At 43.8% G+C, this 116,797-nt stretch overlaps 4 protein-coding genes across 4 annotated transcripts; all 4 read right to left on the bottom strand.

The window, feature by feature from the left end:
* Positions 1-4,533: 4,533 nt before the first annotated feature.
* On the bottom strand, positions 4,534-29,405 carry LOC120054645 (nardilysin-like). Its single transcript, XM_039002151.1, has 29 exons — positions 29,318-29,405; positions 28,267-28,485; positions 27,735-27,996; positions 27,419-27,500; positions 27,037-27,190; positions 26,692-26,765; positions 26,335-26,430; positions 25,853-25,975; positions 25,623-25,680; positions 25,471-25,544; positions 25,297-25,366; positions 24,968-25,166; positions 24,664-24,777; positions 24,421-24,525; positions 24,071-24,194; positions 22,569-22,655; positions 22,248-22,367; positions 22,016-22,067; positions 21,742-21,892; positions 11,457-11,584; positions 10,984-11,146; positions 10,630-10,661; positions 10,046-10,184; positions 9,825-9,872; positions 8,199-8,251; positions 7,975-8,058; positions 7,328-7,535; positions 5,805-5,894; positions 4,534-5,602 (listed from the first exon to the last, which is right to left on the bottom strand). Exons 2-29 carry the CDS (start codon positions 28,458-28,460, stop codon positions 5,366-5,368), a joined length of 3,321 nt encoding a protein of 1,106 aa, XP_038858079.1. The 5' UTR covers positions 28,461-28,485; positions 29,318-29,405; the 3' UTR covers positions 4,534-5,365.
* Positions 29,406-30,892: 1,487 nt separating this feature from the next.
* Positions 30,893-43,110, bottom strand: LOC120054414 (ras-related protein Rab-3B-like). Its single transcript, XM_039001830.1, has 5 exons — positions 43,047-43,110; positions 42,051-42,275; positions 33,790-33,908; positions 33,254-33,378; positions 30,893-32,551 (listed from the first exon to the last, which is right to left on the bottom strand). Exons 2-5 carry the CDS (start codon positions 42,273-42,275, stop codon positions 32,361-32,363), a joined length of 660 nt encoding a protein of 219 aa, XP_038857758.1. The 5' UTR covers positions 43,047-43,110; the 3' UTR covers positions 30,893-32,360.
* A 799-nt stretch (positions 43,111-43,909) lies between these two features.
* On the bottom strand, positions 43,910-53,424 carry atpaf1 (ATP synthase mitochondrial F1 complex assembly factor 1). The gene is made up of 9 exons (XM_039001829.1): positions 53,204-53,424; positions 49,489-49,597; positions 49,187-49,240; positions 48,913-48,975; positions 48,752-48,802; positions 48,586-48,633; positions 48,108-48,203; positions 45,046-45,153; positions 43,910-44,685 (listed from the first exon to the last, which is right to left on the bottom strand). Exons 1-9 carry the CDS (start codon positions 53,422-53,424, stop codon positions 44,506-44,508), a joined length of 930 nt encoding a protein of 309 aa, XP_038857757.1. The 3' UTR covers positions 43,910-44,505.
* A 375-nt stretch (positions 53,425-53,799) lies between these two features.
* frem1b (Fras1 related extracellular matrix 1b) lies at positions 53,800-114,229 on the bottom strand. Its single transcript, XM_039003075.1, is given in 34 exon segments — positions 53,800-54,492; positions 54,590-54,675; positions 54,847-54,965; positions 66,725-66,934; positions 67,198-67,245; positions 67,538-67,830; positions 68,354-68,503; positions 68,751-68,823; positions 69,038-69,167; positions 69,665-69,809; positions 70,170-70,380; positions 72,973-73,390; positions 75,525-75,789; positions 76,842-77,033; positions 82,311-82,456; positions 84,383-84,527; positions 88,556-88,781; positions 89,126-89,322; positions 90,488-90,673; positions 96,111-96,305; positions 98,633-98,885; positions 100,605-100,698; positions 100,836-101,044; positions 101,336-101,717; positions 102,054-102,250; positions 102,537-102,679; positions 104,778-105,122; positions 109,963-110,094; positions 110,396-110,504; positions 110,723-111,046; positions 112,132-112,331; positions 113,084-113,343; positions 113,613-113,707; positions 113,993-114,229. Coding segments are annotated over 34 exon segments (6,633 nt in total). The 3' UTR covers positions 53,800-54,274.
* Positions 114,230-116,797: the final 2,568 nt, after the last annotated feature.

Here is a 116,797-nt window from a genome sequence, read left to right as displayed (position 1 = left end):
AGGAGGGCTCGCTCCTGGTTGTCACAGTGGTCCGGCACTATCTGGAGGAGCAGGTCCACCATCCAGCGAGTCAGAGCCGCGTGGATGGAGTTCACCTGGAAACCCAGGGGCATGGACATTATGTAAGGGAGATGATTAGGCTGTGTCCCAAATGGCGCCCTATTCCCCTTTGTAGTGCACTACCTTTGACCAGGGGCCCAATCTTTCGTTGATTCATCCCTCCTGTAGAAGTCATTGCTTTACCTTGATGTCCTCCTAATAAATCCTTTGTGTTTATAAAGTATGAGTTGCCTCGGCGATAGAAAATAACTTAATTGCCTTCAGATGATAAATTGCATTTCTCCCTTGTCGCTAAATTATAGTTCCTTGTTGACAAAAAATTAACAAGTGGTGCCACTTGTAATTTAACATGACGTCATCATAGCATATTCTTCTTTTTTCTTTTTTCTTTTTTTTGCCTCCCCAATTTCGTGATATCCAATTATGATCTTGTCTCATCGCTACAACTCCCCAACGTGCTCGGGAGAGGCGAAGGTCGAGTTATGCGTCCTCTGAAACCTGACCCGCCAAGCCACGCTTCTTAACACCCGCTCCCTTAACCCGGAAGCCAGCTGCACCAATGTGTCAGAGGAAACACTGTTCAACTGACAACCGAAGTCAGCAGGCAGGCGCCCGGCCCGCCACAAGGAGTCGCTAGAGCGCGATGAGCCAAATAAAGCCCCCCAGGCCAAACCCTCATTAACCACTCAGCATGAAAGGGGAAAAAAATGTAATTCTCTGATCTGGTGGAAATGTCATAAAAAAGGCCTACCTGATTACAATTAATTCCATTCCCCATCCCCAAGAACCCCCCAATGCACCAACAACCAAGAGAATGAACTAAACAACAATGCTAAAAACTTAAAACAACTGAAATCATAACAGCGATGCCAACTGTATATGTTTGTGTGCATGTCTGGCACTATTACATGTATGTGTGTGTTCTTGTACGTGTGTATTTGAATGAGAGTGTGTGTATATGCATGTGTACAAACACCTGCACGGCATCAGCCTCAGGCAAACCGGCATTCGTTGTAAAAACACTGCCCCTCAGTGTCATTCAAATGTACTTTTATTATGTTTTATTTAGACTTTTATTCCCCCTTTATCTTTTGACCATCATTCTCTCTCTCACACAGCAACTCCACTCCCACTTGTCTCCAATTCCACATCCCAACCCTCAGCTTCCCTCAGCACATCCCATCTATCTCTGCTGGCCACCCACTTTGTGTTTCTACGCAACACATATCTTTCAACTATGCTATGATGTTTAACGTACAATTTCAATCTATCTAATAGAATATACAGATTGCGAGTAGAAGATAAATACTTTTACTAAGAGTATTAGTATATTAGTAATTGACTGACCCGGTCTCTCCAGATCTCCTAACAGTACTATTTCTAGGGTCAATTTTAGATCAATGCTATGCATTTTCAGCCATTCCTAAACCTGAGACCAGAAACAGGCTACCTGAGGGAAATACCAAAATAAATGGTCTATTGATTCTGTATCCTCACAACAAAATCTGCAGAGCTCTCCCTGCATATTTAGGCTGACTGTGATTGGAAGCGTGACACCAACTGATGTTTCTCTCTCTCTCCCTCTCACTCAAATGACAAGGATGTGCACACATTTGTAATCCTGTCTACTCTCAGAGGAATAGCTTTTGATCCGTGTTATAGCTTTTATGTCCTTCAACCAAGATATGGTGGAGTCAGGCAGTCAGCCATCATTCCACTGCTTCTACTCTGTGTCATATGCCAAAGAATAGGCTAGGAACCATCCAGTACTTCCACCTATCAGTGATCACAAAGGGACAAAGTTAAGGAAGGTCAGGAACAACATGGTTGAGTTCAGGAAGGTCTGGAACAATATGGTTGAGTTCAGGAAGGTCTGGAACAATATGGTTTAGTTCAGGAAGGTCTGGAACAACATGGTTGAGTTCAGGTAGGTCTGGAACAATATGGGGTTGAGTTCAGGTAGGTCTGGAACAATATGGAGTTGAGTTCAGGTAGGTCTGGAACAATATGGTTGAGTTCAGGTAGGTCTGGAACAATATGGAGTTGAGTTCAGGTAGGTCTGGACCAATATGGTTGAGTTCAGGTAGGTCTGGAACAATATGGTTGAGGTCAGGTATGTCAGGAACAATATGGTTGAGTTCAGGTAGGTCTGGAACAACATGGTTGGGTTCAGGTAGGTTTGGAACAATATGGGGTTGAGTTCAGGTAGGTCAGGAACAACATGGTTGAGTTCAGGTAGGTCTGGAACAATATGGTTGAGTTCTGGTAGGTCTGGAACAATATGATTGAGTTCAGGAAGGTCAGGAACAATATGGTTGAGTTTAGTTAGGTCTGGAACAACATGGTTGAGTTCAGGTAGGTCTGGAACCATATGGGGTTGAGTTCAGGTAGGTCTGGAACAATATGGTTGAGTTCAGGTAGGTCTGGAACAATATGGTTGAGTTCAGGTAGGTCAGGAACAATATGGTTGAGTTCAGGTAGGTCTGGAACAACATGGTTGGGTTCAGGTAGGTTTGGAACAATATGGGGTTGAGTTCAGGTAGATCAGGAACAACATGGTTGAGTTCAGGTAGGTCTGGAACAATATGGGGTTTAGTTCAGGTAGGTCTGGAATAATATGGTTGAGTTCTGGTAGGTCTGGAACAATATGGTTGAGTTCAGGTAGGTCAGGGACAATATGGTTGAGTTCAGGTAGGTCTGGAACAACATGGTTGGGTTCAGGTAGGTTTGGAATAATATGGGGTTGAGTTCAGGTAGGTCAGGAACAACATGGTTGATTTCAGGTAGGTCAGAAACAATATGGTTGAGTTCAGGTAGGTCTGGAACAACATGGTTGAGTTCAGGTAGGTCTGGAACAACATGGTTGAGTTCAGGTAGGTCTGGAACAACATGGTTGAGTTCAGGTAGGTCAGGAACAACATGGTTGGGTTCAGGTAGGTTTGGAACAATATGGGGTTGAGTTCAGTTAGGTCAGGAACAATATGGTTGAGTTCAGGTAGGTCAGGAACAATATGGTTGAGTTCAGGTAGGTTTGGAACAACATGGTTGAGTTCAGGTAGGTCAGGAACAATATGGGTGAGTTCAGGTAGGTCTGGAACAACATGGTTGGGTTCAGGTAGGTCTGGAACATTAGTGTGTGAATGGTTGCATGTAAAAGTTGTTAAGTCCCTAAGCACTGATCTAAAGTCAGGCTGGGAAGAGGCCTGGAACCTGCCTCTTCACCTTAATAAGGCCAAGCCATCTATTGATATTAGAACTGCTGGGAGTAAGTCTGTGTGTGTTACTTTAGAGGCCCACTGACTAAAACAGTTCCTTCCTCACTCTCCTCTTGTTCCTCTAATCTGATCTCGTAGAATTCACTGGTCTTTTCCAACTCAGGTATTTGACAACAGCTGATAAGATAAGTTGACACTCATTCTGACTACTGTATCAAAAATACAGAAAAACCCTTGAATGAGTAGGTGTCCAAACGTTTGACTGGTACTGTATGTCTATATTAGTGTAGTGGGCCTACAATACAGTCCTCAAATGCGAATTGCCATTAAATCTAGAAACAATGGGGATGTATACTACTCTGCTTTCTTATGCATTGAGCTATAAATGTGCATGCTGAGCATGTTGAATTAGGTATAAACTGGGTGGTTCCAGCCCTGAATGCTGATTGGCTGACAGCTGTGGTATATCAGACCGTATACCACAGGTATGACAAAACATGTATTTTTAGTGCTACAACTACGTTGATAACCAGTTTATAATAGCGATAAGGCACCTCAGGGGTTTGTGGTATATGGCTAATATACAACGGCTAAGGACTGTGTCCAGGCGTTGCGTCGTGCCTAGGAACAGCCCTTAGCCGTGGTATATTGGCCTTATACCACATCTCCTCAGGACTTCTTGCTAAAGTATAACATTTTCTAAGGAACTCCAAGACAAGGTAAAAAAAATTGTATTTCGTGAACATCAATGGAATATTATGTTAAGCCTAAAATAAATATGCTATGAACTTCATAAAAACTAACGTTTGGAAATTGCGGAACATTGTAGTAATGTTTGGTGCAACCTTCGGGAATATCACAAGAACATTCTTGCAACATTCCAGGCAATTCTGGAAACTTTCAAAGAACCAATTTTCATTTTCAGGGTAGACATTGATTGCTTTACACTTAACACCCCCACCAAGCTTGAAGGTCCTATCCACGAGAAGACAATCCAGTGTTTAGAAGGTCTCGGGTAACAATAGGTTGTGCATCGTTCCATACCCACCTGATCAACTGGGGATGGAAGGATCCAGCTTTGAGAGTTGGCATTAATCCCAGTGCTTTACATACATTTCAGGGACCAGTACAAGGTAAAGACGCTATGAAAATGTACCTCATCCATCAACGTTTCAGCACCAACTGTAAAAGGGCATTTAACAGAATTGGTCATCAACGCCGCATGACATATGAAAGAGAAGACCAAAAACACCGGAAATATCCTACATTTCACGTTTAATAAATATTTACATGTAAAGATGATGATAACAACAGGCTATAGATTAAAACATGCCAGTCATCCAGTGGTTTTAAAGGCAGAGGTAGGGCTGAAATGTTAAACCTACAGTATACAGTAACAGTGAGGTTTTCCCTTTAGCCTTTTTACAAACACAATTACAGTTAAAACAATACCTGGAAAACAAATCAGAAACTACGTCACATACCGAACATGAATCAGGCTTACTGTTATGACAAACATACTTCACTTTCCTAAGGTCAGAATCTTACAGCATGAACGGATGTTAACCCTGATGTCCATTGCTAAAATACACACAGTCCTTCATCAATGTTAGAGGTGATGTTTCATACGATATGTGATAATAAGTTCAAATAACAACAAAATGAAGATATGACAGATACATGATAGAACCCTCTCCTCTTTTCCACCCTCTCTGTCTGCCCTCCTGCCAGCCAGACCCGGAGTCCCTACTACTAACATTCACACCAAAGGTGATTCCTCCGATTCAATTCATCAGGGACCGGTGAGAATAAATGGACAAGCTCTCGACCAATTTCGTTTAACACCGGCTGCTTTTGTGCCTAGCGAACTAGTGGTGATTGCAATTATTAATACTAGTGCCTGCTGCTGCTGTTATTTTATTATCTTGGATGAAAAGAGAAAGTGAAAAGGTGGGGAACGAAGAGGGAGAAAGGAGAGTTTCCCTTCTGAAGACGCCACTGCACTGCGTTGTGGCCTGGCCTGGATCGTTGTCCTGAGCTAATATGGCTCCCCCTGCTCCTTCATTCGCCTCCCGCTTTGCGGAACCGATTTACTTGAGGATTTTGTGGTAGGGGTAGAGGGTGAGGGAGGAGGTGAACGCGCGGATGTCGTCGATGAGCGTGGCGTCGGCCAGCATGGGCGAGGCGGGCAGGAAGGTCAGCTTGGACACTTCTCCGTAGGAGGAGGTTTTAAGGGCCTGGCCTTGGTCCTCGTCTCCCTCTGCGGGGTTCGGGCCGCAGCTGCTCTGGCTTGCCTGGTCGTTCTCCTCCTCTCCGAAGCCTACCACCTGACACACAGAGACAGGGAGAGAGTGCGAGATTACAATATGCTCTGGAATAGCTGAGAGTAGGATAGTGCCAATGACTGTATATATTAAATGGACAAAGCGAATGAGATCCCTCTCCATTCAATCCATGGGGAATGCTCAACGCACTCCCTCTCCCTTGCACACACGCGCACACACACACAGTCAAAGCTGGCAGACTTACGTGCACGCTGAGTTTCTTGCTGGTGGTGTCCCTGTGCTCCATGAACCAGGACACCAGCTCTGCTTTGGTGATGAGCTTCAGAGCCTCAATCTGCAGCACATCGGGACAGGATGAGTTAATGCATGAATAAACATTCCTACCCTTTCTCTCCCCCAGACGTTTGAGCCGCCCCCTCCTCCACCTAGTGCGGGAACTAGTGAGCTGAAGCAACCTGGCATGTACACTAAATATAGAAAAGTATGTGGACACCCCTTCAAATTAGTGCATTTGGCTATTTCAGCCACCCTAGTTGCTGACAGGTGTATAACATCGAGCACACAGCCATGCAATCTCCATTGATAAACATTGACAGAAGAATGGCCTTACTGAAGAGCTCAGTGACTTTCAACGTGGCATTGTCATAGGATGCCGCCTTTCCAACAAGTGAGTCCTGCTAGAGCTGCCCAGTCAACTGTAAGTGCGGTCATGGTGAAGTGGAAACGTCTAGGAGCCGCGAAGTGTCTCAGCCGCGAAGTGATAGGCCACACAAGCTCACAGAACGGGATCGCCGAGTGCTGAAGCACGTAAAAATCATCGGTCCTCGGTTGCAATACTCATAGTGAGTGTTGCAACTGTGCTGCTTCAGCACTCACTGCCTCTGGAAGCAACGTCAGCACAATAACTGTTTGTCAGAAGCTTGATGAAATGGGTTTCCATGGCCGAGCAGCCGCAAACAAGCCTATGATCACCATGCGCAATGCCAAGCGTCGGCTGGAGTGGTGTAAAGCTCGCCGCCATTGGGCTCTGGAGCAGTGGAAATGCGTTCTCTGGAGTGATGAATCGCGCTTCAGCATCTGGCAATCCAACGGACAAATCTGGGTTTGGCGGATGCCAGGAGAACGCTACCTGCCCGAATGTATCGTGCCAACGGTAAAGTTTGGTGGAGGAGGAATAATGGTCTCGGGCTGTTTTTCATGGTTCGGGCTAGGACCCTTAGTTACAGTGAAAAGAAATCTTAACGTTACAACCTACAATGACATTATAGACAATTCTGTGATTCCAACTGTGTGGCAACAGTTTGGGGAAAGCCCCTTCTTGTTTCAGCATGGCAATGCCCCCATGCACAAAGTGAGGTCCATACAGAAATGGTTTGTCGAGATCGGTGTGGAACAACTTGACTGGCCTGCACAGACCTCAACCCCATCAAACACCTTTGGGATGAATTGGAACGCCAATTGCGAGCCAGGCCTAATTGCCCAACATCAGTGCCCGACCTCACTAATGCTCGTGGCTGAATGGAACCAAGTCCCCGCAGCAATGTTCCAACATTGAGTGGAAAGCTTTCCCAGAATAGTGGAGGCTGTTATAGCAGAAAAGGGGAACCCACTCCATATTAATGCCCATGGTTTTGGAACGAGATGTTCGACGAGCAGGTGTTCACATACTTTTGGTAATGTAGTGTATATGATGGAGTGGTAGTGCCCCCAGTGTCCCTGGAGGAGAGCCACCCCTGATGTTGACATTATGACAGAGTACAATCTTACCTCTCTGTTGAGGCGGTCGAAGACGTACTGCTGGGTGACCACCTCGAACCAGTTGCGGTCCACCTCCTCCCCCAGGTGCGTGTCCTCACACTCTTTGAGCTTGATGAGAGCGGTCACCTGGGTCTTGAAGGCCTCGTCCGTGAGGTTGGTCATCTTCTCCCCGAAGCTCACCAGGAACTCCTCGATCTTGGTCTCCACGTAGTCCGTGCTGGGAGGGAGAGAAACGGACACCGGGTGTTGCGTCAGACTGCCTCTTATTTGTATATTTTTTAAACGAAAGGGGATGGCATCTCCCAAAAATAGTTATTTTCAATGCATCTGTGCTCTTTTTTATACAAATCTTGCCGTGTAATATTTCGATAACCTTCTCAGGCTTATGAGAAGCATATTGTGCTGCTACTGTGTAATACACCTCTACTATCAACAATGCTAACCATCTGACCTGAATATGACGCTACCATCCTTCTCCTCTGAACTGCCCCTGACAAAACATCAGCAGCGGTCACGGACCCTGACGCACAACTACAAGTTGGGTTTCCTTATGCATGTCGAATATTCCAATACGTCACACATGAAATTAAATAATCGTATCGCAACAACATTTTGATCAAGTGTAGCGTAAGAGATATACAGTGCTGGTAACTCACTTGAACTTGGTGGCCTGCGTTTCCACGGTGATGGAGAAGCCCAGGACTCCTGAAGTGTTCCTGCATGTGGGGTACACCTGATAGCTGATGGATACAAGGTCAGAGTTGAAATCAGTCAACACTGCTCTGTTAAGTAGTGGTTATTAAGTAGTAGTTACTTATTAGATATTATTACACATTAGTTCTTAATTTTTTTATAGTTATGAAGGGGGGGGGGGACTAACCCAAGAGTCTCCTTTGTCCTGAGGAAATCAAAGCAAGGTTCCTCCATGTGCATCTGGGAACAGAGCAGCAAAGATAGTACTTCATTAAAGGGATACTTTGGGATTTTGGCAAATCAGATGAAGTCGTGGATACCATTTTTATGTCTCCGCATGCAGTTTGAAAGAAGTTGTTAACTAGCGTTAGCGCAATGACTGGAAGTCTATGGTAACAGCTAGCACACCATAGACTTCCAGTCATTGCGTGAACGCTAGTTAACATTGGCTCTCGAAACTACCTCTTACTTCCTTCATACAGGATGCAGACATAGAAATGGTAACGATGAGTTCATATGACTCTGAGGAAGTAGATAAAGGGCATAGCAAAATCCTGAAGTATCCCTTTAACCCATAACACCACTCACTGACTCAGGGCTCTATTTGAAAAAACCTAACGCAATGGTAAATCAAATCTCTGGCGGTAGCACTACAGGTCTGGAGGTGTGTCCGAAATATTAGTATTTATTTTCACAGCTCGAATTATGAGCGCAATAGTTGGCAGTGGTGCGAAAGGGCTAGGTTTTGATGAATAAACAAATTGTAGGTATGACGAAAACTTGGCCACTCACTGGCCAATCAAAGCGTTCCATGGATTAATACTGCACTGGATGCATTTGCCTCAAGTTCTGTATGTTATTGACGGTCTTTGCATTGTCATCAACTCCAATTCGGCTGGGGGCATGGACTATTCTCATCCTGTTCCACTGTGGATTGATACTACAGTTTATTAAACTGCATAGGCTACAGTAACGAATAGCCTAATAGCAACAGCAAAAATAAATAAATAAAATAAAACAGTACTTGCTCAACCCCTATGTTTGGATTGTCGGCAGATAGGTCAACATTGTTGTAATTGGCTTCAGCGAGTATAGCCTAGCCTACATGTCTTTATGCATCGCACTTCTCCCTAAATAAATCAAATACTAAGCTCTCGTAAACTGTATTGTATGTGTGAAACACGTTCTCAATAAGCAAAATATAGCCGAGGCCTGTCGTTGATACTTAAATGATTCAGTCCTATAATGCAGTAAGTTAGGAGGAGTGCATCTTTGGTAACCAGAGGTGATCTCTGGGATTAGATACTTGAACAAACGAAATGAAGTACGCAGGTAGGGTGTGCAGCGTATTTTCAATTCAAGGCACTCTGACGAATAGACCATTTAAACACCCTTTATGGATAGGCTACTTTGCAGGGCCAGGATAAAAAAGACAAGACACATTGCTGTTGGAGCAGCCTTATTAGTCTAGGCCTAGGGTAAACTATGGAGGGCTTGAAATGAAACGGAAACAAGCATCTGTTTATTAAAACAACAATATTTCCAAATAGGATGGGCTGCAGGAAATTGTCACTTTTGCTCTTGTATTTAAGGACACATCTCAAACATTGCCACCCCTCCCACCTCGGCGCAAGCGAGCTGTTAAGGCAGGTAAATTGCCGAACCTGGCGTTAGGGCTGGAAAATGCCAGTGCGTCAGTTTTTACATGACGAAATTGCAAACTAACGTGCGTTTGACACTTGCGCCTCCTTGGCGCCAGCCGAAAATAGAGCCCTCAGTATTCCAGTCAAGCCTTGTTAGCTACAACACTTACCACCAGTAGCTCCATCAGCGTGTGTTCTCTTAGGTTCTTCAGGCCGGACTGGACAAGGACAGAAAAATACAGGTTATTTATCGACAGCAAAAGACCACATACACAGACATAACCACAATACACCGAACTGTAATGTTGAGCGAATGTTGGTTGAAGGTCGGGGGAAATGTTGGCTTAATGTTGGGTGAAGGTTGGCTGACTGTTGGCTGAACGTTAGGTACCTGGTAGTAGACAGTAACTTCCGAGTTGGCATCTCCTTTGTTGAGGGACTTGACTTTGCACAGGTGAGGCTTCTGAGGAAGCTCCACCACTCTGAAGAGCACAGGGACTTCCACGGACAGACGCTTGAACTGCAGTTTGCTGTAGAGCGCAGAAGATTATTGCATTTACATGTTATTCATTTAGCTGACGGTCTTGTACAGTGACTTACAATCAGTTCATTCAACTGAAGTAGGTCATACCAACCACAAATCTCAATCATTGCAAGTAATAACAATAGTAAGTAAGTACTGTGTTGGTTGACGATAACAATAAAAGGGGGGTGCTTATATTTGTCCTGTTGCACACAAGTATGTGATGTAAATGTTTTATTTTTTGCATTTGCCAACTCCCCCCGAGACACCCGCAGGGAGTGGGGTCACGGCCAGGGTCGCCATTGTACTGGGCCCCTGCAAGCTCAAGGGCACAGCGACAGATTTTTTTTCCTTCACTTTGTCGGCTCCGGTATTTGAACCAGCAACGCGCTAACCCGAAGGCTACAGACCTGCTTTTCAGAGTTAAGAAAGAGATTGAGGAGGATACTTACTCAATAAAATACTGCAGAAACTTCATTGACTCCTGTGGGTAAAGAACAGTTGCATAATGCCTATTAGCATGATTTTCATAGCATAGGGATAGCAGCAGAATAATTAAAATGTATTACTTCACATCACCTACTTGATTAGGGCAATAATCAGCATGCAAGAAAGATCTGGGATGCAAGCGCCGGGGTTAGCGCTAAACAGCTATTTTAGTCTGTCCTCTCTAGACAAGCTAAAAAAACAGCGTGTGTATGTTTTTGTGTTTGTGCGCATCAGACAGTGTTCGAGAGTGTTTATAAAGAGGCTTACAGTGCTAGTGAAGTGTGTGTGTGTGCCTGAACGTGTCAGTTTGTGCTCACAGTGCTAGTGAAGTTGCCCTGCACCAGCCCCTCGGTGTAGAGCTGGGCTTTGAGGCCGCTGACAAAGGTCATGAGGTCCTCCACGGTGAGGCCCTTCATGATGGCCTGGTACTTCTGGATGACTGACCAGCGACAGTGTTCCAGGATCAACAGACGCACGTCCCTGAGAGAGGGAGAGAGAGGGAGGGAGGGGAAAGGAAGGAGAAAGATGTCGGAAAGAGGGGGAGGAAGAGAAAAAAAATGGATGTGTTCAAATAATTCATCCCACCAATTTATCATTGTTACTGTTTTGAAGGTAGTTTATCACTTTTACAACTCTGACTCGTGCTCTGAGAGCGAGAGAGAGAGAGAGAAAGACAGCTAGAGAGAGACACATAAGAAGAAAATGGGTGGGTGGCGTTGCAAAGAACGAGCAGCCAGATGCTGTATGCTATACAGGGTGGAGCAGTCACAGTGTCAGAAATCCAACTCACTTCCCCAGCCTCTCTGGCTTGATGAGGATGTTGAAGTAGGTCTTCTTCAGCTGCTCCGCGAACATGTTAAACACACTGGGCTCAGCTGTGAAGTTTGCCAGGTGGTCCACGATCAAGTTCAACAGCAACTAACACAGGGACAGAGGCAGGGAGGTTGAGTTGGCAGGAGGTCAGCTTTACGGTTGTCTGAAGCTAGGGCACATTTGTTGAAATGCAGAATGGGTTTATAGACGGAGTGTACAATACATTAGGAAAACCGTCCTAATATTGGAGTTGCACCCCCTCACTTTTGCCCTCAATTCGTCGGGGTATGGACTCTACAAGGTGTCGAAAGCGTTCCACAGGGATGCTGGCCCATGTTGACTCCAGTGCTACCCACAGTTGTATCAAGTTGGCTGGATGTCCTTTTGGTGGTGGACCTTCAAGATACACACTGGCAACTGTTGTGTGTGAAAAACCCAGCAGCGTTGCAGTTCTTGACACACTCAAACCGGTGTGCCTGGCACCTGTTACCATACCCCGTTCCAAGGCACTATAATCTTTTGTCTTGCCCATTCACCCGTTGAATGGTACACATACACAATTCATGGCTCAAGACTTAAAAATCCTTCATCAACCTGTCTCCTCACCTTTATCTACACTGATTGAAGAGTATTTAACAAGTGACATCAATAAGGGATCATAGCTTTCACTTGGATTCACCTGGTCAGTCCATGTCATGGAAAGAGCAGGTGTTCCTGATGTATTGTACATTCAGTGTATACTAGGTTTGCATGAATTGGTAGAATGAGTGCAGAATAGCTGTATGTAAGTGTGTGTGTGTGTGTGAGTGAGGGTGTACATAACGTGCGTGTCTGTCTGTATGTGTATATAATGTGTATGTATGTACAGTGCCTTTGGGAAGTATTCAGACGCCTTGACTTTTTCCACATTTTGTCACGTTACACCCTTATTCTAAAATGGATTAAATTAACAAAAATCCTCAGCAATCTACACACAATACCCTGTAATGACAAAACGAAAACAGGTTTAGAAATCTTTGCTAATTTATTAAACTGAAAAAACAGAAATACCTTATTTACATACAGTACCAGTCAAAAATGTGGACACACCTACTCATTCAAGGGTTTTTCTTTATTTTTACTATTTTCTACATTATAGAATAATAGTGAAGACATCAAAACTAGGAAATAACACATATGGAACAATGTAGTAACCAATATATGTTATATTTGAGATTCTTCAAAGTAGCCACCCTTTGCCTTGATGACAGCTTTGCACACTCTTGGCATTCTCTCAACCAGCTTCATGAAATGCATTTCATTTAACATGTGTGCCTTGTTAAATGCTAACTTGTGAAATTTCTTTCCTTCTTAATGCGTTTGAGCCAATCAGTTGTGTTGTGACAAGGCAGGGGTGGTATACAGAAGATAGCTCTATTTGGTAAAAGACCAAGTCCATACTATGGCAAGAACAGCTCAAATAAGCAGAGAAATTAAACTCCACCATTATTTTAAGACATGAAGGTCAGTCAATATGGAAAATTTCAATAACTTTTAAAGTTTCTTCAAGTGCAGTCGCAAAAACCATCAAGCGCTATGATGAAACTGGCTCTCATGAGGACCGCCACATGAATGGAAGACCCAGAGTTATGCTGTAGTTATGCTGTAGAGAATAAGTTCATTAGAGTTACCAGCCTCAGAAATTGCAGCCCAAATAAATGCTTCACAGAGTTCAAGTAACAGACACATCTCAAAATCAACTGTTCGGAAGACAGCGAAGCAGGCCTTTATGGTCGAATTGCTGCAAAGAAACCACTACTGAAGGACACCAAATAAGAAGAAACTTGCTTGGGCTAAGAAACACGAGCAATGGACATTAGACCGGTGGAAATCTGTCCTTTGATCTGATGAGTCCAAATTTGAGATTTTTGGTTCCAACCACCGTGTCTTTGTGAGATGCAGAGTAGGTGAAAGGATGATCTCTGCACGTGTGGTTCCCACCGTGAAGCATGGTGACACAGTGTGATTTATTTAGAATTCAAGGCACATTCTGCAGTGATACGCCATCCCATTTGGTTTGCGCTTGGTGGAACTATCATTTGTTTTTCAACAGGACAATGACCCAACACACCTCCAGGCAACATAAGGGCTATTTGAACAAGAAGGAGAGTGATGGAGTACTGCATCAGATGACCTGAACTCCACAATCACCCGACCTCATCCCCATTTGAGATGGTTTGGGATGAGTTGGAACGCAGAGTGAAGGAAAAGCAGCCAACAAGTGCTCAGCATATGTGGGAACTCCTTCAAGACAGTTGGAAAAGCATTCCAGGTGAAACTGGTTGAGAGAATGCCAAGAGTGTGCAAAGCTGTAATCAAGGCAAAGGGTGGCTACTTTACAGAATCTAAAATATATTTAGATTTGTTTAACACTTTTTTGGTTACTTCATGATTTCATGTGTTATTTCATAGTTTTGATGTCTTCACTATTATTCTACAATGTAAAAATAAAGAAAAACCCTTGAATGAGTAGGTGTGTCCAAACTTTTGACTGGTACTGTAAGTATTCAGAACCTTTGCTATGATACTAGAAATTGAGCTCAGGTGCATCCTGTTTTCATTAACTTCTTATGGCTGCAGCCCGACACCGGTACACTTATGACAACAGCCAGCTCAAAGTGCAGGGCGCGAAATTCAAAATATATATTTTTTTAAATATTTAACTTTCACACATTAACATTAAGTCCAATACAGCATATGAAAGGTACACATCTTGTGAATCCAGCCAACATGTCCGATTTTTTAAATGTTTTACAGGGAAGACACAATATGTAAATCTATTAGCTAACCACCTTAGCAAAAGACACCACTTTTTTTACTCCATCAGTTTTTTACTCCATCAGTAGCTATCACAAATTCGACCAAATAAAGATATAAATAGCCACTAACCAAGAAACAACTTCATCAGATGACAGTCTGATAACATATTTATTGTATAGCATATGTTTTGTTAGAAAAATGTGCATATTTCAGGTATAAATCATAGTTTACATTGCAGCTACAATCAGAAATTGCACCGAAAGCAGACAGAATAATTACAGACACCAACGCCAAATAACTAAATACTCATCATAAAACATTTCTGAAAAATACATAGTGTACAGCAATTGAAAGACAGGCATCTTGTGATTCCAGACAATATTTCCGATTTATCAAGTGTTTTACAGCGAAAACACAATAGAGCGTTATATTAGCTTACCACAATAGCCAAAAACACAAGCAATTTCCCAGTAGCAAAAGTTAGCGATCGTAACAAACAAGCAAAAGATATATAATTTTTGACTAACCTTGATTTTCTTCATCAGATGACAGTCCTATAACATCAGGTTATACATACACTTATGTTTTGTTCGAAAATGTGCATATTTAGAGCTGAAATCAGTGGTTACACATTGTGCTAACGTAGCATCTTTTTCCCACAACGTCTAAACAGCAACGATATTTTTCTGACACACATATTCTGACCAAATAGCTATTCATAAACATAAGTAAAAAATACATGTTGTATAGGAAATGATAGATCCATTAGTTCTTAATGAAATCGCAGTGTTAGAATTCTAAAAAATAACTTCATTACGACATCCAGCTTCGGTATAGCTGAGTACCCCAAAGTTGGGCGCCCACGACTAATTCACATGCACGACAGATATATGAATTAGCATCATAAAATGTTTCTTACTTTTGGTGATCTTCCATCAGAATGTTGTAGAAGGTGTCCTTTGTCAAGAACAGTCGTTGTTTGGATTTAAAAAGTTCATTTTCCCTCTCGATTTAGCACGCACACTTGCCAAGTGGCACAAAGCTCTCCAAGTCAACAAACGGAAGAGAACGGAACACGGCAAAACTCCCGAAAAATGTTCAATAATCTGATGAAACAATATTGAAAAAACATACTTTACGATGATATGGTCACATGTATCAAATAAAATCATAGCCGGAGATATTAGTCATCCATAACGACAGCTAAACAGAAGGCAAATCCATGTCCCCTTTCGCGCGCTCCAGAAAACAGAAAATGGACGGTCACGTCATACAAAGAGCTTTTATTCCACCTCAGACCAAGATAAACACGAAATTTCTTCTCTCACCGCCTCTTGACATCCAGGGGAAGGTGTATGAAGTGCACGTAGACTCTTACGTATCATGCCCATGTATAGGCAGGGAGTAGAACAGAGCATCGATTTCAGATTTTCCACTTCCTGGTCAGGAAGTTTGTGCCAAATGAGTTCTGTTTGACTCACAGATATAATTCAAACGGTTTTAGAAACTAGAGAGTGTTTTCTATCCAATAGTAATAATAATATGCATATTGTACGAGCAAGAATTGAGTACGAGGCCGTTTGAAATGGGCACCTTTTATCTGGCTACTCAATACTCCCCCTGCAGCCCAAACAGGTTAATCATCGTTGAGATGTTTCTACAACTTGATTGGAGTCCACCTGTGGTAAATTCAATTGATTGGACATGATTTGGACGCCTGTCTATATAAGGTCCCACAGTTGACAGTACATGTCAGAGCACAAAACAAGCCATGAGGTCAAACGAATTGTCCGTAGAGCTCTGAGATAGGATTGTGTCGAGGCACAGATCTGGGGAAGAGTACCAAAAAATGTCTGGAGCATTGATGGTCCCAAAGAACACAGTGACCTCCATCATTCTTAAATGGAATAAGTTTGGAATGCCCAAGACTCTTCCTACAGCTGTCTGACCAGCCAAACTAAGCAATCGGGAGAGAAGGGCCTTGGTCAGGGAGGTGACTAAGAAACCGATAGTCACTCTGAAAGAGCTCCAGAGTTCCTCTGTGGAAATGGGAGAAACTTCCAGAAGGACAACCATCTCTGCAGCACTCCACCAATCAGGCCTTTATGGTAGAGTGGCTAGATGGAAGCCACTCCTCAGTAAAAGGTACATGACAGCCTGCTTGGAGTTGGCAAAAAGGCACCTAAATACTCCCAAACCATGAGAAACAAGATTCTCTGGTCTGATGAAACCAAGATTGAACTATATGGCCTGATTGCCAAGCATCACATATGGAGGAAACCTGGCACCATCCCTACAGTGAAGCATGGGAAGCAGCATCATGCTGTGGGGATGTTTTTCCAGCGGCAGGGACTGGGAGACTAGTCAGGATCGAGCAAAGATTAACAGAGCACAGTACAGAGAGGTCCTTGATGAAAACCTGTTCCAGAGCGCTCAGGACCACAGACCGAAGCAAAAATTCACCTTCCAACAGGACAACGACCAGTCTCTGAATGTCTTTGAGTGGCGCAGCCAGAGCCCGGAATTGAATCCGATCGAACACTCAAGTTTTTTAATACTATATCTGTTGACACATTGATGAAAATAGTCAACACCTCTAAACCTTCAAGCTGCATACTGGACCCTATTCCAACTAAACTACTGAAAGAGCTTCCTTTGCTTGGCCCTCCTATGTTGAACATAATAAACGGCTCCCTATCCACCGGATGTGTACCAAAATCACTAAAAGTGTCAGTAATAAAGCCTCTCTTGAAATAGGCAAACCTTGACCCAGAAAATATTTAAAAAAACAAAAAAAATCTGCCTATATCGAATCTCCCATTCCTCTCAACAAATTTTGAAAAAGCTGTTGCGCAGCAACTCACTGCCTTCTTGAAGACAAACAATGTATACGAAACGCTTCAGTCTGGTTTTAGACCCCATCATAGCACTGAGACTGCACTTGTGAAGGTAGTAAATGTACCTTTTAATGGCGTCAGACCGAGGCTCTGCATCTGTCCTCGTGCTCCTAGACCTTAGTGCTGCTTTTGATACCATCGATCACCACATTCTTTTGGAGAGATTGGAAACCCAAATTGGTCTACAAGGACAAATTCTGGCCTGGTTTAGATCTTATCTGTCAGAAAGATATCAGTTTGTCTCTGTGGATGGTTTGCCATCTGACAAATCAACTGTAAATTTCAGTGTTACTCAAGGTTCCGTTTTAGGACCACTATTGTTTTCAGTATATATTCTACCTCTTGGTGATGTCATTCGGAAACATAATGTTAACTTTCACTGCTATGCGGACGATACACAGCTGTACATTTCGATGAAACATGGTGAAGCCCCAAAATCGCCCTCCCTGGAAACCTGTGTTTCAGACATAAGGAAGTGGATGGCGGCAAATTTTTTACTTTTAAACTCAGACAAAACAGAGATGGTAGTTCTAGGTCCCAAGAAACAAAGAGATCTTGATGGTTGTTCAGTTGTCTCAAATAAAATTGAAGGACATCGGCATTACTCTGGACCCTGATCTCTTTTTTGACGAACATATCAAGACTGTTTCAAGGACAGCTTTTTTCCATCTACGTAACATTGCAAAAATCCAAAACAATGTCCAAAAATGTCACTTCTAGATTAGACTACTGCAATGCTCTACTTTCCGGCTTCCTGGATAAAGCACTAAATAGTGCCAAACACGGCTGCTAGAATCTTGACTAGAACCCCAAAATTTGATAATATTACTCCAGTGCTAGCCTCTCTACACTGGCTTCCTGTTAAGGAAGGCTGGAGGCAGGGCTTTCTCCTATAGAGCAACATTTTTATGGAATGGTCTGCCTATCCATGTGAGAGACGCAGACTCGGTCTCAACCTTTAAGTCTTTATTGAAGACTCATCTCTTCAGTAGGTCCTATGATTGAGTGTAGTCTGGCCCAGGGGTGTGAGGGTGAACGGAAAGGCACTGGAGCGACGAACCGCCCTTACTGTCTGCCTGGCCGGTTCCCCTCTCTCCACTGGGATTCTCTACCTCTAAACCTATTACGGGGGCTGAGTCCGTCCCTAGGAGGGGTGCGTCACTTGAAGTGATCTTCCTGTCCGGGTTGGCGCCCTCCATCTTCGTGGGCTATACTCGGCCTTGTCTCAGGATAGAAAGTTAGTGGTTGAAGATATCCCTCTAGTGGTGTGGGGGCTGTGCTTTGGCAAAGTGGGTGGGGTTATATCCTGCCTGTTTGGCCCTGTCCGGGGGTATCGTCAGACGGGGCCACAGTGTCTCCCGACCCCTCCTGTCTCAGCTTCCAGTATTTATGCTGCAATAGCTTGTGTCGGGGGGCTAGGGCCAGTCTATTATATCTGGAGTATTTCTCCTGTCTTATCTGGTGTCCCGTGTGAGTTTAAGTATGCTCCCTCTAATTCTCTCTCTTCTCTCGGAGGACCTGAGCCCTAGGACCATGCCTCAGGACTACCTGGGCTGATGACTCCTTGCTATCCCCAGTCCACCTGGTCATGCTGCTGCTCCAGTTTCAACTGTTCTGCCTGCGGCTATGGAACCCTGACCTGTTCACCGGACATGCTACCTTGTCCTGGACCTGCTGTTTTCGACTCCCTCTCTCTCTACCGCACCCGCTGTCTCTAACTCTGAATGATCGGCTATGAAAAGCCAACTGACATTTACTCCCGAGATGCTTACCTGTTGCACCCTCTACCACTAATTATTATTATTTGACCGTGCTGGTCATCTATGAACATTTGAAAATCTTGGCCATGTACTGTTATAATCTCCAACCTGATAGAGCCTGACAGAGCCTGAGAGGATCTGCAGAGAAGAAGAATGGGAGAAACTCCTCAAATACAGGCGTGCCAAGCTTGTAGCGTCATACCCAAGAAGAATCGAGGCTGTAATCACTGCCAAAGGTGCTTCAACAAAGTACTGAGTAAAGGGTCTGAATACTTATGCAAATGTGATATTTCCGTTTTTTAAGCAAAAAATTCAAAAATACTGTTTTTGCTTTGTTATTATGGGGTATTGTGAGTAGATGGATGAGGGGAAAAAACTATTTAATCAATTTTAGAATAAGGCAGTAACGTAACAAAAAAGTCAAGGGGTCTGAATACTTTCCAAAGGCACTGTATGTACAGTATGTATGATATAACGACGGCCCTCAAGGAACTTCACTGGACTCCATATATCCCGAGGCAGCATTTATTGTAGCTGGTGATTTTAACAAAGCAAATTTGAGAACAAGGCTACCTAAATTCTATCAGTATATTGATTGCAGGACTCACGCAGGCTATACACTGGACCACTACTACTCTAACTTCCATGATGCATACAAGGCTCGCCCTCCCTTCGGTAAATCCGACCATGACTCCATCTTGCTCCTATCGTCCTTTTGGCAGAAACTCAAACAGGATGTACCCGTGACTAGAACCATTCAACGCTGGTCTGACCAATCGGAATCCACGATTCAAGATTGTTTTGATCACGCAGACTGAGAAATGTTCCGGGCAGCCTCAGAGAATAACATCGATCTATACGCTGACTCGGTGAGTGAGTTTAAAGGAAGTGCATTGGAGATGTTGTACCCACTGTGACTATTAAAACCTACCCTAACCAAAAACCATGGATGGCGGCATTGAGGCAAAACAAAGCGCAAAACCACCGCATTTAACCATGGAAAGAGGACTGGGAATATGGCCGAATACAAACAGTGTTGTTATTCCCTCTGCAAGGCAATCAAAAAAGCAAAATGTCGGTATAGGGACAAAGTTGAGTCGCAATTCAACAGCTCAGACACGAGACGGCAGGGTCTACAGGCAATCATGAACTACAAAATGAAAACCAGCCACGTCACGGACGTACTGCTTCCAGACAAACTAAACACCTTCTTTCCCCGCTTTGAGGATAATACAGTTCCACCGACACGGCCTGCTAACAAGGACTGCGGGCCCCCCCTCTCCTTCTCTGTGGCTGACGTGAGCAAGACATTTAAACTTGTTAACCCTCGCAGGGCTGCTGGCCCAGACGGCATCCCTAGCCGCGTCCTCAGAGCATGAGCAGACCAGCTGGCTGGTGTGTTTACAGACATTTTCAATCGCTCCATATCCCAGTCTGCTGTCCCCACATGCTTCAAGATGGCCACCATTGTTCCTGTACCCAAGAAGGCAAAGATAACTGAATTAAATGACTACTGCCCCGTAGCACTCACTTCTGTCATCATGAAGTGCTTTGAGAGATTAGTCAAGGATCATATCACCTCTACCTTACCTGCTACCCTAGACCCACTTCAGTTTGCATACCGCCCCAACAGGCCCACAGATGATGCAATCGCCATCACACTGCACAATGCCCTATCCCATCTGGACAAGAGGAATACCTATGTAAAAATGATGTTTATTGACTACAGCTCAGCATTCAACACCATAGTTTGCAGATGACAACAGTAGCAGGCTTGATTACCAAAAACGACGAGACAACCTACAGGGAGGAGGTGAGGGCACGGAGTGTGGTGTCAGGAAAACAACCTCCCACTCAACGTCAACAAAACAAAGGAGATGATCGTGGACTTCAAGAAACAGCAGAGGGAGCACCCCCCTATCCACATTGAAGGGACAGTAGTGGAGAAGGTGGAAAGTTTTAAGTTCCTCGGCGTACACATCACAGACAAACTGAAATGGTCCACCGACACAGACAGCGTGGTGAAGAAGGCAGAACAGCGCCTCTACAACCTCAGGAGGCTGAAGAAATTTGGCTTGTCACCTAAAACCCTGACAAACCTTTACAGATGCACAATTGAGAGCATCCTGTCGGGCTGTATCACCTGGTACGGCAACTGCGCCGCCCTCAACCGCACGGCTCTCCAGAGGGTGGTGCGATCTGCACAACGCAGCACTGGGGGCAAACTACCTGCCCTCCAGGACACCTACAGCACCCGTTGTCACAGGAAGGCCAAAAAGATCATCAAGGACAACAACCACCCGAGCCACTGCCTGTTCACCCCGCTACCATCCAGAAGGCGAGGTCAGTACAGGTGCGTCAAAGCTGTGACCAAGAGACTGATAAACAGCTTCTATCTCAAGGCCATCAGACTGCTAAACAGCAATCACTAACTCAGAGAGGCTGCTGCCTACATAGAGACTCACTAGTCACTTTAAACAATTCCACTTTAATAATGTTTACATATCTTACACTACTCATATATGTATATATTTTATACCATCTATTGCATCTTGCCTACGCCGCTCGGCCATCTCTCATCCATATGTACATATTCTTATTCCATCCCTTTAGATTTGTGTGTATTAGGTAGTTGTTGGGGAATTGTTAGATTACTTGTTAGATATTACTGCACTGTCAGAACTAGAAGCACAAGCATTTCGCTATACTCGCATTAACATCTGCTAACCATGTGTATGTGACCAATAATATTTGATTTGAAATTTGATATGTATGTACAGTATGTATGTATGTATGCGAGACTCACAGGCAGCTTGTGGTTGAAGCCCTTGACCCTGATGACGAGGCCGTGCTCCCCGGCAATCAGTTTGTACTCCAGTTGGGCCACATCAGCCTCGTAGGCCGGCTCTGCCAGGTTATGGGCCAAGATGTTCACAAAGACGTCAAACAGCACCAGGCTACAGGGGCACAATACATAGACATTTAGAAAGGACCTCGAGAACTTTTGCAGCTAGGAGTGATTGTGAAGAGCAATCAAAAGCAAAGATTTTGTAAGAAATTGATTCATATAAAATACTAACTTCTCTGGAGATTTCTGAATGATTGGGGAGAGGAGGTTGAAACGGACATAAGCTAACAGAAGAAAAAAATAGGGAATGTATTAAATCACGAGAACATTATGTCATTTGAAATGTGTTAAATAGCCTAGTAGCTACTAACATTGCTGTCTTACACATATTGAAAAAGAGTAAATCACATGTCACTACAATTCCCTTGGGTTATATATACAAAAGAACACACACACACACACACCTTTAGGTATCTTGAACTTATTGTCCTTTTTGAACCAGAGACAGCCCCTCTCATTGTTCACTATCCGCACCGGGACTTCTGTGTCTGGACAGTCCGATAGTTTCAGGGTGAAATCCGTTGCTATGGAAACAAAGGAAGGATAAAGCCTATTGTCTGTGTCAATTCCAGTATTTATTTATGTTTGATAAAAAAAAAAAATTCACACACACAAAAAAGGATAGGAATATGGCCCCAAATCTTTTTACACATCAATAGACCGAAAAGTGAATATTGTAGAGTCAATGTGATTGGCACACAACAATGTCCATCATCTGTACTGACCAATGAACTTGTTCTCAGCAGGCAGGTGGAGGTCGGGGTTGAGGTCAAAGTCTCCGGCCCAGCGCTGTGCCCACTCCTCAGGGAGGTCTGCCAGTACAGAACAGGACACTCAAGTCACAGACCAACACACCACAATAACATCACACACGATCTTATCATGTCACGAAATGAGCCGCTTAATATACGGCCACCGAGAATGTGAAAGAGTCAAGGGGTCTGAATACTTTCCAAATGCACTGTAAGCCCACTTTGCAGTTAATATTTAATTTAGAAGGTTTAGGGAAAAGTCTTTCTGTCTGTCTACCCAGAAGACGGTTATCTTTAACGCTAACCGGCAACGTACGCACCACACACAGACAGGGGCAATATTGCTGGAAATGAATTGGCAGATGGCATAAAAAGCCAAATGTTACACTAATTGTGGCTAAGCAGGTGTGGGATAACGTCAATGTGAATTTAATTGGATCTTGAGGTGTCTGTGACGTGTGAGATTTGTTTACGGTAGTTTGTGGTGGAACACGTGAAAAAACACATGCACTTTTAGAATTGTTTGGCGAGCTACTCATAGGTGGTACAGGAAGCTCGCGATTGACCTGTTGCAGAACCCCCTGCTCTAGGATGGTGTTATATACCAAGTTAACATATAAATTGTTTAAAGATGTTCATACAATGGACCATTAAGCCATTTGATAGGACCCCTGGATGTAAACATGCCTGGGTGAGCAGAAATAATAACAGCAAGCATGGGCATGGATCACAACATAACGGCAGACGTCGTCAGCAATGGAATAATTATACAGACAAAGTAGGCCTACTAAACAACGCCAAGTAGACAGATAAAAACGACCGTATGGCCTCAGCAAAGTCTACAGAAAATACCTTGACTGAACAACAATGACTAGCTACGGATTCTGACTCATACATGTTGGTAGAAGGGGAGACTTGTGCCCTGAGACGAGTGGCGGTGCGAGTGTCTGTCTGGGGAAATGAAAGCCGAGGGAGAGCGGCTTGTTCTGATCCAATCGTTGCAGCAGGCTCAACCGATACACCCCGCCTGTTTCTTTACAGACAGAAGAACTAGCCAATAGTTATTTTGGGCACACAGCGCATCACGCGGTTTGAGTGAAAGAGAGATGCGTGCTGGCAGCTGAAAATTACTTTATTCTGATCACGGAAAATAAAATAAAAATAATTGTGTCTTAATCGTATTTGGAAAAATCTCCAAATCCTTTACGATACTAGTTTTGTCAGGGTACTCGGCACCTCCCTACAGCACTGTAAGAAGAATCATATAAAGGTAATATCTTGTTATGATGACAATAACAGCTATTGTAGATCCAATTCAGCCAATCTCACTTTAAGCTAATCCTGGGCCGGTATTCACAGTGTCTCAGAGTAGTGCAGATCTAGGATCAGCTTTGCCTTTTAGATCAAAATTAATGGAAAAGCGGCACCGGATCCTAGATCAGCACGCACTCCTAATCAGAGACACTTGCTCTTACCCTCCATGCTGTAGTTGGTGCCGAACCACTTCTCCTTGTGGGAGCAGTGGCCCTCGTGCTCCGGGGACAGCAGTAGCAAGTTGGCCCTCTCTGGAGTAAGCAGGGCCAGGGCCAAGGAGATCACCTGTAGAGAACAGACACACATGCACACACACACACTTCAATGAAGTATACAGTTGCGTGCATTCCAGTTGCAGTACAGGCTTTGGTATGTGCAATTGTTCTGACAATACTGTGGAGTGACCTAACTTTTTAGGGCCTGCAACAGTACAAAGACTGTCCGGAAATTAGCCATTACAGATTAACTAGGAATGATCCAATGTCTACTTGGTGAGACAGACAGACAGTACCTCTGGGTTGTACTCAAACATGAGCTGGTCTCCAGTCAGGAAGTCCTCTTTGGGGAAGAGCTGCATGTTCTCACAGATGTTCTCCACGTACTCTATGGGGTCGGTCTGTGGTGGGACGGAGGGGCAGAAGTTCGTACAGAGCCCTCACTCACTTATGACATGCTTATGACGCGTTATGTCATGGTAATGACAGCTTAAAGTCAGCTTCGTGACAGAGGGTTAGACCGGGAAGTGTGACTGTACCTGCTCCTGGTAGTGGAACTCATTGGCTTCGATCTTCTGAATTTCTTCATAGATCCTCTGCTGTGGACCCAGAGTCTGCAGCATCTTCATATACTGGAACACTAGATGAACCACCTGTACAGGGAAAACAGCTGCACTTTACATCCAGACTGTGTGTGTCATCATGAGTTTTGAGTTATGAGTTTTTGCAGTGTGTGTGTGTCTGTGTGTGTCATCACACATTGGCGCGTGTGTGTGTTTATGTGTTTTTGCATGTGTGTGTGTGTGTGTGTGTGTCTGTCTGTGTGTGTGTGCGCCAGTTGACCTGATGAAAGTTCTGGAATCCTTCGTCAGTGAGCGTGATGGATATGGAGAAGATGGAGTAGGTGGTGTTCTGGTCAAAGCCTGTCTCACTGTTCCCTCCAAACAGAGCCAGGGCCCAGCACTTCTTCCGGAGCAAGGATAGGATGCTGCCGGCGCCTTCGTGCCCAATCAACCAGGAGATGTAGTGCAGGGGCTTCACCCTACACGGAGACACCAAGACAAACCAAGCAGTTTGTATGGAGCGCAGGATTATTGTGAGGTGGAAATATTTGCTAAATTGGTCTTTGAAAGGTTTAACAGGTGAGGGTGCCATCGTTGAGGGGGGCTTACCTGTACTGCTTGCCCTGAGGAGGTAACGCCCAGGTGACTGTGAGAGCATGCACCTTCCTCACAGGAACAACTGCCACACACACACACGATTGAAATTGAGGAATTGGTACAGTCAGTAAGTAAGCACAGGTTGATAAAATGACATGTATGAATGTTAGTTTAAAGCCTGTGTACTTCTGTAGAGCTTGTTGAAGGTTGGTGTGTCGAACGGGTCCTGGAGGTCAGAGAAGTCAGGTCTCGGTTGAGCGCTGCAAAAAAGTGACGGAGTGAGTGAGCGAGCGAGCGCGAGTATGTTTGACAGCATGCATGTGGCCGTGTGCACTTACTTGTTGGGCACCTTGCTGAAGACCTCTCTAACCCATTCCTCCAGTGTGTTCAATGTCTCTGATGGACAGACAAGGACAGTTGAGTCAAGTTTATTTCAACAGACCGACTACTATCGTCATTAATTTCAGTAGACGGACCGCAATCCTCATGAATTTCAGTAGACTGACTACAATCCCCATTCACTTCAGTGGAGTAGGGATCCTTCGTGTCTGGCCGGTTGGCTAGCTACCTTTGGACTGCACTGTGAGGGTCATGTAGTGAGCAGAGTAGTATCTCTTCCAGAAGTCTCGGAGACGCTGGTAGGTGTTGATCTGCTTCTCTCTGGGCTCGTGCTTCAGGGTCTGAGCATTTCCTGGGGGAGACCGAGGACAGGACGAAGACATATCTGTTATTACACCTTTAATGAACGTTTTAAACACAGTTATTTCAGTCATTCAAGTTATTACACTGTTAATCAGCATTATTAACCGTGCAGATAAGACATTACCATCCATAAGCATGTAATAAAAGCTCACTGTGTACATATTTAAAAAACAGACATCACTTGACGATCAGAGACATTTACAAGCAGGAAAGTGCAAATGAAAATACATCCAACTATTTGTTTTACAAGCAGGATAAAGTAGAACAACGGAAGCCTTTGGTACCTGGGTAGCATTTGCGATGGAGGAGAGATAATTGGGAAATGACAGCCAATGTGTGTATCCTTACCCCAGCAGAACTTGCCCATGGGGTGCTTGGGCCTGGCCAGGCTTCCAAACAGCATCTCCTTGCGGTGGGAGTCTGATGGACGAGCCAGTTGGTACTCTGCACATCAAAGGGAGAGGCATGGACAGTCCATTAGAGGAGTGAGAGTGGGAACTGTGACTGAGGCATGGAAAAAGGATGTGGTATTCAACATTGGAAGGGTCTCAGTTGTCTACACTGGTCTCTCTTCGTCTTGAGTCCTTCATTCATGCTGACCAGCTGTGTGAAACAAATCTGAGCAGATGAAGGAGAAAGGGGGAGGAGGCTTCTTTAGACTATTGAGACGCGGCCGTGGTTTCCTCTTACTATTCCCCGACTCACCACTGTCCACTGCTTCCACCTCTCTGTCGATGGCGTCCTCGATCATCAGCGGGCAGATGAAGAACTGGGCCCATCTGGGGAATGGGAGAGATCATCCAATGACAAACTGCACACCTGGGTCGTATTCATTAGGCACAAAACGGAAGGACACTTTTTTAAACAGAGAGTAAACTTGTCCAATAATAAATACTTATTTTAATTTTCCATTGCAAAAGTTTTTGAACAGTGTGCACTATTGTAAACGACCCTGGACAAGTTAGATTTAGGACCACTTTTGAGGCATGAAAACAGCTAACAAAATGTTGGTTTGGGGCTGAACTGTTCCTTTAAGGCTGCTTGGCTCACCTGTCGAGAGCCTCACGGAAGTACTTCCTCTGGACGTCAAACTGGAAAATGGTCCGCTCACAGTCGGTGGAGGCATTGTCGCTTCCGCCGTGCTTCTTCAGGAAGGCATCGAAGCCGTTCTCAGCGGGGTACTTCTCACTGCCCATGAACACCACTGAGAGAAGAGAGGAAGAGTGGAAAAGAGTGAGGGAGCGAGAGAGAGAGAGAGTGCAAAAAGAGAGAGTCAAGAGATTAGAGGGAAGACCAGGTAAAGAAATAGAGAGAAAGACAGACAGACAGACGTGTTGTTTAGAGGTAGTGTTCCAATGTAGTGTTAGATTGAGAATGTGCATCATCTTCTATAGCGCTACAATACATAAGGTCCCCTGTTAAAAGCACTCACTGTGCTCAAGGAAATGGGCCAGGCCTGGAAGGTCCTCCGGGTCACTGAAGCTCCCCACACTGATACAGAGAGCAGCTGCAGACTGGGAGACACGGGAGGAATGAGTACACACATTAAAAAACACACATCATGCACGAACATGCAAGTACGCACAACTTTTCAGTTTATAAATTCCATCAGTCCCCACACTTTATTACACTATCCCTAGAGTGAACTAGTTGATTGCATAGCACCCTTGTGGCTATGCTCCCTCTGTGAGCTGTTGGATCAGTCATCTGAAAGCATTAGCCTAGTATTGTGCTATAGGGAAACCAACCTGTTTCTCTGAACTCCCCTTCTTCTGTTTCCCTTCTTGCTCCTCATCTAGCTCCTCAAAGTCACTGTCGTGCTCTTCTTCCGCATCCTCGTCCTCCTCTTCTGTGCCCTCCCCTGAATCCCCCTCTTCTTCCGCTTCCTCTCCACCTCCTGATGCTCCATCCTCTTCCTCCTCCTCCTCCTCTCTGCAGGCGTCCTTGCCGTCTGCCCCGCTAAAGTCTGAGATGAGGAGAACTCTCAGGCCATTGGTCAGCTCGATATACCTTCAGAGCGAGTAAAATAAATTAATATGATAAGCCAGTTCTACTTCAGTGAAACTGACAACATCACAACCTGGGACGGGTAGAGAAATTCCCACGCACTCTGATGATGCAGCTATTAATCTCGGTTAACCCAGAACTAGTATTGCGTAATTGGTCAGCTGCTCAATTAAGTTCTGGGTCCATACCAGTATGTTTACGTAGATTTATCCAAGAGAGATTACGCGGCTATATCTGAATTTAGAAATGTTCTTTATTTCAAGTTGATCTTACCTGTACTTCTTAGGATCGCTGGGTGACTTGTTGATCTGGAGGTCTCCCTGGTCTTCGTCACCTCCTACCCCTCCATCCCCCGCAGCCAGGTCCCTGGGCTCGGCTTGGGGTGGCGGCGGCTCACCGTGGTCTGGTGCAGACACCTGCCCAGGGCCGCCTGCTGCAGAACTATTCACTTTACTCGTCTGAGGCATTCTCTCAGGAGCTGCAGGTTTCTCACTGCAATTGCACAACATGAAAACCCTCAGATAGTGCAGCATTTGAGCATAAAGAGTCAAGAATGTGTGAAATTGAGCAAGCATCCGAAATCAACCCTTAGCCCCCCACCCACTCATCTCTATAGATCTGAGAGTATCAGACCGGTTTAAGGGGGGGGGGGGGGTCGCCACATTGCCTACACCTTTCCAACCTCTTCAGATCTAATAGATAGGGGCAGGTGGGAATCAGGAGGTAACTGTGACAGTAGTTAGCTAGCAGGTCTGATTCTGAAATGTGGTGGCCAGACTAATCACATTGTAGCTAAACAAGATCAGCAATTATGTTGTTACACTGGCTAGTGTTTGTGGCTACATCATGCCCTGGCTGACTAGCTAGCTACCTTAGCTAACAATTTTCACGGTCAAAGAGCAGTGGAAGATTCGGAAGATAGCTAGCTAACGTAAAACGTTAGTACCATACGCTGACATGATGAAACGGATAAGACACATTAGTTCAGTGTCACGTATGCATAAAAAAGGGTATCAACAGCCAGGGTCTGTTACTTTCTAGCTAGCTACGTCACTGTCAATTCAGGTCATCAGTCAAAACACAAAATTGCAAAAAAAGAAAACAAATACAAAATTGCAGACAGCGGGCGCTAGCTAGCTAAGATTTAGCTAGCATGACGACTTTCAGTAATCCCATCCGGCTATCGATAGCAGCCAAAGCGCCATTGAAATGTCGGATTTTGAATACAAAAACTGCTCTGTGTCAACGTGTATAACACAATACCACTAGCTAATAAAAACATCAAATATTGGCTATTATGCACAGCATTTGTAAATGTACTTACCTTTAATTTCTAAATAATGAAAGTTATCTAGCACTAGTCTCGACAACCTAACCCACTACCCAATCCTGTGCATGCCGCGATATGATTCGCTGGGAACAACGCACAGAGCAACAACGGAAAATCTGATTGCTTCAAACAGAAAATATATTTTACGACATACAGTAATGCTTGCTTGTTAGACCGGTGCAAAACATTTCAGCGAAGAAAAAAGCACACACGGTTGAGCAGGATTATACGCAGGTGAAGTGTGTGTGTGTGTGTGTGTACGCGTTTTCACAAATCTTCACATACTCTGGATGGAATTATCTCAGACATTGCATGAACGGATTTCATCCACGTGCATGATTGATCCGCGATATGCCCCTGAAATATACTCACCACAATTTCCCACAACACCACCAATTCATGATTATTTTTCAGGTGTGATATGACGGGGAGAATTGAAATAGACAAGAAAAATGTCACTTCACCCTCTTGACATTGATCTTTGTCTGTCTGATAATCAGAAAAAAAATCTGAAATAACAGTGATGATTCGGTCCTAAGAATAAGAATTCTATTGTGATGATTCTGTCCATATAATTAGAATGAATCATTCTAATTCTATGATTCTGTCATTGAATAAATACATGTATAAACTGGGTGGTTCGAGCCCTGAATTCTGATTGGCTGACAGCCGTGGTATATTTAAGACCCAAGGAGGTGTGGTATATTGCCCATATACCACGACTAAGGGCTGTTCTTAGCACGATGCAACGCTGAGTGCCTGGATACAGACCTTAGCCGTGATATATTGGCCATATACCACAAACCCCCGAGGTGCCTTATTGCTATTTTAAACTGGTTACCAACGTGGCACAGACAGAGGGCCACCTCGCTTCTCGTCCTTAGGAAACATTTCAGTATTTTGTTTTTTTATGTATTATTTCTTACATTGTTAGCCCAGAAAATCTTAAGTGTTATTACATACAGCCCAACATTTTTTTTTCTCATCCATATATTTATATGGAAATATTCTTGTTCCATTCCTTTACTTAGATTTGTGTGTATTTGGTAGTTTTTGTGGAATTGTTAGATTACTTGTTAGATATTGCTGCACTGTCAGAACTAGAAGCACAAGCATTTCGCTACACATCTTCTAACCATGTGTATGTGACCAATAAAATTTGATTTAATTTGAATTAGAGCAGTAAAAATAAAAGTTTTGTCATACCTGTGGTATACGGTCTATTATAAACTGGGTGGTTCGAGCTCTGAATGCTGATTGGCTGACCGCCGTGGTATATCAGACCGTATACCACGGGTATGACAAAACATGTATTTCTACTGCTCTAATTATGTTGGTAACCAGTTTATAATAGCAATAAGGCTCCTCGGGTTTTTTTGGTATTTGGCCAATATACCACGGCTAAGGGCTGTATCCAGGCACTCCGCGTTGCGTCTGGGAACAGCCCTTAACCGTGGTATATTGGCCATATACCACAACCCCTCGTGCCTTATTGCTTAATTAGATCAGTTATATATTTTTTTAACCAATATTACAGACTTCAATAGCCCATAAATAAAATGAAGGAAATCAAGTAAAGATTTGTGCTTTAATATACTAAATTGCATCTACCTATAATATACAAACATTCACAATATTTTGTACAATCACTTTGTGCTTTTCTCCCATTTGTTCAAGGAGTTTACTGTAACACGTTTACATAAATGGTCTATATTTCTTCCCATGATACAGCATAAAAATAAATTCAGCAACACCATTATAGATTCTAACTCTATAATTTACTAATTTACTTAGAAAATAATTATATTAAGACATTGTCAGCGTTATTGCAAATCTAGCAATTCAATAAAAAACTGAAAATACACATGGTGGGAAGTTACACATAAAAACGTGCTACTATGCGATACATAAAGATTTGGCAAAGTATGTTTCACATTGTCATCATTAGGTTATAATCCATAATTTTTCAAACACATTTATTCAATATTTTCTGATTTTATCCCATTTCACAAAGTATTTCGATGTGTCTCAGTTGACATTACATGATTTAAAGATTTCACATCTGCCCAAGATACATCAAACACTATTAAAACCATTACAACTGAACACTCAATTATACAGTATATGCTTTGCTTTCTAAAACGCACACGTTCATGAAATAAACATTGTAAACATGGCTTACATGACGGCTACAAGATTATATTAGCTGAAGGGTAAGGAGGGAAAAGGGTGTGCTCTTCAATGAACATCTTTATTCTAGAACGTTATAGTCCCTCAGAATGTCAGAACACCCTGAACATGGCATTGGCTTAGTGTTGGTGGTGCAAGACGTATTGGCCATCTTGTCGTTTTATCAGTGTTATTACTCCCTTCATATCGTTGAGAATGAAAAATCAACGGGACAGATTGCGTTCGTTTGTCTTAGCTTTAGTGCTTGCGAAACGCTAGTAGGACGGTCAAGAGCACGAGACAAAATGACTCGGGAACTTCTGCAGCTATCGAGGCTTATCTCCTCACCCGTGTAAACTCGTAACGTGAACAGCTGTGTGTGTTTCTTTGTGCGGTGGTGAAGCCACTTTTGTTTTGGAGGAGGAGAGGCAGTGCTGTGCTTACCTGTATAACCCTGCTTAAGGTTCTCTGACCTCTGAACCAGCTGGAGGTCAAAGCTATAGGGGTGAAAAAGATATGTAATGCTAAAGAAAAGTAATCGTAGTAGTAGTAGTTATTGGGAGCTTGCAGTCATGAAATATATTGTATGGAGAGCTACCTTTGGAAAGAGGTTGGTGGAACTTGTAATAGCTTAATAACAGAGAATAGGAAAAGACCAGTAGTGGAATGGCAAGTGTATTAGGGGAGAACTGGGTGACCAAATCAGTATTACCTATTTCACACTATAGGGCCGGCTCGAACTGCACTGTTCTGAACATTTTCTTTTCACATTGTCCTTTGCAGCACGGTCCCAGCAACTACGGTGGATGCGTATCCAGGCCAGCCCAGCACGGCTCGGCATGGCTTGACTCGGCCCTATAAGTGTGAGTCAGGCACAGGTGCACTTCTGAGGTAGCTGGGGGGGCTTGTCGGTGAGCCTTGTGGTCTTGATGCTGGGGGCCATGGGCGGCTCCACGTCCACTCGTTCGGACATCTTGACGCAGATGATGTCGACCAGCCGCTCAAACACCTGGCGGACGTTAATGTTCTCCTTGGCGCTGGCCTCGTAGTACTCGAACCCTGCAGACAAGCAGGACGAGTACATACAGCATGGTGAGTACATAGCTCTGGTCCAGGGCGTTAGTGCGTGTTCCTCTACCAAGTTAGTAGAGGAACGAGTACTAACGCCCTGGACCAGAGCTAGATGAGTACACAGCACACTGGATATTATACAAGTGTACCATGCTGTGTGTTCCATGTACCAACACGCTTTAAGATTCAATAAGATACTCGTAAACAGTAGTCACACTTTAGCCAACTGTACTAACGTTTAATGCAAGAAGCTAGCATAGTGCTCCAGGAGTGACAGTAGGTCTCAGGAAGATGACTGAATGAAACAGCTAGCAGGGATTAGCATGCCTTCACAACATGGGGTGCAAGGCACAGACATGACACATTATAGACATTAAATGTGTAGACTGGTTTGCAAGCCAACTCTTGACAAGATTAGAGCACTGCTAATAACATCTATAGGAAGAACTTATGCGGATTTGCTTATACACCTCTTGGGGATAAGTCTTTACAGGGTTTTACCAACTTGACTAGAGTAGACGCCATTTGTTCACCACCTCAATGCGTCAGTGTGGTTTTAATTCAAATCTCATGCGAAACAGGAAAACGTGGCTAACGCACCCACAGGCATGCCAGATATTACAGAAGCTGGATGACAGTATGGTAGTTCAGAGTGCAATTTAAGGCAATTAACACCACCAATTAACTCACCTAATTGGTCAGCCAAGTGCTTCCCCTTCTCTGCGGGCACTACCCTCTCCTCGTCCATGTCACACTTGTTACCCACCATGATGACCTGAGCGTTATCCCACGAGTAGGTTTTTATCTGGGTAGCCCTGAAACACACACACAGTCGCACACACACATAGGCTCACACACACACACACACACACACACACACACACACACACACACACACACACACACACAGGCTCACACACACAGGCTCACACACAGGCTCACACACACACACACAGGCTCACACACACACACAGGCTCACACACACACACAGGCTCACACACACACACACACACACACACACACACACACACACACACACACACACACACACACACACACACACACACACACACACACACACACACACACACACACACACACACACACACACAAGGTTTCTCCAATCAGTGTCTTTTCACTAGTGGTGAGTAATGAAAGGAGGCGATCAGCAAAGGAAGCCATTTTCAAGTATTGAGATGCAGCCCTGGTGTCTCAGACCACTCACCAGTCCTGTACAGCGTTGAAGGACTCTTCGTTGCAGATGTCGTACATGAGGATGAAGCCCATGGCTCCACGGTAGTAGGCGGTGGTGATAGTCCTGTACCTCTCCTGTCCTGCTGTATCCTAGGGGACAGGCATACGTACGTATTGTTACTACCATTGATATATCATCATATGATAGAAGAACGTTTTACATGAGTCGTGTTCACTAGGAACCAAACGGAAGCAAACAGGCTGAAACAGGGTGTTCACTAATGAATAGGACCCTGTGCTATGTTAAAGAACCACTGTCTACCAGAGAAAATTGCATGTTAGAAATAAGCCATTTGCTAACACAAATGCCCAGTTCCATAGCCTTCTACAGGTCTGCCAAAAATAAAGAAACAGACATAAAGTGTCTTAATAGGGTGTTGGGCCACCATGTGCCAGAGCAGCTTCAATACACCTTGGCATACAATCTACAAGTGTCAGGAACTCTAGTGAAGTAAGGCGACACCATTCTTCCACAAGAAATTACATCATTTGGTGTTTTGTTGGTGGTGATGGAAAACGCTGTCTCAGGCGCCGCTCCAGAATCTCCCATAAGTGTTTAATTGGGTTGAGATCTGGTGACTAAAACAGCCGAGGTGTATGGTTTACATCGTTTTCATGCTCATCAAACCATTCAGTGACAACTCGTGCCCAGCATTTTTATACATGACCCTAAGCATGATGGAATGTTCATTTCTGAATTAACTCAGGAAGCAACTGCTTTCAATATATTTTGTATCCCACATTTACTCAAGTGTTTCCATTATTTTGGCAGTTACCTTTACATTTCCTGTGTATATGAAAGGCACAGATACTGGCATTAGCATCATTGTTTGCATCGGGAGACAGATCTCTGACAGAAACACTGATTGTGGCTAGGGGAGATTAAGACATCTTAGCAGGAGTTGAGGAAAAAGGGAGGCTTGGATGGAAAGTGACTGCAATATGCTTATCTCGTATCTTCCAAATCTAAGCTTACAGTATACCTCTCTGTGAGGAACTGTTGCCTGGGCAAAATCACATGACACACAATGCATCTGTGAAATACCAGGAGAACGACTGGGATGTTGAAAATTACAGATCAAGCCTTTCTCACCTCGACCAATCAGTGGAGGCTGGTGGGAGGAGCTATATGAGGACGGGCTCATTGTAATGACTGGAATGGAATCAATGGAACGGTATTAAACACAACAAACATATGGAAACCACATTTGACTCTCTACCATGAATTCCATTCCAGCCATTACAATGAGCCCATCATTCTATAGCTCCTCCCGCTAGCCTCCACTGCAACCAATGGCACATGTGAAATGTGTGGAAGTTGCGATTTCACACTTACTACAGAAGCTTGAGCTCTCGGCTTGCCACTTATCATTTAATTAAAGATCAGAGTACATGTGGTCGGCCTGCTAACGAGGGGGGGGGGTGTATCAAGCATCTCAGAGTAGGAGTGCTGTTCTTGGATCATAATCTATAAATAATGGGGCCAATGTATGACATTGGGATGAACATTTCAAAATGGTTTGAATCAAAAATTAAAAATGATTCTCATGATATTCCACAAGTGTGCGTAGAGGAATAAAAGTGAATATATGCAAATTCACCCATAACTCCACTTATAGTCCGAGATCCTTTAAGCAAGGTTCATACAGGCATTGGGAAGTCAAATTCAAGAACTTGAAGGGACTTTTTCAAGCACGTAAATGTAATTTTCAAGAACCTCAGTGTTATACAATTGTATAATTTATATAATTGTATTTATAGGGCCTAATATAGAACCCCACCTCCCCCCAAAAAGCATGCAAAAAGTATAAAAAATAAATAAATAAAGTAGGCCACTTTATGAATAATAATTTTTTTAGGCCTTGCCAATGCATTGATATTTCAAATTATTATTACATTCTAAAAAATGTGAGAAAAATGTGGACATTGCCTGACTAAATAGATTGGATGCATGCCGATTTTTCTGCAGCCTATGTGGCCGATGCAAGCACACATAATAAATCCATGAATAACGGTAGCATTAATCTCACCATTTGAATCTCACCATTGCTATTTTCATGATGAGAAAGTAACCAGAAACCAGGTTCTTTTTTAAAATGGAAAAATGTGCATGGAAAGCCAAATTTAAGCCAACATCAGATGTTGTCGTCCTCATAATTACCACAAGAGTAGCGCAACACCCTTCAATTGAAGCGGCGGGAAACACACGAAAGTGGCCACATCTTAATCGGATCGGATCAAAAAATCAATCACTGATCCGGAGAAATTGACTACAATAATTATTAGGCCTTTTTCAAGCACCAAATTTAGGAAATTAGGCCAATTCCAGTACTTTAATTTATACGCTCCAAATTCAAATTCAAGTACGCTACTTCAAGCCCCTTGTATTGTTTAAAATTACAGGTGTAACATGGAAAACAAAATGTATTTGTCATTTTATTTCATTACCAGATCATATTGTGAATAAGCCCACTAGGCTATGTCAATTTTAGCCATTATATCCAGAATAATTCATAGGAATAGCGCTGGGTGTTGCACAATAGTCTATCCTACACAACTGCGCACAGTAGACTGGGTGTCCAAACCGAGGCACAAAAACCTATGAAAACATGAACACATTACCTTGATGCTTTCTCTGTTAAATCTAACGAAACCCTGCTGTAAATCAAGCAGACAACAACAAATGATCAACATCAATTCGCTAAAGATATTAGATCCATCGTGGATCCAGACAACTGTCTTCACCGGCGTAACGCATGAGACAACAAAATATTCTGGACATTCCTCATGAACACTTTTTTTCCAGCACTTGGGCTGTTGTTGCGTGGCATGCGCTATCTATCACAACAGCTGTTCGTCACTTGACTGTCATTCGGAAAAATCCTTCCTGGATCAGATGACGATATCACTGCGTAACTAAGCCGCTGGATACCAAATGCGCATCCAACAAGTATTATGCATAATTATTGAAGAACCACGTTAATGATAGTATCGATTTAGGTTTTAAGTATCAAGGTAAGGCGACTCTTTAGGTTAGCGTTTGATTTTGTAATCACATTTATTATTTTGTCTTTGTGTGCCCATGAAAAGTGTTTTCACCCCCTAACATGAGAAGACACGAAATGTTACATAGTTACACTGCATTCCCGAGCTCTAGATCCAGGATTCTTACAGGGTTCAAGTTCAATGTATCACTACCGTATATATATATACAGTATATATAATTATTTTTTATTTTTCTTATTTTACCAGGTAAGTTGACTGAGAACACATTCTCATTTATAGCAACAACCTGACGAATAGTTACAGGGGAGAGGAGGGGGGATGAATGAGCCATAATTTAACTGATTAATGCTTAATATATGATAGTACAACAACTTAAACTGCCATAAATGCAAAGACAGAAAAGTAATGTATTATGTCACACGATTTTGGACAACTCCGTCAAGACACCAACCATGACAAAGGGTTAAACATAGGTAAAAAAAAAAAAAAGACTTATATAATAGAATAAACTTTATTGTCCATCTAGGATGGACATTTTTCTTTGGCATCAACTTCCATTAAAAGAATCACACACACATACATTCTCACATACATACACATTTAAACCAGTCAGTCCATCATGTTGCATCCACTAACAACATAGAGGACATGAATACATTCACTCACAAACGACCACTGGCCCAACTGCACTAGATAGATAAGTACATATACCGATACAACTGACTTTGCATTTAATAGTCCAACAGCACAAGGAACGTTTGAACACGTTCTTCTTGGCCATGGGCATTCTGAAGCGCCGGCCAGAGGGAAGCCTCTCAAACTGAGGGCGTAGAGGGTTGGAGGGGTAGCCAACGACAGCCAGCTCCTTCTTTTTGGTTGCCTTGTGAAACAGAATGGTGTTGGAGGGTCGTGTCTCTCTATCTTTGGTGCGAGTGTGTTTTCAGCTTGTCGTAGGACCTACAGTGCATGTTTGTGTACAGGCATGATGAGAGAACTCTGTAACAAGCTGTCCTGATTAGGAAATGCTCACTAGTTTATAGAAAGACCCACACCTGGCATCTGATGCTTCTGACCAATTGACATCATCTGTGTCCTGGCTATTTAACTGTAAGGGAAGGAGAGGTTTGAATGTGTAAGTGAGTGATATTTGTGATATATAGCCAACTCCTATGGTCATACAACCAACACAACAAAATACAGACCTGGGACCAGGTTACTACACAAACATCTCCCTAATCATAATAAGCCACTCAAAGACTCAATCTAACCCATATATTGATCCCAAAGACATGTCCACTGATCTCCCCTCGTCTAAATCTTAAAGTGACTTTCAGAGGTGTCAATATCTCATAGTCCCGATGGGAGCTTCCATTTTTCCAAATGCAACTATTTCAGAATGGAATTGGCTGTGGGGTTTCTTCTTCCCATCTAAATATGGAAAGCTTGTTTTGCACTAATGCTGATTTGTTGCCATTTCACTGCCTCTCTGTTCATTCGTGTGGCAAATGCACATAAGCAGAAACATGTAGGAAACAGCCCAGCACTTTGTCCTCATGTAATTAATGGGGATTTTCACATACAGTTCCTTCGGGAAGGATTCAGATCCCTTGACTTTTCCCACATTTTGCTACGTTACGGCCTTATTCTAAAATGTATGAAATAAATAAAAATCCTTAGCAATCTACACACAATACCCCATAATGACAAAGCGAAAACAGGTTGAGAAATTTATTAAAAAAAATATATATATAAAAACCTTATTGACATAAGTATTCAGACCCTTTGCTATGAGACTAAATTGAGCTTAGGTGCATCCTGTTTCCATTGTTTCTACAACTTGATTGGAGTCCACCTGTAGTAAATTCAATTGACTGGACATTATTTGGAAAAGCAGTCACCTGTCTATATAAGGTCCCAGTTGACGGTGCATGTCAGAGCAAAAACCAAGCCATGAGGTCGAAGGAATTGTCCATAGAACTCAGAGGCTTCTGGGGAAGGGTACCACATTTCTGCAGCATTGAAGGTCCCCAAAAACACAGTGGCCTCCATCATTCTTAAATGGAAGAAGTTTGGAACCACCAAGACTCTTCCTAGAGCTGACTGGACGCCCAAACTGAGCAATTGGGCGAGGACAGCCTTGGTCAGGGAGGTGACCAAGAACCCGATGGTCACTCTGAAAAAGCTCTAGTTCCTCTGTGGAGATGGGAGAAACTTCCAGAAGGACAGCACTCCACCAATCAGGCCTTTATGGTAGAGTGGCCAGACGTAAGCCACTCCTCAGTAAAAGGCACATGACAGCCAACTTGAAGTTTGCCAAAAGGTACCTGAAGACTCTCCAACCATGAGAAACAAGATTCTCTGGTCTGATGAAACCAAGATTGAACTCTTTTGCCTGAATGCCAAGCGTCACATCTGGAGGAAACCTGGCACCATCCCTACGGTGAAGCACAGTGGTGGTGTAACAGTATAACTTTAGTCCGTCCCCTCGCCCCGACCCGGGCGCGAACCAGGGACCCTCTGCACACATCAACAACAGTCACCCACAAAGCATTGTTACCCATCGCTCCACAAAAGCCGCGGCCCTTGCAGAGCAAGGGGAACCACTACTTCAAGGTCTCAGAGCAAGTGACGTCACCGATTGAAAGGCTATTAGCGCGCACCACCGCTAACTAGCTAGCCATTTCACATCCGTTACAGTGGCAGCATCATGCCGTGGGGGTGTTTTTCAGCTGCAAGGACTGGGAGACTATTCAGGATCGAGGCAAAGATGAATGGAGCAAAGTACAGAGAGATCCTCAGGACCACAGACTGGGGCGAATGTTAACCTTCCAACAGGACAACGACCCTAAGCACACAGCCAAGACAATGCAGGAGCGGCTTCGGGACACGTCTCTGAATGTCCTTGAGTGGCCCAGCCAGAGCCCGGACTTGTACCTGATCGAACATCTCTGGAGAGACCTGAAAATAGCTGTGCAGCAACGCTCCCCATCCAACCTGACAAAGCTTGAGAGGATCTGCAGAAAAGAATGGGAGAAACTCCCCAAATAATGGTGTGCCAAGCTTGTAGCGTCATACCCAAGAAGACTGTAATTGCTGCCAAAGGTGCTTCAACAAAGTACTGAGTAAAGAGTCTGAATACTTATGTAAATGTAATATTTCGATTGCTGTTTTTTCATACATTTGCAAACATTTCTAAAAACCTGTTTTTGCTTCGTCATTATGGGGTATTGTGTGTAAAAACAGTCAAGTCAACTTTCCGAAGGCACTGTACATAGACATAGGCTCCGCTGCCACCTGTGACCAATCACAATGGTTGCACACTAAAAGGTGTCCGCATACTAGGTTCCGTTTACTCCTAGCAGAACTCGGCTAGGCGAAGCGAACGCCTGAGAAAATACCAGCAATATTACAGTTTGTCCCTCTTGAGATGCCATAGCAACAAATAGTCAATATACACTTCCTCAAAATATTCTGAATTAATCTAAGATAAAGAAATCTGTAATAAAATTTCACGTTTTTGCAGAGCAGGTCAGGTCTTAGTCGTAAAATTTTACATCAAACTAAGATATTTGGTGCAGTATTTCTCAAGTGGAAAAATATTGAATGACAACTAACTCTTAATTGAAGAATCCCTACTGTTGACCAATCACTGACGAAGGGCTACCGAACTTCGATTTGCCTCAAGAAAAAAATGTGTGCGCTCGTACAGCTGAAAAAAACCCTGCAGAACGCTGGCGAAAACTAAAACGTCACAACATATGAGCGAACTGACTGGGAAGCAAGCATACGGTAACCTTAACAACAACACATTTACCCCCGAGAAAGTAAAACAACTTGCAGCAGGCCGCATCCCACTTCGCAATCACACATTTGTCTAGATGTGTGGCCACCTTCCACCAGACCTGGGTTCAAAATACTATTTGAAATCTTTCAAATACTTTGACCGTTTGCTCTAGCCTGCCTGGAGTGCCAGATGAGTGGGGCTTGCAGTTTTGGTCAATTCTATTGGTTCATTAAACCATCTTTAGTGGAGCTCGCTATCTGCTATCACAAAGCAAGTGCTATTACTGTAGCTTTTTGCTAGATTGTTGTTGCTGCTGCAAACATCAATAGCGCAGCAGCTGTTTTGAGTGCACAGTGTGAGTGCACTGCCTTCTATTTTTACACCTCCAGCCAGGCATTTAAAGACGGGATCAATCTGTGCTGATTACCACTCTCTGCTTATCACAAATTATAATTTACTCTGTCAGTGTTGTCTGCCTAGACCCCCACTTCCGTACCCCCCCATCAGTCCTTGTGTACTCTCCGTGGGTTCTACCCGCTCACCCTAAGGGGCCACTATAATTGCCTGCAGGATCTCGTTGTTGGGGAGTAGTGTGAAGAGCTGCTGCCATGACAACCATCATCGACTGATGATGCAAGCTCACCAGAAGCTTCTGTTGCCTCTTTTTTTCTCTCCCTGGGCCTGCAGGAGAAAGATTGTCTGAGCCTGAAGCATTACAATTGAGACATCCGACAGACAGGGAGGATGTGTGTTTGATTGATTCATCTGTGTGTCCGTGTGCGTTGCGGATGACTGTCTGCTTATTTCATTTATCTGTAGCACAGTAATGACATCGTCATGGCTGTAGACAGTCACAAGGACTGGGTGCGACTGTGAACGTGGAGCTCGAGCCAAAGAAACACGCTAAGTGGATCAACAAAGCGTACCCGGAAAAGGACAAAATGTAATCATCATGCACATAATAACATGATTACGTATCCTGTGTGTATTGGCGCATAATGAATATAGTCCTTATGCACGGTGCACTCAAGCACTGTGTCTTGAGCAGTGGACTTTCAGCATGTAACTACAGTTTATGTAGACTGACAATATAGAGTGGCCCTGGGTTGAATGGAACAGGATCATTACCTCCTGTGCGGTCTTATCAAGCCCACTGACCGTCCGCAAACAGGTGACAAACAAACGACAGCTTGAACGACACCTGCGCCACCACATGGCACATTCGTAGTGGCGTAGATATAGAATGGAATAGCATTAGAGTATCTTCAAATTCCATCCGGTGAGAATATATAGCGTGATCTGTTTGTGCTGTAACGTCAACTCCTTGTCACTCATTGTTATGTTTGGCATGACAAGGAGAGGCATGGTGGCACAAACAGCATGGCGCCCAGGCTAGAGAATAGATTGGGTTGAATGGCACAGAAGCAACTGCAACTACTCACCCATATCTGGAGCTTGACCCTCTTTTCGTTCCTGTAGACGGTCTTGACTTTGAAGTCGATGCCCACCGTGCTGACGAAAGAGTTGCTGAACGAGTCATCGGCGTATCGGAACAGAAAGCTGGTCTTGCCCACGCTGCTGTTGCCAATGATGAGGAGCTTGAACATGTAGTCAAAGTTCTGGTCGGAGCCATCTCTCTGCCCAAAGCGCTGGTCTGCCTTCGCCATCTGTGGAGCATTGGAGCATTGATCATGTGTGCAGACAGATGGGTGGATGAGTCAAAAGGGGTTGGAGAGAAGTGTTCACTCAAGAATGAATGCCTTTGCAGAGGAAACCATGGTTTCAGGACTATTATAGTCGGGCTATAATCTCCACATTTCTACCATCTTGATTATCTGTTGGGGCATCTTCTCGAACAGATTTCTCAGAAATGTCATGACATGGGGAAAAATGAATGTTGCATTGTACCTTTATTATGATAGCCTATATATTATATAATGAATAAAAAGGGGTTTTAATATGCAATACTGTTAACTGGATATATTAGTTGAATTTATCAGACAGTGATGTCTAGACATGTGCTAGTGCATTTTTCATGTGATAGTCGACTAACGTTATGTATGTAGGCTAAATGGATGGTCAGTGCAAATGCTTGGCACTGAAAATAGGTTTAAACCGCAGGTGTGGCCCGTTATTCAAAACACACACAGGCTATTCAAAACGTACGACTAAAGCTATAACTAAGTGCAACATTTATGAGATGGCATCTTCATTCAGAGAAACCATAGACATCCATGTCTGTATACAGTAGGCTTGTGAAACCATCATCGAACTGTTGCCATCGTTACGATTAAGGCACAGGTGCAAATACATAGGCTAATTCGACATTTGTCTTTGGTCATATGGTACTGCTGTCAGACTACGACCCATAGTTATTGCTGTAATTCTAAAAGTATACGGATAACCGGTAAAATACCAAGACATTAAATGTTTCTTACCTCTAAATCTTCTCTGTGTGGTTGTTTTCTCGCCGTTCTCCTTTCGTTGGTTCCGCGACTGAACTGCGCTGTATGCACCTGACAAGTCAACTCGTTGGCAAAACACTTCTTGATTATCTATATGAATCGGCTTCTGTCTTGATCTGTAGCTTATCCAATCATGTGATGGGGGTCGAATCATTTGGAGCTTATTCCTGGTGTTTTTACATTATTTTATGTCCAACTATGAAAATTCAACATATTTTTTTTAATTTTTCCTCAAACTTGGGGGGTGGGGGCAAATAAAACCACCGCCAGTGGAGAACCCTGCTCTACACTTCACAGTCATAACCATTTTCGGCAGTCATTCTGCAGAGGGAGGACAATTAGCATTAGTGTCGGTACCTCCTTATGTAAAGAAAAAGTCATCGTAAAGATAAACTCCTGTGAATGGAATGGAGCAAATGTGTAGACCGGCACTCCTCTGTAGGAACAGACGCCTATCAGACCACAGAACGGAATTACAGGAAATAGCACGGTTTTGATTATATTAGCCTACATGACTCCTCCATGAAATAGGCAGGCTACCAGTAAAAACATAGCTATACATTTATACTGGTCTGAGTTGCAGTAAATCACTTCACAATGTTGTTTACGTTGATTGTGCAAAGTACACAACCAGAAAATCATATCTGCATTGTCATAACCGTACAACATTTGCATGTTATGAATACCCCGCTTGAACAGTATGGTATTGTCAATACCTCTAATTGATTACAAGGTATAAAGAGCGCAACAGGTGAATAACATGTGACCACTAGTGATCGCTCAAGTAACAACTATGTAACCATGTAGTACCAGTATAATAAAAGAAAGGAGGCAAATTGTCTAACCATTTTCTTTTACTGTATTACACAGTTCATCCATGTGTCAACCACAAAGCTAGATAGGTATGTACACAATCTCATTGTACAGTCCCTTATGTTTTGAAAGCAAAATTCCTGCAGTTATTGTACACAAAAATAACAAGCATATTTCGATGGGAAAACATAAAACACTGGGATAGCGTCCCAAATGGCACCCTAATCTGTTTTTTTAGTGCACTACCCTTGACCTGGGCTCATAAGGCTCTGGTTAAATTCAATGCACTCTTTAGGGAATAGGGTGCCTTTTGGGATGTAACCTAGGCCCTAAAAATGGAAGATGAGACTACTGTCAAGTGCAACTGTAAGATTGACAGAGACGAGGTGAGGAAGAACATTTAAGGCTTTGATAAGATTAAATAACACTGATTCATTACATCATCTATGCCCAGGAATTTAGCATACATTTTGACTGATGAATCTGCTCAACCTGGTCATAAGTCCCAAGCAACAGACTTCATCCATTATCCCCCACAAACGCAAGAGGCTCCAAACGAATGACCACGTCCTCTTGTGGTGAATTGGAGCATAATTTTACAGTCCGACAACTCTTAGATCTAGTTTCCAGAGGTGAGTGCAGGATTGATGCCGCTCTGTTCCAACTCAGCGATCACTGCCATGTGTTTGAAGTCGGCTGGTTTGTGGTTAAAGGTCTCCACCAATCGGAAGGTCTCCTGCCGCTGGGTTCCGTAGAACAGCTGCACCTGATTGGCCAAGCACTGAGCCAGATGTACGGTCTGCAAAAGAGTGTTTCGTTAAAAGCTTTCCTCTACTTAGACCACAACAAATAGCTAAGCTATATATGATGACTACTGTGTAATAAGCAAACAAAATACCATAGGTAAAATGACATTGGAATCTACAGTACAAATACTTGACCAATTACCATCTCACACAGCACAGTTGTTGGTATCATTTATTAATGTGCTGTTTGTATACACGTCTGATTAGACTGTATGGGTAGCGGTTAAGTTGCACGTGGAGCATATGCATAATTGGATTCTTCTGCTGCTGATTTCAAACACTGACTTCAAAATTTTTATGATCGAGCGGAACTGCATTGCACCATGTACGATGCCTTGTTAGAAACAACTTACCATAAACTTAGGATCCATCTCAGCAGTCATCAGCACTACACCCTTATCCTTCTGCAAGTCTGAGTAGTGGTAGAGGATCAACTGACTGGGGGCGTGCTCTCCCATGGTCTGTGGAGAGGGTCAGGAAAACATCATGTGTTATACAATATAGTGGTATATCATTTATACCAGGGGTCTCCAACCCTGTTCCTGGAGAGATACCATCCTGTGGTAGATTAGGGTTGGAGTGAAAACCTACAGGACTGTAGCTCTCCAGGAACAGGGTTGAGAGTCCTGATCTATACTATCTATTTGAATATCATGTTTTTTTAAACTTTCGGATATCCGGATAGTTGAAATACATGTGTTTTAAAGAAGAAATGTGTTTGGGGGAAACACCGCTTTGATTGACTGACAATAACAACAAGTGTGAAACGTGTGTAGGATAACCGAGGTAAAGATGGTTTTATATTCACACATTCAACAGACATTCGCCAGAAGCCATTTAAAATGGTAAAAATCAATAACTAATGAATCGATTGTCACAGAAACATAAAAATAGATATGTTTTTTTTCTATAAATGTCTAGCATACTTTCACAATCTTTGTTTTGAATAAAAATTCCAGTTTAGATTTGATATAAATACAGAAAATCTATAAGATGCCATTTAAAGCAGTATAAATCAATAACTAATTCACTGTCACAGAAACATCAAACTTCATATGATTTATTCTATAAAAGTCTAGCAACCTTTAACAAGTTTTGTATTGAGTGAAAATTCCAGGGGAGTTTCTAATGATCAATTAGCCTTTTAAAATGATAAACTTGGATTAGCTAACAACATGCCATTAGAACACAGGAGTGATGGTTGCTGATAATGGGCCTCTGTACACCTATGTAGATATCCCATTAAAAATCAGCTGTTTCCAGCTACAATAGTCATTTACAACATTAATGTCTACACTGTACTTCTGATCAATTTGATGTTATTTTGATGGACAAAAAATATATATTTTCTTTCAAAAACAAGGACATTTCCAAGTGACCCCAAACTTTTAAACGGTAGTGTACGTATATACTGTGTGTGTGTGTGTATATATAGAAGGGTATTTATACTTTAAGACATATTTTAAGTGAATGGATGTGGATGATAATTATGCCAGTGTTTTAATGTCCTAGTTTCATGTTTTTTTTGTCAGAATAATAGTAGAGAGAATGATTTATTTCAGATTTTATTTCTTTCATTACATTCCCAGTGGGTCAGAAGGTACATACACTCAATTAGTATTTGGTAGCATTGCCTTTAAATTGTTTAACTTGGGTCAAAATTTTGGGTAGCCTTCCACAAGCTTCCCACAATAAGTTGGGTGAATTTTGACCCATTCCTCCTGACAGAGCTGGTGTAACTGAGTCAGGTTTGTAGGCCTCCTTGCTCGCACACGCCTTTTCAGTTCTGCCAACAAATTTTCTATGGGATTGAGGTCAGGGACTTGTGATGGCCCTCCAATACCTTGACTTTGTTGTCCTTAAGCCATTTTGCCACAACTTTGGAAGTATGCTTGGGGTCATTGTCCATTTGGAAGACCCATTTGCGACCAAGCTTTGTTTCATCAGACCAGAGGACATTTCTCCAAAAAGTACGATCTTTGTCCCCATGTGCAGTTGCAAACGGTAATCTGGCTTTTTTTTATGGCGGTTTTTGAGCAGTGGCTTCTTCCTTGCTGAGCGGCCTTTCAGGTTATGTTGATATAGGACTCGTTTTACTGTGTATATAGATACTTTTGTACCCGTTTCCTCCAGTATCTTCACAAGGTTGATTTACACTTTTCGCACCAAAGTACGTTCATCTCTAGGAGACAGAACGCGTCTCCTTCCTGAGCGGTATGACGGCTGCGTGGTCCCATGGTGTTTATACTTGCGTACTATTGTTTGTACAGATGAACGTGGTACCTTCAGGTGTCTGGAAATTGCTCCAAAGGATGAACCAGACTTGTGGAGGTCTACCATTTTTTTCTGAGGTCTTGGCTGATTTCTTTAGATTTTCCCATGATGTCAAGCAAAGAGGCACTGAGTTTGGAGGTAGGCCTTGAAATACATCCACAAGTACACCCCCAATTGACTCAAATGATGTCAATTAGCCTATCAGAAGCTTCTAAAGCCATGACATCACTTTCAGGAATTTTCCAAGCTGTTTAAAGGCACAGTCAACTTAGTGTATGTAAACTTCGGACCCACTGGAAATGTGATACAGTGAATTATAAGTGAAATAATCTGTCTGTAAACAATTGTTGGAAAAATTACTTGTGTCCTATCCGACTTGCCAAAACGATAGTTTGTTAACAATACATTTGTGGAGTGGTTGAAAAACGACTTTTAATGACTCCAACCTAAGTGTATGTAAACTTCCGACTTCAACTGTAGTTTGATGTTTCTGTGACAAACGGTGAATTAGTTATTGATTTATACCGCTTTAATAGGCATCTTATACATTTGATGTATTTCTATAAAATCTGAACCAAAATTTGTATTCAAAACAAATGTTGTAAAAGTATGCTAGACATTTACATAATCAATCATACCTAGTTTGAGGTTTGTGACAAATGAATAATTATTTATTGATTTATACAGTTTTAAAAATGGCATTTATAGATTTCATGTATTTCTATAAAATCAAAACCGGAATTTGTATTCAAAACAAATGTTCTAAAAGTATGCTAGACATTTATAGAATACATAATATCTAGTTTGATGATTCTGTGACAAACAGTGAATTAGGTATTGAATTTTACATTTGTAAATGGCTTTTGGCGAACGTCTGTTGAATGTCTTGAATGTAAAACCAACTTTACCTCGGTTGTAGGATACCAGTGCGTCTTTTGTATGGGGCGCTCATAAAAACAATCATAAAACTGTTTTATAAACATATTCATGTAATGGTTTATCCTCGTAGGCTATGTAGCAAAGTCAGACAAATACTTTTATTTCATTTTAGACAAAGCATTTCACCCCTACAAAAAATACGCACATTTATTTCTCAGAAAGTAATTGAATATTAACATCCATTGGGATATTTGAATAATACCTGGACATTGATGAGGGAGGTGAAATGGAGCTCGTGGTCCGACCACTGGCCCAGGAAGAACTCATAGCCCTCCTTCTGGGGTAACGCATACAGGAACTGGAGATAGGGGAGTCACAGATTGTAATCATCATCACCGCTGTCTATTTTCAACTGTTTCTTTACTAAACTATCTGACATTAAATGACTATCATTCTGCTTTGCGACCATCAACCAACAAGAGTTCCAATTGTGAACTCGAGAGTATAACATCTCAAAATAATAAAATGCATTCTTTATTGGAGCAATACTGCCACCAAGTGGTCTTTATTGCATGTTACAATCACATCTGCTCTGACTTTAGTCATTATGCCAGACAAATTGGCAAATAATTTGTTTGCCAATTTGTATGCAATGTCATTGCAAACACACTTTATTGTCATCAAATATTTTGACATATTACAGCACAGTTCTAATAGACACTGAGCAGTGAGATTCTTACCGCGGGGTTCGACTTAGCTCGGTTGAAAATTACTTCAAAAATGTGAGCCTAAAATGGAGGAATAATTATGCAATTACAAGAAAACATTTGTTAAGGTCAATAAATAGTTATGCAAAGCAAGTCAAATTACTGGCAAAAGTGTTTTTTGACAAAATAGCAAACTTACTGGTATGACAGCACTGATGGTGTCTTTTGTGGCATAATACTGCCCCCACAGCTGAAAACAGAGAATGAAAGTTAAACATATGTTTCATTCCTCTTATGAGAACATGAAAAATAACATGGTTCTTTACCTAGATATGACATTTAATCTCCAAATACCCATACCTCTGCAATTTCTTCTCCTGAATTATCCCGGATCAAGTCCAAGTTGAGGATAGATCCTAGGGTCTTTGCAAAAACAAAAAAGATGTTAATGAGATCACCCAGGTGTACGGCGTGAGTTACCCTCATACATGGGTAACAAGTAATGGGCTCATAAACCTTGTGAAAAGCTGTATACAAATGCAATCCAATCATGTCAATAGTATCAATCAATGCCATTCCACATTCTCTTCAGCAATTTACAATGCTATCGAGGACAGCATTTGTTAATTTTCACCTTGTCTTTAGTGAATCTGCCTGAACCATCAGCCTGCTTGTCACGCTTCTCCAACTGCAAATAAGGTAAGATTTGTTTCATATCAAATTGGAGTCAATCAAACAGTGTTTCCCTACATTGGTGTAGAGCATATTGGTACGAAGACTGTCAAAGATACATCTATGGACTCGCAGTCTTTCAGTGTAAAGACTTCTACAACAGGGGAGAGGATGTACGCACCCCAAAGCAACGGTGGGTAGCCTAACAGACAATGTTTAAGCATTATGATTACACCCAACAAAATATGTTCTGTATTAACTTACCTCCTGCTCCATGACTTTGACAAACTCTGCTTGTTTAGAGTGTCCAAGAGGCTCCCTCTTGATTTCAATTCGCTTCTCGAGCCGAGCATTGAACTCCTGAGGTTTGGCACTAAAAAAAAATGAAATAACTTCTGGTTAGGAAATGTGTAAATTCAAAACTAAGGTACAGGTCAGCGTAGCCCATGATCATGACGCAGATCCATTACACATAAGAGTCATTGGACGAAGGATTCTTCTGTACCGGGGGGTTTTGTTAAGAGCCCAGACGCTCAATCTGAACATTGACACGCATGATTGCGGTACGGTTTTGGAAGCAAAAGTACCTTATCTTTCATGTCAGTTGGGAATACATTTTCAAAAAACAAAAAGGTTAAATTGATACACACGTTGAAAGGGTAAGGGTTAGAGTTCCCACACGCTTATATCTATCTTCATGTAACAGCGCTTGTTTACATAAGACCAGATGCGACCACCTGTGCTCAGTCACTATCTATCATGCTCCGAAAGCCTGTGTACAAGCCTAACTCAGGAAGTGTAGTTTAAGTATGCTCTCTCTAATTCTCTCTTTCTCTCTCTCGGAGGACCTAAGCCCTAGGACCATGCCTCAGGACTACCTGGCATGATGACTCCTTGCTGTCCCCAGTCCACCTGGCCATGCTGCTGCTCCAGTTTCAACTGTTCTGCCTATGGAACCCTGACCTGTTCTCCGGACGTGCTACCTGTCCCAGACCTGCTGTTTTCAACTCTCTAGAGACAGCAGGAGCGGTAGAGATACTCTTAATGATCGGCTATGAAAAGCCAACTGACATTTACTCCTGAGGTGCTGACTTGCTGCACCCTCGACAACTACTGTGATTATTATTATTTGACCATGCTGGTCATTTATGAACATTTAAACATCTTGGCCATGTTCTGTTATAATCTCCACCCGGCACAGCCAGAAGAGGACTGGCCACCCCTCATAGCCTGGTTCCTCTCTAGGTTTCTTCCTAGGTTTTGGCCTTTCTAGGGAGTTTTTCCTAGCCACCGTGCTTCTACACCTGCATTGCTTGCTGTTTGGGGTTTTAGGCTGGGTTTCTGTACAGCACTTTGAGATATCAGCTGATGTAAGAAGGGCTATATAAATAAACTTGCTTTGAGGTAGTCGTGGGCGAAGCTAATGGTTGAAAAATGCCACCTAGAGTTTGAGAGCTTATGGTCAGCCTAGAGCAGTGGTCACCAACCTTTTCTGAGTCAAGATCACTTTCTGAGTCAAAATGCATGCCGAGGTCTACAGCACTGATTTTTATTAACATGACTTAAAAAATGTAAGCCTATGCAACAATAACCAATTAAAAACAGTACTGTAGCAATGAGGTTTGTGCAGTAACCTATGGGCCCAACACATTATCACCGCATACTGGCTTTGCTTGAATTTACCTGCCAATGCATTGTTGTTCGGGACATTTAAAAAATATATATATTTCAAAATTTGAGGTAGGCTATATGATCCCACCAGTAATAGATCCATTGTTGTATTACTTGTGAGACACAGCTGAGTGAGCATACGTTTAAATAATTTGCTTTTTTATTTTACTGGGCTGATGGTGCCTGCATCTGATGGTCAGTCTCAGCAGAGGGAGAGCAGCAGACTGAGGGTCCATCTCTCAACATCCCTCCGCTCTCCCTTTCCTCCACTGACACTGACCAAAAAGGGGCACCGTCTTCCAGCTGATGGCGAAACTCGAGTCGCACCATATTATTTCTGCCTCATGCACAAATTCATGTCGTTACTCACATGAACAGCGAAAGTGAAATATTCCTTGATATTAAAAAAGACCCAAGCTGCTAATAATAACAACAACACAAGCCTATAGATACACTTTCCTACTCATTCATTACTGCTGCAGTGCTTGTTGTAGCGCTGAGTGGAAATAGGAAGAAAGCACATTTTATGGCTTATAAAAGTGTTGAATACAAAGTGTTGACGGCGCTGAGTAAGAATTTAAACATGAACTCACTCATAAAAACAGCAGCTCGTTGCTGTATTCGTTGACAGTCTCTCTCTAGACATTGATTTAAAATCTCACAGTATACATTTTGCCGTAGCTTTCTTTTATGCCTGCTACGTTACTGCAGAGTCGGTCATCTGAGCAATCTGATTGGCCAGCAATTATTTCACTTATAATTCACTGTATCACAATTCCAGTGGGTCAGAAGTTTACATACACCAAGTTGACTGTGCCTTTAAACATCTTGGAAAACTCCAGAAAATGATGTCATGGCTTTAGAAGCTTCTGATAGGTTAATTGACATCATTTGGTCAATTGAGGGTGTACTTGTGCATGTATTTCAAGGCCTACCTTCAAACTCAGTGCCTCTTTGCTTGACACCATGGGAAAATCAAAACCACAAGTCTGCTTCATCCTTGGGAGCAATTTCCAAACACCTGACGGTACCACGTTCATCTGTACAAACAATAGTACGCAAGTATAAACACCATGGGACCACGCAGCCGTCATACCGCTCAGGAAGGAGACGTGTTCTGTCTCCTAGAGATGAACGTACTTTGGTGCGAAAAGTGCAAATCAATCCCAGAACAACAGCAAAGGACTGTGTAAAGATGCTGGAGGAAACAGGTACAAAAGTATCTATATCCACAGTAAAACGAGTCCTATATCGACATAACCTGAAAGGCCGCTCAGCAAGGAAGAAGCCACTGCTCCAAAACCGTCATAAAAAAGCCAGACTGCGGTTTGCAACTGCACATGGGGACAAAGATCGTACTTTTTGGATAAATGTCCTCTGCTCTGATGAAACAAAAACTGTTTGGCCATAATGACCATTATGTTGGGAGGAAAAAGGGGGAGGCTTGCAAGCCGAAGAACACCATCCCAACCGTGAAGCACGGGGTGGCAGCATCATGTTGTGGGGGTGCTTTAATGCAGGAGGGACTGGTGCATTTCACAAAATAGATGGCATCATGAGGCAGGACAATTATGTGGATATATTGAAGCAACATCTCAAGACATCAGTCAGGAAGTTAAAGCTTGGTCGCAAATGGGTCTTCCAAATGGACAATGACCCCAAGCATACTTCCAAAGTTGTGGCAAAATGGCTTAAGGGCAACAAAGTCAAGATATTGGAGTGGCCATCACAAAGCCCTGACCTCAATCCCATAGAAAATTTGTGGGCAGAACTGAAAAAGCGTGTGTGAGCAAGGAGGCCTACAAACCTGACTCAGTTACACCAGCTCTGTCAGGAGGAATGGGCCTGAAACGTTTGACCCACGTTCAACAAGTTTAAAGGCAATGCTACCAAATACTAATTGAGTGTATGTAAACGTCTGACCCCCTGGGAATGTAACGAAATAAAAGTTGAAATAAATAATTCTCTCTATTATTCTGACATTTCACATTCTTAAAATAAAGTGGTGATCCTAACTGACATAAGGCAGGGAATTCTTACTAGGATTACATGTCAGGAATTGTGAAAAACTGAGTTTAAATGTATTTGGCTAAGGTGTATGTAAACTTCCGACTTCAACTGTACATACATACCGTTACATAACATACACATATATAGCTAGTTAACACAGTAGGGCAATACTTAACGGTCACCAGGTCTTACCCATGGTTATTACACCTGGGTATTTCATTTCCCTGTTCATTATCCAGTGACAAGCATATTAGCCTGGTGCTAACTAATCTTTGCTAGCGTTTGACTTTGCGCTTACTTTCGTAGTTTCTTTATCTTTTCCTGATATTTATTATAATATGGATTGTCTTCCAGTTCCGGCTCTTTCTCTTTCTTCACAGAAAATGCTCTAAAATGCGACGGCACCAGACCTGGGATGAGCGGTCGTATTCCAGTTGCCCTGACCGCTAGCATCCCACGGTACAAACAAGACATTTGCACCATGGCCGCCGCCATATTTCCTTCGTCGTTGTCGCACATAAATAAAGCGCCGTGAAGAAACACTGTCAACTTAAAAACCGTTCCGAGGACCTGTTCTGTGTGCGTCAAACACAGTAAATGAGAAAGGCCCATATAACTATATGGATATGCCTAAATGTTTGTCTTTTTTTGTTAATCAAGTGGTTTGAACATTTTAATTCAATCCAAAAATGTCCCAAATCACAACACAACAGTCTTCTAAAACATTTGCATTCATTTCAAAATCAGTTTGGAATGCATCAAAACAAGCTTGGAATGCAACAGTAATGCACATAAATGCACAGAGTATGTTAGAATAGTAGCAATGGTGAAAACACATTTTAGAAGATTCAAGGTTTTTATTATGAACACATTTACAGAGCAGCTTCAAGGTAAACTGTAAATAATGTCAGAGACCATCTTTTTTTAACTGAAACCTTTCGGTGTTTGAACTGAAGTACAACGTAGTACAATGTAGTACTACAGTAATTGAGTTCCTAACCCCACCCACCCTCTAGAATAGCACCCACTTACAGTATATGGCTTATCTTTTATCTGAAGGGTAATGTAGTTACATTGACATTTTCCTCCATAAAATAACTAATGTATATTTGGGTCTCACTTTACTTGGATAGTCCTTTACATGTGATATTTTGATTCTCAGATGATGAATAAACTCTCTATCGACATGCAATAACTAGTAGGTTTGCCATGTATCCTTCAACCACCCTGGAAAACCAGCTGACACTATCAATGATTCAGCTTGTGCTTAGTTACTGTAGTTAAACATCTATAGCACACTACCCCAAATAAAATATTGCCAATATTTGTGTTGGTATTGCCCTTTAAGTGTGGTAATCCACATTCCTCTTCAGTGATTCTGTGCTGGCGAAGAGCAAATGTATCTGCGTTCTGGTGCCGTGGTGCAGGTCATGGGTGTCCATGTTTTCTGACTTTGGGCTAACACACACGTGGATCTAGAGGCAGCACTCTCGGGCCGCTGCTCTTGAGCTCGGTCCCTCTTGAGTCTGGAGAATGACAGGGATCTGCCGTCCGTCCAGGTCCAATGTCCCGGGCTGCCTGACAGGCCTGTAAACATATGAAACAAGTATTCAGGAAAAAATACAACTCTGTGTTCTGCTGTAAGGTAATTTGCGAACAGAGAATGTAGCAATGTTCCCCTTACCGATCCAAAAGGCCTGTTTCCCAGCAAATTTCCATAACCAAGCCATGTCTTTTTTCGACTGGACACTTGTTAGATTGCTGTCAAACCTTAGAAAGAGCATTAAAAACAGAACATTAGTAGTTAATGCATAGGCGGATCACCTATCCTCCAGAACCAACAGAATGGCTAGAGGCTACTAAAGACATTCCTTATATAGCAGTAGCTTACTACTTTTAACCTGGGCCTATGAGTAGTACATGTAATGCAGCTCTCCTTACAGTAAGGTGCAGGTCCGTTGAGCACTGCTCCAGCTGGCCACGCCAGGGCTCAGGATGTAGCAGTGCCTCCTGTAGTGGCTCCAACCCGTGGGGCAGGAAGTGCTCACTGACCTCCCAGCCTGGGCCATACAGGGAAGGAAAGAGAGAATGAATGGATGGATGTTCTAAAAAGTGCTGTGTTCGAGACCGATTCAAGACCAGAGCAAATCAAGTCTGAGTCAAGACCGGAGGCGGGGGAGAGATCGAGTCAAGACAGAGACCGGGAGGGTGACAAGGGGTCCGAGACCGAGTCAAGAAAAATGTGTCCAATTCAAGACCACGATTGCAATTTTGCCAAATCACCACCGTGATAAGAGTTCAAAATGTCCAGTATTTCTGTGTTCATATTTCAGAACAACATATGGATTCTCTAGACATTCAAAATAGTTAAAAATGCATACTGAGGGTAAATAGAGCCACTCTACAAATGATTACTAACCCAAACACAGTGGGGAACAATAGGCTTTCTACGCCTTCAGAGAAGGGCTAAGGATTTATACAATAATTCTTATAATAATATACAAATTATGATAACTATATTGTTATTTTGAATGATGTTCTGATTTAATCTCTTCAGTTTTTGTTGGCTTAGGGTTAACATTCTCTATTGTACTACATAATTGCTAAATTGTAATACATCCACTACACTACTTTGATACGCATCAGTAGGGATTAAGAATTGAGTATATGCAATGCCCACTGAAAAAAAAGTGGGTATACGATTTATACCTGCATATACCCTCCACTACAGCGGTATAGTGGAGGGTATACGCAGGTATAAATTGTATACCCACTTTTTTTTTTCAGTGGGCATTGCATATACGGATGCATATCAAAGTAGTGTAGTGGATGTATTACGATTTATCAATTATGTAGTACAATAGAGAAATCATGTACAAAGTAGCCTACACAATCGCTATTTGTGTTTTAGAAAGTTCACTGCTACATGAGTGCGCTGGTATTACGGTTGCTGTCCTTTCATAAACACAATCCTGTCACACACTGAAAGCCTATAGGTTCGCCACTGAGTAAACATGTCTATAATAGATATGAAGGCTGTTATAATATTCACGTTTCAAGAAAGAAGTGTACATATTTGGCCTGGCAAAGCGGTTTTATGCGCTGACTGAATGGAAGCTGATAATTAGTGTTTTACTCCGCTGGTCTCGGCAAGAAATGATGAATCCTCGCTGTCTGAGACCAAGTACAAATGTATCAGACACCGAGACAAGACCGAGACACTCAATATGTGGTCTCAAGACTGACCTACATAGAAATAGTTTATTTGATTATAACTACACTAAGACTCTTCTGGGCTTTGAGATTGCCAGTCAGTTCGTGTGTCTCCATCCAAAACATCCAACCAATGTTCCTTAAAAAAAATTCAGCACTGAGCAAATTTCAGGTCTACTGAGTGCAAACTTGACACTTGTGAAAATTCTGTGCAAGTTCCAGCGCACGTTTACTGTGAACACTGAGTCTGTACCTGCTTTAAGTTACAGTTTTAACAGTGGCCAAGAAGGCAACTGTGGCTATTTGATCATAATGTAGGCCTATCAGAGTGGCCTACCATGGAGAAAATGCATCCCATAACATTTTAACATGGAAATAGCTGTTCTATCATTCAGCTGTAGGGGGGGGGGGGGGCAATGCAAATAGTTTGGGTAGCCATTTGATTAGCTGTTCAGGAGCCTTATGGCTTGGGGGTAGAAGCTATTTAGGAGCCTCTTGGACCTAGACTTGGCGCTCCGGTACCGCTTGCAGTGCGGTAGCAGAGAAAGCTATCTATGACTAGGGTGGCTGGAGTCTTTGACAATTTTTAGGGCCTTCCTCTGACACCGCCTGGTGTAGAGGTCCTGGATGGCAGGAAGCTTGGCCCCGGTGATGTACTGGGACATACGCATTACCCTCTGCAGTGCCTTGCGGTCGGAGGCCGAGCAGTTGCCATACATGGCAGTGATGCAACCAGTCAGGATGCTTTCGATGATGCAGCTGTAGAACCTTTTGAGGATCTGAGGACCCATGCCAAATGTCTCCTGAGGGGGAATAGGTTTTGTTGTGCCCTCTTCACAACTGTCTTGGTGTGCTTGGACCATGTTAGTTTGTTAGTGATGTGGACGCCAAGGAACTTGAAGCTCTCAACCTGCTACACTACAGCCCATCGATGAGAATGGGGGCGTTCTCTATCCTCTTTTCCTGTAGTCCACAATCCTCTTCTTTGTCTTGATCACGTTGATCACGCTCCTGGTGGCGCTCCCGACCACCAGGAGTGCCGCCTCTGGGTGATATATTTATTGTTTACGTATGGCCTTATATAGCTTGTTGAGTGCCGCTTTAGTGCCAGCATCGGTTTGTGGTGGTAAATAAAAATCTAATCAAATCTAATCAAATTTTATTTGTCACATACACATGGTTAGCAGATGTTAATGCGAGTGTAGCGAAATGCTTGTGCTTCTAGTTCCGACAATGCAGTAATAACCAACAAGTAATCTAACCTAACAATTCCACAACTACTACCTTATACACACAAGTGTAAAGGGATAAAGAATATGTACATAAAGATATATGAATGAGTGATGGTACAGAACGGCATAGGCAAGATGCAGTAGATGGTATAGAGTACAGTATATACATATGAGATGAGTAATGTAGGGTATGTAAACATAAAGTGGCATAGTTTAAAGTGGCTAGTGATACATGTATTACATAAAGATGGCAAGATGCAGTAGATGATATAGAGTACAGTATATACATATACATATGAGATGAGTAATGTAGGGTATGTAAACATTATATTAAGTGGCATTGTTTAAAGTGGCTAGTGGTACATTTTTACATAATTTCCATCAATTCCCATTATTAAAGTGGCTGGAGTTGAGTCAGTATGTTGGCAGCGGCCACTAAATGTTAGTGGTGGCTGTTTAACAGTCTGATGGCCTTGAGATAGAAGCTGTTTTTCAGTCTCTCGGTCCCTGCTTTGATGCACCTGTACTGACCTCGCCTTCTGGATGATAGCGGGGTGAACAGGCAGTGGCTTGGGTGGTTGTTGTCCTTGATGATCTTTATGGCCTTCCTGTGACATCGGGTGGTGTAGGTGTCCTGGAGGGCGGGTAGTTTTCCCCCGGTGATGCGTTGTGCAGACCTCACTACCCTCTGGAGAGCCTTACGGTTGTGGGCGGAGCAGTTGCCGTACCAGGCGGTGATACAGCCCGACAGGATGCTCTCGATTGTGCATCTGTAGAAGTTTGTGAGTGCTTTTGGTGACAAGCCGAATTTCTTCAGCCTCCTGAGGTTGAAGAGGCGCTGCTGCGCCTTCTTCACAACGCTGTCTGTGTGGGTGGACCAATTCAGTTTGTCCGTGATGTGTACACCGAGGAACTTAAAACTTTCCACCTTCTCCACTACTGTCCCGTCGATGTGGATAGGGGGGTGCTCCCTCTGCTGTTTCCTGAAGTCCACAATCATCTCCTTTGTTTTGTTGACGTTGAGTGTGAGGTTATTTTCCTGACACCACACTCCGAGGGCCCTCACCTCCTCCCTGTAGGCAGTCTCGTCGTTGTTGGTAATCAAGCCTACCACTGTAGTGTCGTCCGCAAACTTGATGATTGAGTTGGAGACGTGCATGGCCACGCAGTCGTGGGTGAACAGGGAGTACAGGAGAGGGCTCAGAACGCACCCTTGTGGGGCCCCGGTGTTGAGGATCAGCGGGGTGGAGATGTTGTTACCTACCCTCACCACCTGGGGGCGGCCCGTCAGGAAGTCCAGGACCCAGTTGCACAGGGCGGGGTCGAGACCCAGGGTCTCGAGCTTGATGACGAATTTGGAGGGTACTATGGTGTTAAATGCTGAGCTGTAGTCGATGAACAGCATTCTCACATAGGTATTCCTCTTGTCCAGATGGGTTAGGGCAGTGTGCAGTGTGGTTGCGATTGCGTCGTCTGTGGACATATTGGGTCGGTAAGCAAATTGGAGTGGGTCTAGGGTGTCAGGTAGGGTGGAGGTGATATGGTCCTTGACTAGTCTCTCAAAGCACTTCATGATGACGGAAGTGAGTGCCACGGGGCGGTAGTCGTTTAGCTCAGTTACCTTAGCTTTCTTGGGAACAGGAACAATGGTGGCCCTCTTGAAGCATGTGGGAACAGCAGACTGGGATAAGGATTGATTGAATATGTCCTTAAACACACCAGCCAGCTGGTCTGCGCATGCTCTGAGGACGCGGCTGGGAATACCGTCTGGGCCTGCAGCCTTGCGAGGGTTAACACGTTTAAATGTTTTACTCACCTCGGCTGCAGTGAAGGAGAGCCCGCAGGTTTTGGTAGTGGGCCGTGTCAGTGGCACTGTATTGACCTCAAAGCGAGCAAAAAAGTTATTTAGCCTGTCTGGGAGCAAGACATCCTGGTCCGCAACGGGGCTGGTTTTCTTTTTGTAATCCGTGATTGACTGTAGACCCTGCCACATACCTCTTGTGTCTGAGCTGTTGAATTGCGACTCTACTTTGTCTCTATACTGGGACTTAGCTTGTTTGATTGCCTTGCGGAGAGAATAGCTACACTGTTTGTATTCGGTCATGTTTCTGGTCACCTTGCCCTGGTTAAAAGCAGTGGTTCGCGCTTTCAGTTTCACGCGAATGCTGCCATCAATCCACGGTTTCTGGTTTGGAAATGTTTTAATCGTTGCTGTGGGTACGACATCGTCAATGCACTTTCTAATGAACTCGCTCACCGAATCAGCGTATTCGTCAATATTGTTGTTGGATGCAATGCGGAACATATCCCAATCCACGTGAGCGAAGCAGTCTTGAAGCGTGGAATCAGATTGGTCGGACCAGCGTTGAACAGACCTGAGCGAGGGAGCTTGTTGTTTTAGTTTCTGTTTGTAGGCCTGAAGCAACAAAATGGAGTCGTGGTCAGCTTTTCCGAAAGGAGTGCGGGGGAGGGCCTTATATGCGTCGCGGAAGTTAGTATAACAATGATCCAAGGTTTTACCAGCCCTGGTAGCACAATCAATATGCTGATAGAAGGGAGTTAGGGAGTTTAGTTTTCAGATTAGCCTTGTTAAAATCCCCAGCTACGATGAATGCAGCCTCAGGGTGTGTGGTTTCCAGTTTACAAAGAGTCAGATAAAGTTCGTTCAGGGCCATCGATGTGTCTGCTTGGGGGGGGATATATACGGCTGTGATTATAATCGAAGAGAATTCCCTTGGTAGATAATGCGGTCGACATTTGATTGTGAGGAATTCTAGATCAGGTGAACAGAATGACTTGAGTTCCTGTAAGTTGTTATGATCACACCACGTCTCGTTAATCATAAGGCATACACCCCCGCCCCTCTTCTTACCAGAAAGATGTTTGTTTCTGTCGGCACGATGCGTGAAGAAACCAGCTGGCTGCACCGACTCCGTTAGCGTCTCTTGAGTGAGCCATGTTTCCGTGAAGCAGAGAACGTTACAATCCCTGATGTCTCTCTGGAATGTTACCCGTGCTAATATAGCTACGAAAAATATAGATGAAAACTCTCTTGGTAAATAGTGTGGTCTACAGCTTATCATGAGATACAGCTTACCTCGAGACTTCCTTAATATTCAATTTCGTGCACCAGCTGTTATTTACAAATAGACACAGATCGCCACCCCTTGTCTTACCGGAGGCAGCTGTTCTATCTTGCCGATGGACCGAAAACCCAGCCAGCTGTATGCTATCCATGTCATCGTTCAACCACGACTCGGTGAAACATAAGATATTACTGTTAGCCAGCCTGCCAGCTTCGTGGAGTCTGCCACTAGCACAGTCAGTGTAGTCAGCTCAGCTATCCCCATTGAGACCGTGTCTGTGCCTCGACCTAGGTTGGGCAAAACTAAACATGGTGATGTTCGCCTTAGCAATCTCACTAGAATAAAGACCTCCTCCCTTCCTGCCATTATTGAAAGAGATCGTGATACCTCACATCTCAAAATAGGGCCACTTAATGTTAGATCCCTCACTTCCAAGGCAGTTATAGTCAATGAACTAATCACTGATCATAATCTTGATGTGATTAGCCTGACTGAAACATGGCTTAAGCCTGATGAATTTACTGTGTTAAATGAGGCCTCACCTCCTGGTTACACTAGTGACCATATCCCCCACGCATCCCGCAAAGGTGGAGGTGTTGCTAAAATTTACGATAGCAAATTTCAATTTACAAAACAAAAACTATGTTTTCGTCTTTTGAGCTTCTAGTCATGAAATCTATGCAACCTACTGAATCACTTTTTATAGCTACTGTTTACAGGCCTCCTGGGCCATATACAGCGACCTTGTAGTCATAGCAGATAATATTCACATTTTTGGTGACTTTAATATTCACATGGAAAAGTCCACAGACCCACTCCAAAAGGCTTTCGGAGCCCTCATCAACTCAGTGGGTTTTGTCCAACATGTCTCCGGACCTACTCACTGCAACAGTCATACTCTGGACCTAATTTTGTCCCATGGAATAAATGTTGTGGATCTTAATGCTTTTCCTCATAATCCTGGACTATCGGACTACCATTTTCTTACGTTTGCAATCGCAACAAATAATCTGCTCAGACCCCAACCAAGGAGCATCAAAAGTCATGCTATAAATTCTCAGACAACCGAAAGGTTCCTTGATGCCCTTCCAGACTCCCTCTGCCCACCCAAGGACATCAGAGGACAAAAATCAGTTAACCACCTAACTGAGGAACTCAATTTAACCTTGCGCAATACCCTAGATGCAGTTGCACCCCTAAAAAGTAAAAACATTTGTCATAAGAAACTAGCTCCCTGGTATACAGAAAATACCCGAGCTCTGAAGCAAGCTTCCAGAAAATTGGAACGGAAATGGCGCCACACCAAACTGGAAGTCTTCCGACTAGCTTGGAAAGACAGTACCGTGCAGTATCGAAGAGCCCTCACTGCTACTCGATCATCCTATTTTTCCAACTTAATTGAGGAAAATAAGAACAATCCGAAATTTATTTTTGATACTGTCGCAAAGCTAACTAAAAAGCAGCATTCCCCAAGAGAGGATGGCTTTCACTTCAGCAGTAATAAATTCATGAACTTCTTTGAGGAAAGATCATGATCATTAGAAAGCAAATTACGGACTCCTCTTTAAATCTACGTATTCCTCCAAAGCTTAGTTGTCCTGAGTCTGCACAACTCTTCCAGGACCTAGGATCAAGGGAGACACTCAAGTGTTTTAGTACTATATCTCTTGAAACAATGATGAAAATAATCATGGCCTCTAAACCTTCAAGCTGCATACTGGACCCTATTCCAACTAAACTACTGAAAGAGCTGCTTCCTGTGCTTGGCCCTCCTATGTTGAACATAATAAATGGCTCTCTATCCACCGGATGTGTACCAAACTCACTAAAAGTGGCAGTAATAAAGCCTCTTGAAAAAGCCAAACCTTGAACCAGAAAATATAAAAAACTATCGGCCTATATAGAATCTCCCATTCCTCTCAAAAAAATTTTTAAAAGCTGTTGCGCAGCAACTCACTGCTTTCCTGAAGAAAAAATGATGTATACGAAATGCTTCAGTCTGGTTTTAGACCCCATCATAGCACTGAGACTGGACTTCTGAAGGTGGTAAATTACCTTTTAATGGCGTCAGACCGAGGATCTGCATCTGTCCTCCTGCTCCTAGACCTTAGTGCTGCTTTTGATACTATCGATCACCACATTCTTTTGGAGAGATTGGAAACCCAAATTGGTCTATACGGACAAGTTCTGGCCTGGTTTAGATTATATCTGTCGGAAAGATATCAGTTTGTCTCTGTGAATGGTTTGTCCTCTGACAAATCAACTGTACATTTTGGTGTTCCTCAAGGTTCTGTTTTATGACCACTATTGTTTTCACTATATATTTTACCTCTTGGGGATGTCATTCGAAAACATAATGTTAACTTTCACTGCTATGCGGATGACACACAGCTGTACATTTCAATGAAACATGGTGAAGCCCCAAAATTGCCCTCGCTGGAAGCCTGTGTTTCAGACATAAGGAAGTGGATGGCTGCAAACTTTCTATTTTTAAACTCGGACAAAACAGAAATACTTGTTCTAGGTCCCAAGAAACAAAGAGATTTTCTGTTGAATCTGACAATTAATCTTGATGGTTGTACAGTCGTCTCAAATAAAACTGTGAAGGACCTCGGCATTACTCTGGACCCTGATCTCTCTTTTGACAAACATATCATATCAAGATGTCCATGTTTCAAGGACAGCTTTTTTCCATTTACGTAACATTGCAAAAATCAGAAATTGTCTGTCCAAAAATAATGCAGAAAAATTAATACATGCTTTTTTTACTTCTAGGTTAGACTACTGCAATCCTCTACTTTACGGCTACCTGGATAAAGCACTAAATAAACTTCAGTTAGTGCTAAATACGGCTGCTAGAATCCTGACTAGAACCCAAAAATTTGATCACATTACTCCAGTGCTAGCCTCCCTACACTTGCTTCCTGTTAAGGCAAGGGCTGATTTCAAGGTTTTACTGCTAACCTACAAAGCATTACATGGGCTTGCTCCTACCTATCTTTCCGATTTGGTCCTGCCGTACATACCTACACGTATGCTACGTTCACAAGACGCAGGCCTCCTAATTGTCCCTAGAATTTCTAAGCAAACAGCTGGAGGCAGGGCTTTCTCCTATAGATCTCCATTTTTATGGAATGGTCTGCTTACCCATGTGAGAGACGCAGACTCGGTCTCAACCTTTAATTAAGTCTTTATTGAAGACTCATCTCTTCAGTAGGTCCTATGATTGAGTGTAGTCTGGCCCAGGAGTGTGAAGGTGAACGGAAAGGCACTGGAGCAACGAACTGCCCTTGCTGTCTCTGCCTGGCTGGATCCCCTCTCTCCACTGGGATTCTCTGCCTCTAACCCTATTACAGGGGCTGAGTCACTGGCTTACTGGTGCTCTTCCATGCCGTCCCTAGGAGGGGTGCGTCACTTAAGCGGATTGAGTCACTGACGTGGTCTTCCTGTCTTGGGTTGTGCCGTGGCGGAGATCTTTGTGGGCTATACTCGGCCTTGTCTCAGGATGGTAAGTTGGTGGTTGAAGATATCCCTCTAGTGGTGTGGGGGCTGTGCTTTGGCAAAGTGGGTGGGGTTATATCCTGCCTGTTTGGCCCTGTCCGGGGGTATCATCGGATGGGGCCACAGTGTCTCCTGACCCCTCCTGTCTCAGCCTCCAGTATTTATGCTGCAGGAGTTTATGTGTCGGGGGGCTAGGGTCTGTTATATCTGGAGTATTTCTCCTGTCTTATCCGGTGTCCTGTGTGAATTTACGTAGGCTCTCTCTAATTCTCTCTTTCTCTCTTTCCTCTCTTTCCTAGGACCATGCCTCAGGACTACCTGGCATGATGACTCCTTGTTGTCCCCAGTCCAACTGGCTGTGCTGCTGCTCCAGTTTCAACTGTTCTGCCTGCGGCTATGGAAACCTGACCTGTTCCCTGTGATTACTATTATTTGACCATGCTGGTCATTTATGAACATTTGAACACCTTGGCCATGTTCTGTTATAATCTCCACCCGGCACAGCCAGAAGAGGACTGGCCACCCCTCATAGCCTGGTTCCTCTCTAGGTTTCTTCCTAGGTTTTGGCCTTTCTAGGGAGTTTTTCTAGCCACCGTGCTTCTACACATGCATTGCTTGCTGTTTAGGGTTTTAGGCTGCGTTTCTGTACAGCTCTTTGATATATCAGCTGATGTAAGAAGGGCTATATAAATAAATTTGATTTGATTACTCACTTGCCGTCGGATCCTTACAGGGCACCCCAACCTACGTCCCCGATATCTCCATCTCTTCTTCATGCAAATTACAGGGATTTGGGTGTCTGAAGTAAATTTTTAGCTTCCGACTCTTTAAAGAAAAAAATCTTTGTCCAGTACGAGGTGAGTAATCACTGTCCTGATATCCAGAAGTTCTTTTCAGTCATAAGAGACGGTGGCAGAAACATTATGTACAAAATAAGTTCCAAATAACGCGGAAAAACACACACACAATAGCACAATTGTTTAGGTGCCCGTCAAACTGCAGCCATCTCCTCCTGCACCATCTATCAGTAGCGACGCGTGTGTAAAATTACTGGGGATGCCAAGCCATCCACCCCGCCAAAAAAAGCCATATTACACCCTGTGTTGTGATAATTGCGTTGTTTGCTCTAAAAACTGGTTAATTCATATGCTTTGATATATAGGCAAGGCCGAGACAATAAGAAGACACAGTGGCAGAATACATTCAACCACACCTTTGTTTTATCAGAAAACCGGATAGCAACCTCTGTCCATTGAAGTCCACAAAGAATATTGCATGTACAGTAATAGACAGTTACATGACCTACAGCATGGTCAAGCAAGTTAATGTTTCCGACATTTTCGGACCCCTAAACAACTATTGATTTAAAACCACAGAGGGTAACCGAAAGTCGCAAAGAAAACAGGAGCGGCCTCCACTATTCCAGCACCATTTCAACATTATCAAATCACCTGAGCTTAGTCTTACACAGTGACAACAAAAATATACCAAAAACAATTTAGTCCAATCAACGTAAGCTAAACATTATGTGGCTGTCCAGGTTCTGTTTCTGTGTGCGCGTGTGTGTGCATGCCCATTCGTGCAAGTAGAAAAACATGTTGACTCACCCTGCTTGTAGAGAAAAGCCAATGTCATCCTCCTTTCTTTCATGTTGATGAAATGGTCTATCACTCTGTCATACAGTACACACTTTTATTTTTTGTTGTACTAGGCTACCTGGTTAAAATGTTTGCTCTCTAGCCTAACTTCCATTCATAGGCAACGTTAGCTAGTTAACATTAGCCTTCTACATCTAGCTACATATTAAACTTCCATCCTCTCAGTGTATGAATGTATGAATTAATGGCTGGATCAGAATCGACGTTATAATCATTGTCCAGTACGGAGAATCAAGTAAAACTATGAGTCCAAATCCCTATCTCCATCCATGGCTAATTTAGGAAAGAGACAATTGCTACAATGAGATGCAACAATTCAAGTTTTTCTGTCAATGATGTATGCTCTCAATATGATTTGATAGGAGTGATGCCAAATCCAAGCTGGCTTCCCTTGACACTTTTTTTTAGGTGCGCCAGGACCATTCACCAGTTGAGCTTGCTTAGTTTAGCTCAATGCTGATTGGCTCATTTTGTATACTTTTTTTGTCGAGGGAGGCCAGATGCTTTCTGGCTTCCCTTGCATTCAATGCTAGGGGCGGCAACAATGTCATACTCATTTGGACCAGACAGCATCAGATAGATGGCCTACACGTAGAGAGACAGAGGGGCGCTGTTTCGCTCACTCGGATGATTTCTCCTGTGAGATACATTCAATCTCTTGCGCATTGAAGAAAAATTATGAAACAGAGAGATGAAAGAAATTATTTAATGTTTAAAAAAAAGTAATTGTTGGTAAAAAAAATTGGGAAGCCTGGCTTCCCTTGGCATCCGTGAATACACACCACTGCCAATACATTATCACCGCATATTGGTTTTACATGAATTGCCCTGCCAATGCATTGTTGTTCGGGCCATTTTTTTACAAAAATAGGAACACAATGCTTTATCGTTGTTTTTTTACAGAAATGTTTGGCGATCGACTAGGAATGCCTTGGAATACGATCGACCAGGTTGGTGACCACTGCTCTAGAAAGTTGAGTGAAGTTCAATCTCGTGCTTCTCTCTGTGGGCTAATATTTCTGCGCAGCAGTCCTAGGGGAGCTGCATGGCATTCTCGAGGCTACGCAGCTTAGAGGGAACATTGCACCCAACCCCCCTAGCCCCCCTTTAGTTAAAACAATGCCCTCACCTTGCGCTGGCGACCAGCCCTGTGTTGTTTGGGCGAGGGTACAGGGGCATCATCCTGGGGGGCATCCCCCACCCTCACCTCATGGAGGAACTTCCTGTGGCCAGACCAGCTCCAGATTGGGATCACCTGGAGGTCCGGGTGCACCTGGGGGATGGGCTCTGGAATCGGCAGCCTCCTTTCCTCTAGTCTCAGTGGGGTGAGTGCATGGAACTAGTGGAGAGTGGGGACACAATAAAATGTGACACATGGTGACACATATATATACAGTCAACTCCTGATAAATGCAACAGCTTGACCCTGTTGTGGCAATGAGAAGTAAACCAGAGCATGCCGTTATCATGAGAAATTCAAAATGTTCAGACATTTGGACTGGAAAGGTATGTTGCATTTAGGTAGCGAGTGCACTTATCAGGAGTCGACTGACCTCTCTCCTTCCAAAGTTGTGAGGTTTACAGTATATGGAAGAGTCTTACCGTCCAGACTTTCTCTTCACTCTTTCTCTTGACACCTGAATGAAGGACCTAGAATCACAGAGGAGAGGCATAGCTAACATGCAGTATAGATGCGGGCACTATTCATAAAACCACTATGTTGAATTTGACATATTCCCTTCAGGAGAAATTCTACAACCAATCCATAGTAAATGGCAAGTTTATGTCCGGCTTCGACAACTCTCTTCCGCAGACATCAATCAAACTTCCAAAGTTCCCCAGCAGTTCCTCAAAAAAGAAACGCTAAAGTCAACATTGTGTTGTTGATTGTAATTGTTGTGCTGGGCTCCAATCAAGTACTTGGTGAAACTCAGAGGCTCACCGTGCGACTGTTGCTATTACTGTTGCTGCCGCCCTGCAGTCTGAGTTGTCTGGTGGCCTGGCTGTGAAACTGAGTAGCCTGGTCCTGGGGCTCCCCCTCTCCATCCCCATAGTCCAGGAAGGGCCTCCGGTTGGGCACGTCCCCCCTTGGTGGATGGGGGCGGCTCTCCCACAGCAGGTCTGTTTCAATGTCAGTGACGTGCTCCTCTAGCTGTGGGGACTGGGGGACGTGAGCGGTTGAAGGTACTCCTTTTTCATCTTCCTCAACCCTCAGGTCCTCTGGGTCGCACATTCCTGTAGAGAGAGAACGCGAGACAGAGCGACAGAGAAACCAGGGTCATGTTCATTAGGGCACACGACGGAAAACATTTCAAACTGTTTTGCGGTGGGAAATAAAAATGAGCGTTTCTTATTGGACAATTCCACGTAGTTCCTTCCTGTTTCAGTCTGCTTTCTTCCATTCGGTGCTTAATTGACATGACCCTGGGTTATGTCCAGTAAAGTACAACAAGAGAGAGGAAACAGTTTGAAACAGAAAATGACAAATTAGTGTACTTATTGGGCACATTCCGGTAGGGCCTCCTTGTCACACAGTCTGGTGGCACGCAGACGCCCCACGCTCGGAACCCAGACGTCACGCACGTATGACATTTAAACATCACTCTGCATCAGTATATCAAATGTTCCAATTAACCATAGGCAACATGCACCCTCTGCTGTTTAGGAAGGCTTACAGCAAGTCAGAGTACAGGGCATCAGAACACAGCCCTCAGCCTACTGTATTATATAACCAATCACTGAATCATTCTTAACTCGCCTCCTCTAGGATCCACTATCTCCACACTGGCTGAGTTCCTCTGACCCAGAACAGTGTTCTTGGGGCCGTTCAGAATCACGGTGAACGTCTCATGGTTTTCTTCCAGGCCGTCGTCTTTCAGGTAAATGTTCCAGGTTTTCACGTTGACTCCTAATCAGTCATACAGGGAGAGAGAAGAGGAGGTAGCTATATCAACTAATAACATTATTATAGGTATATCAACTAACCCACACACACACACACACACACACACACACACACACACACACACACACACACACACACACACACACACACACACACACACACACACACACACACACACACACACACACACACACACACACACACACACAGGAGCAGGGTTGGCCACCCTTTGACGTGGATCATCACAGACCTGAATCGAACTGGATCAGACTGGCCGTGCTGTGGGTGAAATCTTTCCCCACCTTGGCAGTACCATCTTCCACCTGAAAGCAGAGAAAGAGGGGTTGACATTCTTAGACTCTGATTCAAGTCCCATTCAATTCAACTTATACAACTTTACCACCAGACGTTGTTTTTCAAGGTCAATTCAATATGAGTGAGTAGGATTGTTAACCCTTGACCCTAGCTGCTCTAGTCCACAGCTTGGCTGTTCAGTTGACTGGTGTGAGTTGTGTTCAGGACACCACTCTACTGTACCTGAATAGCAATGTAGGCCGGGTCCATGCTTTTCCCACTGCGTGTCAGCTGCACCTGCAGCATGCCTGCGTTCTCACACACCCGGTAACACGTAGCCGACAGCTCCACCCGAGACCACGTCAGCTGCAGTCTGCAAGACAGGCCACAGGTGCGGTCAAGAGGGAACAGGAGAGGTCAAGCGTGGCTAGACTCCTCTTTATTTTACCCTGGTCCCATCTGTATGTGCTTTAGCCAACTCTGACTATCATTGTCATACCATTGACATACAGTACATACAGATCTGGGAACAAGTTATTTTTTTATATGGTATCAGTCATGACATTTGGGAAGATTCTAAGCTGTGTGTGAATCGGTCTATTGTACCCACTATAGCTGTGCACAGAAAGTGCCCACCTCCAAATCCCTCTATGCAGTATAAAACAGTGTCTCTCAACCTTTTTTGTATCGTGAATTGCTTACAATAATGCAGAATTAAAAAGTCTGAAAACATTTGATTAAAAATAATAATAATAATAATATCGCAATACAATAACGAGGCTATATACACAAAGTACCGGTACCGAGTCAATGTGCAGGGATACGAGGTAGTTGAGGTAATACTGTATGTGCCAATGGAATAAAACCTACATTTCAGGCAGCATGGTGTTTCCCGCGGGGTCAGTGACACGGAACTCAAAGCTGTCCCCTGTCACCTCCATGTCGGTGGGGATGACATAGAGCACGGCGCGCTGCTCCAAATCCCTCTGGGTGAAGCGTCCTTTGATGTACGCCCCTAGGCAAACACAAAGAACAGAGACAAAGCTGTCACTACACTGCACAGTGCACACATCGACTACAGAACACTTGACTATAACCCTGATGTATTCACGACTACTGTAGCTCACTTCATGTAAGGTACTGTACTTTCAAATGGCACCAAGACTTGTTTTGTTTCCACAGATTGTAACATGTACTATACCCCTTTCTTGAAGGTACAATCAAAACCTACCACCTCTCACTCAACATACCCAGGTAAGTATATTAAGTTAATTTAAAGTTTAAAAAAAATGTAATCACTAAAAATTGAAATAATGAATGTAATTTCCCCTCTGTTTATCTATAAAGTTGATTCAATTCGAAGAAAAGGAGCTACCGGTGAGGGAGTTCTCTAGGTAGCCGAAGTGAGGCGGCCGTGTGATGGTGAACTCCAGTTCCTGGGCGGGACTGTCGGGGTCAGAGGCCTGGAGGTCACGTGACGTGATGTAGATGCCTTGCTTGTCCCCTGGTCCCCCCGAGAGGTTCTCCACTGTACTGGGGATCCTCTTGGTCACCAGGCTGGGGGGATTCCTGTCTACGTGCTCCACCTAGAGGTGGACAAGGTCGTGCTCATTAGCAGAGAGAACAGTCTATGACCTGGGTGGCTGGAGTCTTTGACAATTTCTAGGGCCTTCCTCTGACACGCCTGGTATAGAGGTCCTGGATGGCAGGAAGTTTGGCCCTGGTGATGTACTGGGCTGTACGCACTACCCTCTGTAGCTCCTTGCGGTCAGATGCCGAGCAGATGCCGTACCAAGCAGTGATACAGCCAGTCAAGGTGCTCTAAATGGTGCAGCTGTAGAACTTTTTGAGGATCTGAGGGCCAAATCTTTTCAGCCAATACTGGTCCTGGAGACCCGCATGTTGCGCAGGCTTTTGTTCCTGCCCAGCACTAACAAACACAACTGATTAAACTGATCAAGGTCTTGGTGATCAGCTGGTTAGTTGAATCAAGTGTGTTAGAGGTGTGCTGGAACAGAAACCTGCACACCGTGTGGGTCTCCATGACCAGTGATAGTGACCACAGTAAATGTACTGTCACCCGCACTTCTATCAACAGGCCAGAAGAGGGTGCTCTGATTATGTTTCATGACAAAAGAACCGTTGGTCGTTGAGTATCTTAATTCCACTGTAGGAGACAGCAAGTCCTCATAGATGCAATTACAAAAAAAAAGCGTATTGTATGTATTGTATTCTGGTACGTTATTTTTTGTGAAATATCAGATGGGAAAAATGATGACATGTTTGGCCCAAATAAAGTCCTATCTGATTGCATGCAGAGAACAATTAGAGAGCAATAATGGCTAATATATAAGTGATAGTTATTGACACAACTTGTTATCATGCACTACCTGTACTATAGCCTCGGAGGTCCTCCACTTGTGAGGTCTGTTGTAGACATTATTCATGATGCTAGTGCTACTGTACTGAATGCATTGTACAGTCTTAACGGGGCCAGAGGTTGAGCATTGAGAGGAGCGGATCCGCGTTGTTTAGCTCACGGTGGCGTAGCGCGGCTCTAGCCAAGTGACAGACAGAGAGTCTCGCTAGACCGAAGGGGACATTTGCTGGCCAGGCTGCCTCACCTGTGCCTGCCTATGACCCCCACCCACACCCACACCCACTGAGTCCCAGGGCAGGGTGGGCTGGCCAGCAGGTTATCCGCCTGGCTGACCGTTTTCAGCTCTAGAATATGTGAGTGCGTGGCGGGCCACAGGAGAGGGGAGGCACAAGGAACACAGTGTCACAGCAGCAGCCTCATCCACCTGGCCACAACAGCCCGGCAGGCTGACAGTTTAGTATGCAATACTGTAGGGAGGCCTGGGTTAACTCTCTCCTCTCTCCCTGTCTGAGTGAGTACCACTACAAAGATAGCTCATGGTGAAATCATTGCTTGTGGGAAGAAGAAAATACATGATTGATAGTTTGGATATTATTCATCTTTTCATCACTTTAGTTCCCCAACATTTTGTTCTCCCTTTTATACTTTATTTCCGTTGCAAATGAAAGCCGCAAACGTTTAGTACATCTGTGTACTGTATGTCTGCTGACACTGTATGCTTAGAAGCCTGGGTTCATATTCACAACGCGTCTGAGAGTAGGAATGCTGATCTAGGATCAGGTCCTTCATGTCCATGTACACTGAGTGTACAGAAACACTGCACAAGAACACTTTCCTAATATTGAGTTGCAGCCCCTTTCGCCCTCAGAACAGCCTCAATTCATCGGGGCATGGACTCGACAAGGCGTCGAAAGCATTCCACAGGAAGCCATGTTGACTCCAATGCTTCCCACAGATGTGTCAAGTTTTCTGGATGTCCTTTGGGTGGTGGACCGTTCTTGATACACAGAAGAAACTGTTGAGCGTGTAAAACCCAGCAGCGTTGCAGTTCTCGATACACTCAAACCGGTGCGCCTGGCACCTACCACCATACCCCATTCAAAGGCACTTAAATGTTTTGTCTTGTCCATTCACCCTCTGAATGACACATACACAATACATGTCTCAAATGTCCCAAGGCTTAAAAGCTTCTTCTTTAACCTGTCTCCTCCCCTTCATCTACACTGATTGAAGTGGATTTAACAAGTGACGTCAATAAGTAGCTTTCACCTGGATTCACCTGGTCAGTCTGTCATGGAAAGTGTTCCCAATGTTTTGTACACTCAGTGTATATTATAGCAAGGTTTATTTCAGCTTGTACACATTCACAGCTAAAAGCTGAGTTACAGTACACAGACAAAAAGGAAATCAAAATGAGAAGATTTTAGGGGGAAATTAAGAGTTGATTAAAGCAGTTTGGGACTGGAGTGAGGGAGGGAGCATTGTATAATAAGGATCTAAAAGGCGTAACTGGTCCGAGATCAGCGCTTATATTCTGAGACACTTGGGCTGCGTTCACACAGGCAACCCAATTCAACCTTCTTTTTTTTTAACGAATTGGTCTTTTTACCAGTCAAATCAGATCTTTTTCAGAGCTGATCTGACTGGTCAAAAGACCAATAAGTGAAAAAAAGAAGGTTGAATTGGGTTGCCTGTGTGAACGCAGCCCAAGTGTCTCAGAATATAAGCGCTGATCTCGGACCAGAATACGTCCCTGGCATACAAGATTTGCTGAAGTATAACAACCAGTAAAGCCCACCTGTATTGTGAAGACCAGCGGCTCTTCCTTCAGCTGTCCATACTCCAGGTATCCTCTGTTAGTACCATCAGACGGCATCAGACTAAACCTGTCAATCTGGGCCAGGCTGCCCTGGTAGTGCTGGTAAGCCAGGTCCATGTTGTTGATATCAGTCTGAGTAAAACGGGGTAATGTCAGTGGGTACCCCTTGAGGAGCAGCTTGCCGTACTGCGGGGGCTGGGTGAGGGCATAGGTCAGGTTCCCCACAGCAGTATCTGGGTCGGTGAGCTCCAGGTGGTCTGGTGTGATGGACTTCACCGCTCCCTCTGTCAGTTGAAGGCCGGTATTGCGGTTGAGGGACGGCGGGATCCGGTCACTGTGTTCTATGGTGAAGTGCAGGGAGCCGCTGCGGGAGCTGATGCCGTTGGTGACGACGAAGCTGTGGGGAGAAAATGGAAAAGTGGATGGATGAAGTTTGGTTATTGGCATGTAGTTAGGCGTATAAATGTTGTGGTTTTGCTGTGGGCTACTGCGGTGACGTGTCCATTAAAACACAGGAGATAGAGGTACAGTTCAAAGGGCAGATGCCAACTCGTGGACAGCTTGTATAACGGCAAAAGATGGATGGGGAAAGTGTGCAAATTTAATGATAAGTAATCAGGCCATTTTTTGCATGATGCCACTGGCAAACACGATCTGTATGATAGAAAGTACATATTTTTTTAAATTAGCTATAGCATTGAAAAATAACCACCAAAATTAATATAATCTCAAAGTGATCTATAAACATAAAATTCATCACATTATTCACCGATGAGGCTAGCTTTATTACAGATCCAATTTAAAAAGGCAATAAGTCAATCATAAGGGCCCCTTTCCCATTTTCAAGCTGGTTGAGTCTTGTTGTGTGCTCACAGACTGGTCCATGGCTCACCACATGCTACAGTGACAATGTACTGGAGCTGAAATGGGGACAGTGGTTTGTGTGTTTATGTGGACAGATTTTAGCCCTCGTTCAACCCTCTGCCAAGTCAATCTGCCTCTCACACACACAGCCCTGCAGCTGAGAACTGCCCTAGGCTCCACCAGCCACCACGAACAACACACTGGCCACCACACACACACACACACACACACACACACACACACACACACACACACACACACACACACACACACACACACACACACACACACACACACACACACACACACACACACACACACACACACACACACAGAGGTCCCCCTCTCTAAGCCAAACCGGTGCAACATCTGCCATCGACACCGTCCCATATTTGCTAGGTAATTGTTCCCAGAGATGCCTGTTTGTACTCTGTACACTCCTTTCTGGCCGCCATGGCAACCGATGCCAGCCGGTGTTATCATTCTCCTAATAATGCCCATTCATCATCCGCTGTCACGGTGACCAGAAGAGGGGGGCATAGAAAACACCTTCTGCCTGGGGCCTGGACCAGGCCCCTGCTCTGACGCACAGGTGTGTGCTCAGGTGTGGCCCCATCTGAGGCGCCAACCGCTGCCATCACACACTGCCACCAGCCCCTCCAAATGGAACATTCTGTATCACACACCAATACAGAGTGGAGCTGATCAGATACGCTCATACACATAGGTTTAACCAGAACCAAGTAGAACCCAGTAGAAATAGTCACAGTTAAATAGATGGATGCTTTGGATCTAAGGATGTGGTTAGTTTGTATTTGAGTGCTGAGAAGCGGGTGGATAACATGGCTGATTGCTCTATTGGGTTCAATGTGTCAGTTAAGAAATACCAGAACTACTGCCCCATGCTGGACGGCTATCACCTCCCTCTTTGGCAGAGAGCATTGGCAGTGTGTGTGCCCCCACTAAAGTGCTCCCCCCTCTCATCTCCTCTCAACCTCGGCTGGCTTGGCTGCAGAAAGGCTCCTGGCTCCCAGCTGACCCTGAGGTGAAACACAGCCAGGCTCTCTCTCTGTGAGTGTGTGTGTTTGTGTGTGCCAGGCTTCTGGGTGACAAACCAGCGTCCTCAGACACACCAGGGACGGAGAGGAGAGCAGACAGAGGAGAGGACAGGTCAGCCATACGCCCGCCATCTCTCTCTCCACCCAAGCCTCCTGCCAAATTGGCTGGAAGAGGCACATAAACATACTGTAGCAGAGCTCTCATCTCTTCACACTTATCATTTTTTTGCTGAGCTTCTTTTGATGCTGAAATACTCTGTCCGAATTTGTGTGATACTTTTTGGGCAGGCACTAAAAATCTTTCTTATTCAGTTAATATCAACAGACTAATTCATGACATTTTATGCCATATTTTTCAAGTCAAAAGGAGATATTATTATTTTATTGTTAACATAATCGTGCCTGAAATTTGAGCCAAACACACATCCAATTAAATCTGAATGAACAAGAAAGCTTTCAATTCAATCATCCAATATTCCACTAACGTGTCAGTCTGAAGAATATGGACAATACACTATTTCAAGAAATGTTTGTATCTGCCCCTAAGTCTTGTATGTCCAACAAAAAAAATACAAAATGAAACAAAATACCACAACGTGTTAGTCTGACCTGAAGGAGTCCTGCTCAGCTGTGTGACTGTTGTCATGGGTGTAACACACACGCTGGGCCGCCACGTCCAGCTGGGAGAAGCTGAGGAACGGCATTCCGGGACGCTGGACGGCGTGGACGTGTCCGTGTTTGGGCGGGATGGACACGGTGTAGAGCACCTCCCCCGGTCTGGCAGCCCCGTCCGTAGCCAGTAGGATGTCTGTGGTCAGGATGAGCCGCTCTCCCTCCATCAGGGTGACCGGCCTGGTGACCAGCACTATGTCACCTGGACACAGGAGAATAGTCATTTAGGTCAAGCAATAGCAGTTTTTTGTATCTATTATACTGTTAAATGTATCAAGGCTTCATTTTTTACTTTCTGAGTTTAAAAATCGATAAAAAGTGTATTTTAAACATCAAATAAAGCATGTTAGTGCCCGATATCAGGGACTATCAGCTTATCTTAGTTGCACCAGCTTCGATAGGCTAGCACAATATGAACTGTACCAAAAACCTGTACGAATGGTATGTTTTCAATAATAGCCTGGCAGTGACTTGAGCGAGCAATGATGACGACAACACAACAACAAGAGAACCGCAGAGGCAACCAAAACTCTACGTCTGTTCACTCCCTACATCCTTCAATTATTCACGTTCCGAGGTGGCTCTTCCTGCGGTGCCGAGTGTGTGGGCTTTTCTCACCTTCGCTCCTCCAGGATCAGAGGGCACCGAGCCAAGAGGGCCAAGCGCACCCCTGATTGCACTCCCTCTCCTCAACTCTCTTCGCTTCTCTCCGCCTCGCATGTCATGCTCACCCAACTGGAAAAGCTGGCCTGGCTATAGGGAAAGCCACCTATTCAATTATACATGGCCAAGATGCAGCGGCTGGAGAAAGTTTGTTTTGGGACGTTGCTGATGCATGTGTGGTGCGTTGAGGCACAAAATGGCTGCCGTGCCGTGCTCCACCCAGGTTGTTGTGTCTTGGTGGGTTAACAAGGTGTACTGTTGTGGTATACTGTTGGGTAGTGCTGTAGCTGAGTGCTGTAACCTGTCTAGGAAAAGTTCAGTGACTGAATTGACCTATTTATTTACCTTTTTCAAGTACTACGTAATGCTAGATCTATAGACAATACGCGACTATGTGTTATGTGATTGATAAAGTAGTTACATTATGCTGATAAGAGCAGGCTCCTCCAGAGAGGAAGAGATGGTCCACCTCAAAATGTTAAAGACAAATTTCCTAAAAAAAAACGTGTGTGCTTGTTTGTCTTAAAGTATTTAAGCAAGAACTCTAATCATAATAATGAAACTGTGCCCATGAGGCTGTCCTGTCCTCACCCTTCTGGATGGTGCGTACTGAGATGAAGAAGCTCTGAGGAGGGGACTCGTTGTCTAGGTCACTGAGGGTGAAACGGATGCTGTCATGACCTTTGAACCCGGTGCCAGTAGTGTGGGCGTACCACAAGCGGTTAAACTCCACATCCTCCTGGGTGAAGTTCTGACCCGCCCCAATGTCTGTCCAGCCAGCTTCTGTCTGCACAAAGGGAAGAGGATACACAAACACACTCAAATTTGACTTTTACACTTGGTCAGATGTAGGTCAGGAGGGTAACATCAGATGTATCTGCGGATGCTATAGTGGTTCTTCCTTTAAAAGTTACGTCGTACAAGTCACGTCATACTGCAGCACAGCTTGCGGGCTGCCGCAGATTTCTATGGCACATTATTTAAGTGTCAGCCACTGTTGCCAATAATGCTAGTTTGTGCTAGTTTGACCCCCAGAGAGCATCTTTGAGAAGCATTTGACTGTTTTTAATATTGGCTGTACTAGAGAATTTCTTATATTTTTTAAGAACATAGTATATGGAATTGATTTTAAGAATTTTTGCTTAATTCATTTGATTAATATCATGGTGTTTCTATTCCAAGAAAAACGAAAATCAAAACAGTCAAGGTTTCCATTAGGAAAATATGGCGCTGTACAACGTGACAGGCCGGGAGTAGGCTACGAAGTGACTGCGAGTGAAGAGCAAAATAATCCTGACATTTCCACACCCTAATTGTAGGCTAACCAATACCCAAACGGAGATTCAGTGAAAATAAAAATCTCATTGATTTATCAAGTCCAGTCCCCATGCTTGTCTCAGAGCAGTGCGAAACGGTGATGAAATAGTTGACCACACGCGGGTAGGCTATTGCTTCAAATTCTATTATAACAATTGGATGACTTTGGATGATCCATTAAGCAACAATTTGTTGCCTTCATTAGCCTACTTTATTCCAGTATTTCTGTCAATCAGAGATATTTATTCCCATAGGAATTCATTATGGATCCATCCAGATGTGGTTAGAAAGCAATGCATTTGGTGGACATTGTAAGAATCTATTGTCCTGCTGATAGCCCATCAAGGGTGCATGGCTTCTTTTGTATTCTTTAAAAAACTCCAGCACAGAGAAGAGAAAGGAGCCTTGAATAATTAAACATGTCGGTAAAATACTGTTAGACTTGGGGATTATGTTCACGGACAGTGCTATTCGCCTGTGTTACGCCAAATGCAAAAACCCAGGAAAATGAACAGGTATAGTAGACTACAATACTGTAAAGTAGGCCTAATAATGCTAAAAATAATGCTTAAATAAATTGAATGCTGGTCTTTACTGTATGCTGCACATTTTTCCATTGTATTCCATTTCCAGCGAGACTATTCAAGCCATCGCCTCACTGATGGTTGAAGATGCTGGGTGATCGGCGAAGGCAATCTGGAATCTGCTGGCATCACCGCACAACATCGCTCTAATCACAGTCAGAAGACAGTTGAAGAAACTTAAGTGGACTTATGGAAAGGCTCTGTAAGACATTTTATATATATATATATATATATATATATATATATATATATATACAGTTGAAGTCGGAAATGTTCATACACCTTAGCCAAATATATTTAAACTCAGTTTTTCACAATTTCTGACATTTAATCCTAGTAAAAATTCCCTGTTTTAGGTCAGTTAGGATTACCACTTTATTTTAAGAATGTGAAATGTCAGAATAATAGTAGAGAGAATGATTTATTTCTGTTTTTATTTCTTTCATCACATTCCCAGTGGGTCAGAAGTTTACATACACTCAATTAGTATTTGGTAGCATTGCCTTTAAATTGTTTAACTTGGATCAAACATTTTGGGTAGCCTTCCACAAGCTTCCCACAATAAGTTGGGTGAATTTTGGCCCATTCCTCCTGACAGAGCTGGTGTAGCTGAGTCAGGTTTATCAGGCCTCCTCGCTCGCACACATGTTTTCAGTTCTGCACACATTTTCTATAGGATTGAGGTCAGGGCTTTGTGATGGCCACTCCAATACCTTGACTTTGTTGTCCTTAAGCCATTTTGCCACAACTTTGGAAGTATGCTTGCGGTCATTGTCCATTTGGAAGACCCATTTGCGACCAAGCTTTAACTTCCTGACTGATGTCTTGAGATGTTGCTTCAATATATCCACATAATTGTCCTGCCTCATGACGCCATCTATTTTGTGAAGTGCACCAGTCCCTCCTGCAGCAAAGCACCCCCACAACATGATTCTGCCACCCCGTGCTTCACGGGTGGGATGGTGTTCTTCGGCTTGCAAGCCTCCCCCTTATTCTTCCAAACACAACGATGGTCAGAATGGCCAAACAGTTCTATTTTTGTTTCATCAGACCAGGGGACATTTCTCCAAAAAGTACAATCTCTGTCCCCATGTGCAGTTGCAAACAGTAGTCTGGCTTTTTTAAAATGGCGGTTTTGGAGCAGTGGCGTCTTCCTTGCTGAGCGGCCTTTCAGGTTATGTTGATATAGGACTCATTTTACTGTGGATATAGATACTTTTGTACCCGTTTCCTCCAGCATCTTCACAAGGTCCTTTGCTGTTGTTCTGGGATTGATTTGCACTTTTCGCACCAAAGTAGGTTCATCTCTAGGAGACAGAACACGTCTCCTTCCTGAGCGGTATGATGGCTGCGTGGTCCCATGGTGTTTATACTTGCATACTATTGTTTGTACAGATGAACGTGGTACCTTCAGGCGTTTGGAAATTGCTCCCAAGGATGAAGCAGACTTGTGGAGGTCTACAATTGTTTTTCTGAGGTCTTGGCTGATTTCTTTTGATTTTCCTATGATGTCAAGCAAAGAGGCACTGGGTTTGAAGGTAGGCCTTGAAATACATCCACAGGTACACCTCAATTTGACTCAAATTATGTCAATTAGCCTATCAGAAGCTTCTAAAGCCATGACATCACTTTCAGGAATTTTCCATGCTGTTTAAAGGCACAGTCAACTTAGTGTATATAAACTTCTGACCCACTGGAATTGTGATACAGTGAATTATAAGTGAAATAATCTATCTGTAAACAATTGTTGGAAAAATTACTTGTGTAATTGTCACGCCCTGACCTTAGAGATCCTTTTTATGTCTCTATTTTTGGTTTGGTCAGGGCGTGAGTTGGGCTGGGCATTCTATGTTGTGTGTTCTATGTTTTATTTTTGTGGTGTGGTTCTCAATCAGAGGCAGCTGTCTATCGTTGTCTCTGATTGAGAACCATAATTAGGTAGCTTGTTTCCACCTGTGTTTTGTGGGTAGTTGTTTTCTGTTTTGTGGTGTTTCACCTGACAGGACTGTTTCGTTTCTTACATTCTCTTTGTTATTTTGTTTCGTGTTCTGTTATAATAAATTAACATGGACACTTACCACGCTGCGTTTTGGTCCGATCCTGACTACTCTTCATCAGACGAAGAGGATCGTTACAGTAATGCACAAAGTAGATGTCCTAACCGACTTGCCAAAACTATAGTTTGATAACAAAAAATGTGTGGAGTGGTTGAAAAACGAGTTTTAATGACTCCAACCTAAGTGTCTGTAAACTTCCGACTTCAACTGTATATATATATATATTTTGTACTGTTCTGTAGTTTCGACCCAATGATTCGTTGGACAAACAAAGAACTTTGCGTGCTGCAGGCCCAGGCATGGATCAAAGCTGGCGAGATATTAAATGACATCATCGAGAGATATGCTGTACCTAATGTCAGAGAGGTGTTTTTTGGACCACATCGTGTCTATTGTCCTGCTAATAGCCCTTGTGAAAAACAAGTGTTTGAAAACATGTTTTCAAAATGCCTCCAGGGCCGACAGACAAGTTCCTCACTTTTCCCCTTTCCACTTGCCTCTTCCATTTTTGTGGTAATGGCTGCAATTAATTGGTTGTAATGTTGGGTAGAGCATACATTTCCATATATTTGTGTTAGCTGCATGTGTGACATAACTCCAACAGTCCTATTTATGATATAGTTTACAAAGATTACACCTTTTTCTTTTTTTTTGGTCCGAAAAATAAAGGCTTTTTATCAATTAGTATATTTGAGTTTAACAACAATATTTGTTGTATTATTTGTTCTGTCTTTTCTGGTGGATTAAACTGAAACTCCAACCAACTTTCTATGGCTTGTTTAAAAATAATTATATTTTGAAGATTATTTTGTTTTCAAATAACCGAAAGTTAGCGGTTGTAATCTATTAAAGGGAAAAAGGCCATTATTGAACATGGGGTGAGACATTCTTAATACTTTGCTAGAGAACCAGTTTGAATTTAAGTATACATTTTGTATGACTGACGCCTTTAGTGAGAGGTCTAATGCTTTAATATGTAATCATTTCTGCCCTCTGAGTTCATATTCATGATATAAATAGGCCCGTGTGCACCTTCATCAGATGAACCGCAACATGTCGGCTAAATCAATTTAATTCATGAATGCATTTGAACGTTTTTAATATTGTGATAGTGAAGAGCAAAATAATCCTAACATTTCCAAATAAAAATCAGAAGGATTTATCAAGACCAGTCCCCATGCTTCAGTGATATTTATTCCCATAGTAATTCGTTATGGATCCATGAATATATTTAAAGTCCTAAACTCGGCCTAAACAATAGACTCGAGTCTATTGTCCTGCTGATAGTTGAAATAAACATCTGCATTTTGAAAGAGTATTTTTATGATTATTTTATTAACAGAAGCATAAAGATGTTGATGAAGAAATACTGTACAGTATTTGCTTTACACAACATTTTGCAGTTGCATGATGTTTGTAGTTAGAAATTAAAAACTTTAGGGTACTTAATACATTGTAAATTGGGGGGATTTATTTCACACCTAGCCGAGCTATCATTTTGTAAAGGTTGAAGAGTCCTGCTAATAGCCCATCATGGAAACGTTGTTTGCCCCCATAGGTTTTAGGCCTGCAGTGGGTTATAATAATCCATGCCTTCTGGGAATGTTTAAAAGTCCAAAGGTTATGGGTGGAGTTAGAATTTTGGCTGTCAGAAGTATTAAAATCAACCAATGTCAGCGTTTAAATGCTTTATTATCCAAATGTTTAAAGTACGTGTGGGCAACGGAGAGAAAGCATTTGACTGTTTTTAATATTAGGGCTTTCTGGAGGAACGGAACATTGCATGTCAATTCATAAACCATGTGCCATGGAATCGGTACATCGAAAATCTCTTCCCAACTATTTTGCAATCTATATGGCACAGCTGTCAATTTTACGAACAGATAGATTTTTTTTCGCCACAGTTTAGACTACCGATAGATCAGCGTTCTAACTCCCCCTTGTGGTAGTGTGGTGCAATGACAGAATGCCACCATCTACCACAAACGGTCGCGGCATAAGCTCAAACCTTTTAAAGGAAGAACCACTGTATATATAACGTTATACATATTTTGATATAAATATCTTCTGGGTATCATTTGAAGAGGGGCTTTGCTTTGCACTAACCTTGACCTGCAGCTTGCCAAACCTGGGCCCAGCATTGAGGATGTAGTAGAGCTTACTGGTAGGAGTGTCCAGGTCTTCTGCCTCCAACACCACACTGGAGATCACTCTCCTGTCCATCCAGTCCACCTCCACTCCTGCATTTCTGACAGAGAAGATACACGATATGGTCAGGACCACAGAGACATAAAGAAACATACTAGGGGCTATTCAGAGACAGAGAAAGAGAAAGAGAGAAGAAAAGTGAGAGAGAGACATTATTAGAGAGTTCAATCCCCAGCAAAGACACTGAGGGCCACAGAGACATTGGGGACCAAAGGAGGGGAAGGTATACAGTACCAGTCAAAAGTTTGGGTACACCTACTCATTCAAGGGTTTTTCTTTATTCTTTTACATTGTAGAATAATAGTGAAGACATCTACAGTAGACACATGCGGAGATAATCTGTTCACCTACTCTGCGTCTCACAAAGACACAGCGGTTGGAACCACAATATCTCAAATCAGACCAAAGGACAGATTTCCAATGGTCTAATGTCCATTGCTTGTGTTTCTTGGCCCAATCAGGTCTCTTCTTTTTATTGGTGTCCTTTAGTAATGTTGAAATGTGTCTGTTACTTGAACTCTGTGAAGCAGAGTTTATTTGTGCTGCAATTTCTGAGGCTGGTAACTCTAATGAACTTATCCTCTGCAACAGAGGTAACTCTGGGTCTTCCTTTCATGTGGCCATCCTCATGAGAGACAGTTTCATCATAGCCCTTGATGGATTTTGGGACAGCACTTGAAGAAACTTTCAAAGTTCTTGAAATGTTCCGCATTGACTGACCTTCATGTCTTAAAGTAATGATGGACTGTCATTTCTCTTTGCTTATTTAAGCTGTTCTTGCCATAACATAGACTTGGTCTTTTACCAAATAGGGCTATCTTCTGTATACCACCCCTAACTTGTCACAACACAACTGATTGGCTCAAACGCATTAAGAAGAAAAGAAATTCCACAAATTAACTTTTAACAACGCACACCTGTTAATTGAAATGCATTCCAGTTGACTAACTCATGAAGCTGGTTGAGAGAATGCCAAGAGTGTGCAAAGCTGTCATCAAGGCAAAGGGTGGCTACTTTGAAGAATCTCAACAATAAGATACATTTTGATTTAACACTCTTTTGGTTACTACATGATTCAATGTGTGTTATTTCATAGTGTTGATGTCTTCACTATTATTCTGCAATAGTACAAATAAAGAAAAACCCTTGAATGAGTAGGTGTCCAACCTTTTGACTGGTACTGTACATGTAAGCAAAGTACCAGTTCCAACTCATATACAGCTCCCTACAAGCAGTACCGACAAGCATCAGTCAACTGAGGAGCCCCAGCCCAGAGAGAGAAGGACAAACACTGTGGGCCACAGAGACAGACACATGCAGCTAGGGCCACAGAGCCCTTAACACCCTAGCCTCCCTAAACCTAGCACGCTCAGATGAGTCCTCATCCTGAACACTTGTCAACAACACCAGATCCCCTCCCTCCCCCTGCTGCCTGGCATGGAACAATGGGCCAGGCGAGCAGGAGAGACCTGTCAGAGCCATCCACCAGGGCACCGCAAACAAGGAAGTGGGCGTCTGCCAAAAAGCCACATTACTTCTGCCTATGCGGCCTTTATGGACTGCGACCCGTGCCAACGCACTGATTCAAAAAAAGTCCTGATCTAAGGAGAAATAGAGGAAAAACAGGAGGAGGAGGACAGAGGAGGATAGAGGAGGACCTATTCAAGGATGTAACCTGATTCCCAGTCACTCATTCGAGTGGTGGACACAGGGAGATTAAACATACTCCTGCACCCGCCACATGTGCTGTACAGGTTGTGTGTGTTGACGCCTGAGTACATACCCCCCACCCTCACCACCCCCCTTCTGTCACAATCCTCCACCTCCCCCATCCCCAACTTCCCTTCTCTCCCTCCCACCATTCATTCCACCCCTTCCTCCACCTCCCTTCCCTTTCTCACCCAACCCTCCCTTATCCCCTTCTTGGCTCTGAGTGTTCCTCCCAGGGCGTTCTTCTTATCCTTACTTTAGCAGCCGGGGCTTTTCATCGTTGACTGGTAGGACACGGAGGTGAGCGGTCCCCTGGATTGTGTGGCGGCCATCTGTCAGCTGCACAGTGAACGAGTCCTTCAGGGTTTCCGTGTCATCATGCATGTACATGATCCTCATTCCTGCAGATAGGGGCCAAGAGGGGAAGAGTCAGGGAGAGGATGGGAGAACGGTGGGAGAGGGTGAACGGGAGGACAGTTTGGTTGGGTTTTGGGCTGGGGTGTTCGGTCACGTTGTAAATAGAGTAGCAACGTGTGTAAACGTGTGTTTTTAGGGTAGAGACATTGAAGTATTTCTACTAAAAACTTAAATGTGGTCGAAATGAGAAACGGGCTTTTCCAAGAACTGTAATATGCTGTTGCGAAAAAGGAGTGCTCTCAGTGCATCACATATTCCACTAGTTTTTTCAACAAAATCAAATTGGGCTCATCACACAAACACACTGGCAATTTTCACTATTGCTACGGTCTTTGAAGAAGCCAAACCAAACAGATTGACCTAAAGCCTTGTTCACCTACAGAACCAATCAAAAGTTTGGACACACCTACTCATTCAAGGGTTCTTTTTTATCTTTATTATTATTCTACAAGACATCAAAACTATGAAATGAGACATATGGAATCATGTAGTAACCAAAAAAAGTGTTAAACAAATTCAAATACATTTTATATTTGAGATTCTTCAAAGTAGCCACCCTTTGCCTTTGACAGCTTTGTACACTCTTGGTATTCTCTCAACCAGCTTCATGAGGTAGTCACCTGGAATGCATTTCAATTAACAGGTGTGCCTTGTTAATTTGTGGAATTTCTTTCCTTCTGAGCCAATCAGTTGAGTTGTGACAAGTTAGGGGTGTTATACAGAAGATAGCCCTATTTGGTGAAAGACCAAGTCCATATTATGGCAAGAACAGCTTGAAATAAGCAAAGAGAAATGACAGTCCATCATTACTTTAAGACATGAATGTCAGTCAATACGGAACATCTTAAGAACTTTGGAAGTTTCTTCAAGTGCTGTCCAAAAAACCATCAAGTGCTATGATGAAACTGGCTTTCATGTGGACCGCCACAGGAAAGGAAGACCCAGAGTTACCTCTGCTGCAGAGGAATGGTGGGAGGGAGAGAAGGGAAGTTGGGGATGGGTGAGGTGGACGATTGGGACAGAAGGGGGGTGGGTGAGGGTGGGGGGTATGGACTCAGGGGTCAACACACACAGCCTGTACAGCACATGTGGCGGGTGCAGGAGTATGTTTAATCTCCCTGTGTCCCCCACTCGAATGAGTGACTGGGAATCAGGTTACATCCTTGAATAGGTCCTCCTCTATCCTCCTCTGTCCTCCTCCTCCTGTTTTTCCTCTATTTCTCCTTAGATCAGGACTTTTTTTGAATCAGTGCGTTGGCACGGGTCGCAGTCCATAAAGGCCGCATAGGCAGAAGTAATGTGGCTTTTTGGCAGACGCCCACTTCCTTGTTTGCGGTGCCCTGGTGGATGGCTCTGACAGGTCTCTCCTGCTCGCCTGGCCCATTGTTCCATGCCAGGCAGCAGGGGGAGGGAGGGGATCTGGTGTTGTTGACAAGTGTTCAGGATGAGGACTCATCTGAGCGTGCTAGGTTTAGGGAGGCTAGGGTGTTAAGGGCTCTGTGGCCCTAGCTGCATGTGTCTGTCTCTGTGGCCCACAGTGTTTGTCCTTCTCTCTCTGGGCTGGGGCTCCTCAGTTGACTGATGCTTGTCGGTACTGCTTGTAGGGAGCTGTATATAAGTTGGAACTGGTACTTTTCTTACATGTACAGTACCAGTCAAAAGGTTGGACACATCTACTCATTCAAGGGTTTTTCTTTATTTGTACTATTGCAGAATAATAGTGAAGACATAAACACTATGAAATAACAGACATGGAATCATGTAATAACCAAAAGAGTGTTAAATCAAAATGTATCTTATATTTGAGATTTTTCAAAGTAGCCACCCCTTGCCTTGATGACAGCTTTGCACACTCTTGGTATTCTCTCAACCAGCTTCATTAGTTAGTCACCTGGAATGCATTTCAATTAACAGGTGTGCCTTGATAAAAGTTAATTTGTGGAATTTCTTTCCTTCTTAATGCGTTTGAGCCAATCAGTTGTGTTGTGACATGGAAGGAGTGGTATACAGAAGATAGCTCTATTTGGTAAAATACCAAGTCCATATTATGGCAAGAACAGCTTAAATAAGCAAAGAGAAATGACAGTCCATCATTACTTTAAGACATGAAGGTCAGTCAGTACGGAACATCTTAAGAACTTTGAAAGTTTTTTAAAGTGCTGTCACAAAAACCATCAAGTGCTATGATGAAACTGGCTCTCATGTGGACTTCCACATGAAAGGAAGATGCAGAATTACCTCTGTTGCAGAGCATAAGTTCATTAGAGTTACCAGCCTCAGAAATTGCAGCCCAAATAAATGCTTCAGAGTTCAAGTAACAGACACATCTCAACATTGACTGTCCAGAGGAGACTGCGTGAATCAGGCCTTCATGGTTGAATTGCTGCAAAGAAACCACTACTAAAGGACACCAATAAGAAGAAGAAGAGACATGCTTGGGCCAAGAAACACGAGCAATGGTCATTAGACCGGTGGAAATCTGTCCTTTGGTCTGATGAGTCCAAATTTGAGATTTTTGGTTCCAACAGTGGTGTGTCTTTGTTAGACACAGAGAAGGTGAACGGATGATCTCCGCATGTGTGGCTCCCACCGTGAAGCATGGAGGAGGTGGTGTGATGGTGTGGGTATGCTTTGCTTGTGACACTGTCTGTGATTTATTTAGAATTCAAGGCACACTTAACCAGCATTGCTACCACAGCATTCTGGAGCGATACGCCATCCCATCTGGTTGCGCTTAGTGGGACTATCATTTGTTTTTCAACAGGACAATGATCCGAAACACACCTCCAGGCTGTGTAAGGCCTATTTGACCAAGAAGGAGAGTGATGGGAGTGCTGCATCAGATTACCTGGCCTCCACAATCACTCGACCTCAACCCAATTGAGATGGTTTGGGATGAGTTGGACCGCAGAGTGAAGGAAAAGCAGCCAACAAGTGCTCAGCATATGTGGGAACTCTGTCAAGACCGTTGGAAAAGCATTCCAGGTGAAGCTGGTTGAAAGAAGGCCAAGAGTGTGCTAAGCTGTTATCAAGGTAAAGGGTGGCTACTTTGAATAATCTAAAATATAACATAGATTTTGATTTGCTCAACACTTTTTTGGTGTTTAAACATGTGTTATGTCAGAGTTTTGATGTCTTGATATTATTCTACCATGTAGAAAATAGTTTTTTTTTTTTAAAGATGTCCAAAATTTTGACTGGTCCTGTATGTTTCCATGGGTCTGCTGCTTACAAGGAGTGTGTGTGTGTATGTGCATGCTTGTGTACGTGTACGTGTGTACGCACTTGCATGTGTGTGTGCATGTATGTGTGTGTGCTCAGTGACTGAACAGAGTGCACAGTGGCTGTGAGGTAATTGTGCAGGCAGCAGCAGAGAGAGAGAGAGAGAGAGAGAGAGAGAGAGAGAGAGAGAGAGAGAGAGAGAGAGAGAGAGAGAGAGCAGTTGGAAGGACAGTGTGCAGCGGAGGCAGCAGCAGCACCACGGGCGCTCTGCGACCTCTGTCTCGAGCATCTGTTCAGCAGGGGCCTGACCCCCGACAACGACGACAACACAACGTACAGCCCTCTGGAAGGAAGGCACAGCCCAGGCTGGGGGAACGGAGGGGGAGGAAGGGGCAGGCTGGCCTTGTAGTTGGATGTAATGCCTGTACCCCCCGAATAACAACCCAACAACCTCAAACTCAGAAAGGCATAGACTAACAAACGACACTAGTAAACATATGGCACTAAACTGAACGAAGACACAGTGATACATGAAGGCAACCGCTGCCCTACTATAGTTCAAAAACATGCACTTAACAAAGTGCACAACAATTCTTCCAGGTGCATGGAACAAAAGACAGGCCTACAGTAAGCCATACGCTCCTGTATAGTTTACGGAAATATTTCCACCATAAACTGTACAAGATTATTCAAATCAATTCTGTTTAAATCATTCTTGGTCCCCTAAGGGCAAATACTTTTTGGGCTACAGTGGTGCTTCAGACATATACATCAAAATCAAGTGTCTCACCTTGTTTGAGCTCCTCCATGGTGAAGGTGTGTACCATCAGGCTCTGCAGAAGTAGCTTGGGGCCCATGTTCTTATAGCGGCTCAACTCCGTTCCATAGATCCCGTTCAGCAGGGTCCCGTGGGCTGGGGTAACCAATACTGTGAAGGTCAAAATGTCCGCCGGGGCGTCCAAGTCCAACGCGTTCAAAATGGCCGGACTCAGCTCCTTTATCCCTCCCTCGATCACCTGGGGGAAAAAAGAGGGATGAGGAAAAGGAGGATGAGACCGAAGGGAAAGAAAGAAAGGAAATTAAGCAGGTATGGCATGAGGAGAGGGAGGAGGCATCATAGGAAGAGAGGGAAGGCGCCGTCGCAGACCATGGACCTGTTTGAACACTGTGAAATGCCTCCTTCCTTCACTCCCTTCCTTGAGGTAATCATTGGTCTGACACGGTTGGAAATGCGAAAGCAAAGATTCCACTCCATAGCTTAGACCCATCAAGTCATGCCAGAGCAGTGGGATGACAGCAAAGTATTTAAACATGGCCAAAGACTTAAAAGCGTTGGATGGATGGATGTGAGGCGACTTACAGTGAAGTTGCTAAGTGTCAGAGAGGGAGTCTCGTCGTTGGTGGGGTGGATGATGATGTAGAAGGGGATGGGGGGAGACTTGTGCCTCCCGTCGCTCACACTGATCACCAGCTGGTCCACGGTGGGCTCAGTCCCCTGGTGGTCCGCCTGGACGTAGTTGATGTATCCCGCTCTGAGGTGGAGCAGGCTGAATGAAACTGAACACACCACAACAACACAGCAGGGTATGAGTAGAAATGAATCTTTTCTCTTTGTACTCTTGTCGATTTAGAGTTAACTGCGTGCATGGTCCATACTGTCTGAGACTGAGTGCACAGAACACAACAGCAGTGTACGGGAGAAGAGTGGGCCTAGGCGGTACCTCATTCAAATGTGGTAACAACACATTTTTCACAAAGCTTTACTGCCATATAAGCATGATATAACGTGTTAAAAAGGCTTATTGGTCCTTCAAGCCGTATATTGAATTACTTGTCCTTCGAGCCGGATTAATACATTTTTTTTTTTTTTAAACAGTCATAATAGTTTGTGTCGGTAGATATCAGCAAGATAACTAATGGCCAACTTTGAACTAACCATGGATAACTTTGAACTAACCATGGCTAACCTTTTGACTAAAAAGCTTAAAGGGATAGTTTATGCTAAATCTATATTTGAGTGGAATTCCCCTTACCTTGAGTTGTGTCTGAAGGCCTATATTGACGGAAACCACAATAATCCATTGTTTACTTCTGCCACAGCCAGGAGTTAGAATAAAATTAGCATTTTCCAAATTCATTCATGTATTAGCGGTACCGACATTAGCAAAGATATATTGCAAGCCAAAACTTCCTCAAAAACACTTCAAACTGTTTGGTAGCGTCTGGTATGCTCGCAAAGACCCTGTCCATGTTGTCTTGCCCGCGAGAATGTCATTCTTTTTGCAGTAATATTCCAATGCTCTGGTAGTTCCATCAAGCCTCTGGTGAGTTTGTTTACAGCTGGTTATCAATCCGAGTGCCCAATGGAATACAATGCAATGCAATATACATTTATTGTCCATGTTACAGCAAACAGAAACAGTTGTGGCTTTGAGACTGCTGTACACGTGGAAATAGTTCATGCTTAAATAATCCCTGCACCAACTAAGGAACTTAGTTTGAAGTGTTTTTGAGGAAGTTTCTGCTTGCAATGCAGCTTCGCTAACATCAGTACCGCTGTTAACATTCACGAATTTGGACGATGCTAATTATGCTAACTCCTAGAGGTGGCAGAAAAGAACAACGGATTATTGTTGATTCTGTCACTATGGGCCTTCAGACACAGGTCTGGGAACTTCCACCCAATTTGGCTATCACTCTTAAGGATCTGTGTGCCACTGACCCACTCTGAGGCCTGCGTTGCTCTTCTCGAAGCCTGGTGAGGGCAGGGTGTTCTCCAGGAAGCCCTGTAGGGGTGGGTTTTCCAGGAGGAAGAGGAGCTCTTCAGGGTACGTATCGGGGTCCTCGGCCCCCAGCACTCCCCCACATAGACAGGCTGAGGAGCCCTCGTCCACCACAAACATGTCACCTGACAGGGACATACAGAGCGAAATGACAGTGAAAGACACATGAAATGATGACATGAAATAATTGCCATGGAATTCTCTCTCGCAATTCTCTCACATTTTTAGTAATGGTTTCAGAAGCTTAGTAGACATGATAGAGAAAAACAGTAAATGTAAATGTATCCATCCATCCCTAAACATATGCCAATCTTCCCTCCCTCTCCTCTCTCACATTCTCTCTCTCTCTCTCTCTCTCTCTTTCTCTCGGCACTCGGCCAGCACGCTGCCACCTGGTTGCTGATAAAGCCATCATGCCCCTGCTCGCTGGAGTCTGCACCCATTTACAGCACTGATAAATAATGAATGGAGAATGGGCAATGGTGGGATGAAGGCTTGGATCAGGATCCACCCTGATCCAAGGGGGGATGAGGTGTGTGTGTGTGTAGTTAATGACCAAATGTCTGGGATACAGGTGATAAAAAATAAAAAACATTGTCCACCAAACAAGGAAAGAGGCAAAGCCGGATTCCTTTTTGTTTCGCTCCGCTAATTCTCTGATGCGGTCTCTTTATTCAATGCAAATTAATTAGACCACTACATTTCCCCTGCAAACTACTCCGGATTTTGTGGGCCTGCTATGCGGCGGTGAAGATTAAGAATAAATATTCATTTTTTTCTTGGCTGGGATTAGCAAATTAGCTGATGATGGTGGAGATGGGGTATAGCAGGCCGGGATAGATAATCTTGGCAGCAAGAGGGGTAGCAGGGAGGCCTAACGTGTTTTCTTTTGTGAGCAAGGGATGCTCCTTTCTGTCTTTTGTTTGCTGAGGCCTTCATTGTCCGGTGGCTCTCGTGGGGAATTGGTGTCTGCTCGGCGCCCACCAGTTCGCTAACGTTAGCTCCCCTCCCCAACTCAGCAGAGGAATAATCCCGACCAGCTGTGTGTGTGCCCTCTGCACGCAATAACACACCACAACACCATGCAGTAATTCATAACAACACCCAGCAAGGGATTTCCATTAAATGCCCTAACAAACCCCTTTTTAACCTACAAACGCACGCACGCGCGCACACACACACACAAAGAAACACACCACCAAACACACACACACACACACACACACACACACACACACACACACACACACACACACACACACACACACACACACACACACACACACACACACACACACACACACACACACACACACACCAGCCACCCTCAGTCTCTACTCCCCATCTCCTAACACCCTTCTTAGTCCTCTCATTCTCTCCCAATGGTCACTGTTCCCTATTGATAACCACAAAGTTGCCGGTCACACACAGGGGGCTTTATGGTCCAATCCCTCTTCTTGGCTCGGGCTCTAGCGAGAGACGTTCCCTCGCCGTCCACAGGAATCCATGTATGTTTTGTGTGTGTGTGTGTGTGTGTGTGTGTGGGGGGACACAATGCTCGCCCTGCTGCCTCTCCCAGTACAGAGTGTGTGTACTCAGGCTGATTAAGAGATTCTCGCTAGCGCAATGCCTTCTACCACCTGCCACCGAGCTCCCCGCTTCAAAGCAGAGGGCAGGCTGGGAAATTACTGAGCGTGTGTTTACCGGCATTAAGGGGATTGTGATTATCACAAAGTAGTTAAACCTTTACACAACAATAGAACTGATGTGATGGGGAATCTTGTCTTGTTCGATGCACCCAGCTCCCCATAGAGCGGCATTGACAAGACAAAGAAAGATGAGGCGTCTCTGGTATTTCCTTGTTTACACCTAGAGCAGAGGTGTCCAGGCTCCAACATGGCCTGCGGGTGGTTGAAGTAAAAATACTACTAATATTTTTTTTTAAATACAAGATGTGATTTTTTCTTTTGGGGGGAAAAGGAACTTAATATACTTTCAAATGACTGGTAAAAAAAAGAAAACTGTGGAGAACAATAATGGACCTACATTTATGCAGTTTCTTGTGGCCTCTAGCTTGCTAATAATCACCAAAATTAAAGCCAGCAGTCAGGGAGTATCAAAAATTCAGAAAATGATGGATAGACTATCTTTTGTATATTTTGACGGCGAGGAAATATAGCCAATTTTCAGTGCGGCCTTCCAGACCTCGTTGAAGACCCAATGCGGCCCCCTTAGGGCAAAATTAGTTTGACAACCCTGATCTAGAGCCATATATAGAGTGTGTCTAAATATGTCTCTCTATGTTTCTATAAATGGCTCTCTTTAAAATGTCTTTATCTACAGCTTTATATGTCTCTTTCTATACAAGTATATATGGCTCATATGTTTCTCTCGATATAGAGTGTGTATCTATATAAACTCAGCAAAAAAAGAAACATCCCTTTTTCAGGACCCTGTCTTTCAAAGATAATTCGTAAAAATCCAACTAACTTCACAGATCTTCATTGAAAAGGGTTTTAACACTGTTTCCCATGCTTGTTCAATGAACCATAAACAATTAATGAACATGCACCTGTGGAACGGTCGTTAAGACACTAACAACTTAGACGGTAGGCAATTAAGGTCACAGTTATGAAAACGTAGGCCACTAAAGAGGCCTTTCTACTGACTCTGAAAAACACCAAAAGAAAGATGCCCAGGGTCCCTGCTCATCTGCGTGAACGTGCTTTAGCATGCTGCAAGGAGGCATGAGGACTGCAGATGTGGCCAGGGCAATAAATTGCAATGTCCGTACTGTGAGACGCCTAAGACAGAGCTACAGGGAGACAGGACGGACAGCTGATCGTCCTCGCAGTGGCAGACCACGTGTAACAACACCTGCACAGGATCGGTACATCCGAACATCACACCTGCGGGACAGGTACAGGATGGCAACAACAACTGCCCGAGTTACACCAGGAACGCACAATCCCTCCATCAGTGATCAGACTGTCCGCAATAGGCTGAGAGAGACTGGACTAAGGACTTGTTGGCCTGTTGTAAGGCAGGTCCTCACCAGACATCACCGGCAACAATATCGCCTATGACAGGACTGGCAAAAAGTGCTCTTCACTGACGAGTCACGGTTTTGTCTCACCAGGATGATGGTCGGATTCACGTTTATCGTTGAAGGAATGAGCGTTACACCGAGGCCTGTACTCTGGGATCAATTTGGAGGTGGAGGGTCCATCATGGTCTGGGGCGGTGTGTCACAGCATCATCGGACTGAGCTTGTTGTCATTGCAGGCCATCTCAACGCTGTGCGTTACAGGGAAGACATCCTCCTCCCTCATGTGGTACCCTTCCTGCAGGCTCATCCTGACATGACCCTCCAGCATGACAATGCCACCAGCCATACTGCTCGTTCTGTGCATGATTTCCTGCAAGACAGGAATGTCAGTGTTCTGCCATGGCCAGCGAAGGGCCCGGATCTCAATCCCATTGAGCACGTCTGGGACCTGTTGGATCGGAGGGTGAGGGCTAGGGCCGTTCCCCCCCAGAAATGTCCGGCAACTTGCAAGTGCCTTGGTGGAAGAGTGGGGTAACATCTCACAGCAAGAACTGGCAGATCTGATGCAGTCCATGAGGAGGAGATACATTGCAGTACTTAATGCAGCTGGTGGCCACACCAGATGCTGACTGTTACTTTTGATTTTCATCCCTCCTTTTCTCAGGGACACATTATTCCATTTCTGTTAGTCACATGTCTGTGGAACTTGTTCAGTTTATGTCTCAGTTGTTGAATCTTGTTATGTTCATACAAATATTTACACATGTTAAGTTTGCTGTAAATAAACGCAGTTGACATTGAGAGGACGGTTCTTTTTTTTTTGAGTTTATATATATATATACACACACACATCTTGTGCATGCAGGAAGTATTCAGACCCCTTGACTTTTTCCACATCTTGTTACGTTACAGCCTTGTTCTAAAATGTATTAAATAGTTTTTTCACCTCAATCTACACACGATACCCCATACTGACAAAACAAAAACAGGTTTTTAGAAATTGTAGCAAACGTATAAAAAAAAGTACTGAAATATATAATTTACATAAGTATTCAGACCCTTTATATTCAGTAATTTGTTGAAGCACCTTTGGCAGCGATTTCATCCTCAAGTCTTCTTGGGTATGACGCTACAAGCTTGGCACACCTGTATTTGGGGAGTTTCTCCCATTCTTCTCTACAGATCCTCTCAAGCTTTGTCAGATTGGATGGGGAGCATCGCTGCACAGCTATTTTCAGGTCCCTCCAGAGACGTTCGGTCGGGTTCAAGTCCGGGCTCTGGCTGGGACACTCAAGACATTCAGAGACTAGTCCTGAAGCCACTGCTGCATTGTCTTGGCTGTGTGCTTAGGGTCGTTGTCCTGTTGGAAGGTGAACCTTCTCCCCAGTCTGAGGTCTTGAGCGCTCTGGAGCAGGTTTTCATCAAGGATCTCTCTGTACTTTGCTCTGTTCATCTTTCCCTCGATCCTGACTTGTCTCCAAGTCCCTGCCGCTGAAAAACATCCCCACAACATGATGCTGCCACCACCATGCTTCACCGTAGGGATGATGTCAGGTTTCCTCCAGACGTGACGCTTGGCATTCAGGCCAAAGTGTTCAATCTTGGTTTCATCAGACCAGAGAATCTTGTTTCTCACGGTCTGAGAGTCCTTTACGTGCCTTTTGGCAAACTCCAAGTGGACTGTCATGTGCCTTTTACTGAGGAGTGGCTTCCATCTGGCCACTTTACCTTAAATGCCTGATTAGTGGAGTGCTGCAGAGATGGCTGTTCTTCTGGAAGGTTCTGCCATCTCCACAGAGGAACTCTGGAGCTCTGTCAGAGTGACCATCGGGTTCTTGGTCACCTCCCTGACCAAGGTCCTTCTCCCCCGATTGCTCAGTTTGGCCGGGCGGGCAGCTCTAGGAAGAGTCTTGGTGGTTCCAAACTTCTTTCATTTAAGAATGATCGAGGCCACTGTGTTCTTGGGGACCTTCAATGCTGCAGACATTTTTTGGTTCCCTTTCCCAGATCTGTGCCTCGACACTATCCTGTCTCGGAGCACTATGGACAATTAATTTGACCTAATGGCTTGGTTTTTGACATGAACTGTCAACTGTGGGACCTTATATAAACAGGTGTGTGCCTTTCCAAATCATGTCCAATCAATTGAATTTACCACAGGTGTACTCCAATCAAGTTGTAGAAACGTCTCAAGGATGATCAATAGAAACAAGATGCACCTGAACTCAATTTCGAGACTCATAGGAAAGGGTCTGAATACTTATATAAATAAGGTATTTCTGTTTTTTCTATTAACCTATTTTTGCTTTGTCATTATGGGGTAATGTGTATAGATTGATGAGTAACATTTTTAATTCAATCCATTAGAGAATAAGGCTGTAAAGTAACAAAATCTGGAAAAAGGGAAGGGGTCTGAATACTTTCCGAATGCACTGTATGTCTCTATATATGTATCCATTTGAACCCATACCCCAGTATTGTCCCTTTCTGACATTGAAGTGAAAGTGGGTTACCCATGGTGATGACTGGGGCCTTGTTGTTGACAGGAAGCACCGTCACGTTGAGGTCGTAAACAGGAAGTGTCCCGTGGAGAGGTACGGGTGGTGGCAGGGCATCTCCATGGCAACAGCTGTCCATGCCCCCTGCTTCTCCGTCCGACACGATGAGAGTGACCGAGTCAGACACGGGACTGGCTCCAATCTCGCCCCCTATTAGTCAGAGGAAAACAGGAAGTTAACGTATGTAACAGTGTGTTCACTGGTTACTGGTTGATAGACCCATAAAGGGGATGATAAAGATCACTATAGTTGTCAATTGTACACAAGGGCCAACCAAAATTTTACTTCTGCTTTATTTTAACCCCTCCCAAAGACACACATACAGTTGAAGTCGGAAGTTTACATACACTTAGGTCGGAGTCATTAAAACTTGTTTTTCAACCACTCCACAAATTTCTTGTTAACAAACTATAGTTTTGGCAAGTTGGTTAGGACATCTACTTTGTGCGTGACACAAGTAATTTTTCCAACAATTGTTTACAGACAGATTATTTCACTTATAATTCACTGTATCAAAATTCCAGTGGGTCAGAAGTTTACATACACTAAGTTGACTGTGCCTTTAAGCAGCTTGGAAAATTCCAGAAAATGATGTCATGGCTTTAGAAGCTTCTGATAGGCTAATTGACATCATTTGAGTCAATTGGAGGTGTACCTGTGGATGTATTTCAAGGCCTACCTTCAAACTCAGTGCCTCTTTGCTTGATATCATGGGAAAATCAAAAGAAATCAGCCAAGACCTCAGAACAAAATTGTAGACCTCCACAAGTCTGGTTAATCCTTGGAAGCAATTTCCAAACTCCTGAAGGTACCACGTTCATCTGTACAAACAATAGTACATAAGTATAAACACCATGGGACCCCGCAGCCGTCATACCGCTCAGGAAGGAGACGCATTCTGTCCCCTAGAGATGAACATACTTTGGTGCGAAAAGTGCAAATCAATCCCAGAACAACAGCAAAGGACCTTGTGAAGATGCTGGAGGAAACAGGTACAAAAGTATCTATATCCACAGTAAAACGAGTCCTATATCGACATAACCTGAAAGGCCGCTCAACAAGGAAGAAGCCACTGCTCCAAACCCGCCATAAAAAAGCCAGACTATGGTTTGCAACTGCACATGGGGACAAAGATCGTACTTTTTGGAGAAATGTCTTCTGGTCTGATGAAACAAAAATAGAACTGTTTGGCCATAATGACCATCGTTACGTTTGGAGGAAAAAGGGTGAGGCTTGCAAGCCGAAGAACACCATCCCAACCGTGAAGCACGGGGGTGGCAGCATCATGTTGTGGGGGTGCTTTGCTGCAGGAGGGACTGATGCACTTCACAAAATACATGGCATCATGAGGCAGGAAAATTATGTGGATATATTGAAGCAACATCTCAAGACATCAGTCAGGAAGTTAAAGCTTGGTCGCAAATGGGTCTTCCAAATGGACAATGACCGCAAGCATACTTCCAAAGTTGTGGCAAAATAGCTTAAGGACAACAAAGTCAAGGTATTGGAGTGTCCATCACAAAGCCCTGACCTCAATCCTATAGAAAATGTGTGGGCAGAACTGAAAAAACGTGTGTGCGAGCAAAGAGGCCTACAAACCTGACTCAGCTACACCAGCTCTGTCAGGAGGAATGGGCCAAAATTCACCCAACTTATTGTGGGACGCTTGTGGAAGGCTACCCGAAACGTTTGACCCAAGTTAAACAATTTAAAGGCAATGCTACCAAATACTAATTGAGTGTATGTAAACTTCTGACCCACTGGGAATGTGATGAAAGAAATAAAATCTGAAATAAATCATTCTCTCTACTATTATTCTGACATTTAACATTCTTAAAATAAAGTGGTGAGCCTAACTGACCTAAGACAGGGCATTTCTTCTAGGATTAAATGTCAGGAATTGTGAAAAACTGAGTTTAAATGTATTTGGCTAATGTGTATGTAAACTTCGGACTTCAACTGTACATGTGCAGGTTGGAGCAGGGGGCTGCCACACTGGGCGCCCGTGGAGCAGTTGTTGTGGGGTGTTAAGTGCTAAGATTTGATACCAGCAACCCTCCAGCTGCCAGCTCACTTCCCACCAGATTTGTCCTGTCAGACCCGGGATTCGAACGGGCAACCCTCTGGTTCCTGGCTTGCCTCTCTAACCTCTAGGAGTCAAAAGTTGAGTTGACTCTCAAACTCTTTCTCTTCTTTTGGAAGGCACTAGGTTAATTCAGCGGAGTCCATTGCAATTACATATGCCTTCTGGTTAAACCAGACTAAATGCTACGATCAAATCAGGCTACCTATGGATTGCGCTCATGGATAAAACATCTGGATTTTTAACAATTGTTTTCCCCAATGATCCACACCTAGCCTGGCCCCATATCTGTTTGTGCTGTCTTGTCGACTCCTATGGTCATTGTCCTATGGTCATTGTCCTAAGGTCAATGGCGAAACAGCAAAAACAGATCCGGGATCAAGCTAATCCTCACCTGTGTGTATGTAGTAGATGAGCCCCTGCAGGATGTCCTGTTGGGAGAACTTGTCCACAGTAACCCCCCCTCTCTGCAACTCCCCCCTGGCAGGGGTCCGGGCCAGCATGTAGATTAGCCTGGCATCATCACTGTCTGCGTCCGTGGCAAACAGGTACTCAGCAGTGACCTGAACCAGGCCCCCTTCCTCACAGATCAGCCCGCCACGCAGCCCTGGTCCTAGTTGGGGGGGCTCGTCATTCACTGGTAGGATCTGTGTAGGGGGAGGGTGGGGAGAAGGCCACAATGGAGCAAGAGAAAGATGGCATTCGCACTTTCTACTTTTCCCTTACATTTTCCATTTTCCTTTCATACCTAGACTACACTAGCGTTCAAAAGTTTGGGGTCACTTAGAAATGTCCTTGTTATCCATGATAACATACATGAAATGAGTTGCAAAATGAATAATACATATAGTCAAAACGTTAACAAGGTTATAAATAATTATGTTTAATTTAAATAATAATTGTGTCCATCAAACTTTGCTTTCGTCAAAGAATCCTCCATTTGCAGCAATTACAGCCTTGCAGACCTTTGGCATTCTAGTTGTCAATTTGTTGAGGTAATCTGAATAGATTTCAGCCCATGCTTCCTGATGCACCTCCCACAAGTTGGATTGGCTTGATGGGCACTTCTTACATACCATACGGTCAAGATGCTCCCACAACAGCCCAATAAGGTTGAGATCCGGTGACTGTGCTGGACGCTCCATTATAGACAGAATACCAGCTGACTGCTTCTTCTCTAAATAGTTCTTGCATAGTTTGGAGCTGTGCTTTGGGTCATTGTCCTGTTGTAGGGGGAAATTGGCTCCAATTAAGTGCCGTCCACAGGGTATGGCATGGCGTTGCAAAATGGAGTGATAGCCTTCCTTCTTCAAGATCCCTTTTACCCTGTACAAATCACCCACTTTACCACCACCAAAGCACCCCCAGACCATCACATTGCCTCCACCATGCTTGACAGATGGCATTAAGCACTCCTCCAGCATCTTTTATGCATCTCACGAATGTTCTTCTTTGTGATCCGAACACCTCAAATTTAGATTTGTCTGTCCATAACACTTTTTTCCAATCTTCCTCTGTCCAGTGTCTGTGTTCTTTTACCCATCTTAATATTTTATTTTTATTGGCCAGTCTGCGATATGGCTTTTTCTTTGTAACTTTGCCTAGAAGGCCAGCACCCCGGAGTCACCTCTTCACTGTTGACGTTGAGACTGGTGTTTTGCGGGTATGAAGCTGCCAGTTGACGACTTGTGAGGCGTCTTTTTCTCAAACTAGACGCTCTAATGTACTTGTCCTCTTGGTTAGTTGTGCACCGGGGCCTCCCACTCCTCTTTCTATTCTGGTTAGAGTCGGTTTGCGCTGTTCTGTGAAGGGAGTAGTACCCAGCGTTGTACGAGTTCTTCAGTTTCTTGGTAATTTCTCGCATGGAATAGCCTTCATTTCTCAGAACAAGAATAGACTGACGAGTTTCAGAAGAAAGTTCTTTGTTTCTGGCCATTTTGAGCCTGTAATCAAACCCACAAATGCTGATGCTCCAGATACTCAACTAGTCTAAAGACGGTCAGTTCTATTGCTTCTGTAATCAGAACAACAGTTTTCAGCTGGGCTAACATAATTGCAAAAGGGTTTTCTAATGATCAATTAGCTTTTTAAAATGATAAACTTGGATTAGCTAACACAACGTGCCATTGGAACACAGGAGTGATGGTTGCTGATAATGGGCCTCTGTACGCCTATGTAGATATTCCATAAAAAATCTGCCGTTTCCAGCTACAATAGTCATTTACAACATTAACAATGTCGACACTGCATTTCCAATCAATGTGATGCTTTTTTAATGGACAAAAAAACAACAATTTGCATTCAAAAACAAGGACATTTCTAAGTGACCCCAAACTTTTGAACGGTAGTGTATATAGCCTACTCACCTGGACTGGTAAGAACACATGAGCAGAGTTGACACCATCAGTTACTGTTAGACCAACAGTGTCCTCCACAGTCTCAGAGTCATCATGGATGTACCTGCAATGAGACATTTTTTTTTTTTTTAATGGACATAGATTGGGTTGCCGTGATTAACCTCAAACGAAACCAAATCCTTACACGGGCTGCCTCCCTCTATCGTCTAGCCCCCCTTATCGTGCCACTATATGTCCCACCTGACTCGGAGACCTCTCAGGTCTTGGAGGATGAAGGTGTCACCCTGGCGGAGCTCTCGCCCCTGCAGCTCCAGCTTCCCGTGGATGGGCGTAGTCTGCACCCCTACTCTGAGCTTGTCCTCCAAGCTGTCCCCGTCCCGCACCAACAGGTGCTCCTCCGTGAAGAAGGCCCCTCCTCCTTCCTCCACTCTCAGTAGGTTGGTGAACACCTGAGGAGGTCCAGGATAACGAGATAGAAATCGATGGAGGTAGAGATAGAAACAGAGTTGATAGAGAAAGAGAATGGTAACGGATTCGTTTGGTGCAGATACCGAGTGGAATGGATTTTCGCATTTGAAATGTTTCAATGTCTATGTCACGGTTCTAAGACCGTCAATACCAAAGCAGTTCATAAAAGACACTGTTCACCTTCATGACTAGCATTTATCTTTTTTTCTTCCTCATGTAACATGGTGTTGTTGATAAATATTTCACTTGACCAGAGAACCCCCCCCCCCCACCTCAGGAGCCTGGTTGTCCACAGGAGTGACGGTGACGTTGAAGAGCAGGTCAGTGGTGGTTCCACCGTGGTGGTCACTCACAGAGAACAAAAACTGGACAAACAGTGGCTCTGGTCCGATGTCCTCGATGGGGGGCATGTACCCCACCTTCATGTGGTTGACTGCATGCTGACGGACACAACACATGTTGCTGCGTGAGGTTAAGTAATAATAGGCATTTGTAATCAAAATGAATATACCTGCACACTACATGCATGTCAGTGTATTGGCGCAGTATATTGGTGAGCGTACCTGGGTGAATGACTTTAACACAGGGACCATTGGGTCTTTCTTCATGGAGTGGGTGCTGTCTGTGTAGAATAGTCGCCCTGCATCAGGTAGCCTGCAATCAGGGCCACAAACACACTCTGTTAGACGGTGCTAATAATTCCCATTTATTTAGGCTTGGGGCGTGATTGTGCTGGTACAAATCCAGCAAAATGAAAATTGTATGATTTTCATTTTGAAGAGCATTTTCCCTTTAAACGTCATAAACCTCATGCAATAAACAATACATCTGAAACCATATTTATTAAGCACGCATTGGCCTCAGCTAAGCTGGTGACACAGCCACAGTAAAGTCCATGAAGTGAACAACCATGTTGTGACTACGAGAGAGAGAGAGCGAGAGAGAAAAAGAGCGAGAAAGAAAAAGAGAGAGAGAAAAGTTGTACTGTACCCTGGCCGTGTGCGGCTGAAGCAGGGTGTGGTGATGAAGAAGGAGAGGTCCGTGTCTGGGTGCTCTGTGTCCCTGAAGTGGATGTGACTCTGGGTCAGGTAGACCACGTCAGTCTCCCTCACCGTAACCGAGCGAACGCTGCCAGACACCTCCACCGGAAGCTGGTCTTTGACTGGAAAAACGTGGATCACCACAGTCTGTGTTGTGGTTGGAGGGCACAGAGGACAGCACAATGGAATATGGAAAAAACGGAAAACAATGGAATATGGAAAACGGAACGTTTCAGACAAATAGATATTTAAAGGGGTTGTAATATAAACATATGATCCCCAAAATATTTTTTCTCCCAGATGATATTTTGGCCTGTCACTGTATTCACTGCCTTACCATCGACTTCTAGTTAAAATATCCCCAATTTCAAGTATTGCAACGTAACAGTAATGTGCCATATGGAATATCGGGTTTAGATCTTTGCACGCTTACGTGTCTGTGGGACAGGTTTGGGGGTTGATGGCTGTCTGAGAGGGTGAAGTCGAAAGTGTCCTCAAAAGACTCCTCTCCAGAGTGTCTGTAATAGACCAGCCCCATGAACAGATCCCTCTGCAGGAAACTCTTCACTGGCACGCCTATAGGAAATCACAACCCAGGCATCAACAGAGACATCGAATGCATAGAATGGGAATTTCCTCAATGCAAGATAGTAGATACAGAAGGAGAGCAAACTACCCATCTCATGTTTAAGGCCTCATCAGACCTCAACAAACACAATCAATGTAGTTCACACACAGGTTGAACCTAACTTGCTTAACCTGTTTGGGCTGCAGGGGCAGTATTGAGTAGCCGGATAAAAGGTGCCCATTTCAAACGGCCTCGTACTCAATTCTTGCTCGTACAATATGCATATTATTATTACTATTGGATAGAAAACACTCTCTAGTTTCTAAAACCGTTTGAATTATATCTGTGAGTAAAACAGAACTCATTTTGCAGCAAACTTCCTGACAGGAAGTGGAAAATCTGAAATCGATGCTCTCTTCTAGGGGCTGCCTATTAAAGTCCTAGATATTTATTAGTTTAGATGCACTTCATACGTCTTCCACTAGATGTCGACAAGGAGTGAGAGAAGAAATGGAGTGTGTAACTTGATCTGGACTCGAATCATAGCTCTTGGCATGACGTGTCACCAGTTTCCTGTTTTCTGGAGAGCGCGAGGAGGGACCTGGATTTGCCTTCTGATAAGCTGTCGTTATGGACGACTAATATCTCCGGCTTTGATTTTATTTGATACATGTGACAATATCATCGTAAAGTATGTTTTTTCAATATAGTTTAATCAGATTATTGAAATTTTTTCGGGAGTTTTGCCGGGTTCCGTTCTCTTCCGTTTGTTGACATGGAGAGATTCGCGTCACTTGGCAAGTGTGCTTGCTAAATCGAGAGGGAAAAAGGCTGTTCTAAATCCAAACAACGATTGTTCCCGACAAAGGACCCCTTGTACAACATTCTGATGAAAGATCAGCAAAAGTAGGACCCATTTTATGATGCTATTTCATATATCTGTCGAACATGTTGTGCTAGTCGTTTGCGCCCAGCTTTTGGGTACTCTCTCGCTATACCTAAGCTGTATGTCGTAATGAAGTTATTTTTAGAATTCTAACACGGCGATTGCATTAAGAACTAGTGTATCTATCATTTCCTATACAACATGTATTTTTTAGTTATGTTTATGAATAGTCATTTGGTCAGAATATGTGTGTCAGAAAAAGTGTCAGAAAAATATCCGGACGTTGTGGGAAAAAGTAGCTACGTTAGCACAATGTATAACCACTGATTTCAGCTCTAAATATGCACATTTTCGAACAAAACATAAGTGTATGTATAACCTGATGTTATAGGACTGTCATCTGATGAAGCTTATCAAGGTTAGTCAAAAATTATATATCTTTTGCTGGTTTGTTACGATCGCTAACCTTTGCTACTGGGGAATGGCTTGTGTTTCTGGCTATTGTGGTAAGCTAATATAACGCTATATTGTGTTTTCGCTGTAAAACACTTAAGAAATCGGAAATATTGGCTGGAATCACAAGATGCCTGTCTTTCATTTGCTGTACACTATGTATTTTTCAGAAATGTTTTATGATGAGTATTTAGGTATTTGACGTTGGTGTCTGTAATTATTCTGGCTGCTTTCGGTGCAATTTCTGATTGTAGCTGCAATGTAAACTATGATTTATACCTGAAATATGCACATTTTTCGAACAAAACATAGATTTATTGAATAACATGTTATAAGACTGTCATCTGATGAAGTTGTTTGTTGGTTAGTTTGGTTGGTTCTTGGTTAGTTAGGTTGGCTTTGTGCATGCTACCTGTGCTGTGAAAAATGTCTGTCCTTTTTTGTATTTGGTGGTGAGCTAACATAAATATACGTGCTGTTTTCGCTGTAAAACATTTAAAAAATCGGACACGTTGGCTGGATTCACAAGATGTGTACCTTTCATTTGCTGTATTGGACTTGTTAATGTGTGAAAGTTAAATATTTCTAAAACATATATTTTGAATTTCGCGCCCTGCACTTGAAGTGGCTGTTGTCATATTGATCCCGACTTAGGGCTTGCAGCCATAAGAAGTTTTAAATGCCAATTCTACGGGGTTGGACTATCAGTAACCAGGCAATTAAAGCAATTCAGTTTTTCTATACAATTTGTGATGATATCCTATTACCTGGCTGTTGTGGGTGGGCCTTCTTGACCACCTCTCCAGCGCGGGGGAAGGTGAGGAGCTGGTACAGGATGTAGTCATCACTCGAGTCCAGGTCGGAGGCCAGCAGCATGTACTCTTCCACCAGCACCTCGCCGCCCTCCTGCACTTCCAATGCCACATTGTTGATAAGGAACGGCGCCGTGTCATCCTTGGGCAGGATGTTGATGGGGAACTTGTGGCGGATGCTGTGGCGCCCGTCTGTGATGCGGAAGACAATGTGGTCGCGGGTGGTGTCGCTGTCCGAGTGATGGTAGACAACCACACCCTCTTGTAGGTCCCGTATCCGGAACATAAAGCCTTTACCACCTGGGAGGAGATGTTCGAATGAATGAATGAATGAATGAATGAATGAATGAATGAATGAATGAATGAATGAATGAATGAATGAATGGATGAACGAATGAATTGGAAAGGTGACTTTTCTTTGGAGGATTTTTTTCTCATTTATGTAGGCCAGTGAGATTCAAATCAACTGATTTTGGAATGTATTTGTTAAAATGTTTTGTTTTTTTTATGATATTTTTTTGGTTACAAATTTGGGTCACTATAGCGTGTAGTATGTCCTCATGGTAACACTTTCTTTGACGTCCAGTGTCATAACACGTTATGACATGGTCATAACCATGTCATAATATTTCCTAACAGCTGACAAAACTTGTCATAACATGGTCGTAACACTCATGGCCCATATATTTACACGTGGTGACATATATTGTGTTATTTTATCGCTGGTTATGACACCTCCAGTTGAAGTTAGAAGTTTACTTACACCTTAGCCAAATACATTTAAACTAAGCTATTCAAAATTCCTGACCTTTAATCTTAGTAAAAATGTCTGTCTTAAGTCAGTTAGGATCACCACTTTATCTTAAGAATGTGAAATGTCAGAATAATAGTTGAGAGAATGATTTATTTCAGCCTTTGTTTCTTTCATCACATTCCCAGTGAGTCAGAAGTTTACATACACTCAATTAGTATTTGGTAGCATTGCCTTTAAATTGTTTAACTTGGATCAAACGTTTCAGGTAGCCGTCCACAAGCTTCCCACAATAAGTTGGGTGAATTTTGGCCCATTCCTCCTGACAGAGCTGGCGTAACTGAGTCAGGTTTATCAGGCCTCCTTGCTCGCACATGCTTTTTCACTTCTGCCCACACATTTTCTATAGGATTGAGGTCAGGGCTTTGTGATGGCCACTCCAATACCTTGACTTTGTTGTCCTTAAGCCATTTTGCCACAACTTTGGAAGTATGCTTGGGGTCATTGTCCATTTGGAAGACCCATTTGCGACCAAGCTTTAACTTCCTGACTGATGTCTTGAGATGTTGCTTCAATATATCCACATAATTTTCTTGCCTCATGACGCCATCTATTTTGTGAAGTGCACCAGTCCCTCCTGCAGCAAAGCACCCCCACAACATGATGCTGCCACCCCCGTGCTTCACGGTTGGGATGGTGTTCTTCGGCTTGCAAGCATCCCCTTTTTTCCTCCAAACATAACGATGGTCATTATGGTCAAACAGTTCTATTTTTGTTTCATCAGACCAGAGGACATTTCTCCAAAAAGTACAATCTTTGTCCCCATGTGCAGTTGCAAACCGTAATCTGGCTTTTTTATGGCGGTTTTGGTTCTTCCTTGCTGAGCGGCCTTTCAGGTTATGTTGATATAGGACTCATTTTACTGTGGATAGAGATACTTTTGTACCTGTTTCCTCCAGTATCTTCACAAGGTCCTTTGCTGTTGTTCTGGGATTGATTTGCATTTTTCGCACCAAAGTACATTAATCTCTAGGAGACAGAACACGTCTCCTTCCTGAGCGGTATGATGGCTGCGTGGTCCCATGGTGTTATACTTGCGTACTATTGTTTGTACAGATGAACGTGGTACCTTCAGGCGTTTGGAAATTGCTCCCAAGGATGAACCAGACTTGTGGAGGTCTACAATTTTGTTTCTGAGGTCTTGGCTGATTTCTTTTGATTTTCCCATGATGACAAGCAAATAGGCACTCAGTTTGAAGGTAGGCCTTGAAATACCTCCACAGGTACACCTCCAATTGACTCAAATTATGTTAATTAGCCTATCAGAAGCTTCTAAAGCATTACATAATTTTCTGGAATTTTCCAAGCTGTTTAAAGGCACAGTCAACTTAGTGTATGCAAACGTCTGACCCACTGGAATTGTGATACAGATTATTTCAAAACCCCACATTTATTCAATTATGTTATTTCCCTGCCAAGAAGTTTCCTTTCATTTAAAAGTTTGTTTCCTAAGTTATTTGTTGTTGTTGTTTAAAAAAATAAAAAAATAAATCATATTTTAAATAACTTGCAGAAAATGACACTGCCATGAAGCATTATGACCATCATATCTGCTCCTGAAATCTGCTCCTGCATTCATCCCAGTCATCAACAACAGCGCATTGGGCTAGGTGCATGTCTGACATCAATATGTTCTGCAATTACAATGATCATTTAATATGGTTCATTTCAGAAAATGTTAAATAACAACCACACTGTTGACAAGTAGGCTACGGTGTAATGGGATGTTTTGCTGGTGTGGTAGGTTCTGGGGGTTTTGACACTCTTATGTAGGTGTCATAACCAGCCATAAAAGAATGCAATATATGTCACAAAGGTCTAAATATAATGGTCATGACAGTGTTATGACCATATTATGACAGGTTATGACAAGTTATGTCAGCTGTTATGACATGGTTATCAAATCAAATCAAATGTATTTATATAGCCCTTCTTACATCAGCTGATATCTCCAAGTGCTGTACAGAAACCCAGCCTAAAACCCCAAACAGCAAGCAATGCAGGTGTAGAAGCACGGTGGCTAGGAAAAACTCCCTAGAAAGGCCAAAACCTAGGAAGAAACCTAGAGAGGAACCAGGCTATGAGGGGTGGCCAGTCCTCTTCTGGCTGTGCCGGGTGGACATTATAACAGAACATGGCCAAGATGTTCAAAAGTTCATAAATTACAAGCATGGTCAAATAATAATAATCACAGTAGTTGTCGAGGGTGCAGCAAGTCAGCACCTCAGGAGTAAATGTCAGTTGGCTTTTCATAGCCGATCATTAAGAGTATCTCTACCGCTCCTGCAGTCTCTAGAGAGTTGAAAACAGCAGTTCTGGGACAGGTAGCACGTCCGGTGACTGTATCATAACATGTTATGACGCTGGGTGTCAAGTAAAGTGTTACCGGCGCCATGTATTGTAAGTTAACCCCACTATAGCATATTAAGGCTAACCATACAGTACATCAGGAAATTGGTTACTTGGATATTTGACATGGTGTTATGAGAAGCACCCTAAGGTGGACATCCCCCACTCTTGCCAAAGCCACTTCATGTTTTCATTTATTAATGATTTCTCACAAATAAGCATTTTTTATAATGTTGGATGCATATTGTCATTTGGAAATAACAAGTTTCGCTTTTGCCTAAAGGCACTACGCGCTGGCTCAGGCTTTTCCCTGTTGCTGAAAAACAGAGAGGGAAAGATGGCGTCCTTCCCAGGCTAGCGTGCTGTGGCGGCTGCCCAACGCGACGATGGCCCACTCCTGCTTGCCAGGGAGACAGAAGGGCAAGGTCACAAGACAGATTGAGTGATGAATGGTCGCGCACAAAACCTCATTAGCAGCAACTTTACTGCGGGGGAAATGGGGGAAACGGCTACAAGTCCAACGGAGAAACAACTTGGTAATTGGGCCCAAAGGTGGCAGTGGGCAGCAGGCCCAAAAACAAAACAAAAAACACAGGTTCCCAAGTCGGAGGACAGTGTGGAGTATGAAGAAACAGTCAGGCAGCTTTCCATTTGGCTGAAGGCGTTGGACCAAACGTGCTCTGACACTCCCCAGCGTCGACGTCCCGAGTCGGAGGTCAAGGGTGAGCAATTCCCTCTGCCCGCCAAGTCCTCCAGAGACACTGTATATTGGTGGGCCAGAACTCTCACTGAACTGAGTGGAGCCATGAAGAAAATTAGCAAACAGGTTCTGATAAGGGAGAACGGGAGCCAAAACTTTTGGTTCCGTTTTTTTCCCTCGCTCTCTATATATCACGGGGGGGAGGCGTCAATCAGTATGAAAACGACCCCCCCCATCCAAATAACAACAACATAAACAGCAATTAAAGTGATAGCGGGATGGGTGTGGGGGGGACGGTTGTTTGAGCAGGTGCTGCTGTTCATCGGATGGCCCTACAGGAGGGAATGGGATGGAGTCAGTGGCCGATGGGAACTGAAGTTAGTCCAAACTGGAAACTACCGAACTGAAAGAAACCACCAGCTCAGCCTCTCTGTAAGGGACTAGCCTTCTACACAGCCCAGATTGACAGAGCAAAATGGTCCCTTATGAGTCATTCAAAACAATAACCAAAGCCACCACTGTAACCGAACACGTCACCACTGTAACCTCAATAAAACCACACAAAGCATTTGCGCTTCTCTCTCACTGTCCAAAGTAGCCATGAAAGGTTACGTCCCTAGCCTTGTCTGTCGTCTTCTCTCTCTCTTAAAAAAAAAAACAGGTCTGCGCTTGGGACAGCGCATCTGCTCTTTGTGCACAGTGGCATGAAATGACATAAGTCTCCCCAATCTGCTTCACTCAGGGCCTGTGCAAACAAAGGCCTGTCTCCCCGTGCGCTGGAGTGGAAGGACAGACGCCGGCACGCTGAAGACAGCTTTGTGTGCGAGGGCCCCTGGCGAAAGTGGCAACGGCCCATTTTACACCTGATTAGGAAACACATGCAGGCCACCTCACATATGCTTCGGGAGCCGCGCCGCCGTCCCCAACGGATGGGAAACACATGGAAGCAAAAGGGCGGAAAAGGGCAGGCGTTCCTGGGAATCTTCAGGGTGGCACTCCAGATACCAGCACAGAATTCCAAGGAAGGGTTCAAAAATTTGTAATTATTTTCCAGAATGTTCTGTGATAAGGAAGTGCATCAACGATTCAACAAATGTTTTGGTTGTGCATTCTTTTACTTTGTATTGTGACATTTTGTCATTTACTTTGAATAGTGACAATGTCTAGTTTTCATGTCTCATTTTCCATATGTGTCATATCAAGAAAGTTCTATGTTACAGTTCTATCTGCAATGTTCTGAAAGTCTCACCTAACTGAACCCACCCCATCTGACCTCTCACCTCTGACACTGAGTCGTCCATGCAGAGGTCCGTCCACGGCCACCAGGTAGACAGCATCAATGTTGTCACTGTCCACGATCTGGAGATCCTCCCAGGTGATTGGCCGAGACTGACCCTCCAACAGATCCAACCCTGCCAGGATAGGTTGGTATCAGCATCCTGTCTTTATCAGTGTATTTTTATTTATTTTTATTTTTATGATTTATTTGACCATTTAAAAACATAATTCAGCCACACAAGTGGATAAACTGAATGAACACCTTATTTCCATTGTGGACTCAATGTACTGATATGTCTGACATGCCACTATATACCACATACAGTAGCCTACAATACAGACATAAATACAAGCTCCTCAATGGGTTTGCATCATTCGATCTCTTATGATGGCAATTTGTTTGCAATTCAATGTGATGTTTTGATGTGAAGATACCCATGTTCCACGAGACTCTGGGTGCGTTTGTCTCAGCTGCTCTGATGGAGAAGTGAACCATAATGGGTGGGCTGGCTACATAGGAACCGTCAATAGCCTGGAACTCAACCTGCAGGAAATGGAATAGCATTAGTTTAATATTACGTTTCCACTCATTCTACAGCTACAATCTCTCTAAATGTGACTTTGAAGATGAAAAAGGCACTGGAAAGCATTTCTCATTAACCAGCAGGCCAGCTCAGTAGAAGCTTGGCTTGGCTCGACTTGTCTTAGCTTGGCTCAGTGGTGTGAAAAGGGCCCAAGAGCTCTATTGCTCCACCTCAGTACCTCATAGTTCCTCCTCCCTGTATGACTACTATTGGGCGGCTGGTAGGCTATCTTCATCTCGTGTAGGTCCTGCCAGATGAAGGAGTGGCAGGTTTTGGTGTGGTCGTCCAGGTGGGCGATGTAGCCCTGGGCGGGGGGCTTTGTCACGTTGAACACCAGGCGCTCCTGGGGGGTCTCTCCGTCCTTGGCGTCCAGCGCGGCCGTGGTCAGGGGGGTGAGGATGAACTGGTCCGCCTCCAGGATGAAGGAGGCCATGAAGGCGGCCTGCGGAGGCTGGTTCTGCATGGCCCCATGGATCAGCACGGGCAGCCACACAGCCTCCGTCTGGTGGGCAGACAGAGGTTAGTGGCATTGAATAGGTTAAACACACCTTTCTTTTCTAATGAGATACTACTTAAAGCTGGAATTGAAGGGGGAAATAGTGCCACTGGTCGCCACAGGCACATTTGTTATTGTTTTTGTTTAGTTGACAAAACGGAGGTGAGCAGCGACATTAATATCTTGTATTCTGAGAACATGGCAGCCATGTTCTGTGTATGTTTGGTAGGACGTTGATGGAATATTCTCCTAACCCATAGAAAACTGGACACAGGAATGTTGTTGCAACCTTCCCATGAAACATGTCTAGAACATTAATATTGAATATTCTGAGAACACGGTAACCACGTTCTGGGTGATTTCTGTTTGACATTAAGTGAATGGGTCTCTTGGAAACGGTCCTTACACGTTACTGACCTAATGAGATTCTTAAGAGAACGTTCTCTAAAGTTGTGGGAACGCTTGTTGTTAGATGTGAAACGACTCATCCCATTCAGCATTGTGGTCTGTATCATCCAATCACAGAGCAGATACAAGTCATGTGACCACTGCACTCATTCGCTAAATATCTTTAGGTCCCGCTCCCCTTAGTGACTGTTGTTAGTCAAGCATGAGCCAAATCCCTGGATTCTACCACAACTACACAGAGAATTGCCACAAGAAATTGTATTATATCCCTAAAATAAACCATGAGATCTGTTAGCGAACAGATGGTGGCACTCGATAGCACTGTCACAGGCGTAACCTGAACTTGTAGGTCCCGTTAGAACAGACCCAGGGCCTGTTTCTGCGGGCCAATCTTTTTTCTTGAGAGGATAGTTGTGGGGACAGAACATAATTATAAATAATTTTTACACTGCAAATTGTCTGCAAGAAGCCCAAAACAGATATAGTATTTGACAAAAACATAATCATTTTAAACCTCGATTACATTACGATTTAAGCGTGGGAATACTTGGGAAAATATTTAAAATAGCTATGAGATGATTTCCTGGTGATTTTTAAAATCAGCCGCGGGATGAATTTGGCTCGCGGGCCGACTATTGGGGAACCCTGCCATACAGTATGTTACAGTTACAGTAGTCTCTTACCTCCAGCAGTGCTCTGGAGGCCTGGTCCCGTAGCTCCACTCTGATAGGGATGTAGTCAATCTCCGGAGATGGGGGACTCAGGTGCTGGTACTTCAGAGCCAAGCTGAGGAACTCGTGGCAGGTGGCTTTGAGGAAACGCACCTCCTTGGTGCTATGGAGGCAGGGCTTGTTTCCTGGACAGGGGTCTCCAGTTTGTCTGCCTTGGGTGAATGATCGTTGGGAGACGTATGTCAATCAATGGAAGTTTACCTGAGGCTTGTTAAATATACAAAGCAACTACGGAGAAGAATCAAAGAGAGTGGCTTTGCAAAATCACGTTCAACACAAGGGACAAAAAAGTGAGTGACAGTGTTTGATTCCTTTGCTGTACATGTTCAGTAGTATAAATTATCTGACAGGACAAAAGCTCCCAGATGTGATGCCATACGAATGTAGGATCTTAATTTGAGCCAGTTTGCTACAGCAGGAAAATAATCCTGCAGCAACAGGAAATGTGAATTATTATGTGGATTATAATTAATAGATATTTTTGTAGGGGTTGATGCATTTTTCTTGAGGGAACATCAAATCTGCCATTTTGTTAATACATCTTAGGAAATTACAACCTTCAGATGCCTTTTTAAACCTCAAACACACTACAAGTTTTAAAGGTCCTGCTTTGCAGGAAAGTTCTCCTGCAACACGGTGATCAAATTACGATCCTACATCTGTAATGCCAGTCTGGATCTAGGCCAAATAATTATACAATAACTAAATCGCTGTGTCTATAAGACTGCATTGATAATAGGCCTACTGATCCAAATTCTGCATCGGATCGTCCATCCCTGCCACGAGTGAACCGGGATTCGAACTCATGTTCACAACAACACAACATACTCACGAAGCACCTTCAATATCATTGCATTTCCAACGTGTTGACCAGTAGCGGGATATGGATGATGCTATGCTTTACCTTTCCTCAGCCCGGGGTCCTCCTCGGTCACCAGCTGCCCCAGGGAGGGTACACTGGTCTCTGGGGTGAGCAGCCGCACGGTGCAGGCCACGTCGGGCTGACTGCGGATGCTAAGGACGCCGCCGTCGATGGCGTTGGACAGGCCGTAGAACTGGGGGACCACCAGGGGAGTGCTGCCCAGCTCTACCAGGCTGCTCTCAGGTTCCACCACAATCATCCTCAACACCACCGTCTCCACCAAGGTGTCGGAGACTGTGAACCTGAAATAAGTTGGAGCATACTCATCTCGACTACTTTTGAGATACGAGAACGTATTATGACAAACTTTGAATTTGGAGTGCAATCAATAAAACTCAAACAGCACCGTGTCTCAATGCATTTCTGGTGGGACCTCACTTTTTTGTTTAAGCCCAGCACTACCACTACCATCTATTTTCCAGCCTTGTTTTCATTCATCTCAGTTAACCAAGTGTGACGTGTGCTAAAAGCATTATAAATAAAGTTGTAATTTGAATGTGTGTGGTCCTACCTGTATACTCTCAACATGACTGTGTCTTCCTCCAGCAGGGGACTGCCATTATGGATGTACTTCACTTCGTCAGGCAGGAAATGGCAGTCAAACACCTGCAACAAAATCGGCCACGACACCGTTACACTTCACATAACTAGACAGCAACACACTGATATAGAGCACGCACAGCCACACAGTACAATACCCTGTTAAAATAGCTACACATTCTAATAATGTGTTGTAGTTCACATACACTGTTATAGCATGTCATACACCTGTGGATATATTCTGAAGACTGCAATGGGTAGCTAGTAAAGAAGCAGAAGCAAAATGGCCTCTTTGCTTTAGATTTGCTTACATTTGTTATCATTGAAAAGTAACGGACTAGATCCTCTCACCTGAGGAGTGAGTTTCCCTACTCTCTGAGTCACCGGCTCATTGAGCACCACCTCCACCTTACAGTCTGATGTCTGGTCCACGTTGAACTGCAGCTCCTTGTCTGTCACAAACACAGACCTCCCCCGGCCAACCTGGACCCCTGAGTTCACCCGCACCAGACTCTGCTGGGCGCAGGCATGTGGTAGGACAGCCATCAGGGTCAACAACATCCAGGAATGGACCCCGGCCACCGCCATTTTGGCTCAATGTCTGTTGGTTTGTTTTCTGTGGCAGGCGCTCAGAGCTGTATCAGGTGTTTTGATGGAGGCCTGAGAAAGGGTTTTATCACAAAACAATGAGCCAGATATTTCACCGGATGTATAAATGCGAAGCATCCGGTTGGCGTTTCCACTCACTACCAAATATGGTAATGAGAGGAAGCCCAGTGGCCGGCAGAGTGAGAAGATGGAGCGAGATGGACTTTGGCCGACATTCTGCAAATTTTCTCATTGATGAAACATTTGATCTCTATACAGTTTTCTGTTTGCAAAACTAAAATCTGTAACAAACAGAGTGGACTGCGTTTTTAAGACTTTATCCTTTGTCAAAATTCCCAAAAAATGGCATTGTTTAGAAGGAGTGCAAGGGCGAATTGAGTTATGGCACACACGCACTTCACAGAGTAGGCGTTCCTAAACAGAAATATGCAAATAAATGCTAGAACGAACCAATAGGATCTAACTAGCTAGTGCTTGGCTCTACCCACCTCCTTGCTTGTTCTGCCCACTATGATTAATTTGCTCCCATTGGAAACGACAGGCTGTGGTCTATCTTGGGTTAGTTATACAAATCTTTGGTTTTACGGTGGGGCTTGATGTATAGGAGGCACAGAATGGACTGTACACAATCAGGCAGTTTCTCTAGTCTTTCAATGTCTCTCAGATACCTTTAAGACGATTGCCTCAGCAATGGCCGACTTTCTTGTTCCATCTCCATCTAATAGTCAGCAAAACCTGAAGGAAAAAGATGAATAAAACTCTCCAACACAAAGTCTGTCTATAATCAGCCAGCAGTCAAACGCAGCCAGTAGTCTACTCTACAGGCGACTCGCTCCGGAAACGCCTTCATCCTCCATTTCACTTCAAAACAAGCCCCCATTGCAGGAAACAAGGGGTTAATCTTTGTGACCCCAGCGAGGTGCTGGAAATGGCATCGGGGGGCGGGAGGATCAAAGGGGGGGGGGGGGGGGGGGGACTGGAGCCCGCGTGTGTCACTACCCATTCTGCCAGACGTACGTTACATCGTTAGCGTAGTGAAGGCTAGCAGCCTTTCATCTATCAGCCAGACAAAGGTAGGCTAGGACCATAGAAATAGAATGACTAGAGAGTCTATTTCTATGCTAGACTCAATTTCTAGACTTTGAGCAGAGACGACCAGCACAGTAAAGAGAACGAGTAGAAAGATTGCTGGTAGGCTAGAATAGGTCTGTTAACATTTCGCCAGCTGTTTCTGTTGTCTGTAATTAGTCGCTGTAGCTAAATCGAAAACATATTTGTTTAGTTGGGCAATTGTTAGGCAAGCTATACCTCCTCATAGCCCTCTAGAAGAAAAAAAAACTGAAATGTATCTGGATATTTCTAAGAAGACACCTAGGCTAATTTATCGGGTGTGTGGTAGATTCCTCCAGTTTCATTATTGAGAGGGAGACAAACAAACAAAGTAGATCGACGCTTATCATTTCCCCTGCCTATCTACGTGCACTTAACATTAACATGACATTAATAACAACTGGTTAACTTGAAGGGGAAGTCCAGGATTTTACAACTTAATGTAAGCACAGCGGAAACGGAAATGTTTGTGTTCCCGTGTGGATGTCTGTGTTACTGCAGCAGTTAATGTCTAAACCATACATCCTTAGAGCAGAGTCATTAATGAAGAGTGGCGTGGCATTGTGCAACGACTTTTCCGTGCTCAAGAGACGGCAAAACCCTCCAGAGAACGTTTCCAGTAAACCTCCACTGCTATAATTGTTAGTCGTAAGTGTTAGAAGCAGAAAAAGAGAGAGAGAGAATAAAAGAGAGCAATCCCTACTTTTACCGAAACTAGCCAGGAGGTAAGGCTCTTATCATAGTGCGACAAAGTGCTGGAAGTGTGTGTGTGTGTGTGTGATGCATGCAGCCGTTGGCACATACCTGCAGTTGGAGCTGTCCTAAAGGTCCCTTCTCCGGGAACCATCTGCACACGCTCAGAGAGGAGGGATCCTGTCAACTCACACACACACACACACACACTCACAACCCTCCTGAAACCACGCCGTCACTGGGAAAACTCTGGCATCCCAACACAAAAAAAGGACCACAGCCGAGACAAAACACAGGGGAAAGACCTGTGAGATAGTGAGAACAAAAGCACACACACACAGGGTTCTCCACGTCTGTTAGAGGTCGTCTTCCTGCCAGACTGTTGGGAAGCACACAGAGAGCGTGAAAGAGAGGGAAAGAAAGAGGGAGAGAGGGAGAAGGGGAAAGGGAAGGGGGAGAGGGAAAAACTGCTTAACCTCAAAAACACAGGAAATGTGCGGAGCAGTTCCAAGAGTTTTACTTCTCTATCGCTCTCTCCTGCACTCACAATCCCAGATGTTCTTATTCCCCAAAGAAGACAAACCTCAGACCCCACTGCAGTCAAAGAGAGCGAGAGAGAGAGAGGGGAGAGAGGGGGAGAAGGTGAAAGAGAGAGGGGAAGTGAGCGGAGGAGAAAGATAGTGAGAGAAAGAGGGAGAGCGAGAGACGGAGAGAAAGGAGAAAGAGAGGCCCTGATTTGGTTAG

Source organism: Salvelinus namaycush, chromosome 10 (genome assembly GCF_016432855.1).
Source record: "Salvelinus namaycush isolate Seneca chromosome 10, SaNama_1.0, whole genome shotgun sequence".
In the NCBI taxonomy this organism is placed as follows: domain Eukaryota; kingdom Metazoa; phylum Chordata; class Actinopteri; order Salmoniformes; family Salmonidae; genus Salvelinus; species Salvelinus namaycush.
The sequence above is the reverse complement of the archived record's forward strand: the minus strand, read 5'-3'. Positions and strand labels throughout refer to the sequence as shown.

Excerpts from the sequence above, each read along its gene's own strand:
- LOC120054645 (XM_039002151.1), bottom strand. The coding sequence starts at position 28,460 with ATGCCTCAGACGAGTAAAGTGAATAGTTCTGCAGCAGGCGGCCCTGGG. Across the intron at positions 26,431-26,691 it reads GGTGGAAGCAGTGGACAGTG|AGTACCAACTGGCTCGTCCA; the intron begins GTGAGTCGGGGA and ends TTTGATGTGCAG. Across the intron at positions 10,662-10,983 it reads AGGGCAACTTCACTAGCACT|GAGTCAATGAAGTTTCTGCA; the intron begins GTGAGCACAAAC and ends CTTTACCCACAG.
- LOC120054414 (XM_039001830.1), bottom strand. The coding sequence starts at position 42,275 with ATGGCGAAGGCAGACCAGCGCTTTGGGCAGAGAGATGGCTCCGACCAG. Across the intron at positions 33,909-42,050 it reads GGGTCAAGCTCCAGATATGG|GATACAGCAGGACAGGAGAG; the intron begins GTGAGTAGTTGC and ends CCTGTCCCCTAG. Across the intron at positions 33,379-33,789 it reads TTCAACGCTGTACAGGACTG|GGCTACCCAGATAAAAACCT; the intron begins GTGAGTGGTCTG and ends TGTGTGTTTCAG.
- atpaf1 (XM_039001829.1), bottom strand. The coding sequence starts at position 53,424 with ATGTGCGACAACGACGAAGGAAATATGGCGGCGGCCATGGTGCAAATG. Across the intron at positions 48,976-49,186 it reads GCAGATTCACTAAAGACAAG|ACCCTAGGATCTATCCTCAA; the intron begins GTGAAAATTAAC and ends GTTTTTGCAAAG. Across the intron at positions 45,154-48,107 it reads CCTCCCTCATCAATGTCCAG|ACCATGGGAGAGCACGCCCC; the intron begins GTATTATTCAAA and ends CCCTCTCCACAG.